The 141645-nt window shown below is 48.3% G+C and overlaps 3 protein-coding genes across 3 annotated transcripts; 2 read left to right on the top strand and 1 right to left on the bottom strand.

The window, feature by feature from the left end:
• Window positions 1–2906: 2906 nt before the first annotated feature.
• MSMB (microseminoprotein beta) lies at window positions 2907–11786 on the bottom strand. The gene is made up of 4 exons (XM_060240971.1): window positions 11748–11786; window positions 11540–11627; window positions 7235–7337; window positions 2907–3036 (listed from the first exon to the last, which is right to left on the bottom strand). Exons 1-4 carry the CDS (start codon window positions 11784–11786, stop codon window positions 2907–2909), a joined length of 360 nt encoding a protein of 119 aa, XP_060096954.1.
• Window positions 11787–26517: 14731 nt separating this feature from the next.
• WASHC2C (WASH complex subunit 2C) lies at window positions 26518–91395 on the top strand. Its single transcript, XM_060240970.1, has 29 exons — window positions 26518–26652; window positions 32600–32764; window positions 32921–32986; window positions 35253–35423; window positions 38601–38694; window positions 39987–40042; window positions 40221–40268; window positions 41878–41979; window positions 49943–50030; window positions 54496–54561; window positions 56146–56255; window positions 57155–57227; window positions 57868–57924; window positions 61286–61441; window positions 63021–63151; window positions 64920–65012; window positions 68430–68528; window positions 70274–70363; window positions 71903–72042; window positions 73596–73707; window positions 75858–76022; window positions 78058–78174; window positions 78518–78643; window positions 81955–82053; window positions 82180–82242; window positions 82605–82787; window positions 84624–85208; window positions 89326–89497; window positions 90946–91395. The coding sequence occupies exons 1-29, from the start codon at window positions 26521–26523 to the stop codon at window positions 91083–91085; spliced, it is 3699 nt and encodes a 1232-aa protein (XP_060096953.1). The 5' UTR covers window positions 26518–26520; the 3' UTR covers window positions 91086–91395.
• A 15847-nt stretch (window positions 91396–107242) lies between these two features.
• ZFAND4 (zinc finger AN1-type containing 4) lies at window positions 107243–140671 on the top strand. Its single transcript, XM_060240969.1, has 9 exons — window positions 107243–107580; window positions 110824–110899; window positions 110994–111061; window positions 119640–119826; window positions 120809–120956; window positions 122128–123291; window positions 128379–128430; window positions 134492–134609; window positions 139777–140671. Exons 1-9 carry the CDS (start codon window positions 107397–107399, stop codon window positions 139910–139912), a joined length of 2133 nt encoding a protein of 710 aa, XP_060096952.1. The 5' UTR covers window positions 107243–107396; the 3' UTR covers window positions 139913–140671.
• Window positions 140672–141645: the final 974 nt, after the last annotated feature.

Raw genomic sequence — 141645 nt, 5'->3', positions numbered from 1 at the left:
ACTTTGCTGGAAGCAGGAATACAAGTCGACCTCGTGTATTTTGGCACTCTACTTGTGCTTTGGCGTTCTACTCGTAATGACTTGCTTGGCATTTTGCCTTTAACTCTGAGACTGAGTTCTCTTGTAAATTGCGATTTTGTAATGGTTTGTCCTCAATTATATTTAGTAAAGTGCATTAGTGCTTAGTACTTTGGGGTCACTATAACCTTGGGTTGTGTATAGAAATTTGTCAAGTGTCCTCTCTCTCTCTCTCTAGTTCTCATCCACCAGGTGAGGCCTGGAGATCTCCCAAGATTACAACTGATCTCCAGACTCAAGAGACTAGCTCCCCTGGAGGAAACGGCTTCTTTGGGTTGAAATTAAATCAATAGAGTTTCTGGCTCAACATTAGGAAAAACTTCCTGACCATTAGAGCGGTTCCTCAGTGGAACAGGCTTCCTCGGGAGGTGGTGGGCTCTCCTTCCTTGGAGGTTTTTAAACAGAGGCTAGATGGCCATCTGACAGCAATGAAGATCCTGTGAATTTAGGGGGAGGTGTTTGTGAGTTTCCTTCATTGTGCAGGGGGCTGGACTACATAACCCTAGAGGTCCCTTCTATGATTCTATGATTCTACGATTTTATCGGTTCTAACCCGACTACTCAGCAATTTCATTGCATGCCCACGAGTTCTTGTATTGTGAGAAAGGGAGAAAAGTACTTCTTTCTCTACCTTCTCTATCCCATGCACAATCTTGTAAACCTCTATCATGTCACCCCTCAGTCGACATTTCTCTAAGCTAATGAGCACCAAGGGGCAGAAAGGAAACTGGAGGAGGGGAAGAAGTGGGATTTCCTGTCCCCTGTGTGTCTTGGTGCCCGCCCCCAGCATAGACATGCAACTGTTATTCCAGGAACCTGGCAGACTTCATTTTTTTTCCTTATGGAAATCATTCATTAAGCATGCAAAGTAGGATTACCAGATGTCCTCATTTGGGGTCTTTTAAAAAACTGATTAAAATGTTTTCGTTTTGGATTGGAAATAGGGTTGCCAAGTCCAATTCAAGAAATATCTGGGGACTTTGGGGGTGGAGCCAGGAGCAAGGGTGTGACAAACATAATTGAACTCCAGAGTTGTGGCCATCACATTTAAAAGGACCGCACACCTTTTAAATGCCTTCCCTCCATTGGAAATAATGAAGGATAGGGGCACCTTCTTTTGGGGCTCATAGAATTGGACTCCCCATCCAAACTTTTTGAAACTTGGGGGGGGGTGTTTTGGGGAGAGGCACTGGATGCTATGCTGAAAATTTGCCTCTACCTCAAAAGACAGCCTCCCCAGAGCTCCAGATACCCATGGATCAATTCTCCATTATACCCTATGGGAATCGGTCTCCATAGGGAATAATGCTGTTCCCAGCAGACATATCCCTCCCCCCCACACTTTCTGATGATTCTGAAGCGGCGGGAGGGTCTCCAAACCAGGGGAATCCCCTGCCCCCACCTGGGGATTGGAAACCCTAATTGGAAAGTTAGGAATATTCCTCGTTCATAGCAATTCTCACAGCTTCGATAGGAGGGGCATCGAAAAGGAGCGTTCTCAGAGTGACTGCTTGCTTGAAGTAGTCAGTTGGGAAATGGGTCCTTTTTTTGCTTTTCGAAATATGGAACATTGTTTAAAGGGAAATAACAGTCCAGTATATAATAATGTTTCAGAATTTATTAGATTGTACCACCTAAAATACTATCAAAGATTTCAGGTTTTCACGGCTGGTAACATCATTAGGGTTTGTAGACTCTTTCGGGATCAAGTGCCGTGTTCTACTGGAGAAAGTTTTCCTTCCAGACGTTTCGTTCTCAGCTGCGGAGAACATCCTCAGTGGCGTTGCAGCCGGAGCAGGCGCTCAGACCTTCTTGGCTGCTGTGCATTGAATGGGGCCAGGGCTGCTGGAGAGCTGCTATTTGTAGGCTGGTGGGGGTGTGATGAAAGAGCAATAGGTTTGTGGGTGTGCCCATTGTTTGGTGGGGCTTCCTGGAAGGGTAGTGATAAGGAAACTGGCTGTTGAATGTGACCATTGTTCTGTGTTAATTGCTGGGAAGAAGAAGAAGAAGAAGAAGATATTGGATTTATATCCCGCCCTCCACTCCGAAGAGTCTCAGAGCGGCTCACAATCTCCTTTACCTTCCTCCCCCACAACAAACACCCTGTGAGGTGGGTGGGGCTGGAGAGGGCTCTCACAGCAGCTGCCCTTTCAAGGACAACCTCTGTGATAACTATGGCTGACCCAAGGCCATTCCAGCAGGTGCAAGTGGAGGAGTGGGGAATCAAACCCGGTTCTCCCAGATAAGAGTCCGCACACTTAACCACTACACCAAACTGGCTGGAAGGGGTTAAGGGGTTTGGAAGGGGTTGGAAGATAAGGAAGATGGTTGTTGACTGTGCTGATTGTTCTGTGGAATTTGCTGGTTGTTCTGAGACTTTCTGCAATTTATAGTCTGTAGGGTGTTTTGCAGAGCTGGGTACCAAGATTGGTGGATGAAAATGCCTTCTAAAATACTGTTCCATACAAGTTGCAGTTCAACATCCAAAGGATTTCAGACCATCAGCAGGCTCCGCGGGCCTGAAATATCCAATATCTTGGGAATCGGCTGAGGTGAAAAGATGAAGCAATCTGCCGTGGCAGTTCCACCTCTTCAAGAGGAAAAAAAACCCCACCAAGTGATAACTGCAACCTTCATTTGGCAAATGGGCCAAGCCCATCCTTGGTCATACAGACCCACAGAGGCAGTAACAGAGAAGATTGGGGAACCCATCCAGCCAGCTGAGAAAGGAGGAGATCAGCCTGTGATCCTGCTGTTAATGCTGAAGAACCATTCCCCTTGGGGGGGGGGCTCCTCCTTGCCCCGCCACGATGTAGAAACCTTCGGTGCTATCCGACCGCGGAAAAGACCCTGCAGAATGCCGAAGGGTTGTTTTTCTTCACCACGCGGATCGAGCAGGTGGGCTTGTGGAACATGGGGATGCATTTCTCCCTGTTGTACTTGGTAGGCGTGAGCACTCTATAAAAGGGAGGAAGACAGTCAAGCCATGTGACAGAGATGAGGACTAGCCGCTAAACTAATATTAAAAACATGGTGTTTACCGAGGGTCCCTCGTGTGTGCGGCGCGATGACGTCACGCGGAAGTGACGTCATTGTGTGGTGGCCACTCTAGGCGTTTCTGGGAAAACTCTTATGATTTTCCAGGACACTCTAACCATTTGGGAGGGGAAAACTCTATGGTACCTATTGTACCATAGAGTATTTCCTCCCAGATGGCTAGACCATCCGGGAAAACCATAGAGTTTTCCTGAAAACGCCTAGAGCGGCCGGCACGCAACGTTGCCGGTGCGATGACATAACTTCCGCGTGACGTCATCACGCCAGCAATATCAGGGGAGGTTCTGCCTGCCGGCCCAATGTGGGCTGGCGGGTTGGGAACCTCCTGTGCAGGGGAAGCCTTGCCCAGACCGGGGGCTTGGCAGCCCTGTGTTTACCCTTTCCAATGGCAAAGGCCTGAATCAAGAGTTCTCACTTTGCTTCAGTGGGAAGCACTGTGGATACCCCCACTTTGGATACTTCACTGTCTATAGGAGGGCCACTTTTATCCATCGCAGAGGGAAGAAGGGATGGTATAGCCCAGGGGTGGCCAAACTATCTTTCACATATATTGTGTGGCTCTTGACACCCCCACTGTCCTGTCCACCAGCTTGGAGGCGGCATTTATCTTCCCCAAGCCAAGCTAGCCAGCGGCTTGGAGAATGCATTTGAAGTTACCTTCTTTCCATCTCTCCCTCCCCCCATTTATTTGCTTTCCTTCCTTCCTTGAGGCTCTCAAACAGTTGATGTTATACAGCCAAATCTTGTCAGATCTTGGAAGCAAAGCTGTGTCAGTATTTGGAAGGGGCTGGGGTGGAATTTTAGCCAAATCTTGTCAGATCTTGGAAGCAAAGCTGTGTCAGTATTTGGAAGGGACCGGGGTGGAATTCTAGCAGGAGCGCCTTTGCATATTAGGCCACACACCCTGATGTAGCCAATCCTCCTGGAGCTTACAAGGCTCTTTTTTGTAAGCTCCAGGAGAACTGGCTCCATCAGGGGTGTGTGGCCTAATATGCAAAGGAGCTCCTGCTAGAATTCCACCCCTGGAAGTAACACCACCAAGGAAAACTCTGCAGAGGAAGGCAATGGCCAGCCACCTCTGCTTCTCACTTGCCTTAAAAGCCCCTTGCTGGGATCACCATAAGTCTTGGATGGGAGACCACCAAGGAAAACTCTGCAGAGGAAGGCAACGGCCAGCCACCTCTGCTTCTCACTTGCCTTAAAAGCCCCTTGCTGGGATCACCATAAGTCTTGGATGGGAGACAACCAAGGAAAACTCTGCAGAGGAAGGCAACGGCCAGCCACCTCTGCTTCTCACTTCCCTTAAAAGCCCCTCAAGTCACTAATTGGTTGTGACTTGATCACTCACACGTATGTATTTAATTGTCTCTGCTCCTATAAGATGAAATGAACATCCATGATAAATAGGCATTAGTCGGCGTTCGGTTAGCAGGTGAGCATGGTGGAGAACATGGTAGAGAACGGTTAGCATGGTAGAGAACAGTGAGAGCTCTTGATTTGGAGCTCTGCGATGTCAAATATATATTTAAATACAGAAAGAAAGTCATCTCACTGCATATGAGCAGGATACATGTTTCCTTTCTATATGCTTAGTTAGATTTTGCATTGGGGATATTACATTATTATTTGCATTGTATATGGAACTGGTTTGTGCCTAGGCAGCTACGTCACTGGCAATTCATAACATTATTACATTACCTTATAAACAGTTATCTACTTGTCATTTATCATTTGTGGTCTCATGTGACATTTTCATACTTCTGTTTTGCTGCCTTCTGTACGTCGTCATTTGATCCTTTGGTTCAAAACGGTTTCCTCTTTTGGGTTTTGGTTCAGACAAAAAGAACTACCTCTTCACAGATGCCTTGTTTGGAGCCCCCACCTCACCCCACCCCTTCAAGGTTATCAGAAAGCAAGCCGGGAGGCGGTGTGGCGGGAGAGCCTCCATTATGCTCTATGAAGAGTGGCCCCCATAGGGTATAATGAAGAATCGATCTATCGGTATCTGGGGCTCTGGGGAGGGTTGTTTTTTGAGCTAGAGGCACCAATTTTTCAGCATAGCATTTGGTGCTTCTTCTAACCACCCCCCTCCATTTTTCAAAGATCCTCCGTTATTTCCCATGAAGGGAAGGCATTTAAAAGGGGCACGGTCCCTTTAAATGTGATGGCCAGAACTCCCTTTTGAGTTTAATTATGCTTGTCACATCTTTGCTCCTGGCTCCACCCGCAAAGTCCCCTGAGTCGGACCTGAGACCCCTCGCTCATGATACAAGAGGGAAACTATGTTCAAGTTGATGTAGGACCAAAAAAGGAGCTTTACAATCAAGATCAATTTGCACAAAGGCCTGAGAATGTTTACGAGGCCCCCTAGAGTCTAGGCTTGTGCCTGTTCACATGCATATGTGCTGAGTAATGTTGCCATGCCTTCTGGATTTGGTCCAGAAAAAACAGATGCAAGCTGATCAGAGCCCATGCACCAGAAATAGCGCCCCGTTGGGGACTCCTGCACTATTTGCAGCGGGAAAATTCATTTTATTTTTGGAGAATGCACAAACTTGTTCTGGAGAAACTGGAATGGGCAAATGCATAACCTCATTTCTATAAGATGATGATAAGACATAAGACAACGTAAGAACATAAGAGAAGCCATGTTGGATCAGGCCAGTGGCCCATCCAGTCCAACACTCTGTGTCACCGAAGAACATAAGAGAAGCCATGTTGGATCAGGCCAATGGCCCTTCCAGTCCAATACTCTGTGTCACATAAGAACATAAGAGAAGCCATGTTGGATCAGGCCAGTGGCCCATCCAGTCCAACACTCTGTGTCACAGAAGAACATAAGAGAAGCCATGTTGGATCAGGCCAGTGGCCCATCCAGTCCAACACTCTGTGTCACAGAAGAACATAAGGGAAGCCATGTTGGATCAGGCCAATGGTCCATCCAGTCCAACACACTGTGTCACACGGTGGCCAAAAAACCCAGGTGCCATCAGGAGGTCCATCAGTGGAGCCAGAACACTAGAAGCCCTCCCACTGTGCCCTCCACAAGCACCAAGAATACAGAGCATCACTGCCCCAGACAGAGTTCCAACAATACACTGTGGCTACTGATGAACCTCTGCTCCATATGTTTATCCAAACCCCTCTTGAAGCTGTCTATGCTTGCAGCCACCACCATTTCCTGTGGCAGTGAATTCCACGTGTTAATCACCCTTTGGGTGAAGAAGTACTTCCTTTTATTTGTTCTAACCCGACTGCTCAGCAATTTCGTTGAGTATATTGAAGGAGATCATAATATATTAGGAAGGCAGGGCTGCAGTCTTCCAGGTGATACCGGGAGATCTTCCAACAGGCCCCAGAGGACAGTTCCTCTGGAGAAAATGGTTGCTTTGCAAGATGGACTCTGGCATTTTACCCCACTAAACTCTCCCCACCCCTTCTTCTAACTTTGCCCTAACCAGGCTCCACCTCAAAACCTCCAGGCACTTTCCCACCTGGAGTGGCAACTTAATTGGGAGGAAGGGCTGACATTCAGAAACACTAGGGTTGCCAAGTCCAATTCAAGAAATATCTGGGGACTTTGGGGGTGGAGCCAGGAGACTTTGGGGGTGGAGCCAGGAGACACTGGGGGCGGAGCCAGGAGCAAGGGTATGACAAGCATAATTGAGCTCCAAGGGAGTTCTGGCCATCACATTTAAAGGGACAGCACACCTTTTAGAATGCCTTCCTTCCATAGAAAATAATGAAGGATAGGGGCACCTTCTTTTAGGGCTCATAGAATTGGACCCCCTGGTCCAATCGTTTTGAAACTTGGGAGGTATCTTGGGGAGAGGCACTAGATGCTATACTGAAAATTTGGCGCCTCTACCCCAAAAAACAGCCCCCCCCCAGAGCCCCTGACACCCGCGGATCAATTCCCCATAATTCCCTATGGGAATCGTTCCTGGAGGTGCATAATGGCTATGGGGGTGGAGCTTCCCCCGCCGGCCAGCTGGCTGGGGGAGGGGGGAAGCCTGTAAAACCAGGGGATCCCATGCTGGGACCTGGGGATTGGGAAGCCTAAGAAACACTGGAGCCAGCCTTGCAGGCGGGAGCTTACCGGCTGCAGCAAACCATTGCTTCTGGTTTGCATTCACACCTTTCACAGTTGTTGGTTCTCCATACTGTGTGAACATGGTGCAGCTTTCCACGTTTAATGCAACCTGAAACATACGGAACAACCAACAGTTTATGGCTGGACTGATTCCATCAATAGACGAGAGAGAGAGAGAGAGAGAGATGCAAATCTCAGAGCTGCTCTACAGTTCACTGTACTATGCCCGATTGCCCAGCACATCTGTTGGCAGCTGCATCCACACGACATTTTTTCCCATGTGTAGACAGCAGGAAGCCCCTGCTGTCTTTAGGAGCCTCCTCAAAATGTCCTGGCAAAGTACAGTTGCGAACCCCCAGGTCTGGGTTGGGAAATATTTGCAGACTTTGGGGGTGGAGCTGGGAGAGGGTGGGGTTTGGGGAGGGGAGGGGCCTCAGCGGGGTCCAATGCGCTAGAGAGCCAGTTTGGTGTAGTAGTTAAGTGTGCGGACTCTTATCTGGGAGAACCGGGTTTGATTCCCCACTCCTCCACTTGCACCTGCTGGAATGGCCTTGGGTTAGCCATAGCCCTGGCAGAGGTTGTCCTTGAAAGGGCAGCTGCCGTAAGAGCTCTCTTAGCCCCACCCACCTCACAGGGTGTCTGTTGTGGGGGAGGAAGGTAAAGGAGATTGTGAGCCACTCTGAGTCTCTTCAGAGTGGAGGGCGGGATATAAATCCAATATCTTCTTCTTCTAGAGCCCAGCTTTCAAAGCAGCCTTTTTTCTCCGGGGGAGCTGATCTCTGCCAGCTGGAGATCAGTTGAAAAAGCGGGAGATCTCCAGATCCCACCTGGAGGCTGGCAACCCTGTGCCCCAGGTCAGGCCTGGAGATCTCCAGACCACAACAATCCCTTCCCCCCCAGAGAAAATGACTGCTTTGTGGAGGGATGAAGTTATATACCTGTGATAGGGTTGCCAGCCTCCAGTTGGAAAGTGGGAACAGAGCCCAAAGGCATCCACGAAAAACCAGCCTCAAATATGAAAAAAAATTGTCTAATTTATCAAATTATTACAAAACAGAAGTGCAATCAAAATTTCACCCAAAACCATTTATCACAGAAGTTCATATTCTTTGCAGCAGAGGTCCGTGAGAGAAATTGGCCTAGCCGTGAATTAAGAGTGCAACGCTCCACAACGTCTTTCTGCCAGTGGTGGTGCAGGGACAATGAGCAGCACAGCACAAGATTGCAGCAGGGAGGCGCATATGGCCCTGTTTCAAATGAGGCTTCTACAAGCTCCATCCAGGATCTTGGTTGGCTTTCTGGCCAGGGTTCTTCATGGGGTCTTTTAGGTCCTACCTCTGGCCACTGCATAGGGTTGCCACGTCCAATTCACGAAATATCTGGGGACTTTGGGGGTGGAGCCAGGGGACTTTGGGGGTGGAGCCAGGAGATATTGGGGGTGGAGCCAAGATCAAGGCTGTGACAAGCATAATTGAACTCCAAAGGGAGTTCTGGCCATCACATTTAAAGGGACAGCACGCCTTTTCAGTTCCTTCCTTCCATAGGAAATAACGGATAGGGGCACCTTCTTTTGGCGCTCATAGAATTGGACTCCCTGGTCCAATCTTTTTGAAACTTGGGGGGTATTTTGGGGAGAGGCACAAGACGCTATACTGAAAATTTGGTGCCTCTACCCCAAAAAACAGCCCCCCCGGAGCCCCAGATACCCGCGGATCAATTCTCCATGATTTTCTATGGGAATAAATCTCCCTAGGGAATAGCAGAGTTCCCAGCAGACATTTCCCTCCCCTCCCCCTGCTTTCTGACGACCCTGAAGCGGGGGGAGGGCCTCCAAACCGGGGGATCCCCTGCCCCCACCTGGGGATTGGCAACCCTACCACTGCACCCTTCCTGTGGGGCAGTGCAGAAACTATACTGCCAGGGTCTGGGTTTTCAGCTACTTGCTTCAGCCTTGCCTAGCAATGCCACCTTCCAGATCTCAGAGAGCCTTGGTTTTCCCAAAGCCATCGAGTCCACCAGCAAGCCGAGCTAGCAGCTACCTTCCTGTGGCGATCTTGCGCTGTGCTGCTCCATTCCACGTTACTCTTTTGGTTGCTGTAACCTCCAATTGGTTTGGAGGACCTCCCCCCACTTCAGGGTTATCACAAACCGGGGGGGAGGAGAGGGAAATGACTGCTGAACACTCCATTATATTCTATGGAGACCGGTCCCCATAGGGCACAATGGAGAAATGATCTGAAGTTTCATCTGCAGTAGCTTCCCTCTGACCTCTGGTGGTCAGAGTGGAAAATGCAGTTAAGAATATAATGTGAGAAGAACCCTGCTGGATCAGTGGTCCATCCACTCCAGCATCCTGTCTCACAGAGAAGAGGCCACCCAGTTCCTCTGGAAATCCACCAACAGGTCTTCCCTCATGCTGACTGTCTCTGAAGGGGGAGCTTCCTTTAGTCGCCATGGCTCATAGCCACTGAGAGACCTGGCCTCCGTCGGTTTATTACATCTTCTGGGAAGCAAACGCCACATTTTAATCACTTGTAAAAAGAAGCGTTTCTTCTGCTGTGAGAGAGATCAGGCTGGAAGAGGAAAGGCTCTGTTCTGGTTACTCGGGGCTTCGATGACCGATCTGGCACTTTCCCTTCCTTGGTAAAACAGGGAATGCGTGGATCCAACCTTTTTGAGGCTGCGGACACTTTGAATTGGATCCAGAGAGTAACCGGCAGCCGGCGCAGCTGCTGCAGAATCGGAGTAATATGAGCCAGCCATGATGGTCAGCAACCAAAGCGTTTCCAAGGCTAGCCCTAAATACAGCAAATTGCAGTAGTCCAATCTGAAGGTGGCCATTGGATGGGTCAATGTGGCAAAGTATGACCCGGTCAAATTGGGAGCCAGGTGGCAAGCCTGGGGTAGGTGAGAAAATGCTGGCCAGGAACTCCTTTGCATATTGGGTCACATGTCCCTGAGGTAGCCAATCCTCCAAGAGTTTACAGGGCTCTTCGTACAGGGCCTTCTGTAAGCCCCAGGTGGATTGGCTACATCAGGGGTGTGTGGCCTAATATGCAAAGGAGCTTCTGCTACAAAAAAAGCCCTGCCGTGGATACTTGTTTATCCAGTGACAGTGCAGAATCCAACCACACCCCGAGACTCTGTCCAGAATCTACAGGTCTCAGCTGGACACCATCCAGTCTTGAGAGTGACCCTCCAGTTAGCATCTCAGTCTTTCCCAGCCACATGACTTCTGTCTGAGATGGAGACAACTTCAGCCAGCTCCCCCTTCACCAGGGGACTACCACATCCATGCACTGCGGCAGTGCTGAGAGCCCTGCTGCCAGCCGTTTATCCTAACAGCCGAATGTCATCAATATATTGCTGGCACCCAACTCCAAACCTCCTGATGATCTCAGCAAGAGGGTCATATTTATGTTAATTAGCATCAGAGAGAGGGTTGAGCCCTGGGGGACCCCACAATTCAGGTCTTGTTGGGAAGACCTCTTCTCCCTGAAAGCGACCTTCTGAGATTTTCCTTGGAGGAATGAGGAGAACCAACTAAGGCAGTGCCCCTTACTCCCAGGGAGGCAAGGTGGTGGGTCAGGACCAAACGGTCAACTGTATCAGCCACTGATGGATCTAGAAGGATCAACAGGGCTGGCATCCCTGTAACGTACTCGAGGCGGAGACGAGAGTAGGGCAACATGGTTTATTAGGAGCACGTTGCAAGAGAGGGAGCACGCGGGCCGGGTCCCGCTTATATACAATCCCGGGTACTGCCTACTGGGTTGGTCGGGCCAATCCAGCCCCTTTAAACTTCCCGCCACAGCTGTAGATAGGCGGGGACAGGCTCCCGGCGCTGGGGCTCCTGGGACTGCCCAGTTGCCCCCCCGTCGGGTCGCATGACATTTCTTGATACACTACAATCCCTTTATCCAGATGTCTCTGGAGACCATCACTCCAAGCGACCAGTGCTGTCTCATTCTCAAAGCCAGTGGTTAAGTGCGCGGACTCTTATCTGGGAGAACCAGGTTTGACTCCCCCCTCCTCCACGTGCACCTGCTGGAATGGCCTTGGGTCAGCCATAGCTCTGGCAGAGCTGTCCTTGAAAGGGAAGCTGCTGTGAGAGCTCTCTCAGCCCCACCCACCTCACAGGGTGTCTGTTGTGGATAAAGGAGATTGTAAGCTGCTCTGAGACTCTGCGATTCAGGGTGGAGGGCAGGGTATAAATCGACAGTCTTCTTCTTCTTGAGGGACTGGTCTTTCATTCAGACTGGCCTTTCTAGGCAAGGCATCACTCAAACATGGAATTAAAAAAAATCTTACCATTTTCACTTACGGGCGTTCTCGAGCACTGAGCATCACAGAGGGGCCAGAAGAGGGCCAGAATCGAGAAAGAGAGCAGCAGGGGTCTCTGCCCAAAGGAAAGAGGGAAACTCAGTGGGACATTATTTCAGGCGGTTCTCCATTTCCAATAAATTATCAACCCTGGCTTGTGAAGATGCGTGCGGCGACTGAAATCACAGCCCCTCACCATCCTATGTCGAATGAGGCCATTGAAAAGCGATTGCATCTTTCAAAACACCTCTGAATTGTGTTACCCTTTGATTACAGCAATTACAGAATATAAAATATGCTAACATCTTAAATTATTATTAAGAATCAATACATTGCTATGGCAGGACTTAATGTTAAATGTCGTAATCAGGCCTCAGATTCAGTGGGAGCTCACAGCTCCTGAACCTTTCTGAGGGTTCCACCTCCTCCTTCTGAGAGTTCCACATTCATTGAATAGTAGGTGCAGCTGCATAACAATCCCTGGAGGAGCTCCACCACCTATTTTTCTACAAAAAGACCCCTGGAAGTAATACTATTGCGTTGAATGCTTATATAAAATGGTTCTTTTAATCCCTTTTACTCCTAAACGCTTGATTGATGTGATTGTAACACTTAAAGGTGCACTGAGTTTGAGAGAGAAAGTATCTTTGAAAAAAAAATGTTAATTTGCATTTTAAATGTTATAGGTTGACTAAGATTTTTGATCGTCCTTGTAACCAGGGCTCATTTTTGTAGAAAAAAAGAGGTGCCGGAGCTCATTAGCACAGCTCATTTGCATATGCCACACACCTCTGACATCACCAAAAGGGGGACTCAATTATATCAGCTCAGCATCCACTTTAAAAGATTTCTTGGATTAGAATTGTCATCATAAAACCTGACTCCTCCATACTTTTAAAATGACTTTTTCCTATGTGGCCGCTGGGGCATGATGGAGATTCCCATCTGTCTACTTTATCTGTTTGGGTTATTTTCCCATTTTTTGTGGGGGAAAATATTAGAAAGTTTGTCAAATCTTAAAGGTGAAGGTAAAGGTAGTCCCCTGTGCAAGCACCAGTCGTTTCCGAATCTGGGGTGACGTTGCTTTCACAACATTTTCATGGCAGACTTTTTACAGGGTGGTTTGCCATTGCCTTCCCCAGTCATCTACACTCCCCCCCTGCAAGCTGGGGACTCCTTTGACCGACCTCAGAAGGATGGAAGGCTGAGTCAATCTGGAGCCAGCTACCTGAACCCAGCTTCCGCTGGGATCAAACTCAGGTCACGAGCAGAGAGCTCAGACTGCAGGACTGCAGTCAAATCTAAGAGTTCAACAAAATTCTCACGGGGAGTTTGAACAATGGAGCCCAGAAGCAAGTATTGGGTGGGGTGGGGTGGAGATGCTAAGAAGTCCCGGGTCACTACACAGAGGCAGGCGATGGCAATCCACCTCTGAATGTCTCTTGCCTTGAAAACCCTACAGGGCCCCCCATGACTTGACAGCACTTTACACACATGCAGTTCTTCATAGGACTGCAACCATACTGTGCTATTAGCCACAGTGTGTGTGTATATATACAATTTTTTGCCACTGTGTGACACAGAGTGTTGGACTGGATGGGCCATTGGCCTGATCCAACATGGCTTCTCTTATGTTCTTATGTTCTTATACTTGGAAATGTGCCACGCTGAAACCAGTGGGCCTTAGAAATTAGCACAGCTTCTAAGGAAGCATAGCTGTTAAGAGAAGCTGACACAGATCACCGCACAAAATACCAAGATTATTAGGGTTGCCAAGTCCAATTCAAGAAATATCTGGGGACTTTGGGGGTGGAGCCAGGAGACTTTGGGGGTGGAACCAGGAGACTTTGGGGTGGAGCCAGGAACAAGGGTGTGACAAACATAATTGAACTCCAAGGGAGTTCTGGCCATCACATTTAAAGGGATGGCACACCTTTTCAATTCCTTCCTTCCATAGGAAATAATGAAGGATAGGGGCACCTTCTTTTGGGGCTCATAGAATTGGACTCCCTGGTCCAAACTTTTTGAAACTTGGGGGGTATTTTGGGGAGAGGCACTAGATGCTATACTGAAAATTCTGTGCCTCTACTCCAAATAACAGCCCCCCCAGAGCCCCAGATAACAGCGGATCTGTTATCTCCCTAGGGAATAATAGAGTTCCCAGCAGACATTTCCCTCCCCCCCCCTGCTTTCTGACAACCCTGAAGCGGGGGGAGGGCCTCCAAACCGGGGGATCCCCTGCCCCCACCTGGGGACTGGCAACCCTAAAGATTGTACAGACACTCACCATCTCAGAAGCATTCCGGGGTTGTGCAAGCTTCTGATGTTCTGCAAAAAGTGCTCTGTGGGTTATATAGTAGGTGCGAACAATAGCCTAAGTGGCTGAGAGCAGATCCTGACAATGGGCAGCCGATCTCATTTGTCTCTTCTTGCCTGGAAGGTGAGGCTTTCAGTATTATTTCTGGACCTGAATAGGGCAGCGGAAGATCCTGAGAACTGATTGCTTACGTGAACTTCAAAATATTTCAGGCAGCTGCTAGAGTCACCCCGGGGATCTCTCAGGAGATTTCGATTCAGGAGTCCGTGTGTTAGCAAGCCTCCAAAGAGAATTCCCAAAAGAAAAGGTACATGTTAAACATGGAGGTAGGGTTGCCAAGTCCAATTCAAGAAATCTCTGGGGACTTTGAGGGTGGAGCCAGGAGATACTTGGGTGGAGCTAGGAGCAAGGGTCCTAGCTCCACCCCAGTGGAAGCAGGGGGAGGGGGGGAAACGGAAGCGGGGGGGAGGGGGGGAAACAGCGCCAAGGAGCGTGGTGAGCCACCCCATCTCGGAGGAGCAGCTAAGGTGAACCGGAGAAGAGGCGGCAGCTGAGCAGCGGCGTCGCCCGCTCTGCCTCTGAGGTAAAATCAGAGAAGGGGAGGGTGGAGGCAGGCCAGGAGCGTGGCGAGCCGTGAATCTGGGTCCTTCTAGGACCCGGACTCGCGGCTTGCCACGCTCCTGGCCTACCTCCACCCTCCCCTCTCCTTCTCTGATTTCACCTCAGAGGCGGAGCGGGCAACGCCGCTGCGCTGCCGCCGCCTCTTCTCCGGTCCACCTTAGCTGCTCCTCCGAGATGGGGTGGCTCGCCACGCTCCTTGGCGCCATTTCCCTCCTCCCCCCGCTTCCGTTTTTTTTAGAGTGGGGGAAGAGGCTGTAAATCCTGGGGTCCCCCGCCAAAGCGGGAGGGTTGGGAAGCCTACATGGAGGCCTGTGTTCCACTGCCCTGCCACAATCCTTTCAAGGCTGGAACAGGCTGTGCAACACAAGTCTGAGTGGTCTCTTGAAGATGTTTTGTTGTGTGTCACGGATAAAACGTAATTTCTGCCGCTTCTAGGAATCCGTCAATGAAGGAGGCCCCTTCTAGGATCGTGGACTCAAGCGCACGTGGAATAAATGAAAAGGGATTGATGGATGACGCTGTACCACTGCCAGCGTGCTTTCCAGGCTGCTTTGGAAAACAAACACACACCGTAAATGCTTTATTGTTAAATTGCTGTAATTACGACAATCGGTTCCATTGCACTTTGAACGTGCCGTTCCTGGACATGTTTGCCCCGGCGATGCCACTAGGGTTGCCAATCCCCAGGTGGGGGCAGGGGATCCCCCGGTTTGGAGACCCTCCCCCCCGCTTCAGGGTCATCAGAAAGCAGGGAGAGGGGAGGGAAATGTCTGCTGGGGACTCTATTATTCCCTAGGGAGATTTATTCCCATAGAAAATCATGGAGAATTGATCCGCGGGTATCTGGGGCTCTGGGGGGGCTGTTTTCTGGGGTAGAGGCACCAAATTTTCAGTATAGCATCTAGTGCCTCTCCCCAAAATACCCCCCAAGTTTCAAAAAGATTGGACCAGGGGGCCCAATTTTATGAGCCCCAAAAGAAGGTGCCCCTATCCTTCATTATTTCCTATGGAAAGAAGGCACTGAAAAGGTGTGCCGTCCCTTTCAATGTGATGGCCCGAACTCCCTTTGGAGTTTAATTATGCTTGTCACAGCCTTGATCTTGGCTCCACCCCCAAAGTCTCCCGGCTCCACCCCCTAAGTCCCCAGATATTTCTTGAATTGGACTTGGCAACCCTAGATGCCACCCTTTTCACTGTGCTGCTTGCTTGCAGAACTCTGCTTGTCTCTGGGCCTCCCATGCTTGGCTTGCCTTTGCATTAAGGGAAAGGCTGTGGCTCCATGGTAGATCAACATATGAATATATGAAGCTGCCTTATACTGAATCAGACCCTTGGTCTATCAAAGTCAGTATTGTCTACTCAGACTGGCAGCGGCTCTCTGCTCTCTATCCTCTCTGCTTGGCTTGCCAAAGGTCCCAGGTTCAATCGCTGGCATTTCCAGTGGAAAAAATCATAGAATCATAGAGTTGGAAGGGACCTCCAGGGTCATCTAGTCCAACCCCCTGCACAATGCAGGAAACTCACAATTAAAAAGGTTAAGGTAGTCCCCTGTGCAAGCACCAGTCGTTTTCGACTCTGGGGTGATGTTGCTTTCGCGACGTTTTCATGGCAGACTTTTTATGGGGTGGTTTGTCATTGCCCTCCCCAGACTTCCACACTTCCCCCCCCCCCCAGAAAGCTGGGTACTCATTTTACCAACCTTGGAAGGATGGAAGGCTGAGTCAACGTGGAGCCGGCTACCTGAACCAGCTTCCGACTGCAGTACTGCAGCTTTACCACTCTGCACCACGGGGCTCTAACTCACAAACACCTCCCCCTAAATCCACAGGATCCTCACTGCTGTCAGATGGCCTTCCAGCCTCTGTTGAAAAACCTCCAAAGAAGGAGAGCCCACCACCTCCCGAGGAAGCCTGTTCCACTGAGGAATCGCTCTAACGGTCAGGAAGTTCTTCTTAATGTTGAGCCGGAAACGCTTTTGATTTCATTCCAACCTGTTGGTTCTGGTCCGACCTTCTGGGGCCACAGAAAACAATTCCACCCCATCCTCTATAGGACAGCCCTTCAAGGACTTGATGGAGAAACTACTTTGTACCACCTGCACCCCCTTCCCCATTGAAGCAGGGCAGTGGATGGGGCAGAAAGGGTGGGTGGTAGATGCCCAAGCAGATGGGGTAAGGAGATGCACTGGCAAGTTCCAGATGAAGGTGGGCATCCGTGTTGATCTGAAGCAACAGAACAAAGTTAGAGTCCGGTGGCACCAACCAAGCACACTTCATCGGACTCAGGAACAGCTCTGGGCCTCTGGCATCAGGATGCTGTTGTCAGGAATAGGTTCCTGACAAGCAGGCCTCAGATTCAGTGGGAACTCACAGGAGCGCAGTTCCTGCACCTTTCTGAGAGTTCCCCCTCCTCCTTCTGAGAGTTCCACCTCCTTGTCCATTGAAGAGTATGTGCAGCTGCATAACAATCCCTGGATGAGCTCCACCACCTATTTTTCTACAAAATGGCCATAGTGGGGGATGGTACTATTACTTGTTCCCTTTGCTCATTAACAACTCATCCTGTTGCAAATGTATTTGTATCCAAGGGTAACCTTGTAGAAAAAGAGGTGCCGGAGCTCATTAGCACAACTCATTTGCATGCGCCACACATCCCTGATAGCAGCCTCAGCATCTACCTTAAAATGCTTCCTGAATTATAATTGTCATAAGAAAACCTCACTCCCATCAGACTTTTAAAATTATTCTGTCTTATGCGGCCACGGTGGCATGAGGAAGATTTCCATCTGTCTGCTTTACAGGTTTTGGTTATTTTCCCATTTTTGGTGGGGAAAAATGTTAGAAAGTTTGTCAAATCTTAGAGTCAGGGCTTTTTTTGCAACAGGAACTCTTTTGCATATTAGGCCACACACCCTGATGTAGCCAATCCTCCTGGAGCTTTCAGTAGGCCCTGTACGAAGAGCCCTGTAAGCTCCTGGAGAATTGGCTACATCAGGGCTGTGTGGCCTAATATGCAGAGGAGTTCCTGCTACAAAAAAAGCCCTGCTTAGAGTTCAGCAAAATTTTCATAGGGGGTTGAACAATGGAGCCCAAAAGGAAGTATTTGAGGGAGGGGTAAGAAAGAAAGAGCACAATAAAATTTAGAGTTTTATTGAGGCCTGTTTGTATCCATGTGATGTACTAACCCCATGTTATAAATGTATTCATGACTATTAACATTCATTGCATTTCTTAAACATTTAGCACTTGGTTTGTAGTGGGATGTTCCCGGTTTGCAGGTGAAAAAGGAGTGTGAGGAGACAGTTCTCATCCGGTCTCTCTGGCAACGCTAATATGGACCAACTGAACTGGGATGATCCTGTGGAATGTGACCTTGATGGAAGTGACACTGAGGCCTGAGAAAAGACTTTATGATAATTAATTAGAAAGACTTTGGCGGGCACGGGAAAAAGGGGAGCTGTTATTTCAGGAGGTATAATTACTAAGGAAAGCAAGCCCCGTGGCGCAGAGTGGTAAAGCTGCAGTACTGCAGTCCAAACTTCCTTCTCATGACCCGAGTTTGATCCCGGCAGAAACTGGGTTCAGGTAGCCGGCTCAGGTTTGACTCAGCCTTCCATCCTTCCGAGGTTGGTAAAATGAGTACTCAGCTTGCTGGGGAGAAAGTGTAGATGACTGGGGAAGGCAATGGCAAACCATCCTGTAAAAAGTCTGCTGTGAAGATGTGATGCGATGTCACCCCAGAGTTGAAACGACTGGTGCTTGCACAGGGGACTACCTTTACCTTTTTAATTACTGGGGTACTGCCCATCCACATTAGCCTGGCAAGACAAAAGTCTTGTGCTTGCATGCTGATTATGGTTGCTATCTGATTTATTAATAAAGCTTCTTTGGCATCTACTCATGGAGTCTGATGATAGTATCTGGGCAGAACCTTATAACTGTGTGGTAGGGTACCCCTGAGAGCCAGTTTGGTGTAGTGGTTAAGTGTGCGGACCCTTATCTAGCAGAACCGGGTTTGATTCCCCACTCCTCCACTTGCACCTGCTGGAATGGCCTTGGGTCAGCCATAGCTCTTGTAGGAGTTATCCTTGAAAGGGCAGCTGCTGTAAGAGCTCTCTCAGCCCCACCTACCTCACAGGGTGTCTGTTGTAGCGGGGGGGGGAGGTAAAAGGAGATTGTGACTGCTCTGAGATTCAGAGAATAGGGTGGGATATAAATCCAATATCTTCTTCTTGCTTGGATTGTGACTCTGTGCTTTGAGATCAGTTCTTTTAAGCTTACAATGCCAGTGACACTGACTTCTGCTGGGCATGCTGCACATTGTAACTGGTAGTGCTGGGCTACCCCCCGATTTCTTGTGACTGCTTTGAGTTCAGTCCTTTTAAGCTTGCAAGTGCCACAGCGGCACTGGGTTTTGCTGGGCATTCTGTACACTGAATTGGTTGTGCTTGGCTTAAAAAGTGCCCCCCCTTCAGTTTGTACTGCAGGGATTCCCTGGTTTGACATTAGTTCTCTTTTACTCCCATTGCTACAGTGGCACTGAGTTCTGCTGGGCATTCCGTACACAGAAGTGGTTGTGCTGGGCTTGCAACCCCCCTTGCTTGGATTGCGATTCTGTATTTCACATCAGTCCCATGGAGCTGGCATTGCCCTAACAGCACTGGGTTCTGCTGGGCCATAACTCAGACCCTGGAAACCCAATTCTCACCAAACTTGAAAGGCAGGTAGCAGAGACTCAGCCAGAGACCCCCTGTGAGTTTGGCATCTTTAGACTGCTGGGGGGGCACAAAACTCACAAGCTAAACAGGTTGTGAGTTTAGCAGAACGCGGCGGCTAGATTGCTGTTGGGGCTCCCAATGTGAGGTCACATACAGCCTGGGCTGCGCGAACTGCACTGGCTGCCAGTTGTATACCGGATTCGTTACAAAGTGCTGGTTATCACCTTTAAAGCCCTATATGGTCGAGGACCTGCCTACCTTAGGGACCGTCTCTCCCCGTATGAACCCCAGAGAGCACTGAGGTCAGCTGGGAAAAACCTGCTGAACGTCCCCGGGCCGAGAGAGGTGAAGTTGCACAGCACCTGCAACCGAGCTTTCTCTACTATGGCTCCACGCCTGTGGAACCAACTTCCAGAAGAAATGTGGGCCCTGCGGGACCTTGAACAGTTCCGCAGGGCCTGCAAGACTACCCTCTTCCGGTTGGCCTTCACCGAATAAGAGGGAACCTGCTAAAGAACTTGCCATCATAAACGTAAATGTAATCATAGCACCAGTATATATGTTACTAATTTTTATTAATTTTAGAATTTTAACTAGAATTTTAATTAAACTGTTAATGTAGTAGTTTTATTGATTGTATAATTAATGTATGAAATGTTGTTAGCCGCCCTGAGCCTGCTCCGGCGGGGAGAGCGGGATACAAATAAAAGTTGTTGTTGTTGTTGTTTGTTTATCCTCTAAAAGTTTGTGATGGCTTGTGGTTTGTGAATGAGGCACACTGTGAATTGTCACGAACCACATTTTCCTGATTCTTGCCTATCCCTGCTAACCAAGGTGGACTGTTTATCTTCCAAGTTCTGGCCAGCTTGGGCCATGCAGGTTAGGGCAGCTCAGGAAGAGGACAGTCTTAAGTCCAGGGTTTGGTGAGGCTGGGAAAAGTCGCCCATTAAGACTTTGGAAAATGGGCGTGTAAGAAAAGATAGGCAGAATGCTGCTATCAGGTTATTTGACCAGCTTATGAAAAAGCTGGTAACAGTGAAACGTGATAAAAAGCTGGCGATCACGCGGGGATGCATTTTGCCTTCCCAGCCGACATCTGAGGTTTGTCTCCGGACAAGAGGAGAAATTGGGAGTGATACCCGTTGAAGACTGAAACAAGTTTTGTCAGAGTCACTCAGTGGAATGGACATTTTGTTAATGGGACTTTTTAACCTTTTTTGATACTATGTGTGAATTTGTATGAATTTATGGATGCTTGTGCACTTATAGAATGAAATATTTTTCTTATTCTTTATTAAGAGAGCCAGTTTGGTGTAGTGGTTAAGTGTGCGGACTCTTATCTGGGAGAACCGGGTTTGATTCCCCACTCCTCCACTTGCACCTGCTAGCATGGCCTTGGGTCAGCCAGAGCTCTGGCAGAGGTTGTCCTTGAAAGGGCAGCTGCTGGGAGAGCCCTCTCCAGCCCCACCCACCTCACAGGGTGTCTGTTGTGGGGGAGGAAGGGAAAGGAGATTGTGAGCCGCTCTGAGACTCTTCGGAGTGGAGGGCGGGATATAAATCCAATATCTTCATCTACCTCACAGGGTGTCTGTTGTGGGGGAGGAAGGGAAAGGAGATTGTGAGCCGCTCTGAGACTCTTCGGAGTGGAGGGCAGGATATAAATCCAATATCTTCATCTACCTCACAGGGTGTCTGTTGTGGGGGAGGGAGATAAAGGAGATTGTGAGCCGCTCTGAGACTCTTCGGAGTGGAGGGCGGGATATAAATCCAATATCTTCATCTACCTCACAGGGTGTCTGTTGTGGGGGAGGAAAGGAAAGGAGATTGTGAGCCGCTCTGAGACTCTTCGGAGTGGAGGGCGGGATATAAATCCAATATCTTCATCTACCTCACAGGGTGTCTGTTGTGGGGGAGGAAGGGAAAGGAGATTGTGAGCCGCTCTGAGACTCTTTGGAGTGGAGGGCAGGATATAAATCCAATATCTTCATCTACCTCACAGGGTGTCTGTTGTGGGGGACGAAGGGAAAGGAGATTGTGAGCCGCTCTGAGACTCTTCGGAGTGGAGGGCAGGATATAAATCCAATATCTTCATCTACCTCACAGGGTGTCTGTTGTGGGGGAGGAAGGTAAAGGAGATTGTGAGCCGCTCTGAGACTCTTCGGAGTGGAGGGCGGGATATAAATCCAATATCTTCTTCTTCATCATCTTCTGTATGATTTTTGGACACCGTGGCTTTTTGGCTGCTAAATGTGCTAGCGGAGACAGGACCAAGGAGAACTTTGCACAGGTTTACAAAGTGCAGCCAGAAGCTGAGAGGGAGGGGAAACACCAAAGACATTTTTGGACATGTTTTTCCCACTGCCTACCTACACTTTCTTTAATCTCACAACACGAGAAGGGCCTTTACCTTAGCAAGGAGTATGTCCCTGCCATCTGCAGTAGTAGAGGGGAGGTATGAAGAAGACTGCAGTTATACCCTGCCCTTCCCTCTGAATCATAGAGTGACTTACGATCTCCTATATCTTCTCCCCCCACAACAGACACCCTGTGAGGTGGGTGGGGCTGAGAGCTCTCACAGCAACTTCCCTTTCAAGGACAACTCCTGCGATAGCTCTGGCTGACCCAAGGCCATTCCAGCAGGTGCAAGTGGAGGAGTGGGGAATCAACCCCGGTTCTCCCAGATAAGAGTCCACGCACTTAACCACTACACCAAACTGGGACTCATTATGCACAGGCTCTGTTCCTGTTCCCAGCCTGAAATAGATTATGTGGAGCATATATTCTTTAATCGTTCTCTTCATACAGCGAGCCAAAGGGAAATTATCTGCCCGCTGTTGGAAAGGTTCCCTGGCAGATCAAATAAACTCAATTATCTTCTGTCAGATAGGAACCACCCGACAACAGGACAGGTGACTACGTTCTGTTCCCAGGCTTATAAAGAATGCAAAAAGTGAGACAAATAGGCTGAACTGTAAATCTTTTAACAAATTTTAAATTGACTTTTTAAAATAGTTTAAAGGGTTAAATAATAACATTTTAAATTCTTTTTTTTTTACTGTTATAAGTCATCAATTCTGAACATGCAGATTCTTTGTGGGACTTTTTATATGGTACTTTTAAGGTTGTTCTAGCTGACTAAGATGTTCTGGTCAATGACTGTAATAATAAATTGAAACGAACTGCCATGTTTTAAAAGATCCGGGAGCCTGACGGTAAAATGCCAGGCCACTGGATCGTGGGTGTTCTACGTAAACTCCAGCAATGGAGCGCTTGAACGGAAGCTTCACTTTGGGCTCAGGGTGTGTTAGCTGTGACTTGATCTTACTCACTGAATTTCATCTGAGACAAATGTTTCAACCTCACACCTGGGACAATGGTGAGATTCTGTAGCTTGCCTTTGTCTAGGATTGGCACCGGAAAGGCTCAGGCCCGTTCATTCTCACTCATTCAATGGACAATTGCTTCCGTCAGGAACACAGTGTCTTGGCCCTCCTATGGCTGGCCTGGTTCCGCCTGAGGGCAGATCATTGTTGACTTTGCCACCTGCAGAGGTGAAAGCAGTGGCAAACCTTCAGAGTCCCGTCCTGGGGAGTTGGAGAGCCATTTCCCGCTTGCCCAGCCTGGAGAGAGAGAGCTCAGCCACCACCTCTTCCTTGCTCCTGTTAGCCTGGCCAGCTTGGCAATTAGTGGGTGTGGCCATTCGGGCCTTAAAGGGCCTAGACCAGGGGTGGCCAAACTGTGGCTTGGTTTATAGCACCATAATGTTAACGCAATTCCAGCTGGTTTGACGGCAGGAGGTGTGGTCAAATATGCAAATGAGTCCCTGCTGGTTTTCCCCACAAAAAGTCCAGCCTGAAACAATGGTGCCAGCAGGGGGTGTGGCCTAATATGCAAATGAGTTAATGCTGGCTTTCCCCCCGACAAAAAAGCCCCATGCGAAACAATAGTGACATCAGGGGGTGTGGCCTAATATGCAAATGAGTTCCTGCTGGGCTTTTTCTGCAAAAAAGGTCCTGATCAGGATGATGTCACAAGGTTGTCTGAGGCTTTGAATATTTTCTCCTGACCAGGGAAGCTACAATTGGCAACTCCAGCTGCGGGAATTCCAGGAGATCTGGGGGCGCAGCCTGGGAAGGGCACGTTTGGTGGGGAAAGGGGGGCATCCACATAGCATAAGGCCACACCAAAGCAGCCATTTCCTCCAGGGGAACCAATCTTGGTTGCTTGGAGATCAATCGCAATAGCAGGAGACCACCAGGCCCAACCTGGAGGTTGGCAACCCTAGAATCATTCGAGTCCAGTAGCGCCTTAGCAACTAACATGATTTTCAGGGTTTGCGCTTTTGAGAGTCCCACCTCCGAGGGAGGGAGCTGGGACTTTCAGCAGCTTCTACACTGATCTCACTGCAGTTCCTCTTCCGGGGGAACTGATTTCTGTAGTCTGGAAATCTCTGACAATTCCGGGAGAACTCCATCCTCCACCTGGAAGTTACAATCCTAGAAGAAAAAGAAGAGATTGGATTTATATCCTGCTCTATACACTGAATCTCAGAGCCTCCGAGTGGTCACAATCTCCTTGACGTCCCCCCCCCCCCAACAGACACCCTGTGAGGTGGGTGGGGCTGAGAGAGCTCTTATAGCAGCTGCCCTTTCAAGGACAACTCCTACGAGAGCTATGCCTGACCCAAGGCCATTCCTATACAATAGTACCGTGAGAATTAACGACAGCAAGCTCTAATCATATATAAATCCATTCCCAAATTCACTTAGACTATTATTATACAGTACATAAGTCACAAATACATAATAAATATTACAAATCGCAATGGGAATAACATAACCAAATGTCCCAATATGCTCCCAACAGCAAGTCCTGGAGAAGGATTTGTAAATCTTCACCTCACAATAAATGCATAGGAATAAAGTAGATGTAGTCCAATTTTGCCAAAAATCGATGTAGAAGACATCGGAAGTGCTCATGCCTCTGCAAACAGCTTTATATAAGGTTGCCACCTCTGACGAAGCCTGGTGTCGGCTTCTTGGACACACCGTTTCTGAAACAGTCCACAAATTAGGGTTGCCGAGTCCAATTCAAGAAATATCTGGGGACTTTGGGGGTGGAGTCACGAGACTTTGACGTGGAGCCAGAAGGCATTGGGGATGTACCCAGGAGCAAGGTTGTGACAGGCATAAGAGAACTCCAAAGAGAGTTCTGGCCACATTTCAACGGACCGCACAGCTTTTAAATGCCTTCCCTCCACTGGAAATAATGGATAGGGGCACCTTCTTAGGGGGCTCATAGAACTGGACCCCCGGCCCAATCTTTTTGAAACTTGGAGGGTATTTTGGGGAGAGGCACCAGATGCTATGCTGACAATTTGGTGCCTCTACCTCAAAAAACAAAGCCCCCTCCCCGAGCTCCAGATAACTGCAGATCAATTCTCCATTATATTCTATGGGAATCAGTCTGCATAGGGCATGATGGAGTGCCCAGCAGAAATTTCCCTCCCCCACCTTTCTGATGATCCCGAACCAGGGGGAGGGCCTCCAAACGGGATCCCCTGCCCCCACCTGGGGATTGAGCAACCCACAAAGAGCAATGCGGATAATGGAGCAGGAAATTAGGGTCATAAACCTCCGCAAAACCCAGCCTCAAATTGCCAAACACTAATAACAAATAAATACAAATACTATAAATTTATATTCAGCTGTGCAAAAGCATTCCATATATAAATGACAAATAAAGAACATAAACCTTCACCCAAATTCGCAGACAAATCAATGTCCAGGAAATTCCAAAGGATGGATGAAGGCAGAAATTCAAAGGGTCAAGTCTTTCATGAAGAGCAATGCTTCCAGAAGAAGATTTTTTTGCATTGAAGAATTTCAGATAGGGAACGATGCTCCAAAGCTCCTTTTGTACAGCCAGGCACATAAGTTTTGGAATGCGACGCGGTAATACTTTGGTCCCACATTTTGCACTTGCTTCTAAAAGCTTCTAACAAATTCATTACATCTCCATGCTGTTGCTTACAACAAATCTCACAAGGTATGGTCAATTTCAATTACTTCTTCTGGAAGCATTGTTCTTCATGAAAGACTTGACCTTTTGAATTTCTGCCTTCATCCATCCTTCATAATTCCCTGGACATTGATTTGTCTGTGAATGAACACATGAAGCTGCCTTCTACTGAATCAGACCCTGGGTCCATCAAAGTCAGTGTTGTCTACTCAGACTGGCAGCGGCTCTCCAGGGTCTCAAGCTGAGGTTTTTCACACCTACTTACCTGGACCCTTTTTAGTTGGAGATGACAGGGATTGAACCTGGGATAGGGTTGCCAATCCCCAGGTGGGGGCAGGGGATCCCCCGGTTTGGAGGCCCTCCCACCGCTTCAGGGTCGTCAGAAAGCGGGGGGAGGGGAGGGAAATGTCTGTTGGGAACTCTGTTATTCCCTTTGGAGACTTATTCCCATAAAAAACCATGGAGAATTGATCCGCGGGTATCTGGGGCTCTGGAGGGGCTGTTTTTTGGGATAGAGGCACCAAATTTTAAGTATAGCATCTAGTTCCTCTCCTCAAAATACCCCCCAAGTTTCAAAAAGATTGGACCAGGGGGTCCAATTCTATGAGCCCCAAAAGAAGGTGCCCCTATCCTTCATTATTTTCTATGGAAGGAAGGAATTGAAAAGGTGTGCCTTTAAATGTGATGGCCAGAACTCCCGTTGGAGATCAGTTATGCTTGTCACAGCCTTGATCTTGGCTCCACCCCTAATGTCCCCAGATATTTCTTGAACTGGACTTGGCAACCCTAACCCGGGCCCTTCTGCTTCCCAAGCAGATGCTCTACCACTGAGCCCCCGTCCCTCCCCTAAATGACTTTGGGTGAAGGTTTATGTTCTTTATTTGTCCTTTATATGTGGAATGCTTTTGCACAGCTGAATATAAATTTCTAGCATTTGCATTTATTTGTCATTTGCATCTGGCAATTTGAGGCTGGGTTCTGCGGAGGTTTACGACCTTAATTTCCTGCCCCACCCGGCGACTAGCAACCCCGCTGTAGGTTTGCCATCACTGACAAGCGGCAAACATAGACAAGCACAATGCCCTTAGGGGAACAGCTTTATATATGATTAGAGCTCATCAGAGTTCCTTATTCGCGGCGTCTCCCGCCACTCTCCCCCCTGGAGGTTGGCAACGTCCAGGGAAGGACCCGCCGGAAGTGGCCCCGAGGCCCCGCCTCCGCTCCCCTCCCCGGCAGAAGGCCTTTCCGGTCACATGACCCCGGCAGGGAGTCAGCTGACCGGCTGAGGCGAGCATGGCGTCGCCCGGGGGCTCCGGAGGGCCGGCGGTGGAGGCGGCGGCGGCGGGGCTGGTGTGGGAGCGGGCCTGGTCCTTGGAGGAGGTCCGCGGCGGGAGCCAGGCCTGGTCCTTGGCCGCCGACGCCGGGGTGAGTGAGAGAGGAGGGGCGGTGGGTCCCCTCGCCTGCCTGCCTTCCCCCGCCCTCTCGCGGCGTTGAGAGCTGGAGCTGGACCTGGAGCGAGGGGAGGGGGTGCTGTCCTTAGGGGTGCCAATCTCCAGGTGGGGGCGGTGGATCCCCGGTCTGGAGGCCCTCCCCCCACTTCGGGGTCATTGGGAAGAGGTGGGGGGGAGAGGGAAATGTCTGCTGGGCACTCCATTATTCCCTATGGAATTCCTATGGGGTATAATGAAGACCGATTCCTATGGGGTATAATGAAGAATTGATCTGGGGCTCGGGGGGGGGGGGGACTGTTTTTTGAGATAGAGGCACCAAATTTGCAGCATAGCATCTGGTGCCTTTCCTCAGAACACCCTCCAAGTTTCAAAAAGGTTGGACCAGGGGGTCCAATTCTATGAGCCCCAAAAGAGGGTGCCTCTATCCTTCAATATTTCCAGCGGAGGGAAGGTATTTAAAAGGTGTGTGGTCCCTTTATATGTGATGGCCATCTGGTGCGTTTCCTCAGAACACCCTCCAAGTTTCAAAAAGGTTGGACCAGGGGGTCCAATTTTATGAGCCCTGAAAGAAGGTGCCCCTATCCTTCAATATTTCCAGCGGAGGGAAGGTATTTAAAAGGTGTGTGGTCCCTTTAAATGTGATGGCCATCTGGTGCGTTTCCTCAGAACACCCTCCAAGTTTCAAAAAGGTTGGACCAGGGGGCCCAATTCTATGAGCCCCAAAAGAAGGTGCCCCTATCCTTCAATATTTCCAGCGGAGGGAAGGTATTTAAAAGGTGTGTGGTCCTTTTATATGTGATGGCCATCTGGTGCGTTTCCTCAGAACACCCTCCAAGTTTCAAAAAGGTTGGACCAGGGGGCCCAATTCTATGAGCCCCAAAAGAAGGTGCCTCTATCCTTCAATATTTCCAGCGGAGGGAACGTATTTAAAAGGTGTGTGGTCCCTTTAAATGTGATGGCCAGAACTCCCTTTTGGTGTTCAGTTATGCTTGTCACAACCAGGAGTCGTTTTGTAGAAAAACTGTTCTTTGAGATAGAGGCACCAAATTTGTAGCATAGCATCTGGTGCCTTTCCTCAGAACACCTTCCAAGTTTCAAAAAGGTTGGACCAGGGAGTCCAATTCTTTGAGCCCCGAAAGAAGGTGCCCCCATCCTTCAATATTTCCAGCGGAGGGAAGGTATTTAAAAGGTGTGTGGTCTCCTTAAATGCAATGGCCAGAACTCCCTTTGGAGTTCAGTTATGCTTGTCACAACCAGGGGTCGTTTTGTAGAAAAAATAGGTGGTGGAGCTCATCCAGGGATTGTTATACAGCTGTGCCTACTATTCAGTGGACAAGGTAGGGAAGAGGAGGGGAAACGATCAGAAAGGTTCAGGAGCTGTACTCCTGTGAGCTCCTACCAAATTCAAGGCCTGGTCACAGCCTTGCTCCTGGCTCCACCCGCAAAGTCCCCAGATATTTCTTGAATTGGACCTGTTGTGTGTGGAGCTCGGTTACTACATTGTGGGGGTGGTAGGGTCAAAAGAGGAGCTTTGCTGCTGGGCCAGGGCTGTCTCTTCCCATGTCGGCTTGACTTGCTAGGCTGGCTCTGTTTTGTCTGTCTGGATGAATCTGGGCAGTGGAATACAAATTTAGATTTTTAATGTGCTGCTCATAAATTTGCCCTGACCTGGATGGCCCAGGCTAGCCCGATCTTGTCAGATCTAAGAAGCTAAGCAGGGTCAGCCCTGGTTAGTATTTGGATGAGAGACCACTGTGAAAGTCTTCAGTTGCTAGATGCCAGCACTGGCAAACACCTCTGAATGTCCCTTGCATAAAATCCCACTGGGGGTCACCATAAGTTGAATGTGACTTGATGGCAAACTACACCCCCCTTTAATAGATTGACAAGCTGTAGTATCATGGCTTTATCTGGATGTATTTTAAGTGATGAGTATGTATTTTTAATGTTTTGAAATGAAAAATATGGAAGCTTGTTTATATTTTGGTAGAATCGTTGCGTTGTGGCAATGCTGTACTTGCTGATGCAATAAAGAGAGCGTGTGTGTTTTTGTGTGTGAATCTCGAGGTTGCTTATTCGTTGGGTCTGTCTTTGGGGGGAAAAAATTTGCCCACCGAGTGTTTTTAGAAAGTGGGTGGGTCTGAATGGGGCCGTTGGCTGGCAGGGCTTCTGATTGGCCGGTGGAGATCCGTTTGGCTGCACAGATTAAAATAATGTTGTTTGGCGGGCAACTGCCGCTACGGTGGTGGTTTATTTTCTCTTTATTTTCTCTTTTTTTTATATAAATATTTATTTCTCTTTATTTTCTCTTTTTTTTATATAAATATTTTTATGTTTTATTGACTCTTGTAAAATTGACCATTACAACGCATGAATGTTGGAATTACAAATAACCCTCCCCCCCCCCCAACCCTCCCCATCTTCTCTTAGTCTTTCCCCCTCAGCTAAGGGCACAAAGTCTTGATCTTCCACTGAATGTCCTTCCTTGTTTCTCCTGAGATCCATTCTAAATAAGGGTTCCATCTGGTCTCGATTTCCTTGGCTTTATCTTCCCACGTGGAATCCTTGTTGATTGTTGCCACGAGGGACGAGACGGTGGCTCAGTGGTAGAGCATCTGCTTGGGAAGCAGAAGGTCCCAGGTTCAATCCCCGGCATCTCCAAAAAAGGGTCCAGGCAAATAGGTGTGAAAAACCTCAGCTTGAGACCCTGGAGAGCCGCTGCCAGTCTGAGAAGACAATACTGACTTTGATGGACCAAGGGTCTGATTCAGTAGAAGGCAGCTTCATATGAAATCATATGATGTCAGACTGTATGTAATCAAACAAATAGCTGTGCCAGATTTCTATTGACCATTTACTTTTATCTTTCCACCCCAAAGCGATGACCGCCTTCCCCGCTAGTATCATTGCCTTGACAAGGTTTTGAGTGGGTCTACTTAGTGCCGGACTTCCTGTTGTGCCTAACAACATCATATTAAAGCCAATGGTTAATGGTACATTGGAGACTTTTCTAATAAATTCAATAATTTCCCCCCAGAAGGGTTTAACCTCTTCACACTCCCACCACATATGTGCAAACCAACCCTTAAATTGTTCGCAATGCCAGCACTTGGAACTCATTCCTGGGAATATATTGGCTATTTGTGCGGGTGTTTTGTACCATTTTGTGAAAAATTTATATTCCAGTTCTTTAAATTTGATTACTTTAATCCCTTCTAGTCCTTCCAAGATTTCCCCAGCCAACCTCTCTGTTAACTGACCTTCATGACTCCAAATCTTTTGTAAATGTAGTATTATTTTATCTTTATTTGAAATCATTTTTCTGTATAGTAACCCCACTAGACCTGGTTTATTTTCTCTTATTGCTCTTTGTCAGTGGATTTTTTTAAAAAAATAGTCCTCTTGGCCCCTGCTCTTGGTTCTCCCCTGTGTGTGTTCCTTCCACCTCCCATGATGGCCATTTGTGGTTTCACCCATTACCCTGTCAGAATGGCAGAGGTGCCAACAGACTCAAACCGATTCCCCACTGGCCTTCTGCTGCTCTCACGTTCCTCTTCTCTGCGGGGCTTCTGTCGGATTTCACACGATCTGCCCCGGGGCTGCAACTAACTTTGCCTTTTCAATGCGGCAAACAGAAACTGGTTTTTAGAGGATCTTGTTTGGTGAGCAAAAGAGGTGGAGCGAGTTGCAGCCCCGGGACAGATAGTGTGAAATCCGATGGAAGCCCCACGGAGAAGAGGAGAGTGAGAGCGGCATAAAGCTCGTGGGAAATCGGTCTCCAAAAGGCTGGGAATCCCTGCTCTGAGAGGGGGGACATCTGCCAGGGGCACGCAGTTCTGCTTTTGGAAAGCTGTGGACTAGCCTGTCGTCTTTGGTTTTGGGCAGGAGGAGATAGGAGGTTCGATCACCCGTGTATGGTCTCCCTCCTTGTTCTGAAGCTGGTCGTGCTGTTGGTGCTCATTAATACTCTGGGATAATGGTGTGGCTCCAATCCCCTGTGACTTTTTCTTCTCAGGATTTATTCCTGTGTCTGAACTTCCCTAGCATGTGGTTCTTCTGCAGTGGGTGATAACTTGTTCCAGTCTGTTCCTGTTGTTTTGTATTAATCGAGCTGCTAATGGCAAGAAAGGAAGCTTTATTTATTTAATTTATATCCCACCCTCCCCGCCGAAGGCAGGCTCAGGGCGGCTCACAAACTGAGGGTCGACACAAGCACATTAGTGTGACCGGTAAAATAGACAACCATAAAAACAATTGTTAAGACATTCGCAAGTGCTACTATCAGGCAGTCAGGCAGTGATTGAATTCTGGTGGTTAGCTGTACTCAGAGGTCTCAGGATCGCCATAGCGTGATGAGAGAGGCCATTGGTGGTGTTCTTATGGGCCAGTCCCATTGCTGCAGATGTTGCCATCATGTAAATGCCTTGCGGAAGAGTGCCATTTTGGTGGAAGAGTGCCATGTTCTTATGGGCCAGTCCCATTGCTGCAGATGTTCCCATCATGTAAATGCCTGGCGGAAGAGTGCCATTTCGCAGGCCCTGCGGAACTGTGAAAGCTCTCGCAGGGCCCTAACCTCCTCCGGCAACTCATTCCACCAGCTAGGGGCAGCAACGGAAAAGGCCCTGGCTCTCATAGTTTTGAGCCTCGCTTCTCTGATGCTGGGGACTGTCAACAGGTTTTGAGACCCTGACCGAAGTGCTCACTGGGGCATGTGCAGTGAAAGGCAGTCCCGAAGGTAAGCAGGACCCTGGTCATATAGGGCTTTAAAGGTAATGGCCAGCACCTTGAAACGAATCCGGTACCCTATCGGAAGCCAGTGCAGCACTTTCCCGTAGAGGAACTCCCATTAACAGCCTGGCTGCAGCATTCTGCACTAGCTGAAGTTGCCGGATTTGGGACAAGGACAGCCCCATGTAGAGAGCATTGCAGTAATCCAGTCTCAAGGTGACTGTCGCATGGATCACTGTTGCCAAGTCGTCATGTTCGAGAAAGGGGACCAACTGCTTTGCCATCCACAGATGGTAAAAGGCTGACTTAGCAGTGGCAGCTACTTGGGGCTCCATTGTTAAAGAAGGATCCAAGAGCACCCCTGAGCTTTTAACCTTGGGCGCCAGTGTGAACTGGGCTCCGTCGAAGGTCGGTAAACAGACCTCCGGTCCCAGACCGCAGCGACTCAGATACAGGACCTCCGTCTTCGTCGGATTTAATTTCAGTCTACTCAGCCTGAGCCACCCTTCCACAGCGTGCAGTGCTGTGGACAGATCTTCCGGGGTGGAGTCGGACTTGCCGCCAATCGACAGATAGAGTTGGGTGTCATCCGCATGCTGGTGACAACCCAGCCCATACCTCTGGGCAACCTGGGCGAGGGGGCGCATGTAGATGTTAAATAACATCGGAGAAAGAACCGCTCCCTGCGGCACACCACATATAAGTGGGTGTCGTCGGGATAGTTCGTCTCCTAGCGCCACCCTTTGTCCCCGACCCTGGGGGAAGGAGGAAAGCCAATTCAAGGCTGACCTCTGAATCCGAGTGTTGGCGAGGCGAAAGGTCAGTAGCTGATGGTTGACCATGTCGAACACTGCCGACAGGTCTAACAGCATCAGCACTGCCGAGCCACCTCTGTCCGCCTCTGGAAGTCATCTGTGAGGGTGATCAGAACCGTCTCCGTCCCATGACCTGGGTAAAAACCCTCCATTTTGGAATGAAGGGTGCTATCTTCCAGCTTTGCTTCTATTCTATTCCTTCTGGCCATGTCAGTAAAATGGTAAAAGTATATAAATTGAAACTAAACTAGTTTGATTATGTGTTAGTGTTGGTTTCTTGCATTTTACAATCCCCGTCATTCTTTGAGTTAATAGAGTGTTGTCGACCTGCTGTGACTTCACACGTTTAAGCTTCAGTTTCCCTCTTTTGCATTTTAGCTGCTGCGTTTCCTACAGGAGTTCTCACAGCAAACCATCTCCAGAACTCATGAAATCAAAAAGCAAATGGACGGGCTGGTCCAGGAGACCAAGAACACCGATTGCCGCCTGCACAATGTCTTCAACGGATTCCTCATGCTGTCAAATACACAGTTCATTGAAAATGTGAGTGAATTGTGCTGGGAATTGATAGAACTGGACGCGGGATTCCTGCTGTGGTTTGAGAATGTTCCTTGAAAGAAATAGTGTTTAACAAGCAACAGTGGTTTGCCTTTGCACCGGGTGCATCCGGTACAAACAGGATGTTCTCATTGTTTTTAGAGAGTGTATGACGAAGAAGTGGAGGAATCTGCACCCAGAACGGAAGTGGGAGACAAACCGGAACAGGCAAGTGGATTTAAAGAGTCATCTGGGAGGTGGGGGCATTTGGATACATGGATGCTGCAAAACGAAGGGTTAGGCAGAGTAGAAGAGAGTCTCCACTGCAGATAGGATTTCCCCACCCTTGCAAAAAATTACAGGGGGACATGGTGGCCCCCTACTTCTCCATCCCATGCTGAGAGTCCACATTTATCCTTTCTTTGAGATGTTGCGGGACCCCTGCCCCTTCCAGGTGGAGATCATGGCTGAGACCTGTGCTGGCTGTCCCCTACCAGCTCCGTCACCCTCCCTACAACAGTCGCACAAGACCCCTTGATAGCTGTGTAGCAAGATCAGCCCCCCCCCCCCCAGCTCCAAATGAAGAAAAACCTGGCTGCTCAAGGAATGTGAGCCTGTCAGGCTCTGTTCATTCATAATGCCATTAAGCAATGCTACTAACTATAATCAAATGGGCAGGGGGGATTCTTACTAACCAGAAACGGGGATAACTAGGAGGGAGGGAGGAAGGGTAGAGAGCCGTTTCCCAGGACTATCAAAGGTTGCCAAGAGTCTTTGAAGCCAACCGGAGGTGCCAGCTTCTCACTTCCTCTCCGGAGGCTCCAAGGCCAGCGCCTCTGGGCAATGTAACCACCAATGGAAAAGATAAGGGGGGAAGCGCTGGGAATGTATGCAAAAGCAGCCTTTTGTTTTGGGGTAGATGTGAATGCTTTGAAGTAGAGGGATAAATAACCATAGATTGAAACAATCTCTATCAGTTCCAATTTACCTGCTTGCTTGGAGTAACTCTGAAGTATCTAATAAATGCAACTTTGTTTTAAACTACTAAGTCTGCGTTCTTGTGAGCTTCAATGAACCCACGTCTGACATAGCCTAGTGCCCTGTGCCTTCCTTTTCCCACCCAGTTCTAACAAAAGAAGGAGGGAGTGTAGGGTGGGGTGGGGGACAGCTGACACAGTAGTTGTGGAAGCTTGAAGAAGGGAGGGAGGGAGGGAGGAGGGAGAGCCAAATGTAGGGGACTGTAAAGGGCGAGAGAATGCATGTAGCTGCCGCCACCTCCTGTGGCAGTGAATTCCACATGTTAATCACCCTTTGGGTGAAGAAGGACTTCCTTTTATCCATTCTAACCCGACTGCTCAGCAATTTCATTGAATGCCCACAAGTTCTTGTATTGTGAGAAAGGGAGAAAAGGACTTCTTTCTCTGCCTTCTCTATCCCATCCATAATCTTGTGAATCTTTATCATGTCCACCCCTCAGTCGACGTTTCTCCAAGCTAAAGAGCCCCAAGCGTTTTAACCTTTCTTCATGGGGAAAGTGTTCCAACCCTTTAATCATTCTAGTTGCCCTTTTCTGCACTTTTTCCAATGCAGGTGGAGGGCCAAGACTAATAAGGTCAATCCATCTCATGTTGGATCATCTTCTTTTCCTGCCGCTTGCAGCTTTCCCTAGCTATACTGTCTTTTCTAGTGAGGATTGTTTTCGCATAATGTGATTGAAGTATGACATTCATTATATAGGAAATATATCTATTTTCCTTTGTTTAGAATGGGTGAGTTCAGGGTGAGTTCAGGCTTGATTTGATCTGCGCGTGTGAAATATCATCAAGTCACTTCCAACTTGCAGAGACCTTATGAATTAATGATCTCCCAAATGCCCTTTCATGAATAGCCTTGCTCAGGCGTTGCAAACAGAGGGCCCTCGTGGCTTCCTTGATGGAGTCCATCCGTCTCGTGGTGGCTCTTCCTCTTTCTTTGCTGCCTTCAACTTTTCCTAGTCTTATTGTCTTTTCCAATGAGTCTGCCCATAAGACTGTCAAGTCCTCGGCAGTTCAATAATCAGAGACAGTCCATTGCAAGAATAGTTGTTTGTTGATACATGACAGGTCATAGGAAGATGGTTCTTGCGAAAACTGACTTTGGTGGGCTTCGGCCCCCTACTTATTCATAGTATCACTCTTCATGATTTTTGGTTCTGATCCTTTTCCCTGCTGCTGACAGTATTAATGGTTTGGTTCTGTGGGGGATTTTAAAATGAGAGTTGCTGCTTTGATGCAGTGTTGGCTGTTTAAATACAAAGATCTATTTTAAAAAATAAACTAGTTTTAGTGAGGTGCTGGGGGAGCATTGCTTTCAGATTTTGCAAAGCCCTCCTAGCTGTTGCATGGCAAGAAAAACCAGACCAAAAGCCCAGTTGTTTTTCTTGTATTTAAAACGTCCTTTTAAAGAGTACATTTTGAAGTGACCTTATGTAATGTGGCATTTCTGATTCCAAAAGGAGAAAACCCGTGAACAGAAGGAAGCAGATTTGATTCCCAAAATCCAAGAAGCTGTGAATTACGGGCTGCAAGTGCTGGACAGCGCCTTTGAACAGCTGGACATCAAAGCAGGGAACTCGGACTCTGAAGAAGAAACAAACGAAAAAATGGAATTAATACTGGAACCGAAGGTAATGTTGGCTCACCTTCCACAGAGCAGATCTGCCAGTTTGGTGTGGTGGTGAAGTGTGCGGACTCTTACCTGGGAGAACCGGGTTTGATTCCCCACTCCTCTGCTTGCAGCTGCTGGAATGGCCTTGGGTCAGCCAGAGCTCTCTTATCTGGGAGAACCGGGTTTGATTCCCCACTCCTCCCCTTGCAGCTGCTGGAATGGCCTTGGATCAGCCAGAGCTCTCTTATCTGGGAGAACCGGGTTTGATTCCCCACTCCTCCACTTGCAGCTGCTGGAATGGCCTTGGGTCAGCCAGAGCTCTCTTATCTGGGAGAACCGGGTTTGATTCCCCACTCCTCCACTTGCAGCTGCTGGAATGGCCTTGGGTCAGCCAGAGCTCTCTTATCTGGGAGAACCGGGTTTGATTCCCCACTCCTCCACTTGCACCTGCTGGAATGGCCTTGAGTCAGCCATAGCTCTCTTATCTGGGAGAACCGGGTTTGATTCCCCTATTCCTCTGCTTGCAGCTGCTGGAATGGCCTTGGGTCAGCCAGAGCTCTCTTATCTGGGAGAACCGGGTTTGATTCCCCACTCCTCCCCTTGCAGCTGCTGGAATGGCCTTGGATCAGCCAGAGCTCTCTTATCTGGGAGAACCGGGTTTGATTCCCCACTCCTCCACTTGCAGCTGCTGGAATGGCCTTGGGTCAGCCAGAGCTCTCTTATCTGGGAGAACCGGGTTTGATTCCCCACTCCTCCACTTGCAGCTGCTGGAATGGCCTTGGGTCAGCCAGAGCTCTCTTATCTGGGAGAACCGGGTTTGATTCCCCACTCCTCCACTTGCACCTGCTGGGATGGCCCTGGGTCAGCCGTAGCTCTGGCAGAGGTTGTCCTTGAAAGGGCAGCTGCTGTGAGAGCCCCCTAAGCACCACCCACCTCACAGGGTGTCTGTTGTGGGGGAGGAAGGTAAAGGAGATTGTGAACCGCTCTGAGACTCTTTGGAGTGGAGGGCGGGATATAAGTCCAATTTCTTCTTCTTCTTCTTCTTCTCCTCTCACCTGTTCTAAAGTAAGCCAGCTGTAAGGAAAACACACAACAAAGGGGGGAACGTGCATCAGTGCACTGTTCCTGCTTCCTCTTTCCCTGCTGTCTTCTGCTTTGCCTCGCATCGCTGTCTTTTCCAGGGAGTCTGGTTGTCCCATGCTATGACCAAAGTATGGTAGCATCAGTTGAGTTGTTTTAGCTCCCGGGGTGATTCCAGGCTTGATTTGATCTGCGCGTGTGAAATGTCATCAAGTCACTTCCAACTTGCAGGACCTTATGCATTAACGATCTCCCAGATGCCCTTTCATGAATAGCCTTGCTCAGGCGTTGCAAACAGAGGGCCCTCGTGGCTTCCTGGATGGAGTCCATCCGCCGCGTGGTGGCTCTTCCTCTTTCTTTGCTGCCTTCAACTTTTCCTAGTCATATTGTCTTTTCCAATGAGTCTGCCCATAAGACTGTCAAGTCCTCGGCAGCTCAATAATCAGAGACAGTCCATTGCAAGAATAGTTGTTTGTGGATTCATGACAGGTCACGGGAAGATGGTTCTTGCGAAAACTGACTTTGGCGGGCTTCGGCCCCCTACTTATAGATCTCTCGGCTTGACTTCGCAATCGAAGATTTAAGAAGGGTGCAGTAGTCCACGTCTGCTGCAGGCTCGCTGGTGGCTGACAAGACCAATGCGGGACAGGCAGGTCCGGCCACAGTGGCTGCAGGGAAAAGTCTGATTTAGGGTTGGTGCTGTAGCAGTGCGATTCTTCCTCAATCTCCTTTTGTCCTCAAGACCAGCTATGCGTGCGTTCTCAAAGGAAGAGACAGCCTGGTGGATGGTGTGCCTCCATGCTTTGCGATCTGAGGCTAGGTCAGACCACTGGTGATGGTTGATGCGACAGGTGCCAAGGGATTTCTTCAAGGAGTCCTTGTACCTCTTCTTTGGTGCCCCTCTATTTCGATGGCCGGTGGAAAGTTCGCCATACAGAGCAATCTTGGGAAAGCGGTGGTTTTCCATCCTAGAAATATGCCCTGCCCAGCACAGCTGCGTCTTCAACAGCAGTGCCTCGATGCTTGTAACCTCCGCCCTCTTGAGGACTTCAGTGTTGGTCACAAAGTCACTCCAGTGGATGTTGAGGATGGTGTGAAGGCAGCGCTGATGAAAGCGCTCAAGGAGTCGCAGGTGATGACGGTATAAAACCCACGATTCGGAGCCGTAGATGAGGGTTGTCATCACAACCGCTTTGTAAACATTGATCTTTGTGCCTTTTTTCAGATGCTTGTTGCTCCACACTTTTTTGTGCAGTCGGCCAAATGCACGGTTTGCCTTTGCCAGCCTGTTGTCAATCTCCTTGTCGATCTTGGCATCTGAGGAGATGATGCACCCCAGGTAGCTGAACTGCTGGACTGTCTTCAGTACTGATTCACCCACAGTGATGCAGGGAGGGTGATAATCTTCCTGGGGTGCAGGCTGGTGGAGAACTTCTGTCTTCTTCAGACTAACTTCTAGGCCGAATAGCTTGGCAGCCTCTGCAAAGCAGGACGTCATATGCTGCAGAGCTGATACCGAGTGGGAGACGAGTGCAGCATCATCAGCAAACAGTAGCTCTCGGATGAGTTTTTCCATTGTCTTGGAGTGAGCCTTTAGTCGCCTCAGGTTGAACAGGCTGCCATCGGTGCGATAGCGGATGTATACACCATCGTCATCATCTAGATCTACTGCGGCTCTTTGAAGCATCATGCTAAAGAAGATTGTAAAGAGAGTTGGCGCGAGAACGCAGCCTTGCTTTACACCTGTGCCTATTGGGAAGGGCTCCGAGAGGCCTTTCCAATAGATCATACTTAAACCATTACACATTCAAACTTAAGGTGCAAACCAGGCAATCCCTGCGCCCATAGCTCTTTCCCGGGCCCCTTGCAGGTGCAAGCATAATCAGACAGGAAGGACCTTAGCCATCCCTGAGACTAGGCAGAAGGAATGCTTCACTAGTTACACAGAGATAGGAGCGGAGCAAAGCAGAGACAGTGGAAAGCGGAAGTGCTGCCAGCTAATGGGAAGAGTACTCTTGACAAAGACAGAACATGGCAGCCTGTGAATTATGAAACATTTTGGAGTCTTGGCTTTGAAATATGACGTTGGAAAGATACTTGTTTTGTCCTTTTGCAGGATCTCTACATTGATAGGCCTCTGCCGTATTTGATTGGCTCCCAGCTTTTCATGGAGCAAGACGATGTTGGCCTTGGTGACCTTTCCAGTGAAGGTGCGTGACTGGAACTCGTAACAGGGGACTAGAAGCGGAGCGTTATAACTTAGGGGTGGACCTGCTTTCCTGTGCAGTGTGCAGTTGAAGGCTTATTGGGCAGAAGAAACTGGTTTTGACGACTTTGGTCATTAATTTGGAGCCTGTAGCAAGTTTTAGATGCTTTCAGAAACATACCGCTTTCTAGATTGAATGAGATCAAACAAGCGCAAGGAGCGCCTAAAGTTTGTAGTGAGAGCACCGCTCATGAAAGTTGTGTTTTGTGCACTCCAGTGGGGCATGTTGGTTAGGTGCTGAGTGGCGTCAGAACATCAGAAAAGCCCTGCTGGATCAGACCAGTGAGGGTCCATCTAGTCCAGCCTCCTCTCTCACACAGTGGCCAGCTAGTTCCTCTGGAGGGCCAACAACAGGGTATGGAGGCCAAGGTCTTCCCCTGATGTTGCCTCCTGGCTATTAGGATTTGGAGACTCAGTGCCTTTGAATGTGGAGGTTTGCCTCAGCCACCAGGCTAATAGGAAATTCACAACGGCCTCCTCCCCCTTCCCCAGTGACCCCAGAGGAAGGCAAAAAACCTCCAGGATCCCTGATCAGTCTGGCCTGGTGGAGAATTCTCCCTGACTCAACCCTTCCTGCCCTCCTTCCCATGATTTGCCTCAAATCACAGAATCAGCATTGCTGTCAGATGGTCATGTAGGCTCTGCTTAAAAACCTCCAAAGAAGGAGGGGCCACCACCTCCCGAGGAAGCCTGTTCTACTGAGGAACCACTCTTAACTGTCAGGAAGTTCTTCCAAATGTTCAGCCAAAAACTCTTAATTTAATTTCAGTCCATTTGTTCTGGTCTGAACTTCTTTGGAAACAACTTCATACAGGCTCTTATAGGGACTGAACTGGAAACTCCAGTATGCATGGAAATCTGTGCCACTGCTTAATATATTCTTTTCCTCACTGAAATTACTTTAATGTTCTTGTTGCTCCAGTCTTGCACATGGGAAACAACATTTCACTGTGTGTGCCGTGTGTGATGTTTGTGCTTAAACTTGACAAGAAGCACTGGAGCGGTCCAGTCCACGGGTCCCGGGAGTTGTACAGATGCTGGAACATCTGTCAAAATAGAGTGGACATAGAATTTCTAGCAACAAAGATATTTGTTAACTGCCAGTTGGAAAAGGGGCACTTGGCATGCCATGCTAAATACAGCCTTTGGATGCTTGTAGAGTTTGCATAGTAAAAACATGCATAAGGCTCGTTTGAATGGATTTTCCCCTGTCTGCTTTCCTTTTTGAATCAAAAGGTTCGGTAGATAGCGACCGTGGGAGCATGGTTGACAGCGAAGGGAAAGACGAAGAGGTAAGGAGTGGCTTTATCCATTTGTTCTTGTTTATGTCCCCTCTAGGGAAACTTTTTGGGTTTGGAGACTGTGGACTCCGTCTGGGTGGTGGGTCTCCAGTAGCTAAAGTTAGAGAGTTGCCCTCCTTAAGACCTCCGAGCGCAGATGGTTTTTTGGAAGCTGCTTTTTGTCTTTCAGGAACTGGACGAAGAATTTGGGAACGTAAGCGAGGATGAACGGAAACCGGTAAGAGTGATACTCTCTCAGTTTTAGCCTATCCAGGACTAGACCCTGGGTAGTTCTCCGTGCAGTTCTGTGGGATTATGCTGGATAGGTTTGGCCTGCGTATCTCTTTGGTATGGGCTTTCTGTTGGGCTTTTAACAGCTCATCTGGGATGTATAAAGCCGCCTTATACTGAATCAATCCATCAGGAGCACTGTTGTCCACTCAGACTGGCAGCTGCTTTCCAGAATTTCAGACGTCTCTTTCACATCACTTACCGCTTGATTTTTGTTAACTGGCGTTGCCAGGGATTGAATCTGGGGCCCTCTGCATGCCAAACTGGCACTCTTATCACTCTTTCCCTAGATGACTTAATAATTTCATGAGTTCCTTTAAAACCCACCTCCTTTTATCTTTTGAACTTCGGGATCACAGTTCAGAACTGATACTGGCTCTATAGTAGTTGGCATTATACCTATATTTTATTTCTAAAATCTTCCCTCCCCTCCCCTCCCCTCCCTTAAAAAGAGTTTACCTTCTTGCTGATTTGTATTGAGGGACTGAGAATAAAAACAGCCAATACCGTAATGCCCTAGTATAGATCTATGGTGCAGCCTCATTTGGAATGCCCTGTACAATTCTGGCCACTGTATCTCAAAAAAGACATTGCAGAGCTAGAAAAAGTACAAAAGAGGGCCACCAACATTATTAGGGGATTGGCGCACAATCCCTACAAGAAGAGACTGAAGAATCTGGGACCTTTTATTTTAGAAAAGAGACAACTAAGGGGGGACGTGACAGAGGTTTGCAAAAGGTTGCCTGTGGTGGGTGGAGTTGGCAAAGAGAATTTTTTTCCCCTCCCTCTCCCCAAATGCTAGAACTGAAGGGCATCCAGTGAAACGGATGGGCGGTAGGTTCAGGACTGACAAAAGGAAATACTACCTCATCGTCATCATAGACCTTTATTGGCATATAAATAGTCACAGGATACGTAAAATGCCTCACCTTCCAGACTGTGAGAGTGTGTGTATCGTTCCCGTTGGAGGGAGTGCATGCACAAGGGTCCCCAAGCTCATTAGCTCTTGGAAGCACAGCAGAGTCATCCGTGGTCAGCACTTGGATGGGAGACATCCAAGGAAATCCAGGTTCCTGCATGGAGGAAGGCAATGACCAGGGGTGGAATTCTAGCAGGAGTTCCTTTGCATATTAGGCCACATCCCCCTGATGTAACCAATCCTCCAAGAGCTCACAAAGCTCTTTTTTGTAAGCTCCAGGAGGATTGGCTACATCAGGGGTGTGTGGCCTAATATGCAAAGGAGCTCCTGCTAGAATTCCACCCCTGGCAATGATAAACTGCCTCTCCCCCTCTGTAGCCTGGAAACACCCCCATGGATGGGGTCTCCATGGGGCAGATGCAACTGGACAGTACGTTCTTCAATGAGAGCCCTCAAAAATGGAAGGGGGAGAATATTCTGCCTTTTGTGACTCTGTATTTGAGTTGAATGCCCCTGATGTGGGGCAGGAAGCTGCTACTGGATAAAGAGTGGGCCAGCCTCTGGTGGAAAATTGTGTGGCCCAGCCTTACCTCCTGAGTCTCCCTTACAAACTGTCTGCCTCCCCCCCCCCCCACAGAGAACAGTGCTGATAAGCGATGAAGATGACGATGATCTCTTTGGTGGTGACTCGGAAAAGGGGGAAGATGACGAAGATGACATGGAAGAAAACTCAAGGCTGGTAAGAACATCAGAGAAGCCATGTAGGATCAGGCCAATGGCCCATCCAGCCCAACACTCTGTGTCACACAGTGGCTGCAACCTAAGGGCCATCAGGAGGTCCACCAGTGGGGCCAGAGCTCCCACGTTGCTCCCAAAACATCACTGTCCCAAACAGGGTGTTCCCTCTATACTTTATAACTAATAGTCATTGATAGGCCTCTGCTCTATATGTTTCTCCAATCCCTTCTCGAAACTGACTCTGCTTGTAGCCGCCACCACCTCCTGTGGCAGTGAATTCCATGTCTTAATCACCCTTTGGGTGAAGAAGGACTTTCTTTCATCTGTTAAGGAATTGTGGCTTGGCACAACTTATTTATTTATTTATCTGGGATTTATATCCCGCCCTTCCCACCGAGTGGCTCAGGGCGGCTTACAACATATATAAAACTAACATAAAAGTATAAAATTACACTTTAAATTAACATTTCACAATATATAATTAAAATCAAACATTTGTTATAACTATACATCATTAAAACAGCCAGCAGTCGTGGAGCTACACTCTATTCAGCTTCAGATAAAAAATTCAGTATACAATATACAGCATTCAGTAGTCGGTATACAGGGCCGTTAGTTGTGGGCCAGCCGGAAGAACTGCCAACTTCATGCGAGGAAACCAAGGCAAATTCTGTTGCCCATTTCAGTCCATTGGTTCTGGGGGTGGGGTGGGGTGAATGCCTTCACTTGGGTGAGTGGGTGGACAGCAAGGGTTGAGGGTGTGTGTGGGGGGGGGAGCACTTGCCCAGACCCTCTTTCTAGAGCCTGTTGCTTTTTTTCCTCACAACAGGCCTTGTTCCTATTCAGCGACAATACCATTATAAGAAGAAAGTTTATTATAGAGGGGAAAAATATTAGGTTAAAAATGAGATAGGAAGGGGTGAAACACAATACAAGGGAAGGAGACCACACAAGACAGACAGAAACAGTAACGTTGATCTAACTCAGTTGTCAAGCTCCAATAGTCCCAATAACGATATCCTTTGTTTGTTTCAAATAGATTCATTTATTAAGACCTAGTGATGCTTATAAGACAGGTAGCTGAAAGAACCGAAGAGTCAAATCACATACAGAGGTATAGAATAGGGTCCACAACCGTTATTATTTTGGCAGGCACTTCTACGTTAAGGGTCAGATGTTACCATAATAAACAACAAAGGGGACTTCCTGTTTGGCTGGAAGACAGTCTGCAGCTCCCTAACAGAGGGGGATTTTATTGTCACTGTTCAGGGTATTAAAGACCCCTGATAAGGTCTATGCTCATTAACCCTAGGCAAGGGTTAATCCAAGACGACTTATCTTCCTTTAATGCTGTTGATATCGAACTGGAAGAGTCAGGAAGCTGACTCCTTCATTTCTTGATGTCCGGCAATGGAATTTGTCAACCATCGTCTGCAGTGACTCTAAAGTGACTTCGGTCACTTAAGGCTGTCGGAATCCAAGCACTCTAGAAGGACTGATTTTAATTGCAAGAAAATAACAGCCGAGGGAGTTGAGAACATCTAAAAGGTACTCTTATCATTCTTATCTTCACTCTGAGAGACTTTGAATATAGTTTAAACACTGAGTGGATTAACAACAGACGAAGGCAAAGCATAATTGAATGGAAAAAAAAAAAACTTTTACCTTGTTAAGCTGAGCTCTGTGGCTTTGGAAGTGAACAACAGCAAAAAATAAAAAAAAACCTTCAAGATAAGAGTGAAAATTGGCAGTCGGAGGCTGGTGACGCAGAAGAAAGAAAAGAGAGTTGCCGTGTATATATGTCCATAAACTGCAGAACCTTGAATGAACTGAGCTGAGTGGGGGCATAGTAGGAAGAATTCAGCTAGTGAAAATTGAACGCCGTAAAAATAATTGCCTTCAAAGATATCTGGAGTAAAGACATATTGTTTTGGATTTTTGTGGTCGCGGTTTCTTCATGCAGCTCAAAAAACTGCGAGATTAGACACGAGATCAGTCTAAGCTGTGACAGGAAGTGAAACTAAAAGGGGCTGGACAATAAATCAGAGCCTATAAGGATAACAAGAGCTGTGACATCCGACCTTTGAACTAGGAAGAAATTGAGTCCAAGATTCAGACCAAGAAAGACGAAGAGAGACCTCTCTAGGCTGGAACTGTACCATAGAGAAATAACGATTGCCATTTTAAAAGGGAGAAAAACTGTCAAAATTGTTAAAATTCAATATCTTTGCTCAGGAAGAAGGGAGAAAAACGAAACTAGTCTCATCTGAAAGAATTGGCTCTAAGCTATTGGATTGGATGCCAAACTTTATGTGGGGATTTTTTTAAGGTTTGGTGATTTTTTATATGTCAATAGAAAGAATAACACGTGCAAGGGCCCAATCATTTGACAAGATGCAGTCTCAATTTGACGCTCTGGAGGCAAAAATGTTAAAAGCTATGGACAAATTGCATTTGGCAATAAAAAAAGATATTAAAAAAGAAGTTGGAGACCTTAGGAAGGAGATAGAGAGTTTCAAGGAAGAGACTCAAAATAAAGTGAAAGAGGTAGAGATGAAAGTGGATACACAGGCCTCTGCCTTGCTAAAAATCCAAGAAAAGGTCATAATACACGACTGTAAGTTGCTGGAGTCACAAGTGCGTCTAAGAGGGATACCTGAAAAAGAAGAGACAGATTTAAAAGGCTATATGGTGGATATCATCACTGAGTACATAGAAGAAGACCCTGACAGATTTAAGAGTATGTTGGAGGGTGCCTATAGAGTCAACTCAGTTTATGCGAAAAATAAAGGCCTGCCAAGAGACATCGTCATAAGATTAAGATCAAAAGAGATGGCAGAGAAAATCTTGAGGAAAGGGTACCAAAAAGCCTGGGCAATAGAAGGGAGCAGAGTTAAAATAATGAAAGAGCTACCAAGAGAAGTGATCAGCGATAGGAAAAAGTACAAGAAGCTAACCGATCAGTTGCGTGCAGAGGGCACAAGATATAGATGGATAATACCAGAGGGTCTTGGATTTGAACAAAATGGCAAAAGGATTACAATAAGATGCGAACAAGAGATGCATAGCTTTTTTGAAGAAAATAAAGAACCAACATCATAATGGAGTACAAATTACTATCTTGGAATATAAATGGACTAAATTCACCACAGAAAAGAAGGAGAACATTTCATTGGATTAAAAAGCAAAAATGTAATATAATTTGTTTACAGGAAGTTCATATACAACGCAAGGACAGTAAATTTTTGTGGAATAGAAATTTGGGGTTGGAGTTTTTTTCACTAGCAGAGCAAAAGAAAAGAGGGGTGGTTTTTTACATTAAAGAACAACTTGACCCAAAATTAATCTTTAAAGATAAAGAAGGAAGATATATTGCTGTTGAGGTGACGATAGAAGCGAAAAAAACGTTACTACTAGGACTTTATGCACCCAATGGAGCGAAAGACAAATTCTTTAAAGACATAAATCGACAAATGGACGAAGAGACCTATGACCAGGTATTGATGATGGGCGATTTTAATGGGACAATACAAAATAACCTTGACAGATCAAGTCCAAAGAAGAATGATAAAGAAGGGAAGCTGCCCAATTCTTTCTTTGAGTTGATTAAACAGGAAAATCTAGAAGACATTTGGAGAAAGTTCAACCCTGAGGTAAGAGACTATACATTTTTCTCAGCAAGGCATAATTCTTTTTCCAGAATTGACATGTTGTGGGGTTCCCAAGGCTTGGGCCTCATAACAAAAAAAATTGAGATTCTTCCAAAGGTTTGGGCGGACCATAATCCAATATGCTGGTCCACAAAATTGCAAAGAAAATCAAGAAGATGGAGAATTAATGAGGATTTACTACAAAATAAAGACACTGTGTCATTTTTAGAAAAGGAGACTGCAGCATTCTTCCAAATAAATGAAACGGATGATATGGAGTATCAAACAGTATGGGACACTTATAAAGCAGTAATGAGGGGTATATTAATTACATTGAATAATAAAGACAAAAGAGCAAGAGAAGAAAGGCTGTCAGCACTGCAAAATGAAATAAATAAAAAAGAAAAGGACTTAAAAAAAAGACCAGGGAAGAAAAAATTAATAAAAGAAATTACGATATTACAATCCCAAGTTAAACATTTGCTGAATAAAGAACTAGAATGGAATTTAAAAAATTTGAAACAGAAATCGTTTGAAAGTGCAAACAAACCTGGTAAATACCTGGCCTGGCAATTAAAAAGAAAGAAAGAAAATAAGACTATAAATAAAATCATGGCAAATGGGAAAACAGTAGTGGATCAAGAAGGAATTAAAAGAGAATTCTTTAAATACTATGCAAATTTATTCAAGGGTGTGAACGTAAGTAAAGAAAAAGTGGAAGAGTATCTACGAAACATCCAGGTGGCACCTTTGACGGAATATATGAAAAAGATATTAAATGACCCAATAGAGAAAATTGAAATAGAAGCAGCAATAAAAGCAATGCAAGAGGGTAAAGCTCCAGGGCCAGATGGATTTACATCAAAATTTTACAAATCTCTTAAGGATGAATTAACACCCAAACTGTTGAAGTTGTTAAACATGATAAGAGAAGAAGGGAAAATCCCAAAGACCTGGAGGGAAGCTGTAATCTCTTTGATTCATAAGGAAGATAAAGATAGCACAAACGTGAAAAATTATAGACCAATCTCATTGTTGAATAATGACTATAAGATTTATACAAGAATCTTAGCAGAGCGACTGAAACAATACCTGACCAACTTTATAAACAAAGACCAAGCGGGATTTCTTCCTAAAAGACAAATAAGGGACAATGTAAGAGCTGTTATTAATGTCGTGGAATACTATGAAAAGCACCTGGAAAAAGAAGTGGCCTTATTTTTTGTTGATGCAGAGAAAGCCTTTGACAACTTAAATTGGGACTTTATGTTTGCGGTAATGGAAAAAATTAATTTAGGAGAACAATTTATAAAAATGACAAGAGCAATATATACAGATCAGCATGCAAAATTGTGTATAAATGCAGACCTTACCAAAGAATTGAAAGTGAGTAAAGGAACAAGGCAAGGATGCCCGCTATCACCATTGTTGTTTATAATGACTCTTGAAATTCTGTTACAACAAATTCAAAAAGATGAAAAAATAGAAGGTCTAAAAATTAGAAGATTCTCTTATAAATACAAAGCTTTTGCAGACGATATAGTGTTCATAATGGAGAATCCGGTTCAAGTGTCACCACTGCTGTTAGCTAAGATAAAAGAGTACGGAGAACTAGCAGGATTATACATAAATAAGGAGAAATCGAAATTCCTCTGTAAAAACATGCAACCAAATAAAACAAAAGAACTACAAAAGGTGACAGGTTGTGAAGTCACAACCAAAGTTAGGTACCTTGGAATAGAGATAACAACGAAGAACATTGATTTATTCAAAAACAATTATGAAAAACTGTGGTGTAAGATGGACAAAGATTTGATGAAATGGAATAAACTCAACTTGTCCTTACTGGGCAGGATAGCTGCAATCAAAATGAATATTTTGCCAAGGATAATGTATTTGTTTCAAACCATCCCGATTGTAAAAGAAGCAAAACAATTCAACAAATGGCAAAGGAAAATTTCTGATTTCATTTGGGCCGGAAAGAAACCAAGGATAAAGATGAAGATCCTAACGGATGCCAAAGAGAGAGGAGGTTTTCAACTTCCCGATCTAAGATTATATCACGATGCAGTTTGTTTGACATGGATAAAAGATTGGATAATGCTGTTAGACAAAAAACCTTTGTGGTTAGAAGCTCATGGAAACAGATTCGGCTGGCATGCATACATGTACTATGGGAAGAATAAAATGGATGGTTTTTTCTCTCACCACTATGTCAGAAATACATTACTAAATACTTGGATAAAATACAAGAAATATGGGGACGAGAGAAAACCACTATGGATAGTGCCAGCAGAAGTAATAAAAATAACAGCTGATTCTGAAGAAAAAAGAGAAATGTCATACAACCAACTGCTTAAGATTCAAGGAGACAAAATTGAATTAAAAACCTCAGAAGAGTTAAATAACAATTACGACTGGTTTCAAATGCAACAAATTAAAAGTTTGATGGAAAATGACATAAAATCAGAGGGAATTAGACGAGAACAAACAGAACTGGAAAGGGTCCTGTTAGGTGACAATGAAAAATTGATATCAAAAGTATATAAGTTATTATTGAAATGGTCTACAGAAGAAGAAGTAGTAAAGTCTCAAATGGTCAAATGGGCAATTAATGTGAATAGAGAAATACAAATGGAAACATGGGAGCACCTCTGGAAGAACTCAATGAAGATATCAACTTGTCAAAGCATTAAGGAGAACTGTTTTAAAATGATGTATAGGTGGTATATGACTCCGAAAAAATTGGCTAAGATAAGTAAGAAAATGTCGGATAGATGTTGGAAATGTAAAAAACATGAAGGTTCTTTCTTCCATATGTGGTGGACATGTGAAAAAGCGAAAGAATTCTGGAAGATGATACAACAAGAAATCACCAAAATTCTGGGCTATGATTTAAAGAAAATTGCAGAGACGTTTTTACTTGGATTACAATTAGAAAAATACCCAAAAGAAGACAGGACTTTAATTTGGTACCTGTTATCAGCTGCTAGGACTTTGTACGCGCAGCTTTGGAAGCAAGAAAAAATACCAGAGAAATGGGAATGGACCATGAAAGTTTTATCGTGGTGTGAAATGGACAAATTAACCAGAACACTAAGAGACTATGATCTAGAGATATTCAAAAGGGAGTGGAGAAAATTTAAAGGATATATGGAGAAAACTTGGAAAGTAAAGAAATATTGGACAATTTTTTAGTTGTAAGAATATATATATGGAACTTTGTGCAGTCAGAAGTGCCTTTAGTATGGATTTGAACTTATAACCTCGGGGAAGTCAACATTGGAGGGAGGGGGGATGGAAATGTCATATGGGTTAATGTGAAAAAAGAAAAAAAATTAAGAAATAGAAAAGCTTTGTAACCATATGCTACCAATAAATTGTTTAAAACCGCCATAATAAACAACAAAGGAAAGAGAACCACATATCAAAGAGATAAGGATTTTTTTCCCAATTTTATTAGTGTATTTAACGAATCTCAAACAACATAAATATCAAATCGTCTTACTCAACATATTATATCAGCATCCAAATTAAATACATAAAAAAGAGAATGGAAGTGGTTTTCACTCAAAAATTAAGCCTCCATATTATTAACCATACACCATATCATTACAAACAATTCATCGACCCCCTTTACTTCCGATCCTAACCGTTAAACCATTTTTGTCTTTTTATTAATCCACATATATAATTTCTCCCATTTATTACTTGCCTCAGTCTTGGGCACCCCTTTCAAAAGAGTCGAAAGTGTATCCATCTCCGCAGCTGGAAGTACTTTATCAACCAATTCATGCAGATTTGGACACTTCCTTTGTCTCCAATATTTGGCGAATAAAATTCTTGCAGCTGTAAGAATATAAACTATCAAGTACTCATCATCCTTTGGTAAGAGATAAGAACTTTGAAGCTACCAGAGCATTCCTTCTCACACTCATGAGACAAAACAGTGCTCCGTGAGAATCTAAACACTCTCCAGCCAGTACGTGTCGCTATTAGGTAGTAAATAACACCGCTTCTAAGCGAAAGATATGTACAGGAGCTTGACGTCAGCTATGTACATGTTGCCTAAGGTGTTCAATTAACAGTCTAGCTGCTGCCAATAAATGTGAGATTGGATACCACCAGTTCTTAGGTATCTGTTCAGCAGAACTGGATCCGAGGGCAACCGTGGCTCTCAGTCCTGGTCTCTACAATCTAGTGCCCAGCAGTCTCTTCCTTCTGAAGTTGAGCTGTTCTTGCAAGTGACTGTTCGTAAAGCTCTCCTCCCTGAACTGGTCCCAACTGCTTTAACCGCACCTTGACTCTTTCCAGAAAAAGAAAAGGCCCACGTCCTTCACCGATCAGCTGGCAGCTCGGATCAAAGGGGACCTGCCGCATAAGAGGAATGAGGAACAATTGTGTAAGCGGGGTTTTATCCTTTACCTGTGTGTGTGTGTACGTGTTGCCTATTTCTCCTTAAATACTTCAAAACCAGTGTTTATAATAAAATGGCCTTTTTTAATTTGGGGGTTTTACTACCGTATTTTTCGGACCATAAGACGCGCTTCCCCCCCGCCCCCCAAAAGTGGGGGGAAACTGTGTGCGTCTTATGGAGCGAAGGGACGATAGGACGTACCTTCCTCCGGGGGGGGGGGTGCGATCCGCTGCCTCCGCCTCCGATCCCGGCGCTTCCCCTGCGCCTGCCTGCCTGGCTCCAGCTCTGCTTCCAGCAAGCGCTGGGATCGCTCCACGCTGCCCCCACCGCAAACCCAGCGCTTCGCGAGCGCCGGCTGCGGAGGGGGCAGCGTGCTTCCTCTGTGCCTGTCTGCCTGGCTCCAGCTCTGACGCTTAAAGCAAGCGCCAGGATCACTCCCTCCGCCCTCCAATCCCGGCGCTTGCTGTAAGCGTCAGAGCTGGAGCCAGGCAGACAGGCACGGAGGAAGCACGCTGCCCCCTCCGTAGCTGGCGCTCGCGAAGCGCTGGGTTTTCAGTGGGGGCAGTGTGGAGCGATCCCAGCGCTTGCTGGAAGCAGAGCTGGAGCCAGGCAGGCACGGGGGAAGCGCTGGGATTGGAGGCGGAGGCAGCAGATCGCCCCCCAGGAGGAAGGTGCGCCCTATGGTCCGGAGCGCCTTATGGACCGAAAAATACGGTAATTTTGAGAAATGTGGAGAGCTGCTCCCCAAGAAGAAATTAATAAGCTCTGTTTGTCTGGACATCAGATCACAGAGCAGGAGAGGGCATTAGAGGTGAAGGGACTCACCTGTGATGAAAGAGGTATATTTTCCCCTGTGATACCTTTTAACCCTTTCATTAAAAATATTCAAATAATGTATGATACTGCATTCTCATCACACGTGGAGAAAAAAAACCCTGCCTCTCGCTGCGTGAGCCCCAAAGGTCTTTACGATCAGCGACTCAACAACTTTTGGGAATACCCGACCCCAGAGACGTCCGTCTGGCCTTGACGAAGACCAGGGCCTTTTCAGTCTTGGCTCCTGCCTGGTGGAATGAGCTCCTCCTGGAGATTCGGGCCCTGCGGGATCTGCTTCAATTCCGCAGAGCCTGTAAAATGGAGCTCTTTCGCCAGGCTTTCAGCTGAGGCAGTGGGCGTCACTTATTACTGGCCTCCCCCACCCCCCTCATTCCACCCCAGTGCTACAAGACCTGCGGGACCTGGACAAGAGGCCATGGCTGCGAGGCAGAACCCGCCATTTTAGTCACTATTGCCTTTCTGTGGCTTTAGATTTATATATATTTTAAATTGGTCTTTTATCGTTTTTACTCTTGATTGTTTTGATGATGTAACCCACCCTGAGCTCGTCCTATGGGAAGGGCGGGCTAAAAATCGAATAAAACAAGCAAACAAATAAATTATGGAAATGGCTCTTTTCCAGATTAACCTGCGCAAGCACGAAAAAAATGTGGTTTTCTGACAGAATTAAAAAACACACATTTTTTTCATGCTTCTATAAATTATTTCTGTTGAAAGAGACTGTGTAACAGCCCAAGACACAAGCACTCAAAGTAAATGGCCTTCACCCTGAGTGTATATGTGCACATTACCACTTGGCTTCTGTGGGAAGACATTTGATTTAGCAGCTGAATGGTAGCTGGACCCAAGGCGGCCTCATTGGGGGTAGATGCCCGGGGACGAGATTCTTTGAGGCGCAACGCAAGAGCCCTGGAGGAGCAGAAGACCCTCCGGAAGGGCCCTAGGAGAGGGCTCTGTCCTCTAACTTGGGGGCAGCCAGACAGAACGCTCCCGGCTAAAGGGAGGAAAGCTACAGCTGATGGGGTGCTGTGGGTGATGGCGGGTTCTGTGCAGCTCTCATCTACTCAGCCTCTGATTGAAATCAAATAAGGAATTTATTGAAGAGGTGCATGTTCACGGCAAAGACGTTTCTTGCTAGAACTGACCCCCCAGGGTAGAGCCAGATGCTTATGCATGATGCATGACCGTTAATAACGTAAGCAGTTCAAGGCACGAAGGGAAAGCGGCAAAAGCATTTGAAATATAATTGCCCAAATCCCAATCCCCACAGTTGGTAAGTGTCTTCTCCTGGCCATTCACCCAGCTGTTCAGATAAGCAGCTGGTTTTCAAGGTCACAGAAAAGGGTGACTGCGGCTCTCTTGTGGATCTGCTGCGCAATCTGTTCCATCTTTAAGATCACGCGTGTTAAACAGCAAGCACAGCAAGGCAAAGCAAAATCATAACTGGACAGAAAATGACATTAGAAAAATGCAAAATCGCATTACATATTTCCAGAATCAGATAGCAGCATTAGCGATCAGACGACACCAAATTTTTAAAGAAATGATTTGTGTCCAGTAGCACCCAAAGTCCAACAAGATTTCCAGGATATCAGCTGCTGAGAGAGAAGAAGAAGATGACTGCAGATTTATACCCCGCCCTTCTCTCTGAATCAGAGACTCAGAGCGGCTTACAATCTCCTATACCTTCTCACCCCACAACAGACACCCTGTGAGGTGGGTGGGGCTGGAGAGGGCTCTCACAGCAGCTGCCCTTTCAAGGACAGAGTCTCAGAATGGCCTACAATCTCCTTTCTCTTCCTCCCCTACAACAGACACCCTGTGAGGTGGGTGGGGCTGAGAGGGCTCTCCCAGCAGCTGCCCTTTCAAGGACAGAGTCTCAAAACGGCCTACAATCTCCTTTCCCTTCCTCCCCTACAACAGACACCCTGTGAGGTGGGTGGGGCTGAGAGGGCTCTCACAGCAGCTGCCCTTTCAAGGACAACCTCTGCCAGAGCTATGGCTGACCCAAGGCCATTCCAGCAGGTGCAAGTGGAGGAGTGGGGAATCAAACCTGGTTCTCTCAGATAAGAGTGCACACTTAACCACCACACCAAATTGGCTATCTCCAAGCTGCCTTCGTCAGCGTAGGGGGCTTTGACTCTGGAAAGTTTATATCCTGTCAGAGGGAGTTTTGACTCTAGAGAGCTTGCACTCTGGTCTTTTGATGGTCTTTAACAGGGGTATCGAACTCATTTGTTATGAGAGCCGGATCTGACATAAGTGAGATTTCATTGGGCTGAGCCATGTTGGGCCGGGCTGTATGTGTACCTATTTAAGATTAGATAGCAGAGAGAAAAACTTTATAAAGGACACAGACACTATTCAAGATTTTTTTTAAAAAAACCCTTAAAAAAAACATGCTTAAAACATTAGGACTCGTTGGTCTTAAAGGTGCTTTCTTTGTATCTCTTGCATGGGAGCCAAGGAACTGGGCAAAGGAAGCTCTGGCTCTTTCCTTCCTTTGCCAGGGGGCCAGGAGGGGGAGGAGCCTCGGCCAATAGAAGGAAGAGAGGTTTGGTTCAGTAGCTCTGCTGTGTGATTGAGAAAGCCTGGCAAAGCAATCTCTCCCTCCCCCACTCCCCCCAGGTAGGAGCCTCAGCCAATGGAGAAAAGAGAGGTTTTGCTCTGCAGCTCCTGTGCAGTTGAACAAGCCTGGCAAAACAAGATGTGATGCGGAAGGAAGGAAGCAAGAGAGAGGGAGAAGGAGGTAGATGACAGCCGGTTGCTCGGGGCCTGATAGGAGCCCTCTGGGGGCGATTCGGCCCCTGGGTTGCATGTTTGACACCCCTGTTCTTTAAGGTGCTACTGGATCCCAGTCTTCTCTTCCGCTGCAACCAACATGGCTGCCCACCAGAAGCTATCTAACAAAGGGGGCTTTGACTCTTTAAAGTTTACGCCCTGGAAAACTTGTTGGCCTCTGAGGTGCTAGGGAATTCAGCTCTCCTACTGCAGGCCGATAAACAAAGTGCAAAGGACGTGGCCGTAGGGTGCAAGTTCAGCACTAATGACAAGAATTTATTAATACATGTAAACACTTATTGTAAGATGATAGACAATTGTGTACATGTGTTTCACTCTCTAAAAATTGGAAAGTCCCCCTCCTCGATTGTGACATCAAGTTGTAGCTGGTTTTTTTCAGCCGGAGAGAACCCTAAGGTTGTAACGGTTCAGTGCATGAGTCTGCGTTCAAGCCAGATGAGTGAGGCAGTAATGCATCCAGTCCACAACTCCTCTGTCAGATACGATGAGACGGGTCGGCAGCTCTGCACATCCACCCACGAGCAGCCCTCGGTGTTCTGATGACTGTATGCAGAATGTCTTCCCCAGTAATAGATTTGCCCAGGTCTTTTTTTGTAGCAGGAACTCCTTTGCATCTGAGGCTACACACCCCTGAGGTAGCCAGTCCTCTTGGAGATTACAGTAGATCCTGTACTAAAAGCCCTGTAAGCTCTTGGAGGATTGGCTACATCAGGGGTGTGTGGCCTCAGATGCAAAGGAATTCCTGCTACAAAAAAAGCCCTGGATTTGCCGAGAGGAGAGGCTGATCAAGTATCAAATTTTCCACTTTCAGCGTCTGCAGATGTAAAAAACAAGAAGACAGAGAAAGAGAAGGAAGGCGTTGGTGTTCCATCAGATGGTCAGTCTTTGTTAGATTTGTTTTTCTTGGGAATAAGAGGGAGGAGAGACTTCTGAATTTTATTTTATTTTAACAATTTTTTTAAGACTTCCGTCCTCATTGTGGCAAATCTTTCAATGCTTTTGGAGCTTCGGTATCCTCTTCTTTTTACTGCTGTACAAAGCTTGTTGCTGTGAGCATGGCCATTGTCTCCCTTGCTTAAATGTTTTCCTCTGAAATGTGATCTGCCTTGTGTTTGTTTAGTGGTCTTTTTGGCTCCCATGTCCAAATTGAGAACCTACAAGGGACGCCTGGTGAATCAAATGTGGCCATACTTCTTCCACATTTTGGGAGGTTCTGGGTTGACAATTCCCAGCCCCCCCCTCCTTCTCCTTCACAACCCCCACACCATCCTCTCATGCCCTCCTCCTTTCCCACCCATCTGCATACCTCCCTTCTTGTCTCTGTGTCACAAGGACATCAGAAGAGCCCTGCTGGATCAGACCAGTAGTCCATCTAGTCCAGCCTTCTGTCCCACACAGTGGCCAGCCAGTTCCTCTGCTGGGCCAGCAACAGGACAGAGAGGCTGAGGCCTTCCCCTGAGAAGAACACCAGAAGAGCCCTGCTGGATCAGACCACTAAGGGTCCATCTAGTCCAACCTCCTGTCTCACACAGAGGGCAACCAGTTCCTCTGGAGGGCCAATAACAGGGCAGAGAGGCCAAGGCCTTCCCCTGAGAAGAACATCAGAAGAGCCCTGCTGGATCAGACCAGTAGTCCATCTAGTCCAGCCTCCTGTCCCACACAGTGGCCAGCCAGTTCCTCTGCTGGGCCAGCAACAGGGCAGAGAGGCTGAGGCCTTTCCCTCGTGTTGCCTGTCTCTGGGATTCAGAGGCTTCATGCCACTGAATGTGGAGGTTCCCCTCAGTCTCCAGGGCTAGCAGCTACTGATAGACCTCTCCTCCATGAACTTATCTAATCCCCTTTGAAAGCTTTTTTTATTCCTGTAGCAAGAACTACATTGTCTGGCAGTGAATTCTGCATTTTAATCACTCTCTGTTTAAAGTAGTATTTCCTTTTGTCTGTCCTGAACCTACAACTGCCCGTCAGCTTCCCTGGGTGCCCTTGAGTTCTAGAATCCAAGGAGAGAGGGAGAAAAACATCTGTTTTGTCAGCTCTCTTGCCTGTGCCTCCTTCCCGCCTGCGACCCCTCCCACCGCCAACCTTCACAGCCTCCTGTTCTTCCTACAACCCTTCCCCCCCCCCCAGTGGCAGTAGCAGTGCAAGCCTCTTGTGAGCGTGATTGTCAAATACTGGCAAGTGAGTGAGTGAGTGCGTGCGTGTGAGAGAAAGAGAGAGAGACAACAGTGGGCCCTGCCTGAAGCCCCTGGGCCCTGGCGTATGCTGTCGCCTGCCCTTTGCTGTGGCGTTTGAGCCCTGAGTCTTACTTCATTACTCTGGAGTCTTGCTCCGCGGTGGACTGTCTGAAAGTGGGGCATTTGTGAAGGAAGGGTTGCCTTTGGTTACTCTCAGGGCCAGGCAACTGAATCTCTTCTCAAAGGCGCTTTTTGTCACTCCTGCTGATGCGCGTGTGATCTCTTCTCAGACGACGACGACGATCTCTTCCGGCCTCCCAAGCTGACTGACGAAGACTTCTCACCGTTTGCCTCGACCGGAGGCCTCTTCAGTGGCGGGATGGGACTCTTTGAGGACGAGGTTGGTAACAGATTTTCAGGCCTTTGCCAGGCTCAGCCCTGGCTGAAGCGGAGATGAGGCCGAAGGTTTTGCCTGCTGTTTCCTCTCAGTTGCAAGAGAATGTTTTCTGAAAACCTACTAATGCTGCCCGTAACTGCTTCCAGCTGTGCTTCAAGACCTGGCATTGTGTTGCTGTTAGAACACGGGCGTTTGCGTTGCCTGCTGGCGGCTGGCACCCAACAGGAGACCTGGCGGCAGAGGGTGTGGGGGGCAGTGTCACAGCGACAGTGTGACATTGTTTCTGCAGTGAACCCAGAAGTGACATTGCAGCTATCTAGGATTCAGCTGAAACTCTTAGGAGTTTTTGTTGAATCCTAGATCGCTGTGATGTCGCTTCCTGGTTTGCTCTGGAAATGAGGTCATGCCATTGAGCGGATGGTGATTTTTGGACTCTTTTTTCCCTCTGCTGGCCTACCGAGTAGCTGTGGGAAATGAGGGCTGTCAGCTGGACGTCTGGGAGAACCAGGTTTGAAACCCCGCTTGGCCATACCAGCTCATTTGGTGACCATGGCCCCTCACGCTCTCCCAGCCTCGTGTAGTGGTTAGAGTTTTGTTCTTATCCTTGAGGCCTAATTAAGAGCCGGAAGAGTGATTTCTTGGTGCATATCCTGAAGCTTGGTTATGAAAAGCGTCTCTTGTTAAAGGTTTTCAAATGTGATCTTTCCCCCTCGTACATTTTGAATTGTTAGCTGCCTCGGTGGCTCTTTATGAGGGGAGAAAGTCAGGATACACCTTTTGTAAATAAATACATTAAGGAATCACATAATGCGCTGCTTTTTGCCATTCTCAGCACTTGATCTTGGTAGCAGATGCAGTTAACGCTTCCTGCCTACAACAGTTTCATTTCTCTTTCCCGCCAGAGCGATCTCTTCGCTGAACTGCCGAAAGGGGAGGAGGTGGCAGAGAAGGACGAACGAGTCCCCATAAATGATGGTGAGCCTTTTGAGAACTGCGGAGTTGGGTGTCCGTACAGGAGTGGGAAGGTGTTGTGTGTCTGGCAGAGTCAGCTTGGGAAGGCTGGGCGCAGGTGTGATGGAAAGCCATGTGGCACTGCTCCTCTGTAGCTGCTCTTGAACGCAGTCGGATGCGCTTTGCATCTGCTGTTGCTGAACCAGTGGGCAATGCATGCGCAGAAGGCTGCTTCCCTGTACAGGTGTAAGACCACCGGAAGAGCCCTGCTGGATCAGAGTATGTGTGTATATGTATGTATGTATATGTGTGTGTGTATACACAAACACACATTTATTGGCCACTGTGACACAGAGTGTTGGACTGGAGGGGCCATTGGCCTGATCCAAGATGGCTTCTCTTCTGTTCTTATGATACCTGATTGAATCGTGGCACTGTGGAAGAGCATCTGCTTAGCATGCAGAAGGTCCCAGGTTCAATCCCAGTCCAAAGGCCCAGGCAGTAGATGAGGGGGAAGACCTCTGTCTGCCTGAGACCCTGGAGAGCTTGGACGAGACTCGATGGGTCAGTGGTCTCATTGCGAACAAGGCAGCTTCATGTGTTTAGCTGGGTGAAGTCAACGTTTTGTGTGCTCAGCTGGCTTAATTTATGTTACGATTTTTAGAACCGTCGTCAAAAACTGTGAGGAAAGTTCCGGCAGGTGGAGTCTTTCTCCTTCCAGGTATGCTTAACGAAGCGGGCCTCGTCTAGGGTAAAATCCCTCTCCTTAAAAGGCACAGATCGGCTCAAAATAGGGGCTTTCAAGCTATGTGCTGCCTGCTGCGGTGGGTTTTGTAGTCCTGTCTAGACCCTGGTCTCCCCGAATGTCCCAAGCCAGAGCTGGCCACCCTAGCATTGACTGCGTTTGCTGCTAGTGTTGCTATTGTGGCTTAGAAGCTAAAAGCGGCCTGCAGGGTTGTGCCTGTCCGAGCCCTGTAGTGGTGAAGTGTGCGGACTCTTATCTGGGAGAACCGGGTTTGATTCCTCCACTTGCACCTGCTGGAATGGCCTTGGGTCAGCCATAGCTCTGGCAGAGGTTGTCCTTGAAAGGGCAGCTGCTGTGAGAGCCCTCTTCAGCCCCACCCACCTCACAGGGTGTCTGTTGTTGGGGAGGAAGATAAAGGAAATCGTGAGCTGCTCTGAGACTGGGATTCAGAGTGGTGGTGGGGATATATATAAGAGAGCCAGTTTGGTGTTGTGGTGAAGTGTGCGGACTCTTATTTTTTTTTTTTTATTTATTCTATGACTTATATCCCGCCTTTCCCATAAAATGGCTCAGGGCGGCTCACAACAAATGATAAAACAATAAACAGAATGCAAAGTTATTACATTTAAAAAAGTCGAAGCGTTTAAAACCTAAAAACTTAAAATCTTAACGTTAAAACTATACAGTATATTTCACTGAAGTCTGATAAGCTACATTTATCTAGTCAGGCGTAGGCTAACTGGAAGAGGCTTGTCTTACAGGCCCTGCGGAACTGAGTAAGATCCCGCAGGGCCCTCACCTCTTCCGGCAGCTGGTTCCACCATGTGGGGGCCATTGTAGAAAAGGCCCTGTCTCTGGTTGTCTTGAGACGGACTTCTTTGGGCCCGGGGATGGTGAGAAGGTTTTGCATCCCAGACCTCAGTACTCTCTGGGGAACGTGTGGGGAGAGACGGTCCTTCAGGTAGGCAGGTCCCAGGCCATATAGGGCTTTAAAGGTAATGACCAGCACCTTGTACCGGACTCGGTATATTATTGGAAGCCAGTGCAAAGCCCGAAGACCCGGCCGAATGTGCCCCCACCTTGGGAGGCCCAATAACAGCCGGGCCGCGGCATTCTGCACCAGCTGCAATTTCCGGGTCCGGCACAGGGGCAGCCCCATGTAGAGGGCATTGCAGTAATCCAACCTCGAGGTGACCGTAGCATGGATCACTGTTGCTAGGTCGTCGCGGTCCAGGAAGGGGGCCAACTGCCTTGCCCGTCTAAGATGAAAAAACGCGGACTTGGCAGTGGTTGCTATCTGAGCCTCCATCTTTAGGGACGGCTCCAGTAGCACCCCCAGGCTTTTGACCCTGTCTGCCGCCGTCAGCGGCGCACCGTCAAAAACCGGCAGGGGGATTCCCCCCCCCCGGTCCACGACGGCCCAAACAAAGGACCTCTGTCTTCGCAGGATTCAGTCTCAGTCCACTCAGTCTGAGCCACTCAGCCACGGCCTGTAATGCCCGATCTAGGTTTTCTGGGGCGCAGACCGGTTGACCGTCCATAAGTAGATAGAACTGGGTGTCATCAGCATACTGGTGACACCCCAGCCCATACCTTCGGGCAATCTGGGCAAGAGGTCGCATATAGATGTTAAATAACATCGGGGAGAGAACCGCTCCCTGGGGCACTCCACAATTAAGTGTGTGCCTCCGGGATTGTGACCCTTTGTCCCCGACCTTCGAGGAAAGAGGAAAGCCACTGCAGGGCCAGCCCCTGAATCCCCGCGTCGGCGAGGTGGCAAGTCAGTAACCGATGGTCGACCGTATCGAACGCCGCCGATAGGTCCAACAGCATCAGCACTGCCGAGCCACCCCGATCCAGATGCCGTTGAAGGTCATCTACCAGGGCAACCAACACCGTCTCCGTCCCGTGACCTGGGCGAAAGCCGGACTGGAGTGGGTCAAGGACGGAAGCGTCCTCCAGGAAAGCCTGTAGCTGCCTCGCCACTGCCCTCTCGATAAGTTTGCCCAGGAAGGGCAAATTTGAGACCGGCCTATAGTGTGCCAATTGGGCCGGGTCTAAAGATGGTTTTTTAAAGAGGGGACGGACCACAGCCTCTTTGAGCAGCGTTGGAAAGAGCCCTTCCGTTAGGGATCTGTTTATGATATCCCGTATAGGATATCTGAGATCCCCTTGGCAAGATTTAATAAGCCAGGAAGGGCATGGGTCCAATTTACAAGTTGTTGGGCGGGCAGCCAAGAGGATCCTGTCAACTTCCTCCAGGCTGAGGGGGCCGAAACCGTCCAGAATATAATCCGAAGACATGCTCGGGGCCTCGGTTGCGTTAACTGTCTCTAAGTTGACGGGGAGGTCGAGGCGGAGTGATGCGATCTTGTCCGCAAAATAATGCGCAAAAGCCTCACAGCCTATCTCCAATTCAAAGGGAGAACTGGGTTTGATTCTCCACTCCTCCACTTGCAGCTGCTGGAATGGCCTTGGGTCAGCCAGAGCTCTGGCAGAGGTTGTCCTTGAAAGGGCAGCTGCTGTGAGAGCCCTCTCCAGCCCCACCCGCATCACAGGGTGTCTGTTGGGGGGGAGGAAGGAGAAGGAGATTGTGAGCCGCTCTGAGACTCTGGGATTCAGAGTGGTGGTGGGGATATATATAAGAGAGCCAGTTTGGTGTAGTGGTGAAGTGTGTGGACTCTTATCTGGGAGAACTGGGGTTGATTCCCCACTCCTCCACTTGCACCTGCTGGAACGGCCTTGGGTCAGCCATAGCTCTGGCAGAGGTTGTCCTTGAAAGGGCAGCTGCTGTGAGAGCCCTCTCCAGCCCCGCCCACCTCACAGGGTGTCTGTTGGTGTGGGGGAGGTAAAAGAGATCGTGACCACTTTGAGACTCAGAGTATAGGGTGGGATATAAATCCAATATCATCCTCATTATTATAAACAAAGGTGGCTCCATTTTAGAACTGTGTATTTGGGCCCTTGATAAGGTGATTGATGGTAAAGTACATGACTCTATGGCAGGGATGGCCAAACTGCGGCTCAGGAGCCATGTGTGGCTCTCAAAGCGCGCCCCCCCCCCCATCTGCTGGCTTGGAGAAGGCATTTCTCTCTTCAAAGCACTTCTCCAAGCCAAGCCAGCTGGCGACTTGGAGAGGGCATTTAAACTTGCTTTCTCTCCACCCCTCCTTCATCTTGCGACTCTCGAGCATCTGACATGAATGTCAGATCTTCATGGAATTCCCCAAGGCGGGGTAATCTGTTGTTTTGCACTTGCTGATCAGCACTGATCATAAAACCCGGCTCAGCTGGTAGGAGCTCCAGTGCACAGTCTGCATTTCTTCCTTCTTTGCAGGTGGGTCTGATGTCTTCAGCCCCTCCTTGCTTGTCACGGAGAAAGAAGAGAAGAAGAAGGTGGAACCAGTTGCAGAGAAAACTCCCAAGCAACAAACTGGTGTCAGCCTGTTTGATGACGATGACTTCCAGGTCCGAAGGAGTGACCCTGTTTCAAGTAAGCTGCTCCGGTCAAGTTTCCTTCATTCTTTGCCTTTCCCCCTCTTCTTTGGAGAAGTCTCGGTTTGTGGCCCTTGGCAGCACATAGCTCGGAGCCAGATCACTGGTGGGAGAGCACTGGTGGTCTTCCCTGCTGCAGCTCCTTCGCTGTTAGAGAGCTGCTTTTTGGAACGGCTTTGCTGGCTCCAGTGGCACCTTTGAAGACCAACAAAATTTTATTCTGGCTATTCCGTGTGCCTGCTGGCTGGTCTTAAAGGCGCCCCTGGACTCAAACTTTGACCTGCAGCTTCAAACCAACACAGTTACCCACCTGAAGAAATGTAGCAGGTGACAAGTTTTCTTGGCCTGAAGGTGAAACTTGCGGGGGGGGGGGGGAGTCACCTGCTGCATTCCATTTCTGGAAAAGCGACGGGTTATGTGGTAGCAAATCTGGATTTATGACTGTATACCCTTGACTGGGAGCTGCCCTCTGTCTTAACTTTCGGAAGGATCGTAGGGTTTTCTAAATGCGTCTGTCTCGTTCACAGCCTCGCAAAGGAAATTCTTCTTTACGCAGAGAGTGATTAAAATGTGGAATTCACTGCCAGAGGAGGTAGCGATGGCTTCAAGAGTAGACAGCTTGAAAAGGGGGTTAGATAGATTCATGGAGGAGAGGTCTGTCAGTGGCGACTAGCCCTGGTGACTGAGGGGAACCTTCACGTTCAGAGGCACTGAGCCTCTGAATCCTAGAGCCAGGAGGCAACATCAGGGGAAGGCCTCAACCTCCGTGTCCTGTGGTTTGCCCTCTGGAGGAGCTGTCTGGCTGCTACATGAGACAGGATGCTGAACCAGAAGAAGAAGAAGACTGCAGATTTATACCCTGCCCTTCTCTTTGAATCAGAGACTCAAAGCAGCTTACAATCTCCTATATCTTCTTCCCCCACAACAGACACCCTGTAAGGGTGTCTGTTAGAGCGGTTCCACAAGAGGTGGTGGGCTCTCCTTCCTTGGAGGTTTTTCAACAGAGGCTAGATGGCCATCTGACAGCAATGAAGATCCTGTGAATTTAGGGGGAAGTGTTTGTGAGTTTCCTGCATTGTGCAGGGGGTTGGACTAGATGACCCTGGAGGTCCCTTCCAACTCTATGATTCTAAGTTTATAAAACTGTGCATGGGTGGAGAAAGGAGACAGAGCTTTCTCTTCCTCTTATAGCATTTTATGATTCTATGAGTTGGGTGGGGCTGAGAGAGCTCTCACAGAAGCTGTCCTTTCAAGGACAGCTCCTACGAGACCTATGGCTGACCCAAGGCCATTCCAGCAGGTGCAAGTGGAGGAGGGGGGAATCAAACCTGGTTCTCCAAGATAAGAGTCCGCACACTTAACCACTACGCCAAACTGGCTCTCAAGCCATTGGTCTGATCCAGCACGGCTCTTTTTTCGTTCTTACATTTTTAGGGGTAGAAACATAATACATGAAGCACAAAATCAAGTTCTGAAGACTTTCCCTGATTGCATTCCCCCGTCTTGCCTGCCCCTTGACTTTCATGGCTGCCACCTTTGGTCCTCAAGCAAATCTTTGTGCATTCCCCCCGAAACAGGCAAATCTGCCCCTGATCTCTTTGGTGGCGTCGAAGAGGACCTGTTCATGGAAAAGCCGGATGCTGGCAGGGCGATAAAGGATGCTCCCAAAGAAGCCGAAGGAAGTAAAGGCTCTATCACAAGGGACAAGGTAATGCCGCCCTTAGAATAGGGAAGACCCAGAGCCCTCCTGCTTTGAGGAAGCTGGTTTCTGCTTTAGTGTTCCGTTTCTCCCAAGTAGGCAAGGGTGTATCTCCATTTGTTGCAGATAAATGACTTCTTATACCCATAGTGCATCTAATGAAGTGAGCCCCGACTCCCAAAAGCTGCTGCTGGAATTAACTTTCAGGGGTCGCTTGATCCCTGTTTTTGTTCTCCCTTGGTGGGTACAAAGAGGCAGAGCACCTTGTTCTTCAACCTCCACTGGATGACTCTGAATGGGTGGGAGGGGGAGACTTCCCATTATTGGAGGGAAGCGTTGGCAATGTGGGATCCCTTGGGGCGGAGGGACGGTGGCTCAGTGGTAGAGCATCTGCTTGGGAAGCAGAAGGTCCCAGGTTCAATCCCCGGCATCTCCAAAAAAGGGTCGAGGCAAATAGGTGTGAAAAACCTCAGCTTGAGACCCTGGAGAGCCGCTGCCAGTCTGAGAAGACAATACTGACTTTGATGGACCAAAGGTCTGATTCAGTAGAAGGCAGCTTCATAGGTTCATAGGGGCAGGCCTGCTGTCTGGAGTAGCTGATGATGTGTGGCACAGATCTGGAAGACTAGTAAAGGGAGGCACAGTAGAAGCAAGACCTCACCTGGAGTCTTGTGTTCAGTTTTGGGCACCACATTTTGAGAAGGATATAGAGAAGCTGGAATGGGTCCAAGGAGGGCGATGAAGATGGTGAGGGGTCTGGAGACCAAGTCCTGTGAGGAAAGGTTGAAGGAGCTGGGCCTGTTCAGCCTGGAGAGGAGGAGGCTGAGAGATGATATGATCACCATCTTCGAGTCCTTGAAGGGCTGTCATCTAGAGTAGGGTGTGGATTTGTTTTCTGTGACCCAGGAAAGTAGGACCAGAACCAATGGGTTGAAATTAAATCAGAAGAGTTTCCGGCTCAACATTAGGAAGAACTTCCTGAATGTTAGAGCGATTCCTCAGTGGAACAGGATTCCTTGGGAGGTGGTAGGCTCTTCTTCCTTGGAGGTTTTTAAACAGTGGCTAGATGGCCATCTGACAGCGATGAAGATCCTGTGAATTTAGGGGGAGGTGTTTGTGAATTTCCTGCACTGTGCAGGGGGTTGAACTAGATGACCCTGGAGGTCCCTTCCAACTCTATGATTCTAAGTTTATAAAACTGTGCATGGGTGGAGAAAGGAGACAGAGCTTTCTCTTCCTCTTATAGCATTTATACCCTTCCTTTCCTTGTGCTTCTAGGCAATTTGTACCACATGGGCTCCCTCCCCTCCCTGAACCCTGCACCTCTCCCAGGCTCCACCCACAAATCTCCAGGAATTTTCCAACCCTGAGTTGACAATTGTATTTGGGAAACAGAATGTTGGGTTAGATGAACCACTGATCTGATCCGGCGGGGGGCAGGGGGGTGCAGACGAAAGCTTATGGCCAGAATTAAACTTCATTGGTCTTAAAGTTGCCACTGGACTCAAACTTGGTTCTGTTGCTTCGAACCAACACAGTGACCCATTTGAATCTCTCTTTAAACCGTCCCCCCCCCCACACACACATTACAATATCCTGCTAGATGCAGAACTCACAAGTCATGGGTAGTGTTAGTCCTGGCTTTTCACTACCGCCTTTTTGGGAGGGGGGCAAAAGAAGGCTTTGCAGTGGACGACAGTAACTACGGGGGTCTGCTCACCGTGTCTTGCAAAACTTTTAACGGTTGGCCTCTGTTTCTCTCATGCTTGCATCTCAGAGTCAGCCGCCACCTGCTCAGAGCTTCAAGCCGTTGACTCCAACTGTCCCCAGAGACCTCAAGAGCTTGTTCTCCGATGAGGAAGATTCTGAAGTGAGTTTGTAACTGAACCATTCGATGCTGCCCAATTGCCTTCGCTAGAAACCCCTGTGCACAGTTGACTTGCTCAGGTTTTTAGTCAGCAGCTATGACTGAGTCTGTGTTTGAATATTTTAAAGTTCTAAAAGAGGTTTTTTTTTTTGAAAGTCAGCTTTTTATTGTAACAGGAACTTGAGTTGATAAGGCATTTTCCTGGTATATTTTAAGTTTGGGTATACCTGAACTCACACCCCTAATTTTTAACCCTTCAGTTCAGTCTGCTTTTCTGGCTGAGTCTTAAAGCAGGTTGCGTGGTATAAAACAGTGCAGTCCAGTAGCAAAAGAAGTAATACACAATGTAGTCAGACTGGTAGTTTGAGGGTAACACATACCCACATGGCACACAACAATGATGGAGGTCGATCTTTTAAGTGTCTGTCATGTTTGTGTTTATCGCCACAAAAATTAAGCTTTATCTATCCTATCTTGTTGCTTTATTGCTGGAAAGAATGTGGTAAACTAGGTACTTACTTACATTGCTGGTGGGTGTGCAAACGGGTAGAGGAATTTTGGCAGCAAATTTTATTTATTTATTACATTTGACTTATATCCCGCCCTCTCCGCAAGCGGACTCAGGGCGGCTCACAGTATCATTTACACAGTTAAACTAACAAAATATATAAAACCATAATTTACATTTCCCAGTTTAAAACATATTACAATTTTTAAAACCATTATATAGTGCTGAATCCATACATTATAGGCGGCATAAAAATTCCAAGCAGTGATCACCGGCATTCTGTGATGTCCGGTGGCAGCCATCTTTTCGTCAAGCATCAAGGGCCTGCTTGAACAACTCGGTCTTACAGGCCCTGCGGAACGCAGACAGATCCCGCAGGGCCCGTACGGCTTCTGGAAGGGCATTCCAAAGCTCTGGTGCTGCCACCGAAAAAGCCCTAGATCTTGTCACGCATAGCCTGGCTTCTTTTGGTCTGGGGACCAAGAGTAGGTTTTTTGCCCCTGAATGCAGTGTTCTCTGGGGGATATATGGAGAAAGGCAGTCCCGTAGATATGCAGGTCCCTGACCATAAAGGGCTTTAAAGGTCAATACCAACACCTTGAAGCGAACTCGGAACACAACAGGTAGCCAGTGCAGCTGTTTCAGCACTGGCTGAATGTGCTCCCATCGTGGCAGCCTCATTAGCAGCCGTGCCACAGCATTCTGCACTAGCTGTAGTCTCCGGGTTTGCGTCAGGGGTAGCCCCATGTAGAGAGCATTGCAGTAATCTATTCTTGAGGTGACCGTAGCATGGATTACCATCGCTAAATCGTTGTGCTCCAGGAAAGGAGCCAGCTGCTGTACCCGCCAAAGATGAAAAAAGGCAGATCTAACAGTGGCTGCTACCTGGGCCTCCATTGTAAGGGAGGACTCAAGGAGCACGCCTAAACTCCTGACCTTAGGGACCGGTGTTAATGGCACCCCATCAAGAGTCGGCAGATGGATCTCTCCCCTTGGACCACCCCGACTCAGGTAGAGAACCTCCGTCTTTGTCGGATTCAGTTTCAGTCGACTCAGCCTGAGCCAAGATGCCACGGCTTGTAGAGCCAGGTCTAGATTTTCCGGGGTACAGTCGGTCTGGCCACCCATCAATAGATAAAGCTGGGTGTCATCCGCATATTGATGACAGCCCAGTCCATACCTCCTGACAATCTGGGCAAGGGGGCGCATATAGATATTAAATAGCATCGGGGATAGGACCACTCCCTGTGGCACCCCACAACTAAGAGAGTGCCTCTGGGATACTTCCTCCCCAATCACCACCCTTTGTCCCCGATCTTGGAGAAAAGAGGTCAGCCACTGTGAGGCAGATCCCTGAATCCCCGCATCGGCAGATCCCTGAATCCCCACATCAGGAATGTACGTACATTACATCATATATGGTGCCTCTCTCGGGAAAGTTAATGGTCTTAAATTACTGGGGAGACAAAAAAATTCCATCAATAGGAAAAGATCTTATAGCTTTACTGTGTTCTGCAGCTAAAGCTCTTTTTGCACTCTCTTGGAAGTCTGATCATATACCCACAATCACTGAATGGCTCCGAAATCTATGCCATGTATGTGTAATGGATAGCTTCAAATACTAACGAAGCCGAAACTGGGAGGTATACCTCTAATTTTGAAGCATTATGGTCCTCTTTTTATAAACTTGTTTTTCAAATCAAGAAACCCTCACACGGTTGTCTGATATTGTAAAAACTTGTGTTCCTTATTTGTATTGTTATGGCATATATAGTTTAGTTACAGAAGGTAAATTTATTTAAGAATATACAAAGGATTTTTCTCTTTTTTGCTGTAATCTTTAGTATGTTGCTTCACAGGCGGTTACGTAGCCATATCCCACTGGCAGCGTATTTAGTACAGCTGTTGTTCTTTGGCTTGTTTATTTCAATAAAATTTGGTTTAAAGGTGCAAGTTTTCAGATCTTCCCACCTACATCAATGCCATTTTCTAGGGCTCCCCCCTATTTGCCCTTCTAATTGAGGTTCTTTAGACTTTAAAAAAAATCAGTGCCAGATTGGGGGGGCTCACCTGGCAAGGCCTTCCCCACCCTTGTGCACATTCTGCCCAACTCTCAGTGGTTTGGGGATAGAAAGAGTCATGTTTGTCAGGTGCATGGGAGAGAAAGAGAAAGTGAGTGCCAAGAAGGAGGAGAGAAACAGAGGGACAAGTGGGGGGAGGGGGCAAAGTATTGAACTGAGTTTATATTTGCACTGAGATTTGTGTGGATCGTTAGAGAGGCAGCGGAATTGTGTGCCGGTGAGGTGGGCTCTTCCCCAGCCAAGCTGAGTGGGCAGCTGCAAAGATTAAGGCACATCTATGTTTCTGCGATGTTTTAATGTTTTTAACTGTGTAAAATGCTTAAACTTAATATTTTTATGTTAGATTTTATGTGCTGTGAGCCGCCCTGAGCCACCTTGGTGGGAAGGGCCGGATATAAATCATAAATAAACTAAACTAAAAAAAAAAAAAAAAGGATGGCAGGACCGGGAACCCTTTTGATCCCCTGGGATGTTTCTAGAAGGGTCGGTGGCCGGAAGCCAGCATGTCGCAGCGGTTAAAGTGCTGGGCTGAGATCGAATCCCTACGCTGCCATGCAAGTTTGCTCGTTTCTCTTGGGCCAGTCACATGGTCTCGACCGAAGCTACCTCTCAGGAAACCAGAGGCTGAGAACGTGTGACTGGGCCAAGCTGTGTCTTAGAAAAGCTTTGAGGTCCATTCGGGAGAATGGAGTAAACCAATCGACCTTTGCCAGTCCCCCTCCCCCCCCTAAGCCTCCAGCAATTGGGCATTGGTCCCTGTCTTTGGGTGCTTCTGAATAAAAAAAGAAAAGCTCCTTGGAAGTTCGTAACCGATTTCTTTCCATCCTGCAGGATCTGTTTTCTTCCAGCCGACCTTCAAAAAGCTCGAGCTTCCCCAGCAAAGGCGCAACGAAAGCACCACTCTCTCTGTTTGAGGATGAGGACGAAGAGGTGAGGGTTGCCTGAGAGCAGCCAGCTAGATTCCGAATCCAGTGGCGCCTTTTTTGGGTATACCTGAAAGCAGCTGGGTTTCCTTCCACATGAGGGGAAGCCTTGGTCCTGAGCATTTGCCCCCCTCCTTGCCGGCAGTATCTGCAGGGCCCCACGGACTTGCCAGGCCAGATCAGTGGGAGAATTTGGCTTTACTTGGATGGACTTCGTGGCGGATCTGCTACCTGGTCTCCTCAATCCAAGAGATGTTTTGTCCGAAAGAATTGTTCCAAGAGTAAAAACCTCGGGAAGGGTCGCCAGAACTGATTCAGCAAGGAGTGGAGGGGCCAGGGCGCAGTGGTAAGCCTCCAGCAAGTTTGGTGTAGTGGTTAAGTGTGCAGACTCTTATCTGGGAGAACCGGGTTTGATTCCCCACTCCTCCACTTGCACCTGCTGGAATGGCCTTGGGTCAGCCATAGCCCTGGCAGAGGTTGTCCTTGAAAGGGCAGCTGCTGTGAGACCCCTCTCAGCCCCTCCCACCTCACAGGGTGTCTGTTGTGGGGGAGGAAGGGAAAGGAGATTGTGAGCCGCTCTGAGACTCTTCGTAGTGGAGGGCGGGATATAAATCCAATATCTTCTTATCTTCTGGTAGAGCAGCTGCTCGACATGCAGAAGGTCCCCGGTTCAATCCCTGGCATCTCCACATAGAAGGTGAAAGACTCTGGAGAGCCTCTGCCAGTCTGAGTAGACAGTACTGACCTTGATGGACCAAGGGGGTCTGATTCAGGATAAGGCAGCTTTGTGTCTTCAAATAAACCCCTCAAAAGCCTTCTCAAAGATATTTGTTTCTGATGTCAGAAGGCTGCAATGACAAATCAACCCCACCCCCCCACCCCTTCCCGAGGTAGGGAGATTCAGAGTCTGCAGTCAGGAATGCCTCAGGAATGTGCCCACTTGAGTGTCTGCTAGCCATATTTGTGCCAGGAGAGGTTTCCACAGCTGGGCCCCGGCATGTTCAGAGGACTCAAGGGAGTTGATGGGGTGGTCCTTCATTAGCAAGGACAAAGCTGGAAGCTTGCACATGGAGTGTTTTTGTCTGCTCCTCCCTCCCACTACCCCCTCTCTCTTTTGATGCTATTTAAATTGGAGAATATTGGGGAAAGGGACAGTGGCTCAGTGGTAGAGCAGCTGCTTGGTAAGCAGAAGGTCCCAGGTTCAGTCCCCGGCATCTCCAACTAGGCAAATAGGCGTGAAAAACCTCAGCTTGAGACCCTGAGAGACACTGCCAGTCTGAGTAGACAATACTGACTTTGGGAGGGACGGTGGCTCAGTGATAGAGCATCTGCTTGGTAAGCAGACGGTCCCAGGTTCAGTCCCTGGTATCTCCAACTAAAAAGGGTCCAGGCAAGTAGTCATGAAAAACCTCAGCTTGAGACCCTTAGAGACGCTGCCAGTCTGAGTAGACAATACTGACTTTGGGAGGGACGGTGGCTCAGAGGTAGAGCATCTGCTTGGTAAGCAGAAGGTCCCAGGTTCAATCCCTGGCATCTCCAACTAAAAAGGGTCCAGGCAAGTAGGCGTGAAAAACCACAGCTTGAGACCCTGGAGAGCTTCTGCCAGTCTGACTAGACAGTACCGACTTTGATGGACCGAGGGTCTGATTCAGTAGAAGGCAGCTTCATAGGTTCATATTTCCGTTTCCCCATAAAACTGACGTGGCTGAGTGTTGCAGCAAAGTAGATTCTTCTTCTCTCCATGCCTCTTAGGAACTCTTTGGGTCTTTGCCTGGGAAGACGCCCGTGTCCAAACCGCCCCCGGAGAAAGCGTCCCGTCTGCTCTTCAGCAGCGATGAAGAGGTACCAAGTCCAAAGGTTACCGACGAACAAACGGCCGGCTTTGCTGTTCTCAGCTAACTGAAGCAGATGGGGTTGCATGCCCGGTCTCATTCAGCGTTGGAGCTGGCATGTGCCGGATGCACGTTTCGGGTGCTGTGCTTCAGAGATTGTGTTTCTCCCAGCAGTCTTTCTCCTGAGCTGCCAGGAAAGGCAGGGGTCACATCTGGGTCAGCAACACTGCTTTGCTATGGACAGAGGGGGTGGGGGGAGTACCCAGCTTCCCAGCTCTGCCCTGCTGACAGTTGAGCTCGCCCAAAGAGTCTCGCGTGCATTTTTTTGGCAGCTGCCTTATCCTTTGCCCTCGCTTGAGGGGAGATGGGTAACCTCTTTGTGGAAGAAGCAACCAAATGCCCTGCTCATGGTCACCATGCTTTTCCTTCTGTTTTCTTGTTGTGCATCTGCCAAGCAGAACCTCCATATTCAGAGGCCCTGTGAACAAGAATCCCAGAGCAACGTCAGGGGAATGCCTTGGTCTCTACGCCTTGCTTTTGGCCCTCCAGAGGAACTGGCTGGCCATCATGTGAGACAGGATGCTGGACTAGGTGGACCACTGGCTGATCCAGCAAGGCTCTTATGTTCTTCTGAAAGCCTTGGTCTCTCTGCCCAGTTGCTGGCCCTCCAGAGGAGCTGAATGGCCCCTGTGTGAGACAGGATGCTGGACTAGATGGACCAGTGGTGTGATCCAGCAGGGCTCTTCTGAGGTTCTTATGAAGGCCTTGGCCTCTATGCCCTGTTGCTGACCATCCAGAGGATCTGGTTGGCCACTGTGTAGGACAGGATGTTGGCCTAAATGGACCACTGGTCTGATCCAGAAGGGCTCTTCTGATGTTCTTATGAAGACCTCAGCCTCTCTGCCCTCTTGTTGGCCCTCCAGAGGAACTGGTTGGCCACTGTGGGAGACAGGAGGCTGGACTAGATGGACCATTGGCTCAATCCAGCAGGGTTCTTCTGGTGTTCATATGAAGGCCTCAGCCTCTGTGCCCTGTTGTTGGCCCTCCAGAGGAACTGGCTGCCCACTATGTGAGACAGGAGGCTGGACAAGAAGGACTGATCCAGCAGGGCTCTTCTTAGGTTCTTAAGAATGCCTTAGCCTCTACGCCTTGTTGTTGGCTGTCCAGAGGAATTGGTTGGCCCCTGTGTGAGGCAGGATGCTGGACTAGATGAATCTCACTGGTCTGATCCTGCAGGGCTCTTCTGATGGTTTGCTGAAGGCCTCACACTCTGCCGTGTTGTTAGCCCTCCCAGGGCAAGTTGGGTTTGGGGAGCCCAGTGCTGCTGCTCTGGGGGAAGTTCTGCCTTGTCTTCTTTTTCTTGGGTGTTGTGACATACCAACCCTGCCCCCTCCACCTGGACACGTCCTTGTCATGATCTCTGTCACATTGTGGGGCAAGATGAGCCACTCTTTTGCCCTCTACTGTGCTATTGTTGCCACCATCTTCGGTCAAACGTGATATGCTGTCTAAAAGGCAATAATGGTAGGATGGATTTCTTTATTTCCAGGACCACTGGAATCCTTCTGCCGCAGTCAAACCTGCTTCTGAAGGCAGCCAAAAAAAGGAAGCTATGAAGGCTGCCATCCCCGTAAACAAGAAGAGCCTTTTTGAGGAAGAGGAGGATCTGTTTGCTCTCACTAAAGACAGGTGATGCGTCTGGGATCTGATATCTCATGGGCTTGCCGGGTCTGTTTCAGCAGCATCTAATGGGGCACGAATTTGACAGCGCATTTTTTACCTTTTAACTGAAAAGAGTGAAGGTCTCATGGCATAAATTGGTGCGCCATTCTTTGCTGTTCTCAGCTAGCTGAAACAGATGTCATTTCATGGTCTGATCCAACAGGGATCTTCTGATGTTCTTCAGAAGGCCTCGGCCTCTATGTCCTCTTAGCCCTCCAGAGGAACTGGTTGGCCTCTGTGTGAGATGGGATGCTGGACTAGATGGAGGGTCTGATCCAGCAGGGCTCTTCTCATGTTCTAATGAAGGCCTTGGCCTCTATGCCCTGTTGTTGGACCTCCAGAGGAACTGGCTGGCCACTGTGTGACACGATGCTGGACTAGAAGGACCACTGGTCTGATCCAGCAGGGCTCTTCTCATGTTCTTCTGAAGGTCTTGGTCTCTATGCCCTGTTGTTAGCCCTCCAGAGGAACTGGTGGGCCGCTGTGTGAGACAAGATGCTGGATTAGAAGGACCACTGGTCTGATCCAGCAGGGCTCTTCTCATGTTCTTCTGAAGGTCGTGGCCTCTATGCCCTGTTGTTGGACCTCCAGAGGAACTGGCTGGCCACTGTGTGTGACACGATGCTGGACTAGAAGGACCACTGGTCTGATCCAGCAGGGCTCTTCTCATGATCTTCTGAAGGTCTTGGCCTCTATGCCCTGTTGTTGGACCTCCAGAGGAACTGGCTGGCCACTGTGTGTGACACGATGCTGGACTAGAAGGACCACTGGTCTGATCCAGCAGGGCTCTTCTGATGTTCTTCTGAAGGCTAGCAGGGGTCTTCTGGTGTTCTTATGAAAACCTCAGCTCCAGGGGCTGTCAGACTTGGAACTTCAAAGTAAACGGACCATAATTTGTAGCAGCTTAATCCATTTATTTGTTGTCTTGGATAGAGACGGATTGAGATTGATACATTTTTGCAGCAGCACATGCCATTTTAACCTCTAACATCAAAAGCTAAACAATAAACCCATTCTCACACTTTGGAGAAGCAATAGCCGGTTCCCAGGCCCCCTTATCTCTTTCTCAAGGAAGGAACCCCGCTGGTTACCTTGAGGCTCACTCTCTTCAAAGAGCTGTTACATTCGTTAGTGCTATGCTAGGCATTTCCCAGGGGAGTTAGTAACTGTTGCGAAAGTGTTTGAAATGCAAGGCTTTATTCACATGGCTAGCAGAGGCACCCAAAATGGAGTTAGTCAGGGCAAGGGAACATGGACAGTCTAAAGCATATCAAAACAGGTAAGTTACAATGTCTGACAGGGGCTGCTGGTGATCTATCCAAGACTTTTCATCAGGAGGGGGCTTTTTCTGGTGGGCTTGCACTTCCACAGTTCAGCTGTAGGGGCGCTCTCGTTGAAGGGCAAGTAATGTGCAACCAGGCAGCTGACATGTCTAGAACTAAAGGGTGCTAATATTTGATACCTTCGTTATATGAACTGACTTTGTGTGTGTGTGTGGCTTTTTTTTTTTTTTGCTGCAGTGAAAAAAAACCTCAGAAAGCTGCTCTCCTGTTTGAAGAAGACGCTATAAATGGAGACTCTCTCTTTGACTTCCAGCCGTCCCCCCTCCCATCCAGCGTTCAAGCAGTGACGGTACTTAGAACTCAAATATTTAATACTCAGGACTGAGGCAACCCTTCTCCAGAAGCTTAGCTGCCCCATTCATCAGGCTTTTCCTCGTCTTCCACCAATCAGGGAATGGGGTGACCTCCTCTGTTGATCACATGCCCTGTTGAAGAAAGATCTGGCGTAATCCCACGCTATCTGTGTGTTTTATCCATGCATGAACATAAGAGAAGCCATGTTGGATCAGGCCAATGGCCCATCCAGTACAACTCTCTGTGTCACACAGTGATCAATACACATACATGCACACACACACTTTGGCTAATAGCCACTGATGGACCTCTGCTCCATATTTTTATCCAATCCCCTCTTGAAGCTGGCTATGCTTGCAGCCGCCGCCACCTCCTGTGGCAGTGAATTCCACATGTTAATCACCCTTTGGGTGAAGAACTACTTCCTTTTATCCGTTGTAACCCGACTGCTCAGCAATTTAATTGAATGCTCATGAGTTCTTGTATTGTGAGAAAGGGAGAAAAGTACTTCTTTCTCTACTTTCTCCATCCCATGCATAATCTTGTAAACCTCTGTCATGTCACCCCGCAGTCGATGTTTCTCCAAGCTTAAAGAGACCCAAGCATTTTAACCTTTCTTCATAGGGAAACTGTTCCAAACCTGTAATCATTCTAGTTGCCCTTTATACTTAATGAATAAGAAGGCCAGGAGGTTACACACTCTTCCCATTGTATAAATTTACACACTGGGAAGCCCACTGAAGATTGGGGATCAGTTTATAAACTGGAAAGAGCGTGTAGCTTCCTTGCGTTGGGAAGTCCTGAACAAAATGTAAGCCTGCAAATGCATTGCCTTGTTGTGGAAGGAATCTTCCAGGGGATAATTCCTTATTAAAAAAGGTAAAGGGAGCACTCCCTGGAGAAGATCCTGAACAACAGCAAAAAGTCCCCAGTTGTTTCCGACTCTGAGGTGACATTGCATCATGACGTTTTCACGGCAGACTTTTTACGGGGTGGTTTGCCCTTGCCTTCCCCAGTCATGTACACGCTCCCCCCCCCCAGCAAGCTGGGGATTCATTTTACTGACCTCGGAAGGCTGAGTCAACCTGGAGCCGGCTACCTGAACCCAGCTTCCACTGGGATCGAACTCAGGTCGTGAGCAGAGAGTTTGGACTGCAGTTTTAAGAGCCCCGTGGTGCAGAGTGGTAAAGCTGCAGTACTGCAGTCGGAGCCCTCTGCTCACAACCTGAGTTCGATCCCAGCGGAAGCTGGGTTCAGGTAGCTGGCTCCAGGTTGACTCAGCCTTCCATCCTTCCGAGGTCGGTCAAATGAGTACCCAGCTTGCTGGGGGGAAAGTGTAGATGACTGGGGAAGGCAATGGCAAGCCACCCCATAAAAAAGTCTGCCGTGGAAACATTGTGAAAGCAACGTCACCCCAGAGTCAGAAATGACTGGTGCTTGCACAGGGGGACTACCTTTACCGTTTTACTGCAGTTTTACCACTCCTTATACAATCTCTTACTGTAGGGCAACAGAGTTTTAATTTCGCTGGCACAGTCAGAATGTTGAACTTTCTCAAATCCTTCTTATGTGAATCGGTGACATTTTCTGCTGTGCCACTGTCGGCTAAACCTAAATTCCTGCTGGCCCCCATAGTTGTGGTCTGCCTTCATCTCTTCCAGTGCTGATTGTCAAGTCGGCAGATTCAATAACGAGTCCTTGTTGATAACAAAGTAGCTAGTTTATCGATAACATAGCTCTCGACTACAGGGAGATTGAAAGACTAAAGATCATACAGTAGAATGCAATCATATAAGGTACACTTCAAAGGGATTCTTGAGGGAGGGGGACTATGCAGGGCACATTCACACATTGATGTTACAATTTCATTCTCAGACCTGCTTTGGCCTTGAGCGTCTCTTTGGCTCCAACCTCCCCCGATGCCCGGCCTGAGAAGGCTCTATAATCTCTTTCACATATTCCCATTTCAAAGCACAACTACATAACAAAGGAAAGGGGGGGTGAGGAGAGTTCAAGCTAGCAGCATTGGCATACAGTATGGTTTTACCCAGGATGCTTCTCTCCTGAACCAAAGATTGAGTGCAGGCTTGACCAGAGTTAAAGCAGACTTGACACTGATATAAGGATGCTTTGTTAATTTTATAGGGGAAAGGGCCTCCTCCTGACCCCTCGCCTCTTGGTGATCAGACGGATTTGCTGGAAACATCGCAGAAGAAACAGGAGAAGGAGAAGACCAGACCTTTGGATGAACCTGGAGCATTCCTTCCGGCTGGTTCTGGAGGAGATCTAGGAGAGCAGGAAAAGGAGAAAGTGAGGACAACCTGTTTGAAAGAAATCCCTGTAGGATGTTCCTGTGGAATAACCTGCTCCGTGACTAGAAGGGAGGGTGGTGTTGGGATGAAGCCTTGGGCTGAAATGCCAGCTTAGGCTAATTGCCTTGCCCAAAGCCAGGCTTTCTCCACTAGGCATCACCTACCATTTGCGGCTCTGTCAGTGCCCTGAAGCTTCCAGAGAGCCAGTTTGGTGCAGTGGTTAAGTGTGCGGACTCTTATCTGGGAGAACCGGGTTTGATTCCCCACTCCTCCACTTGCAGCTGCTGGAATGGCCTTGGGTCAGCCATAGCTCTCTTATCTGGGAGAACCGCGTTTGATTCCCCACTCCTCCACTTGCAGCTGCTAGAATGGCCTTGGGTCAGCCATAGCTCTCATAGGAGTTGTCCTTGAAAGGGAAGCTGCTGTGAGAACCCTCTCAGCCCCACCCACCTCACAGGGTGTCTCTTGTGGGGGAGGAAGATATAGGAGATTGTGAGTTGCTCTGAGTCTGATTCAGAGAGAAGGGCAGGTTATAAATCTGCAGCCGTCGTCTTCTGCTTCCTGCTTCGGGATGAGTCTGGTGGCTCAGTGGAAGAGCTGTTCCCTTCAAAGGCTGAAATAGGCCTGGAAAGAACCGTGCCCCTCCCCCCTGTCTTTTTGTTCACAAAACCCCAGTCTGGAATACTGTTGTTGCCTAGGAACAGCCACTAAGGGAATCTGTTTTTTTTAAGCTACAGGCATTCCTTTCATCATTTTGGGATTTTTTAAAACACCCTGATGCATTTTGTCTTAGGTTTCAGATTTCTCTGCAAACCTGGGGCCCTTTTCAGGTTTGTAGAAAGATCTGCCTTGCCTGTTCACTTCTCAAGTCAGCTGATTTAAGCATCCAAAGTTTTGCCACATTTGCTATTAGAATGTAAGATAGGCTTGGTTCAGAGCCATTGTGATGTAGTGGCTAGAGTGTCAGATTGGAATCTGCAGAGACCTGGGTTCAAATCTCCCACTCTGCCATGGAAGCTGGACTGACCTTGGGCCAGTCACACACTCACAGCTTGCCTGTGCACCCCCCAGGAGTTGTTGTGATTAGGATACAATGCAGGAAAGGAGAATGCCCCCCCCCTTGGGGAATAAGAAGGTATAAATGAAGTAAACTAAGATAAAATAAAAATTTAGACTAGCCTAACCCAGGTGTCCGCTTTTGGAGGGGGGGGGGGGTGCTCTGGGTGATGGCACTAATAAAAACATAAGTCGGGAATTAATCTTGGGCGTTGGGCAGCCCTCCAGTCACCAGGTAAGAACCGCCATGTTGCAGAATGTTCATGCAGAGGTCTGGCTGCGTCTGTCGACACTGGTTCTAAAACTTGGCATGTGGAGCAGAGATCCTACCTGGTTTGCACCTGAAGACTCCCTTGAAATGTCTGCCACAGGAGGCAGGGCCAAACGGAACCCTTCGCTCCTCACCCTTCCTGCGAAGGACAGACCGAAGAGGGAATGAAGCCACATGCTTAATAACGAGAGGCCGACTTGCGTACCAGCCCTCCTCACCCTTCTGTGGAATGTCCTTTCATTTGAATGAGGGCAGCCAATAACAACCCCTGTCTTACAGTAGCTCCACCCCTTTTCTGAAAAGCTTGGCGGGTGCCGTGTGAAGTACTTGCAGGGACTGTGATGCCCACAGCACTCTGCTGGTGTAGAACCTGGCCTTCCGTTAGTGCCGGAAATGATCATTTTTCCTGTGTGAATGGCCCGCTGTAATTCAGAGTGTCATTTGGGAAGCTGCTGGACTGCTGATGTGCCGGAAGCGTGCATGTGTCGTCTCCTACCGGCCAGATTCTAGTCATTCTAAGCATTTTTTTATGCAAGTCAGCAAAGGGAAACTCAAAGCAACGTGGTGAATTCTGAGAGGCAGTCAAAACCTTTTCTTCCTCTTCGCCGCAAGTGTAGAATCAGGAAGGCGTTAAGAGTCCTGTTTCCGTCCTGGCTGCTTTGCTGCTGACGAAGCTGGTCGTTTAACCGTGTGTGTTCCTTCTCAGTCCCCCTTGGAGGAAGACGGCCGGAAAAAGACAAAAAGTGTATTCAGCTTGTTTGAGGATGAAGAGAAAGCGGAGGAGGTGGACGCTGGCAAAAGCATCCAGAAGGACATCGAAAAGGTGAGATCTTTGCAGATCAGTTTCTGGGGGCGACGTCTGTTGAGCAGCAGGTTTCCCTCCGGTCAGGGCTTTTTTTTGTAGCAGGAACTCCTTTGCGTATTAGGCCACACCCCCCCTGCTGTAGCCAATCCTCCAAGAGCTTACAGGGCTCTTCGTACAGGGCCTACTGTAAGCTCCAGAAGTATTGGCGTCATTGGGGGTGTGTGGCCTAAGATGCAAAGGAGTTCCTTTTACCTTGAGAGGGTTAATGCTCTCCTAGCTCGAATGCTGACACAAAACCAGTTCTCTTCTGTCTTCCTCGCTGGAGGCATTATAACCATCTTGGATATTTTGTTCTTTGCAGCCCCCGGAGAAGAGAGCTCGTCCCAAAAGCACTGGTGTCTTCCAGGACGAAGAACTCCTCTTCAGCCATAAGATGCAGAAAGACAACGATCCGGACGTTGACCTTTTCGCCAGCAACAGGAAAGGGGTCGGTTGGTTATTTTTGAAACGCTCAAGAAACGTTGCACGAAAATGGATTCTTGTGTTGGGTTATGAAACTTTTTTTTTAAAGTGAAAGGAACAATTCCTGTGATTGGGATAGCATGTCGACTTTTGAGAGCATAAACTAGCCAAGAATCACTTCTAATATGGGGCCTTCTGCATGCCAAAAGTAGGGGCTCTACTACTGAGCCACACCCCTTCCCCTAAAGCAGTGGTTTATACAGAGGCACACGTGAAGCTGCCTTGTATTGAACCAGACGATTGGTCCATCAAGGTTAGTCTTGTGTACTCCGACCGGTTGTGACTCTCCAGGGTCTAAGGCAGAGATCATAAGAACATAAGAGAAGCCATGTTGGATCAGGCCAATGGCCCATCCAGTCCAACACTCTGTGTCAAGACAGTGTGCGTTTGCAATAAAAAAGGCCAACGCCATGCTGGGAATTATTAGGAAGGGAATTGAAAACAAATCAGCCAGTATCATAATGCCCCTGTATAAATCGATGGTGCGGTCTCATTTGGAGTACTGTGTGCAATTCTGGTCACCGCACCTCAAAAAAGATATTATAGCATTGGAAAAAGTGCAGAAAGGGGCAACTAGAATGATTACAGGTTTGGAACACTTTCCCTATGAAGAAAGGTTGAAACGCTTGAGGCTCTTTAGCTTGGAGAAACGTTGACTGCGGGGTGACGTGATAGAGGTTTACAAGATAAGGTCTTCGCACCACCTACTGCCTGGGCTGTTAATTGGAGATGCTGAGGACTGAACCTGGGACTTCTGGAAGCGAAACAGAGGCTCTTCCACCGAGCCACAGCCTGGGTTTTTTGTTTGTTTAAACAGTCTATTAATTATTAAGCTACATGCAGCGATTAAATTAAATGTTACAATAGTACTGCAGATTTTGTGACCAGTTCAGTAGGGACAAATAAGAATATTATCAATCAATGTATCTTTGTAAAGAAAAAAGGGAAGAAAAAAATAAACTATAATAAAATAATTTCTAATAGAGGTAAAATATATTATCAGGAATCTCACTTAGAGAGATTGAATATTCCAAAATAGGAAACCATACTGATTCAAAGGATATATCCTGTGTGGGATTTTTAATATAGTTTTTATATTTGATGTAATTTTCCTCATTACGTGCAAAGCGCCTTGAGTCTGCCTAGAATGGGTGGGATATAAATATTGCGTAAAAAAATAAATAAAAAAAATACAGGTTCCACCGTTTTTTATGCCATAAATTTAAATTCGGTGGCGGTTCGCTTTTCCAGAGGAGTGCTATTACTGACTTTGCAGCGTACAGTAGAATTATAATTGCTGCTTGTGTTGATTTTAGCCCGGGGTTTTTTTTTTCTTGTAAACAGGAGGCAGCTGAGCAGAGGGGTTTTTTTGCCCAGTAAGCTCTCCAGTGCAGCTCCCCCATGCAGATGGCAAAACAGACCTTCCCGGGCTTCTTCCTAGCCAGGAGCATCGAAGACATGGCGACGCAGCCATGTCGTTGGGTGCAAACGTGCCTTTTGGCCTCTGTGTAGCATAGAGAGACCTGTCGGCTTTGCTCTTTGTCTGTGGAAGGGCAACAGAGCCCGCTTGCTTCCCTGAGCCAGGGGGCGGATGAGCGAAGAGATTGGCCAACGTTGGTTCAGTGCTCAGGCCCTGCTCGAACACATGGGCAGCAAGGCAGAAGAGCTCCGCTGTGGGACTCCGCATGGGCCGGAGCCTCGTTTTGCTGGGACAGTTGCAAGCCACGTAAAGCTGCCTTGGGTTCAGGGCTTTTTTTTGTAGCAGGAACTCCTTTGCATATTAGGTCACACCCCCCTGCGGTAGCCAGTCCTCCTGGAGCTTGCAGTAGGCCCTGGAAGAAGAGCCCTGGAAGTTCCTGGAGGATTGGCTGCATCAGGGGTGTGTGGCCTAATAGGCAAAGGAGCTCCTGCTACAAAGAAAGCCCTGCTTGGATTGCACACCAGCACTGTGGGACTCCTGTGTGCAGATCAAACATGGCTGCTGCACCAGGGTCGCCAAGCAGTTTTGGCCAGATGTTGAAGACGCCAAGGGAGCTCTTCCATAAGACTGTTCCTCCCAGCAATGTAGAGACTGGGATCCTGGCTGCCTAATCTTCTCCCTGACACAGCAGGTCACTATAGGTGAAGAGCAGGGACTCCCCAACGTGGCGCACATGGGCTCCGTGGCGCCCGCCAACACCTTTTCTGGGGTGCCCATCAAGTGTTTATAGAAAGTGGGCGGGGCCAGGGGGACCGCCTCTTCCCGTATACCCTCCGGAGAGCCTTATGCTCCATGGATCAACATCTGCAGGCAATCCCTAGCCCCAAAGAAGTCCACTCAGCCTCAACCTGGCCAGGGCCTTCTCTGTCCTGGCCCCTACCTGGTGGAACAAGCTCCCATTAGAGATTAGGGCCCTGCAGGGACTGTTGCAGTTCCGCAGGGCCCGTAAGACAGAGCTGTTCCACCAGGCATTCAGCCGAGGCGGTGGGCATTTTGTCATTTCTGTGGCCTCCCTGCTGCAGGGACCCTGATGAAATAACTCTGCTGACCCCTTTATCTTATACCAGCTGGGGGATGTATGGAAGGAGTGGTGGCGACTGATGCCACCAGCTGCAGAACTGAAGTTTGTTTTTAGATTGTTAGAACGCTTTTAGACTGTATTTTGTTTGATGATATGTAATTGATTTTAATCTTGCATTTTTGACTGTCTTTACCCGCCCAGAGCCCATTTGGGAAAGGGCGGGCTATAAATTGGAAATAATAAGTAAATAAATAAATCAGGCCGTCCGATTGGCCGCTGGAGAGCCGATTGGTTCTGCAGATGAGAATAACGCTGTTTTGGCAGCGGCTGCTACCTCAACATGGGTTTTATTCTTCCTTTTCTCTGTCCCTGTGTCAGTTAATAATCGTGGCCCCCTGCACTTGGTCTTCCTCTGTGGGTGCGAGGGGGGCTCTGTTTCCCACGGCGGCCATTTTTGTCATTGCGCCCACCGCCCTGTGTCAGAATTCCATAAGGTACTGCAGACTCAAGCAGGCTGGAGACCCTTTGTGTAGAGAGATTTTGTTCTTCCCGCCTGAGCCCCCACATGCCTTCTGAGGTGGAACAGTCAGAGCCCCACCCCCCCTTGCATAGTGGTACAGTCAGAAGTGCTCCCCTCCCCAGTTCTCACTGCAAGCAGGCTCTCAGCAACAGGCAGAAGTGACCCCAAATGGTTTGACGCTGCCAGCCCTGCCCACGAAAGGGATGCCTGCAGAGGTGACACGGGTGTGACCTTTCCCAGGGGCTCTTGTTTCAGATCCCGAAGCCCCGGGGGAAGCTTCCGTCTGGAGGAGATCTGTTCGGAGACGACGACAGCGAGGACGGTCTCTTCAGCTCTGCTCCTGCAAAGCCACTGGTACTTGCTGGTTTTGTCGAATTCATTTGAGGGCTTGCGGCAGGGAAGGGTGCGCCATGGAGTCAGTTGAAGTGTTTTAGGTCTAATTCATCAGGATTTACTCCAGTCTAATGTGACTTTATGCAGAAACCCACCGGCCCTGCTGCGAGTAAAGCCAAAGAGCCCTCATCTCGGATTGGAAAATTACAAGTAACTTATTTCACCTGTATCCTAACTTTCCGCACACTTCTCTTGCAGCGTTAATTGTGGTTCTCCGTAAATCTTTTTTTCTTCCAGCTTTGGCTTAGCAGATCACAGCTTTCGATTTCTGCAGATTGCATGGGCAATAGGGCTTGCTTTATTCCCTTCTGGGGCAGAGGAGGGAGCTGATTTCTGGGCGAGAGCAAAGGGGAGCACATCTGTGCACACCTGACCGTCTGCACTGTTTATGGGTTAATGGCGCTTTCCTGAGCTCTGCTGCTTTCAGGCCCTTTCTTCTCTTTCTCGTTTGTCTTTGTCGCTGGCCTGGCCTGCTGTTGACGAATGCCACCTTCTCTCCACCACTTTCTAAGGCCAGTCTGGATATTAACCCAGCGGCTTTGCTGCCCGCCGGGACTCAGAAGCCTCCCCCGCCACATCCGGAGCCTCCCAAGGAGCAGCACGCTCAGACTGCCCCTCCTTCGGGGAGCAGTGAAGAGACGGGAGTCAGCTTCGATTATCCGGTGCAAGCGGACACTCTGCATAGCGCAAACAAGGTGAGTTGAATCGCTCAAATATTGATGGGATAGCTTGAGAAATAAGAGAAAGAATATGCTGGTGCTTTCTAGATCTTTCCCGGGGCTTTTTCTGAGCAGGAACGCACAGGAATGCAGTTTGGGCTGGCTTGGCATCAGGGGGCATGGCCTAATATGCAAATGAGTTCCTGCTGGGTGAAACAATGGAGACATCAGGGGGTGTGGTCTAACATACAAATGAGTTAAGGTGAAAAAGATAAAGGTGGTCCCCTGTGCAAGCACCAGTTGTTTCCGACTCTGGGGTGACATCGCATCACGCCGTTTGCACGGCAGACTTTTTACAGGGTGGTTTGCCATTGCCTTCCCCAGTCATCTCCACTTCCCCCCTGCAAGCTGGGGACTCATTTGACTGACCTCGGAAGGCTGGAAGGCTGAGTCCACCTGGAGTCGGCTACCTGAAAACCCAGCTTCCATCGGGGATCGAACTCAGGTCGTGAGCAGAGCTTAGGACTGCAGTACTGTAGCTTTAACGCTCTGCGCCACTGAGCTCTTAATCCTGGTTTAGACCTGTCCCCAAACTGACATTCTACACTAGAATCAGAGAAATTTTATGACTCTATGATTTTATTGTAGAATGTCAGCTTGGAGACAAGGCTAAACTAGGATTAAAAGTCTAATGCGAAATTGTTCAAAGTTTGAGTCCGGGGGCACCTTTAAGACCAACAAAGTTTAATTCTGGGTATAAGCTTTAGTGTACTTCTGTAGATCAACATGGCTACCCACCGGAATCTATCAGTCATTAAGACTCCGTGAACGTTATTGAAACACGTATTGGAATTTCTGCCCTGCCCTTCTCTTTGAATCAGAGACTTACAATCTCCTTTATCTCCTCCCCCCATAACAGACACCCTGTGAGGTGGGTGGGGCTGAGAGGGCTCTCACAACAGCTGCCCTTTCAAGGACAACTCCTGCGATAGCTGTGGCTAACCCAAGGCCAGCGCTATTTTTTGAGCAGGAATGCAGTTCTGGCTGGCTTGACATAAGGGGGTGTGGCCTAATATGCAAATGAATTCCTGCTGGGCTTTTTCGACAAAAAACCCCCTGTCTGTGTGAAACAGTGGTGACATCATGGGGTGTGGCCTAAGATGCAAATGAGTTCCTGCTGGGCTTTTTCTACCGAAAAAAAGCTCAGCCGAAGGCCATTCCAGCAGTTGCAAGTGGAAGAGTGGGGACTGGTGAATGGAGGAGTGGGGAATCAAACCCGATTCTCCCAGATAAGAGTCTGCACACTTCACCACGACACCAGACTGGGTCTCCTGATCTTTAGGAGGCAGTTGGAGATGATTTTTTAAGAACTTCTTATAGTTTCTACTAGCAATTTTAAATTTTGGGTATAAAGAAGAAGAAGAATTGCAGATTTATACCCCGCCCTTCTCTCTGAATCAGAGACTCAGAGCTGCTCACAATCTCCTATATCTTCTCCCCCCACAACAGACACCCTGTGAGGTGGGTGGGGCTGAGAGGACTCTCACAGCAGCTGCCCTTTCAAGGACAACTGTGAGAGCTCTGGCTGACCCAAGGCCATGCCAGCAGGTGCAAGTGGAGGAGTGGGGAATCAAACCCGGTTCTCTCAGATAAGAGTCCATGCACTTAACCACTACACCAAACTGACTCTCTCCACTACACTAAACTGGCTCTCTCTATTAATGTTAATAATCTGGCCCTATTAATGTTTTAAATGTCTTTTATACATTTTTATCGATGTCATAAGCCACCTTGAGCTCTATAAGGAAGAGAGGCGCCTACAGAAAATGCATAAACAACCCCCTTGTCTCTCATCTCTGGGTGTGATTATAGGGCAGAATCAAAATGACAAAGAAGCGTCGGCCACCCACCAGAACCGCCAGGCGATTGGCCGCTCAGAGGTCCAGTGAGAATGAAGGGAGTGGTTCCGAGGACGCCCCGCCCGTCCTCTCGATGGAAACCTCTGTGCCGCCAGTGGCTCTGGGGACCAAGAGAGCCAATGGGAAGGTGCAGGTGCATCGGTCCACCAGCAGCAGCCGCCAGCCGCATCAGACAGACGAGGGCCCCGTCTCCGAGGCAGCAGCCCCGCCTGATGCAGACGATCTCTTTGAGTCTGGCGACCTCTTTGAAGGAGGCGGAGAATCCAAAGCTGCCTCAAGGCCAAAGGTCAAGTGGGAAATGGAGAATCCGGCTAGCCACGCCCCTAAAGAAGGGGAGGGGCCGCCTGCTTCGTTGCTGCCCGACGATTCAAATTGCGAAGACCTCTTCAAGCCTGCAAAGCCGTCGAAGAAGCCCAGCCCGGCGTCTTTCCTGGACGACCAAGACGATCTCTTCAGTAGTAAAAAGCCTCTGAAAAGGAAAGCTGCCAAACCAAGTCCTCCGTCAGAGGCGGTTCCTACAGTCAAAGATATTTTTGAGGTAACCGGGGAAGGAAGAGGGGTCCTTCAGAAATGGATCATAGTTGGCTTTTATGCAGTCCTACTTTGCTTAGCAGAAAACAGGCAAGATCCTTATTTGGTAAAGGAGAGGGCGGGACACCCTGGTGCCACAAGAGTGCGCAGTTTCACGGAAACGTGGGAGTTCAGGCAAAACAAGCGGGGACCCGCAAGAAACGTGTGGGGAGGGGCTTTCCCTTTCCCCTCACCTCTATATCGTTTCCACACATCTTTTCTGACATCCATCTCCTCTTTCTTACATTTAAATTAAAAAAATACTTTATTTAATCAAAAATTATTGTAACACCGGCATAAAAAATAACGAAAAGTAAGCAAAATATGCAATGTGACAAAATAAAAAGAGCATTTTTACACAGAGCAATTAATTTGCATGGAGCGAGACTTGCGAATAAGGGTAGCCTTGGGTGAAAATGAACATATGAACATATGAAGCTGCCTTCTACTGAATCAGACCCTCGGTCCATCAAAGTCAGTCTTGTCTACTCAGACTGGCAGTGGCTCTCCAGGGTCTCCAGCGGAGGTTTTTCACACCTCTTTTCCTGGACCCTTTTTTGGAGATGCCAGGGATTGAACCTGGGATCTTCTGCTTCCCAAGCAGATGCTCTACCACTGAGCCACCGTCCCTCCCCCAGAATCCCTGAGAATCGGATTAACATAGAAAGTGATGCCTTTGGAAGGACCAATGGTCAAAATAAGGTACCGTAAGTGTCAGACAATGGAACTTCAAATCAACCAGACTCCATTCGATACAAAGTTTAAGGCTTTATTTGAGAGTTCATAGTTTCTGAGCGTGGAAAGATTGGAACTGATACATTTCTGCCAGTGAGGAGTTACTTCAAGGAATTGCACATCAAAGGTTTCTAAACAAAATCACATTCCCAAGCATTCTTAGTATAAAGTGATACTTTTCACACAGTAACTTCCTCTTATCTTTTTGCAGTCCTTGATCTCACAGGGATGGCCAGACCGCCATTCCCGGAGGCATTTTATCTTCAAAGGGGAATTGCCATTGTTAGTTCCAGGGACAGGAATTCACACCCGTGTTAGTAAAAACTATGCTCCTACTTTGATACGCAAGGTCTCTTCCCATGGTTAGTAATAGAGGTTAAAAAATAGAGTCAGTTAAGCTAAGCATTTCATTACAGTATTTTTCCAGTGTCTGACAGTAAGACAATCAGTATGCCAGGAATAAATGACCATGTGCTCAGTAGTGAGAACGCCTGAGCCGAGAGAAAGAGGGGAGAGAAATAGTATTGAAAAAGGTAGAGAAAGAGAAAAATAAAATAAAAATGTAGCCAAGAGTGATACGCCCGATTTGATGGAAGCAGCTCATGTTGCAACATAAAATCCAAAATAGGAGCCGACGTGGAAAAAATTTGTTGTGGGGGCCGTTGGAACAAGATTGAACATGGCCCACGAGTGACGAAATTTTCTGCATGGCAAATACCTCCTCTTTCTTTCACCACCACCACCAAAGTCGCTCACCCCAGCCCCTGGCTCTCAGCCTCTCCTCTGTTGCTCACTTGGGGGGAGGGGGAGGAGTGAGGACTCCGTCCACCAACAGGTTGGCCTGGTTGATACGGGGGAAGCCACTACTCTTGTACCACTCCCTCCCCCCCCCTCCGCCTGTAGCTTTGCTGGCTTGGTAGGGAGGTGAGGGGTGACTTCCACACAGCCCTCCAGCATTGTGTGCTCTGGGGCACAGTGACGACTCCTCACCCCACAACTTGCAGCTTTGCCAGGCGGGGGGTGGAAGCGACAACTTTGTCCTTCTGCCCTCCTCCTCGTGCCGTGGCAGGGTTTGCAGCAGCGACCCCGGACCCAGCACAGCTCTCGTGCTTTGCTGCTGGCAGGTCCAGACCTGGGGCATCTCTCGCAGGCCTCTGCTGGGTATGTCTGGGCCCGACAAAGCTCTTGCGGGCTGCTCTTGCAGTGCGTTTGGGTTTCATGTTGCTGCTGGTGCGGCTGTAGCCCAGCCCAACTCTTTCAGGCTCCTGCATGCGGTCCCAGCATGGATCTCGCAGGCTGCCAAGGCCGGGCCTGGTGCAGATTGGGGTGGTTTCTTCCACCACTGAGGGAGGGATGGTGGCTCAGTGGTAGAGCATCTGCTTGGGAAGCAGACGGTCCCAGGTTCAATCCCTGGCATCTCCAAAAAAGGGTCCAGGCAAATAGGTGTGAAAAACCTCAGCTGGAGACCCTGGAGAGCCACTGCTGGTCAGGGAAGGGACAGTGGCTCAGTGGTAGAGCATCTGCTAGGTAAGCAGAAGGTCCCAGGTTCAATCCCCGGCATCTCCAACTAAAAAGGTCCAGGCAAATAGGTGTGAAAAACCTCAGCTGGAGACCCTGGAGAGCCGCTGCTGGTCAGGGAAGGGACGGTGGCTCAGTGGTAGAGCATCTGCTTGGGAAGCAGAAGGTCCCAGGTTCAATCCCCGGCATCTCCAAAAAAGGGTCCAGGCAAATAGGTGTGAAAAACCTCAGCTGGAGACCCTGGAGAGCCGCTGCTGGTCAGGGAAGGGACGGTGGCTCAGTGGTAGAGCATCTGCTTGGGAAGCAGAAGGTCCCAGGTTCAATCCCCGGCATCTCCAAAAAAGGGTCCAGGCAAATAGGTGTGAAAAACCTCAGCTGGAGACCCTGGAGAGCCACTGCTGGTCAGGGAAGGGACGGTGGCTCAGTAGTAGAGCATCTGCTTGGGAAGCAGAAGGTCCCAGGTTCAATCCCCGGCATCTCCAAAAAAGGGTCCAGGCACTTAGGTGTGAAAAACCTCAGCTGGAGACCCTGGAGAGCCGCTGCTGGTCAGGGAAGGGACGGTGGCTCAGTGGTAGAGCATCTGCTTGGGAAGCAGAAGGTCCCAGGTTCAATCCCCGGCATCTCCAAAAAAGGGTCCAGGCACTTAGGTGTGAAAAACCTCAGCTTGAGACCCTGGAGAGCCGCTGCCAGTCTGAGTAGACAAGACTGACTTTGATGTACCAAGGGTCTGATTCAGTAGAAGGCAGCTTCATAGGTTCATATGAGAGCCCACAGCAGGCCTGGGTGGTTGCTGCCAACACTGCAGGTGGCTTTGAGTGGCTTTCTCAGGCCACTGCCATTGAGGTCAGGCCCAAAGCGGCCCTTGAAGGCCACCAACTCAGGAGGAGGCAAGTCCATTGTCTGCACATGTGGTCTAAGGGGTTTTGGGGGGGGTGGGGAGGGGAAGAATCTAACCTCCGCATTTCATTTTACACAGAGATCTGATTATTCTGCAAACCTTGGGGATTCCCAAGTTTGGAGGAAAATCTAATTTCTTTCAGTATGGGCCTGCTCTGCGGATTTAAGCATCTGCTGATCTTCCCACGCTTGAGAAACAGATATATAAACGTAGGAGAAGACTGTAGGAAGCACAGATGCGCTTCACCCCTTCCAGAGAGAGAGCCAGTTTGGTGCAGTGGTTAAGTGTGCGGACTCTTATCTGGGAGAACCGGGTTTGGTTCCCCACTCCTCCGCTTGCACCTGCTGGCATGGCCTTGGGTCAGCCAGAGCTCTGGCAGAGGTTGTCCTTGAAAGGGCAGCTGCTGGGAGGGCCCTCTCAGCCCCACCCACCTCACAGGGTGTCTGTTGTGCGGGAGGAAGGTAAAGGAGATGGTAAGCCGCTCTGAGTCTCTGTTTCAGAGAGAAGGGCGGAGTATAAATCTGCAGTCTTCTCCTCCCCCTCCTGGAGCCAAGCTTGGAAGTGGGATGATGCTTTCTACAAAAATCATATTCAGCCAGTTTATGCCCCGCTCTTCTCCCACACTTCACACCTTTACAGAATGTACTAGAGGAATGTATTCTGCCCTTCCGTGGAGATCCCATGGGCTCTCATCCTGGTTACTGACGGGGTCGACACTCACTTCTACTGAATCAGACCATTGGCCCTCTTGATACCGCCTTGTCTACTGCAACCGCAGCAGCTCTCCACGGTCTCAGCCAGGGGTCCTTCGCATCACTTCCTGCCCAGTGATGCCGGAGACTGACCCTGGCACCTCCTTGCACGCCAAGCAGCCCCTTATGTACGAGGATACAACAAGCTCCCCTAGATCAAATTTTATCTTCCTTTGTTCCAGGATGACATCTTTTCCTCTGAAGCTGTTAAGCTCCCCCCGGTCAAGGCAAAAGAGCTGGAAGCAAACCTGTTTGACGACGACATCGACATTTTTGCCGATCTTGCTGTTAAACCGAAAGAGAAGAGCGCCAAGAAGAAGGTGGAAGCGAAGTCCATATTTGATGAGGACATGGGTAAGGCAATGACCGCTCAAAAGAGGCCTGCCGTTCTCTGTGGCACCCCAGGTGGTCATATCTGTTTGTGATAAAGGAGCTGCAGGGGTTGCAGATTAAGTAGATTGAATTATGGCTTTTTGTTGTCGTCGTTCAGTCGCACAGTCAAGTCTGGCTCTTTGCGACCCCATGGACAAAGTCACGCCAGGCCCTCCTGGCTTCCACCACTCACTATATTTACTGGAAAGCTGTGAGGACCCCAGATGTCTGGAGCAGGGTCCCCAGCATTTTTCAGCCTGCAAGCACTACTGGAATTCTAATGCAGCATGGGGGGTGCAAGGGGTGTAGCCAGAATTTTAAAAGTCAAGGGGCTTTAAAAGTCAGAGGACTACCTTTCAAATTGACAGTCGTCATTAAAAAGAAAAGCTTCACATCGAATCTTCTTGTTATCCCGAATGATCCTGCATTCTCTACAATAGTTGAAGAAATGTCAAAGAGAGTTTTAAGAACAAATCCTCTAACAAGATAATGTTGGGGAATGAAATGAAAGGATGGTTACCTGACCAGTATAATTTGGGCACATATAACTGTTTAGAAATTGTTTTGTGGAATTTGGCTGATTGAAATTGGTGTATAAATCAAGATCCTTCACTACCTCATCAGAAATATGATATAACTATGGTCCAGAAAACCTAGGTCTCGATTCAGTCCAGGAGGATGTATTGTCCTGAGCTTCATTATCAGTTGCAATTCAGCAGTCTCTCCTCCTAATCTCCCTTTGGAAGTCCTTTGAAAGAACTGCTACTCTTTTTAGGCACATTTCCTTGAAACCATGGTGGTGGGTATATCCCCCAAGGGGAATTGTGGTTTTATGGTGAAACCTAGAAAGCCTAGATGCATTGAAGGACTCATTTAACTTAGTGGGGTCCAGTGTTCCCTCTAAGCTGAGTTAGCATGAGCTAGCTCCACATTTTTAGCCTCCAGCTCACACATTTTTATCTTAGTTCAGGAAAAATGGCCCCAGAGCACAATAATTTATGCAGCAGCTCACAGCTTTAATGCCAGGAGCTCACAAAGTAGAATTTTTGCTCACAAGACTCCACAGCTTAGAGGAAACATTGGTGGGGTCCACAGCTAAGTCCCTAGGAGTGTCACAGTCTCCCACCTCCAAATTTAAGCAGATGTCCTTTGTGAGATAGCCCTGGCATCTGTATCAAAGGGACTTCTACTTTTCTGGCTCCTCCACAGTAAATAGTTGGCCGTTCTGTGAGACAGGATGGTAGCCTAGATGGACCACTGGTCTGATCCAGCAGGGATCTTATGTTCTTCTTACGTTAAGGCTGCCCAGCCTGAGAAATCATGGGCAAGATAAGCCAAGATCATCACACCTGTGACAAAGTTGCTGCGTGTGCGTTTTTGCCCTTTGCTGGTGCTGCCTTTGATCTTGCTTCCTTCTCCCCTTCTCCTAGATGACATCTTCCTGCCTAATAGCCAGTCCAAGTCACAGACCAAAAAACCCCAACCTGTTCAGACGCCTTCAGGAGCGAAACCTGAGCCCAGAGCTCCAAGTGCTTTTGAAGACCCGCTGAATGCATTCGAAGGCCAATGAAGATGCAGTTGATAGCTCTGCTGTAAATAGACTGATCCTGCCCAGCAGTGATTCCTTTTGCTTTTTAATCCACCGGGATGATGGAACTGTGAATATGCCCAGCCTGTCTCCTCACCTGGCAGCCCAAGTCAGAAATGACACGATAAACATCACAGACGCAATCTCCAGCGATACCATTCAGCTGGGTGGCTTGAATTCATTTGCTTGTCCAGTCCTATGCTGGTGTAATCTGTTGTACAGAGTATAGATTCTATTGTTCAAAGCTACCAAACCAGTCTCCGGTACTGGTAAATAGCATTTGCGAAACCGATTCTGTGTTGTCTTTGGTTTTATTTCCTGCGCTGTTCTGTTGTATGGTTCCAAATCGCAGAACATATCTTGGGTCTCGTTGCTCTGTATTTTCTAATTGGGTCACTTTGTCTCCCCACCCCCCCCACCCCGCCCCTGCTTACCAGCAGTCATGAGGGAGTCTTGCTGATGGTTTAGCCACAATTCAGCCCTCAGTATGCAAAAAATGTTGACGTGCAACTAGTTGGGCAACAGTGCAGGAGTGTGCATTCAAAGAAACAGCCTTTCAGTGCAATAACAGTGCTGTGGGACTACCCTCACTGCCTGAAGGTCTCTGTGCCTTAAAAGACAACACAATTTATATGAAGCTGAGCAAAGGTAAGGAACCCAGGAGAAGTATTGCAAACTGTTTGAACTCCCTGTCTATGCCGGGTTATCGGTCATGACCACAGACTTGTTAAATGGCACAGTTCCCCCCCTCCGCCACCTTAATGTGGAGATGTGCAAGAACGAACTGACAATTGGTAAACTCTGATTTTTTTTTCCATACTAAAGACCACCTGGCTTAGATGACCCAGGCTTAGAATCATAGAATCATAGAGTTGGAAGGGACTTCCAGGGTCATCTATTTATTTATTTTTATTTATTTATTACTTTACATTTATATCCCGCCCTCTCCGCAAGCGGACTCAGGGCGGCTTACAACATCATAAAAACAATTCAATAAAACATATAAAACCATTATTTACTTATCAATTTTAAAACTATTAGCTCTGTCTTAGTCCAACCCCCTGCACAATGCAGGAAACACACAGACACCTCCCCCCTAAATTCACAGGATCTTCATTGCTGTCAGATGGCCATCTAGCCTCTGCTTAAAAACCTCCCACTGAGGAATCGCTCTAATTTTCAGGAAGTTCTTCCTAATTTTGAGCCAGAAACTCTTTTGATTTCATTTCAACCCATTGGTTCTGGTCCTACCTTCCGGGGTCACAGAAAACAATTCCACACCATCCTCTATAGCAGGTGTGGCCAACTGTAGCTCTCCAGATGTTTTTTGCCTACAACTCTCATCAGCCCCATGGCCATGCCAATGGGAGTTGTAGGCAAAAAACATCTGGAGAACTACCGTTGGCCACCCCTGCTCTATATGACAGCCCTTCAAGTACTTGGTGATCCTATCACCTCTCAGCCGCCTCCTCTCCAGGCTAAACACGCCCAGCTCCTTCAGCCTTTCCTCATAGGACTTTGTCTCCAGACCCCTCACCATAATTGTCACCCTCCTCTGGACCCGTTCCAGCTTGTCTATATCCTTCTTAAAATGTGGTGCCCAAAACTGAACACAAGACTCCAGGTGAGATCTTCCCACAGCAGAGTAAAGCGATACCGTCACATCATGTGATCTGGACACTGACTTGCCTGATCTCATCATGGGAAGCTCAGCAGGGTCGGCCTTGGTTAGTATTGGATGGGAGACCACCATGGAGGTCCAGGGGTGCTACGCAGAGGCAGGCAATGGTCAACCACCTCTGAACGTCTCTTGCCTTGAAAACCCAGCCTGTGGGGTCAGCAGAAGCCAACTGTGACTTGACAGCACTTTTGACCACCAACGATCACCAAGGGAGTCCAGAGACAGGGCATAGCAACCCATCTCTGAATATCTCCTGCCTTGAATACCCTACGGGGTCACTGGCAAATGGATGGCAGTGCTCACCACCACCATGCCATACTTAGCAAACGATGCTTTCATTCTGAATTAGCATCTGCCCAGGGTGGTTTTGGTTCTCAAAGGGAGAGCTGCACTAGACAGCAACAGGATTAGGAATGGTGTGTACAAGCAAAGCAGGTTTGGACCTCCTTGAAGGACTGGAAGAACATACCGCCGGCACTGGAGCACAGCCGTTTCCTGTAACGTGAACAAAGTTTTGGCATTTATTACATAGAATTTGTTGGGGCACAAGTTCAGTGGAAGAAGATGATGATATTAGATTTATATCCCGCCCTCCACTCTGAAGAGTCTCAGAGCGGCTCACAATCTCCTTTCCCTTCCACCCCCACAAAAGACACCCTGTGAGGTAGATGAAGATATTGGATTTATATCCCGCCCTCCACTCTGAAGAGTCTCAGAGCGGCTCACAATCTCCTTTCCCTTCCTCCCCACAACAGACACCCTGTGAGGTAGATGAAGATATTGGATTTCTATCCCTCCCTCCACTCCGAAGAGTCTCAGAGCGGCTCACAATCTCCTTTCCCTTCCTCCCCCACAACAGACACCCTGTGAGGTAGATGAAGATATCGGATTTTTATCCCTCCCTCCACTCCGAAGAGTCTCAGAGCGGCTCACAATCTCCTTTCCCTTCCTCCCCCACAATAGACGCCCTGTGAGGTAGATGAAGATACTGGATTTATATCCCTCCCTCCACTCCGAAGAGTCTCAGAGCGGCTCACGATCTCCTTTCCCTTCCTCCCCCACAACAGACGCCCTGTGAGGTAGATGAAGATACTGGATTTATATCCCTCCCTCCACTCCGAAGAGTCTCAGAGCGGCTCACAATCTCCTTTCCCTTCCTCCCCCACAACAGACGCCCTGTGAGGTAGATGAAGATACTGGATTTATATCCCTCCCTCCACTCCGAAGAGTCTCAGAGCGGCTCACAATCTCCTTTCCCTTCCTCCCCCACAACAGACGCCCTGTGAGGTAGATGAAGATACTGGATTTATATCCCGCCCTCCACTCCGAAGAGTCTCAGAGCGGCTCACGATCTCCTTTCCCTTCCTCCCCCACAACAGACGCCCTGTGAGGTAGATGAAGATATTGGATTTATATCCCTCCCTCCACTCCAAAGAGTCCCAGAGCGGCTGACCATCTTCTTTACCTCCCCGCCCCCCGCACAACAGACACCCTGTGGGGTGGGTGGGGCTGAGAGGGCTTTCCCAGCAGCTGCCCTTTCAAGGACAACCTCTGCCAGAGCTTTGGCTGACCCAAGGCCATTCCAGCAGCTGCAAGTGGAGGAGTGGGGAATCAAATCTGGTTCTCCCAGATAAGAGTCAGCACACTTAACCACTGCAAACTGGCTCTGTGCATTTTAATGCTGGAATAAATGGTGTGGAATTGGGTGAGCTGCTAGTTGGTGGACTTTATAGGTACCGCTCAGAGATGTCTGTCAGTTTGGTGTAGTGGCTAAGTGTGGGGGCTCTTATCTGGGAGAACCGGGTTTGATTCCCCACTTCACCTACACCTGCTGGAATGGCCTGGGGTCAGCCATAGCTATCACAGGAGTTGTCCTTGAAAGGGCAGCTTCTGTGAGAGCCCTCTCAGCCCTACCCACCTCACAGGGTGTCTGTTGTGGGGGGAGAAGATAGAGGAGATTGTGAGCGCTCTGAGTCTCTGATTTAGAGACAAGGGCAGGGTATAAATCTGCAGTCGTCTTCTTCCCACCTCTGCGGATTCTCCTTGCCAGCTGCTGATTGCAAATTAGAGCAGACCAAAGTGGAAAGGAGTGGGTTATGGAGAAGGGAGGCAGAATTTAATGGATTTACAGACCAGTTTTACTGAACGGATGTCAGAGCAGTTCTATAGGAAGTGTGATGGCCTTTCAGCCAGCTGGGGCTTGGTTCTCGTGGAGGTGGTCAGTCTGTCCCTAAGCTGTACTACATCAGCCTGCAAGGTTAGACACAGCCGCCTCTTGTGTTCCCAGCTGGCGCCCCTACTACGGTGTTGCCTTGTGCCAGGCCAGCAGGATCTTGTCAGATCTCAGAAGCTAAGTTGGGTCGGGAGACACAGCCAAGGAAGTCCAGGGTAGCTCTGCAAAGGCAGGCAATGGCAAGCCACCTCTGAACTCCTCTTGCCTTGAAACCCCAGTGCGGGGTTGCTATAAATTGGCTGCAAAGAGAGAGATCCAGTTTGGTGTAGCGTTAAGTATGTGGACTCCTATCTAGGTGAACCGGGTTTGATTCCCCACTCCTTCACCTGCAGCTGCTGGAATGGCCTTGGGTCAGCTGTAGCTCTGGCAAGAGTTGTCCTTAAAAGGGCAGCTGCTGTGAGAGCTCTCTCTGCCCCACCCACCTCACAGGGTGTCTATGGGGGGCGGGGAGAAGATATGGGAGATTGTAAACTGCTCTGAGCCTCTGATTCTGAGAGTAGAGCGGGGTATAAGTCTGTAATTCTTCAAATTTACAGAGCTGGCCACCCTATTCCAAGAGTGGAGTCTAGAGCATTACCCCACTGAGGTCTCTCCCCTCCCCAAACCCTGCTATCCCCAGGTTTCACCTCTAAATCGCCAGTAATTTCTCAACCACAGGGTTGCCAACTCTGGGTTAAGACATTCCTGGAGGTTTTGGGGGGTGGGGTGGAGCCTGAGGAGGTTTGGGAACCTCTACCTGGTATAATGTCATAGGGATAACCCAGGGTTGTTGAACTCATTTGTTATGAGGGCCAGATCTGACATAAATTAGACCTTGTTGGGCTGGGCCATGTCTGGCTGGGCCGAGCGATGCTGGGTCAGGCCACGTTTGTACCTATTTGAGATTAGGTAGCAGAGATACAAACTTTATAAAGGACAAAGACAAACACACACACATATGTTATAAACGTTAAACATGCTTAAAACATTAGTACTCATTTGTCTTAAAGGTGCTTTCTTTGTATTTCTCCCCTGGGATCCAGGGAACTGGGCAAAGGAAGCTCTGGCTCTTTCCTGCCTTCCCCAGGGGACTGGGGGTGGTGGGGGGGGGGGAGGGAGCCTCAGCCATTAAAAGGAACAGCCTCAGTAGCTCTGCTGTGCAATTGAGAGAACCTGGCAAAGCAAGCTCTTCTCCCCCCCCTTCCTCCCCAAGGGAGGAGCCTCAGCCAATGGAGAAAATAGAGGCTTTGCTCTGTAGCTCCTGTGCGATTGAGCAAGCCAGGCAAAGCAAGCTGTGATGCAGAAGGAAGCAAGAGAGAGGGAGAAGGAAGCAGATGACAGCCAGTTGCTCAGGGGCCTGATAGGAGCCTTCTGAGGGGCTGATTTGGCCCCCGAATTGCATGTTTGACACTCCTGGGTTAACCCATTTTCTCCCAGGGGATGACCACTGTCGTCCAGCAATCAATTTAGAACCAGTGTCCCCTCTAAGCTGTGGAGGCTTTTGAGCCAAAATTCTACTTTGTGAGCTACTGGAATAAAGTTGTGAGTTGCTGGCAATAAAATTGTGAGCTCCTGCATCAATTAGTGTGCTCTGGGGCCATTTTTCCTGAGCCAAGACAAAAATGTGCGAGCCACAGGCTAAAAAGCCCTGTGAGCTAGCTCACACTAACACAGCTTAGAGGGAAGTAGAAGTCAAGGTGCACCTTTAAGACCAACTAAGTTTTATTCAGGATGTAGGCTTTCGTGTGCTCTAAGCACACTTCATCAGGTGAGGGATTCGGTAGAGTGAGCAGAGCTACATATAGCCGGTAGGGAGGGGTTTAGAATGCAAAATGGTACAAATTTAAGATCCAGTGACAGAATAGTGAAATTAACAAATTGAGCAAACCTTTGATCAGGGTAGCATGAGCGTTGAGAAACCAATAAAACAGTAACATGTCAAAATGTGAGAATGTCTGTTAATCACTCTATTGTTATAAGACTGGGCCAAACTGAGGGCACTTCTTTCTCAGAAGTTTTTCCCATCCAACTTATTTACCTTTTAACATGCGACATACGTATAGTTTGCCATTAGAAGGAAAATGCATTCAATTAGAGTGAAAGATGGATCCAAGTGGGCAGCCGCGCTGCTCTGAAGCAATAGAACAAAGCAGGAGTCAAGTGGCACCTTTAAGACCAAGTAAGTTTTATTCAGAATGTCAGCTTTCGTGTGCTCTTGAAATCTGCTTAGAGCACACGAAAGCTTACATTCTGAATAAAACTTACTTGGTCTTAAAGGTGCCACTTGACTACTGCTTAGGGTTGCCAAGTCCAATTCAAGAAATATCTGGGGACTTTGGGGGTGGAGCCAGGAGACATTAGGGGTGGAGCCAAGATCAAGGCTGTGACAAGCATAATTGAACTCCAAGGGAGTTCTGGCCATCACATTTAAAGGGACGGCACACCTTTTCAATGCCTTCCTTCCATAGGAAATAATGAAGGTTAGGGGCACCTTCTTTTGGGGCTCATAGAATTGGACCCCATGGTCCAATCGTTTTGAAACTTGGGGGGTATTTTGAGGAGAGGCACTAGATGCTGTTCTGAAAATTTGGTGCCTCTACCCCAAAAAACAGCCCCCCCAGAGCCCCAGATACCGGCAGATCAATTTTCCATGATTTTCTATGGGAATAAATCTCCATAGGAAATAATGGAGTTTCCAGCAGACATTTTCCCCCCTCCCCCCGCATTTTGACGACCCTGAAGCGGGGGGAGGGCCTCCAACCCGGGGGACCCCCTGCCCCCACCTGGGGATTGGCAACCCTACTACTGCTTCGTTCTAGTGAAAGATGGGTTTAGTATATGTGAGAGAAACAGTCAATATCCCTGCTTGCGTGTGTCAATACAGCGAAAAGAAAAATACATCCAATAGCGCCAGCCCCCCCTGCCGGGATGTTGGCAACCGCCCCTCCCGCGGTGGCGCCCCTGCAGCCCATGCCGCGGTGACGCGGCGCAGGTTGCCCCTGGCGACGGCGAGGGACAACATCCGGGCGCTCTCCCGGTAACGCCCGACAACAAACCCGAAGCTTCGAGCGGAGCGCCCCGCCCCTTTCCCCCCTCGGCGGCGCCGCCGATTGGCCGGGGGGTGGGTCGAGAGGCCCCGCCGAGTGGTTCGCCGGGGTGCCATTCAACGTCACAAAGGCCCGGGCGCCGCGGCGCGGGGTGGTCGCGGGGGTGGAGCGGCTGCCGGGGGCGGGGGGTTCGCGCGCCGGGGAGGCGGCGGCGGAGGAGGAGGAGGAGCGGGTGCCGGCGCGCCGCAGGTGAGGCAGGAGAAGGGCCGGGCCGAGCGCTGCTGCAGCTGCCGCCTTGGGGTGGGGGTACGGTTGCCAATCCCCAGGCGGGGGCAGGAGATCTCCCGGATTAGAGGCCCTCCCCCCCCACTTCAGGGTCATCAGGAAGTGGGAGGGAACTGTCTGCTGGGCACCCCATTATTCCCTATGGAGACATTCCCATAGGAAATAATGGAGAATTGATCCGTGGGTATCTGGACCTCTGGGGAGGGGAGGCTGTTTTTTGAGGTAGAGGCACCAGATTTGCAGCATAGCATCCACTGCCTCTCCCCAAAATACCCCCCAAGTTTCAAAAAGATTGGACCCGGGGGTCCACTTCTGTGAACTCCACAAGAAGGTGCCCCTTTCCTTCATTATTTCCAAAGGAGGGGAGGCATTGAAAAGGTGTGCGGTCCCTTTAAATGTGACGCCCAGAACGCCCTTTGGAGTTCGGTCATGCTTGTCACAGCCTTGTTCCTGGCTCCACCCCCAATGTCTCCTGGCTCCACCCCCCGAAGTCCCCAAATATTTCTTGAATTGGACTTGGCAACCCTATTCGGGGGGGGGGGGTGTTGGTGGCTGTGGAGGCTGCCTGTCGGCAAGGGGAGGGTGACCCTTCCCACGCTTCCTTGGCCTTGGTTTGGTGTAGTGGTTAAGTGTGCGGACTCTTATCTGGGAGAACCGGGTTTGATTCCCCACTCCTCCACTTGCACCTGCTAGCATGGCCTTGGGTCAGCCATAGCTCTGGCAGAGGTTGTCCTTGAAAGGGCAGCTGCTGTGAGAGCCCTCTCGGCCCCACCCACCTCACAGGGTGTCTGTTGTGGGGGAGGAAGGGAAAGGAGATTGTGAGCCGCTCTGAGACTCTTCGGAGTGGTGGGCGGGATATAAATCCAATTTCTTCTTCTTCTTTCGTGCCCTGCCTCCCCAAAGTCGCCTTCCCTCCTTCACCTTTGTAGGCTCACAACAGCCCTGTGAGGTAGGTCAGGCCGAAAAGAGCTTCCGCCGCATGAGGAGAGGATTCGAATTTGGGGCTCCGGCATCCTGGCCTGATGTTCTGCCACTCACCCCTTGGGTTAGCCCGGTAGGTGGCTCTGCCTGGCCCTGGCTGGGGCATGGGGGGGGGCAGGAGGAAGGGGGCAGCCGTGGGTTGCCAGCCTCCAGGCCAGAAATTGCAACCAACAAAAACGAGTCATGCATAAGAACATAAGAGAAGCCATGTTGGATCAGGCCAATGGCCCCTCTAGTCCCACACGCTGTGTCACGCAGTGGCCAAAAACATAGGTGCCATCAGGAGGTCCACCAGTGGGGCCAGGACACTAGAAGTCCTCACACTGTTGCCCTCGCAAACACCAAGAATACAGAGCATCACTTACCCCAGACAGAGAGTTCCAACAATACCCAGTGGCTAACAGCCACTGATGGACCTCTGCTCCATAATTTTATCCAATCCCCTCTTGAAGCTGTCTGTGCTTGTAGCCGCCACCACCTCCTGTGGCAGTGAATTCCACGGAAAGTGAGACTGAAGAAAACCCAAAGGCTTCGTGTTGCGCACCTCTTAAAGACGTGTATCCACTTTTTTGACAATATGATCACACTTCTCCAATATTAGCTGAAATTTTACTTTGATAATTCCACATCCAGTGAAATCACATCAGCTATTCAACCGGTACGCACACTGCGACAGGTAAAACCGGTTTAATGTCCTGTTTTGCTCTACAGCTTCCCCCCGGCTTCTTCATTTTTATTGTTTATTATTATTTCTAACTTTCCAACTCTCTTACAATAAATACTGTCAATGACTTATCCTCTTAATGAAGATTATAATGAAGATTCTGCCTGGAGATCTCCCAGAATCCCACCTGATCTTCAAACCACAGAGATCCAGTTTCCTGAAGGAAATGGCAGCGTCTAGGTTATTAGGATTGGCAGTACTGGTGGAGGGCAAAGCCAGGGCCTCTCTGGTCCAGCAATGCCGGCAGGAAGTATCTGTGCAGGCTTGACTTTATTAGATAGGCAATAAAAATTAAGCCGGGAAATAACTGTAGAGCGAAACAGGACCTTAAACTGGTTTTGCCAGTCGCGGAGTGTGTCCAGGTTGAATAGCTGATGTTATTTCACTGGATGTGGAATTATCAAAGTAAAATTTCTGCTAATATTGGAGAATTGTGATTATATTGTCAAGAAAGTGGGCATACATCTTTAAGAGGCGCGCAACACGGAGTCTGAGTTTTCTTCAGCCTCCAGGCCAGGCCTGGAGATCTCCCAGAATCAATATTCCCTCTAAGCTGTAGAGTCTTGTGAGCAAAAATTCTACTTTGTGAGCTACTGGCATTAAAGTGGTGAGCTGCTGCACAAATTAGTGTGCTCTGGAGTCATCCTTCCTGAGCTAAGACAGAAATGTGTGAGCTGGAGGCTAAAAATCCGTGAGCTCGCTCACACTAATTCAACTTAGAGGGAACCCTGCCCAGAATCCCACCTGATCTTCAGACCACAGAGATCAGTGCCCCTGAAGGAGATGGCATCTCTCGAGGGTGGAGTGCCTGGCACCCTAGGAAAGCTAACTTCTGCCCCTCCCACACACTGATAATGTCACCGAGATGCATTTGGGGCATGCCCAATTCGGAGCCCACAGAAGGCCAGCGCCCTAGGCAGTTGCCTAGTTTTCCTGGCCTTGCTTGGAGATCTCCCAGAATCCAACCTGATCTTCAAACCACAGAGATCCAGTTCCCCTGAAGGAGGTGGCAGCTCTGGAGTGCAGCATCTAGGGCAGGGGTCCTCAACCTTTTTAAATAGGGGGCCAGTTCACTGTCCCTCAGACTGTTGGAGGGCCGGACTGCCGTTACTGTACAAGGCCGCGGGCCGTCAGTTCTCCGTCTTCTGCGTCTCTCTCCCTTCCCCACACCACACACCCTGGCCTGGGAACTCACCTCACCTCGGTATCACCTCACACTCTGTCTCCGCCGCCTCAGCCCAGTGCCGGAAGTGTGCGTTGCTAACGCAAGTTTAGGTCGAACGTCACTTCCGGTCTGATTTTGCCATAACCCGGTGGGCCGCATAAACATCCTCAGCGGGCCGCATCTGGCCCGCGGGCCGTAGGTTGAGGACCCCTGGTCTAGGGCATTAGGATTGGCAGTACTGGTCCAGCAATGCCGGCAGGGAGTATCTGTGCAGGCTTGACTTTATTAGATAGGCAAAAGCATGCTCGGGGAGGGGGTGGAAGGGCCCGTGGGAACAACTCCATACTTCTCCCCCTTCCCACCGCCAGAATCTTGAGCGGAATTCTAAAAGCTTTAAAGACCTTGAGCGGCATACCCTTCTCATTCTGCGTCTCCTCAGAGGAGGGGCTGCAACTCGGTGGGAGAGCATCTGCTTGGCATGCCGAAGGTTCCAGGTTCAATCCCCGGGATCTTCAGTAAAAAAGAGCCAGGCAGTAGGGGTTGTGAAAGACTCCCACCGGAGGCTCTGGAGAGATGCTGTCGGTCTGAGTTAGACAAGGCTGAGCCCAGTTCAGTATATGGCAGCTTCATGCATGTACAGAGTCGTTTCTTAGTAAGGTAAATGTTTTTAGGCGATCCAGTTTGGGTTTGTGTGTTGTTTTCATTGTGTGCAAAGCCATCTTTTGTCCAGTCCTTAGAGAATGTTTTCATAATGCGCAAGTCAGTTGCTTTACTGTTAGAAGGACTGATCCAGCCAAACCAGAACAAGCTGAGAAAGTATGATTAAAAATCAGGTCCACTCATTGAAACCAACACAGTCTGAACAAGTCCAGTGTCTTTTCATAAAAGAGGAACATATCTATAATGTGCAGAACAATTGTTACTGTAAATCAAAATGGCCCGTCATGCTCTGATGTGTTGTCTTTGTCAGTGTCTGTATGCAGAATAGTAAAAGTACAGGTATTCTGTTATAAAAGATAAAAACAGCGCATAGATTTAAAATACCAAAACTGTGGATTCATTGTCAGTAACTCACTGAATCATGTCCAGCCTATAGCATAATTGTTCCACTGACTATTGGTGGATTAAAAAATGTGGTAAGAACTAATTTGCAGTTTCTATGGACTAATAAATCCAAGAGGTTGGTGGTAGGGATGTTTTTCCAGATTTATGAGAACCTCTTTTGCTTGCCTCCTTGCTCCTAAAGAGTGTGGTCATGGCTCCCCCACCCCCAGTTTGTGTAAAAATTGTGTAAAAAGTTTGCATCTTACAGACACACACCTGAACAGCCTACTCAAGATTGCTACAGCACAGATATTGTCTCCAGATTTTGATGCAATAATTCAGAACAAGAGGTGTCAGTTATCAGAAATCGTTAAATAAACAAAATATTGCAAGAGTGATAATCTATTAAGCATATTTTAAGTTTAAGAGCCCCGTGGCGCAGAGTGGTAAAGCTGCAGTACTGCAGTCTGAGCTCTCTGCTCACGACCTGAGTTTGATCCTGGCGGAAGCTGGTTTCAGGTAGCTGGCTCAGGTTGACTCAGCCTTCCATCCTTCCAAGGTCAGTCAAATGAGTACCCAGCTTGCTGGGGGGAAAGTGCAGATAACTGGGGAAGGCAATGGCAAACCACCCTATTAAAAAAAGTGAAAGCAACGTCACACCAGAGTCAGAAACAACTGGTGCTTGAACAGGGGACTACCTTTTACCTTTTTTTAAGTTTTTTTTTTTTAAAATTATGTTTGTCTTTGTCTACTACCTGGCATTACATTTTATGACATGCATGGTCCAACCTGATTCAGGTCTCATTTATGTCAGATCTGGCGCTCATAACAAATGTGCTCAACACCCCTGATAGGGTTTTCAAACCAGAGACACCGAGAGGTGGTTTGTCACTGTCTGCCTTGCCGTAGCATCGTTAAGCTTTCTTGGTGGTTTCCTTGCCAACTTCTAACCAGGGCTGACCTTGCCTATCTTCTGAGGTCTGGTGAGATCGGGCTGACCTGGGCCGTAGCTTCCATCAGACTATGATCTGAAATCCTGGCTGGTTTATTAAGCATGTTTGGCTGTAGTTGTAGTTTCATGTGATGCAAAAATACAGAAATCCTGGCTGTTTCTCAAGCACTCCCTTTGAAACAGTGCAGCTTGGCCCTGAAAGAAACGCAAGGGGGGAAGCAAAGACCGACAAAGCCTGCTCTTGTGAACATAAGCTAGGATGTGGTCTGCTGTGAACTGAACCCTGGTTTAGTGAACTAACCACAGTTTTTTAGTTGTGAACTAACCACAATTTGTTAGAAGAAGAAGATATTGGATTTATATCCCGCCCTCCACTCCAAAGAGTCCCAGAGCGGCTCACAATCTCCTTTACCTTCCTCCCCCACAACAGACACCCTGTGAGGTGGGTGGGGCTGGAGAGGGCTCTCCCAGCAGCTGCCCTTTCAAGGACAACCTCTGCCAGAGCTATGGCTGACCCAAGGCCATGCCAGCAGGTGCAAGTGGAGGAGTGGGGAATCAAACCCGGTTCTCCCAGATAAGAGTCCGCACACTTAACCACTACACCAAACTGGCTCGTCTTCGAAGTTCTATTGGTTGCTTCCCCTTTCCTGCTGTCCTAAAAAACGTGTGCCATCAGCAAGGCACCCTGCTTCTGTTTCAGGCCAGTTCGCTTGGTTGTGTCTCTTCTCAGTTAAACCTCACTTTCAAGGTATAGCTGAACTTATCAGGCTTAGTTAGAGTGGTCTGTGTAACCGGGGCTTTTTTGGGAGAAAAACCCCAGCAGGAACTCATTTGTATATAAGGCCACACCGCCTGACATCACCATTGTTCCACGCAAGCCTTTTTTGTAGAAAAAGCCCAGCGGGAACTCATTTGCATATTAGGCCACACCCCTGGATGCCAAGCCAGCCGGAACTAGGGTTGCCAAGTCCAATTCAAGAAATATCTGGGGACTTTGGGGGTGGAGCCAGGAGACATTGGGGGCGGAGCCAGGAGCAAGGGTGTGACAAGCATAATTGAACTCCAAGGGAATTCTGGCCATCGCATTTAAAGGGACAGCACACCTTTTTAAATGTCTTCCTTCCATAGGAAATAATGAAGGATAGCGGCACCTTCTTTTGGGGCTCATAGAATTGGACCCCCTGGTCCAATCCTTTTGAAACTTGGGAGGTATTTTGGGGAGAGGCACTGGATGCTATACAGAAAATTTGGCACCTCTACCTCAAAAAACAGCCCCCCCAGAGCCCCTGACACCCGAGGATCAATTCCCTATCATTCCCTATGGGAATCGTTCCTGGAGGCGCATAATGGCTGTGGGGATGGAGCTTCCCCCGCTGGCCAGCTGGCTGGGGGAGGGGGGAAGCCCGTAAAACCAGGGGATCCCCCGCTGGGACCTGGGGATTGGGAAGCCTAGCCGGAACTGCATTCCTGCTAAAAAAAAAGCCCTGGGTGTGACTAACTAGAGTTAATTTAATTGAACCATTCTTTTTTGCGTGACCTCTGAACTGAGCCACTGCCTGGCTTTCAAAGGTGTAAGAGGAGAGCAGGGGCGAGCGTCTATAAGGACAAAATATGCAAGTTAACGCAAAGGGGTGGGAGGTGCAGAATTTCCCGAAATTGCCTTCTAATGTCATTCGGCATCTGAAATCACCCCACGTGCCCTTATATAGGGCCGAAGGGGTCGCATTCTAGCTGTCTCTGAAGAAGTGAGCAGTGACTCACGAAAGCACACACCTTGCCTGCCACAAAATTTGTTCGTCTTCAAAGTTCTGTTGGTTGCTTTCCCTTTTCTGCTGTCCTAAACACGTGTGTGTCATCAGCAAGGCACCCTGCTTCTGTTTCAGGCCAGTTCGCTTGGTCGTGTCTCTTCTCAGTTTTCTTTCTTGGCAAACTCTTCAGTAGTTTACCTTTGTGTAATAGAAAAGTAGAAGAGTCTCTTATGACAGTGAAGAGAAATAAAACTTGCAAAGTAAAACTTTTGCTCTGAATCGCGTGGCTCTTGAGAAGAAGCTAGTTCCGAGGTCCATGTTGCGAAGCTCACCTTTTCTCTTAACTTGGTGAACCTCATATGCCCATATCTTTCCTGCTTCTATGCTTGCAGGTCGTGTAAGGAAGTATTCAATTGGAGCTACTGGCAAATCGGTGCACGCTCTCGTGTTTACTCATGAAGAGCTGCTTCAAGGAACTTGCCGTTTCATGGTCAGATCCTGAAAATCTTGAGTGAGTTTATCTCGTCTTCTCTCGCCTACTGATAAGAGTGGAGTGATGCATTCCTCTGCAAGAAACACTTGAACATATGAGGCTGCCTTATTCTGAATCAGACCCTTGGTCCATCAAAGTCAGTATTGTCTTCTCAGACTGGCAGCGGCTCTCCAGGGTCTCAAGCTGAGGTTTTTCACACCTCTTTGCCTGGACCCTTTTTTGGAGATGCCAGGGATTGAACCTGGGACCTTCTGCTTCCCAAGCAGATGCTCTACCACTGAGCCACCGTCCCTCACTTGAACCCCTAACCTGTTCATTTAACTGTTGCGTTCTGTGATGTTTGAGTAGTCTAGTATAACATATAGCCTAACCATATTTTAGTATAAAAATGAGATTTTGATACTTGAATTCTTCCTACAGTTTATGGAAGCAGACTAGCTTGTCCTGAGATGGGTGGCCCAGACTAGCCCTTTGGTGTAGTGGTTAAGCGCGAGGACTCTTATCTGGGAAAACTAGGTTTGATTCCCCACCCCTCCACTGGCAGCTGCTGGAATGGCCTTGGGTCAGCCATAGCTCTCGCAGGAGTTGAAAGGGCAGCTGCTGGGAGAGCTCTCTCAGCCCCACCCACCTCACAGGGTGTCTGTTGTGGGTGGGGGGAAGGAAAAGGAGACTCTAAGATTCAGTCTAATCTATAAAGCCAATATCATCGTCGTCTGCGTGCCTAGGAAAAGGCTGATCACCACTTGAGGTCAGGAAGTGATTTTTCTCCAGGCCATTTTGGCCAGGAATCCTGGAGGTTTTTTTGCCATCTTCTGGACATGGAACAGGTGTGTGTGTGTGTGGGAGGATGTGTTTGTGAATTTCCTACATCGTGCAGGGGGTTGGACTAGATGACCCCAGAGGTTACGTTCCAATTCTGTGTTTCTAGCCCAGGGGTGGCTGAACTTGCAGATTGTAAGGGCCACATAGAATAATCAACAAATGTTTTGGCAGCTGGAAGGAAGAAAGGAAGGCAGATAGATGAGGGAGGGAGGGAGAGGTAGAAAGAAAGCAGCTTTAACTTTAAATGCATTCTCCAAGCCGCCGGCTGGCTTAGCTTGGTGAAGTGGTTTAAAGAGAGAAATGCCTTTTCCGACCCAGCTGATTGGGGGGGGGGGGCTTCGAGAGCCTCAAAATATGTGTGCAGGAGCCACATTTGGTTCCCAAGCCTCATTTTGGCCACCCCTGTTCAAGTCCAGTCAAAGGTTAGCCCTGGTTAGTGCTTGGATGGGAGACCACCAGGAAGTCCGGGGTCACTAAGTAGAGACATGCTGTGGTGAAACACCTCTGCTCATCTCTTGTCTTGAAAATCCAGTGGGTTCTCCATGAATCAGCTGCGGTGACAGCATTTTCCACCAAGCGTCGTTTAGGCAGGTATTTTTTCTTGGGCAATGAGTGGTGCAAGGAAGCTGACCTTTTGCAGCCTTCTATAATAAGAGCCTCGTGTGAATAGAACAAAGTTTGAGTCCAGTGGCACCTTTAAGACCAACAAAGTTTAATCCTAGGTAGAAGCTGTTGTGTCAGACCAGCTCTGCTGTCTACCTGGATCTAAAAAGGTAAAGGTAGTCCTCCGTGCAAGCACCAGTCGCTTTCGACTCTGGGGTGACTTTGCTGGTACCGGAATCTACCTTGTGTGAAGAGTCTCTCCCGTTCCCTTCTGCTGCATGTTGTATTGTTGGGTAAACGCCTTTGTCACAATTGAAGTTCAGAGGTTGTCTGCAGCATTTTTTTTTTAAAATGATGTTGTCTCCTCAGGCATTGTGGTTGTCGGTCTTGTGTCTGCTTTAGGTGCAAACCCTGAACCATGTGCAGCGGCACACCCATCCCATGCTCAGAGCTAATTGGGCTTGAGGCGGAACTCTGCGGAGCTCATCGCTTCGGGGTCATCGCTTCCCCCCCAAAGACTTGTTAAAGCATCCAGAATGGCCAGCAAGAAAGAACCTCCTTTCTTCAATGAGGACAACGTGGGGCCGTTCTACTGCAAACTTCCTTACTGTGAGACGATGGAGCTCTTCATTGAAACCCTTGCAGGAACGTGCTTTGAGCTGCAGGTATCTCCTTTGGAAACGGTTGTCTCTGTGAAAGCAAAAATCCAGCGATTGGAAGGTATCTGTCCTTTTTTTTAACATTATGAAATCTCTAAGATGGGGTGTCAAAACATGCAACCTGGGGGCTGAATCAACCCCCCAGAGGGCTCCTATCTGCCCCCTGGCTTTCATCTGCTTCCTTCTCCCTCTCTCTGGCTTCCTTCTGCATCACAGCTTGCTTGGCAAGGCTTGCCTAATCGCGCAGGAGCTACAGAGCAAAGTCTCTATTTTCTCCATTGGCTGAGGAGGAAGGGGGGGAAGACGGAGCTTCTTTTTCCAGTCTCTCAATCACACTACTGAGCAACTGAGCCTTCTATTGGCTGAGGCTCCTCCCCCTCCTGGTCCCCTGGGGAAGGAAGGAAAGAGCCACAGCTTCCTTTGCCCTGTTCCCTGGATCCCATGGGAGAAATACAAAGAAAGCACCTTTGAGACCGGGTTTTGAGGATTGTTTTGAGGATTTTGTTTTCAAAAAAAATCTTTAGTTGCATTTGCCTGTGTTCTTTATAAAGTTTATATCTCTGCTACCTAATCTTAAATAGGTACACACATGGCCCAGCCCAATCTGACATGGCCCAGCCCAACAAAGTCTCATTTGTTTCAGATCTGGCCCTCATAACAAACGAGTTTGACATCCGTGCTCTAAGAGAAGTGTTTAACTGGAAATCTAATTGTAATATGGAGAGTACATGATGATCTATAGCAGGGGTGGCCAACGGTAGCTCTCCAGATGTTTTTTTGCCTACAACTCCCATCAGCCCCAGCCGTTGGCATTGCTGGCTGATGGGAGTTGTAGACAAAAAACATCTGGAGAGCTACCGTTGGGCCACCCCTGGAATAGTAAAATTAACAGTTCAGAAAACCTTTGACCTGGGTTGCATCAGCGTGGGAAACCAATAAAACAGTAGCATGTCATAGTGTGAGAATCTCTGCTAATTTTTGACCCCTGCTTATTAGCAATAGAATGATTAACAGACATTCTCACATTCTGACGTGTTACTGTTTTATTGGTTTCCCACACTAATGCAACCCAGATCAAAGGCTTTCTGAATTTGTTAATTTTACATTTGGATACTTCTCTGTTGCCTTATTTGCCAAAGTAGTTAGTTTAACAATTGAACCATGTGAAGTATGGGGCAGTTGAAGAGGGGGATCTTCTTCCCCTCCCCCCCCCCCCGATACTCTGATTAATAGAGCTGCCAAACGTTGACACTATCTCTGGATCTAGCAACCAGCAGAGGGTCTTGTGACTGTGCATTTTAAAAACTCATCTGTTAGCTTTCTTTCGACTTTGTTTGGACTTCCACCCATCTTTGAGAAGGGAGCGTTAATTCAGTTAAGTACCAATGCAGCGATGTGGGTTTTCCACATCACTGCTTTAGTTCTTCATTGGAAAATTTTCCAATTCAAGGTTAAATAATGTTGGCAGGATTTAAATAATGTTAGCCAAAGAAGGCAAAGACACTGTGTGCAAGGCGCCGAAGGTAAAAGAGATGTTGTCGTTCATTTCTTGCCCAACTTCTGAGCTTCCGTTGGCATCTGCTTGCCCTTTGTTAGGAACAGAATATTGAATTAGAATATTGAACTGCAGTTCCAACAACGTGTACTGATTGGCTAAACTTTGGGAAAGCCTGAGTAGGCTGATCCTTGTTTAGTGGCAACAGGAAGAAATTGCACACATTTTTAAAGGCACTTCCTTCACTCAAATTATTACTCATTCACAAATTCAGAATAATGTGTCCCTTAAGGGCTGAGTAGGGACTTAGATTCTTATCACTACAGATGAAAATGTTCTGCCCCCCGAGCATTTCTCTTCTGCTCTAATTAAGCTGATCTTGTACCTTTGCATCCTGAGTTCCTTCTTTGCAACACCTCTCCCACCTTATGATTGGGGATATAAAGGCTCAGAGATCTCCATTCCTACTCATATCTGATGAAGGGAGCTTTGACTCTTGAAAACTTACACCATGAAAATCTACACCACTTTGGCGTAGTGGTTAAGTGCAATAGAGTATTTCTGAATTGGTGTAGTGGTTAAGTACTCTTATCTTGGAGAACCCGGTTTGATTCCCCACTCCACCACTTGCACCTGCTGGAATGGCCTTGGGTCAGCCAGAGCTCTCTTATCTGGGAGAACCGGGTTGGATTCCCCACTCCACCACTTGCACCTGCTGGAATGGCCTTGGGTCAGCCAGAGCTCACTTATCTGGGAGAACCGGGTTTGATTCCCCACTCCTCCACTTGCAGCTGCTGGAATGGCCTTGGGTCAGCCATAGCTCTCGAAGGAGTTGTCCTTAGATCCAAGCAGGCAGCCGTCTGAAGTAGCAGAACAAAACAGGAATCAATTGCACCTTTAAGACCAACTTAGTTTTATTTAGAACGAGCTCTCTCAGTCCCACCTACCTCACAGGGTGTCTTTGGTGGGGGGGGGGGAGGTAGAGGAGATTGTGACCGCTCTGAGATTCAAAGTATAGGGTGGGATATAAATCCAATATCATCATCATCATCTTCATTTCTAAGGTGCTATTGGAGTTGACTCTTAACTAATCTAAGTCTGCTAGGGCTAAGAGTCAAACTAGAAACAAAATACTGGAAGAACTGTGTGTGGATTTCTCAGCATGTTTCATGTCGCTAAAAAGGTTGTTGCAGTTCCCAATTCTGTGTGTGTGGGGGGGTCAGTCCTCCCCCTTGTACAGTTTTTTTTCTTGATCTCAAACCCACTTCCCCATCCCCTGTAGCTACAATGGAACAAGCAAAAACTCACTTGAAGGGTATTCCAGCAACTCTACTCCCCCCCCCCCCCGCCCCGGCCCTGATTCCTGCCAGAAGCCCTGTATGTGCCCTAAATGGACCAGATAACACAACAAAAAATTCAAGCTGGGACCAATATTGATTCAATTATATGGATTCTTTACACAATTTTCAAAAAAGAGGGACGCAGAGCGTCTCCAGCAGCAATTCCACATCGGCTACAGCTCAGTAGATGGCTTTCAGGTCTGATGAAGACTGGAAAGAAACAAGTACTTAATCGATTGGCTTGTCCCCACTACTTTGGGACTTGAATATACGTGTTTTGGACATTTGGACTGATTTCTATATACTTCTTAGTAAATTGGACACTAGCTTGCATTTTTTCTTGCGTTATCCGTTATAGTGACCTCTCTCGGATTGTATTCTAAATGTACCAGAGACAGCTCTTTTAGGGAGTCGGTGACAATTTTACTCTGTTAATAAGCAATGAAATCTTAACTCTGTCGTTTTTAAGGTATCCCAGTATCTCAGCAGCACTTAATCTGGAATAATGTGGAGCTGGAGGATGATTATTGCTTGAACGACTACAAGTAAGTGTTTGAACGCAGTTGCACAGAATATTTCTGAATAGTCTTTCTATGGGGGGAAAAAGGCTGTGAAATCTTTTTGGTTGTTTGTTTGCAGCATTGCAGAAGGTTGTACTTTGAAGTTGATCTTGGCTATGCGAGGAGGACCTATTAATACTAGAAGAGGTAGGTGCGCTTTTTAAATAAAAGTATTTCTGCAGAGGTAAAGTACAGCAAAAAAATGAAGCAGTGTTGGACTTGTTGAACAGTGTAGGAGAGCCAGTTTGGTGTAGTGGTTAAGTGCGTGGACTCTTATCTGGGAGAACCGGGTTTGATTCCCCACTCCTCCACTTGCAGCTGCTGGAATGGCCTTGGGTCAGCCATAGCTCTGGCAGAGGTTGTCCTTGAAAGGGCAGCTGCTGGGAGAGCCCTCTCCAGCCCCACCCACCTCACAGGGTGTCTGTTGTGGGGGAGGAAGGTAAAGGAGATCGTGAGCCGCTCTGAGACTCTTCGGAGTGGAGGGCGGGATATAAATCCAATATCTTCATCCACCTCACAGGGTGTCTGTTGTGGGGGAGGAAGGGAAAGGAGATCGTGAGCCGCTCTGAGACTCTTCGGAGTGGAGGGCGGGATATAAATCCAATATCTTCATCCACCTCACAGGGTGTCTGTTGTGGGGGAGGAAGGGAAAGGAGATCGTGAGCCGCTCTGAGACTCTTCAGAGTGGAGGGCGGGATATAAATCCAATATCTTCATCCACCTCACAGGGTGTCTGTTGTGGGGGAGGAAGGTAAAGGAGATCGTGAGCCGCTCTGAGACTCTTCGGAGTGGAGGGCGGGATATAAATCCAATATCTTCATCTACCTCACAGGGTGTCTGTTGTGAGGGAGGAAGGTAAAGGAGATTGTGAGCTGCTCTGAGACTCTTCGGAGTGGAGGGCGGGATATAAATCCAATATCATCATCATCATCATCTTCTTCTTCTTCTTCTTCTTCTTCTTCTTCTTCTTCTTCTTCTTCTTCTTCTTCTTCTTCTTCTTCTTCTTCTTCTTTCTTCTTCTTCTTCTTCTTCTTCTTCTTCTTCAGTAGGAGAGTTGAGCGGATGATTGATTTTCCTACTGAAGATTACAGTCTCAATTATTTCATCTGAGATCAGTGAGGTCTAGTATTGCTTAATTTTTGGTCTGGATTGTGTAAAAGGTAAAGGTAGTCCCCTGTGCAAGCACCAGTCGTTTCCGACTCTGGGGTGACGTTGCTTTCACAACGTTTTCATGGCAGACTTTTTTTTATGGGGTGGTTTGCCGTTGCCTTCCCCAGTCATCTACACTTTCCCCCCAGCAAGCTGGGGACTCATTTTACCGACCTCGGAAGGATGGAAGGCTGAGTCAACCTGGAGCCGGCTACCTTAAGCCCAGCTTCCGCCTAGGGTTGCCAAGTCCAATTCAAGAAATATCTGGGGACTTTGGGGGTGGAGCCAGGAGACTTTGGGGGTGGAGCCAGGAGACATTAGGGGTGGAGCCAAGATCAAGGCTGTGACAAAGATAATTGAACTCCAAAGGGAGTTCTGGCCATCACATTTAAAGGGACAGCACACCTTTTCAATTCCTTCCTTCCATAGGAAATAATGAAGGATAGGGGCACCTTCTTTTGGGGCTCATAGAATTGGACCCCCTGGTCCAATCTTTTTGAAACTTGGGGGGTATTTTGGGGATAGGCACTAGATGCTATATTGAAAATTTGGTGACTCTACCCCAAAAACAGCCCCCCCCCCAGAGCCCCAGATATCTGCAGATCAATTCTCCATAATTTTCTGTGGGAATAAATCTCCATAGGAAATAACAGAGTTCCCAGCAGACATTTCCCTCCCCTCCCCTCCGCTTTCTGACGACCCTGAAACGGGAGGAGGGCCTCCAAATCAGTGGATCCCCTGCCCCCACCTGGGGATTGGCAATCCTAGCACAGACACCAGCACAGCCCTACTGACCTGCCTCCTCTCGCCATGCATCTCTGACTGGTGCAAACAAACTGACCCAATTTTGAATTGCTTTGCCAGATCAGCCCTTCTCTTCTTCCTCCCAAAGGGAAGCGGCACTGAGAAGTGTGTCTGCAAGGCAGGGGGGAAGAGGGAGCATTTCCTTCCTTCCTTCTTAGGGAAAACCTCCACCCAACAGTTCTTTGGAAAGGGAAACGTGTGCTGGGACTGAATTCTAGGGAGACTGTTGAAATTCCTTTCCCAAAGCCTCGGACTGATGCAGCTCATGTGGGCAATTCCTTGAACGTTCTCCCCTCCTGTCTTTCATCTTTAGTTCACAAAATGTAGGGGGGGGGGGAAGGGAGAGAAAACGGAGCTGACAGAAAGAGAGAGAAAGAGGGCAGGTGGAGAATCTCACCCAATGCGGTTTTGCAGAAAGGCCCGGGAATTATCTTGCGTGCATCCGCACTCGCACACACACAGACACCGGCTCCACCAAATGAAACCACTGACAGCCCTGAGCCCAGGTCCCTTTTGCCCTCAAATCTGCTGTTGCAAGACTGGGAGGGATTCATCTGCCGCTGCCCGCTCTTACTGCCTTAAGTCCTGGCCGGCCCTGCCCCCTCACCTTAGAGGACTGGAGGGGAACGGAAGTGGAACAGGCCGCCGCCACCGCTGCGCGCTGCTGCCCGCTCTTGCTGCCTGACTCCTGGCCTGCCCCCTCCCCTTCTCTGATTGACCTCAGAGGGGAGGGGACAGGGGAGGGGAGCGGAGCAGGCTGACGCCGTGGCTGTGCGCCGCTGCCGCCTCTTCTAGCCAGGCCTTCAACTTGCTGCTGCTCTCAAGACGGGCTCAGCAGCCTCTGACCGACCCGGACTCGCGGCCTTTGCGCCGTTCGCCCCCTTCCCTCCCCCTGCTTTTGTTTTTTGGGACAGCGGGAGAAGGGGGTGCTAACCCGGGGGTCCCCCGCCAGGGCGGGAGGGTTGGGACCCCTACTTCCGCCAGGATCGAACTCAGGTCGTGAGCAGAGTTTGGACTGCAGTACTGCAGCTTACCACTCTGCACCATAGGGCTCTTCTGGATTGTGTAGAGATGTACTGCTTAGTGTGTTTTATATAAATACTTATTCTATGCTTCCCTTCTTTCTGGTGGTTTCAGACTTCTAAAATCCTGATGAATTGGTTACTAAATGTCCCATTTTCTTGATTGTACTGACTCATCTCGAGTCCCTGGGAGAAAGATGGATTACAAAGAAATAAAATGAATATCTGGTTACTTAGAAACAAGAAGTTGTTAAAGCTTTGTGTGGAGAAACACCATTTTGGGCCTCTGTTTGTCTGGGAGCGGTTGGAGAAGGCTCTCAAACTCTAGGCAGGCTTTGGGCCTAGTCTCTTCCTCCCCCTCTCCCCTCCTGTCTGGGAACAGCAATTCTGAGGAGCCTTCTAGAGTAGGCTGGTCTCCCAGAAGGCTGCAAGCAGGAAAACTAGTTCCTGGGCAAGAACTGGGTTTTATATTAGAAGTTTTTGGAGGGAAACGGGCAGTTAAAAGTTGTCAGGGGAAGCTGACAGTTGAGTTTTGATTTGAGTCTTGGAGACTGGTGAGTGGGTTCTGGATGGTCTGGTCAGGGCCAGTTATATATTAGGGAAAGAAGGAGCATTTATCCCTACTTTCATTTATTACTTCTGTTCACCCTGCTTTGAAAAATGCCTGTAAATAGTTGCATGTTTTAAATAAATGTTTTGTTTATTGAAAAGGTCGTCCCTCTGTACCACCAAGGTCCCCCAACCGCCTTAGACCACGCTACTGCAAGAGGGGAGTCCAGCGAAGGCATGCAGTTGGCAAGGGTGCCAATCCTCCAGGGGTTTCCCAAAGTAGGACTGTGGTCTCTGTGTTAGCCAGGTGCTGGGTTAGCAGAGGGCCTGGAGGCCACAGAACTGGCAAGGGGGGCTGGGAGTCCTGTTCCTCTCGGTCAGGAACCCCTAAATTGAACAGGTGGTGGCAGCGTGCCCTAGTGGGCGGGAAAAGGACAAGCTCCCTTCAGGAGTTGGCAACTCAAAAGGGAGTTGACGGGACTGGGTCTGAAAGCAGAATTGGGCTGGTTCCGTCACACCTTGTAATATTATATAAGACAAAAAGTTCATACTTGTGGTGATGTGTATCTAATGTGTGTGGTGGGAATCCTTAAGATGGTGGGACTGTATGAATGTGTATAGTCAAATATACTGGCTTAATTTTCACTTGGAGAATAAGTTTTGCTGGAGGTGGGATTGGATTATTATCAATTTCTGACATTTCTAGATATATGAGGTTCTTTGTAATCTTAATTTGTTCTAAGGCAGGGGTGTCAAACACGCACACCAGGGGCCAAACCAGGCCCCCGGAGGGCTCCTGTCAGGCCCCCAAATAACTGGCTGTCATCTGCTTCCTTCTCTCTCTCTCTCTCGCTTCCTTCTGTATCTCAGCTTGCTCTGCCAGGCTTACTCAATCACACAGGACCTAGAGAGCAAAGCCTCTATTTTCTTCATTGGTTGAGGCTCCTCCCTCAAGGGGGAGCTAGGCTCTCTCAATTGCACAGTAAAGCTACTGAGCCGGGCCTCTCTTCCTGCTATTGGCTGAGGCTCGGTCTTATCCCCCAATGCTGCTCACACTCTTAGGAGAAATCGTTTGTGGATTTGGAGTAGGAAGACATCCATATGCTGATGACACCCAGATCTGTATTTCTTGGTCTCTGTTGCCCCATCATGCCATAGAACGGGTACCTGACTGTTGAGGTTAAATGTTTCAAGGTGAACAAATGGAATCCTGACAAGATGGAGGTTTCACTGGTAGGGGAAACTGCAGTCTGAAGGGACTTGATGATTCCCACTTTTGAAGGAGTGCATTGTTCTCTAATTCTGTAATTCTTGTCTTGCAAGGGCAGCCAGGAAGGAGCTAGAAAACATTCTTAGGAGTAAGAGCGTGTGTCTCTGGTGAACAGGCAGGGTAACATTAATCCTTGCTGTGGTATTCCCCATGACTTTCTATGGGTGTGGACTTGCAGAGTCCACAAGTCCACAATGTGGCAGTCATTTAAGCGCCTCAGGGGTATACCAGATCCAGCATTACTAGTGGAGAAGCACATTAACGCAGCTGTGGAAAAAGGCATTTTGTGTGTGTCATCGAGCTTGGAAAGTGGCTGACCTGGCCACTCGAATCATACCATGGTTGCCTTGAGACTAGATGCTGTAACGAACTCTGCGTGGATCTGCCCTTAAAAACAACTCCGAAACTCCAGCTGGTGCAGAACACTACAGCCGGGTCACTGCAAGGCACCAGGTGGAACGGGCACGTCACACCCACTCTGCAGGCAGCTGTGACAGCTTCACTCATCTGAGCAAAGCTTTCCAAAGGCGCCTACCTGCAGATGAGTCACATTGCTAGCTGCCTGTTCACGTGCCTTCTCTGTGGCCCCCGCCCTGTGCAGAGCCCTGCTTGAGGAGGTCAGAACCGCTTCCACAGTAGTGTTCAATAAGGTGTCTTAAAAATGGAGATTAGACCCACAGTCCAGACCGGAACAGCTGAGGAAGGCAACAGTTCTGGAATCCATTGCAGTGATTATTGCAAGCATCACCTGCTGTTAAGAAGAAGATATTGGATTTATATCCTGCTCTATGCTCTGAATCTCAGAGTCTCATAGCAGTTACAATCTCTTTTTCCTTCCCCTCCCACAACAGACACCCTGTGAGGTGGGTTGGGCTGAGAGAGCTCTCCCAGAAGCTGCCCTTTCAAGGACAACTCCTGCCAGAGCTATGGCTGACCCAAGGCCATTCCAGCAGCTGCAAGTGGAGGAGTGGGGAATCAAACCCAGTTCTCCCAGATAAGAGAGCTATGGCTGACCAAAGGCCATTCCAGCAGCTGCAAGTGGAGGAGTGGGGAATCAAACCCGGTTCTCCCAGATAAGAGAGCTCTGGCTGACCCAAGGCCATGCCAGCAGGTGCAAGTGGAGGAGTGGGGAATCAAACCCGGTTCTCCCAGATAAGAGAGCTCTGGCTGACCCAAGGCCATGCCAGCAGGTGCAAGTGGAGGAGTGGGGAATCAAACCCGGTTCGCCCAGATAAGAGAGCTCTGGCTGACCCAAGGCCATGCCAGCAGGTGCAAGTGGAGGAGTGGGGAATCAAACCCGGTTCTCCCAGATAAGAGTCCGCACACTTAACCACTACACCAAACTGGCTGTCCCTTGGCTTCTCCCTTGTAATCCACTTTCTGTATCATTCATAGGACACTTTGCTTCAGGCAGCTTGTTTGTGTTCTTCTCTCATTCTGTAATTCTAGTCCCTCAAGGGCAGCGAGGAAGGAGCTAGAAAAGATTCTTAAGAGTAAGAGCGTGTGTCTCTGGTGTGTCTCTGGGAAGGGGAACGTTAATTCTTTCTGTGGTATTCCCCATGACTGTGTATGAGGTGGTGTGTAAAAGCTGGGCAGTGGAGCACACTGACAGGAAGAAAGCTGATTCCTTTGAAATGTGGAGTTGAAAGGGAGTTTTAGGGATGCTGTGGACCACCAAAAAGACAAATCAATGGGTCCTAGATCATAAGAATATGAAAAGCCATGTTGGATCAGACCAATGGCCCATCCAGTCCAACTCTCTGTGTCACGCAGTGGCCAAAAACCCAGGCGCCATCAGAAGGTCCATCAGTGGGGCCAAGACACTAGAAGCCCTCCCACTGTTGCCCCCCCCCCCCTCAAGCACCAAGAATACACCAACAGAGCATCACTGCCCCAGACAGAGAGTTCCAACAATACCCAGTGGCTAACAGCCACTGATGGACCTCTGCTCCATATTCTCATCTAATCCCCTCTTGAAGCTGGCTATGCTGGCAGCCGTCACCACTCCCTGTGGCAGTGAATTCCACAGGAGGTGGTGAAATGAAGCCTGAACTTTCCCTAGAAGAGAAAATGATTAAACTGAAGCTGTTGTACTTTGGTCACAACACGGGAAGGCAGTGATGCGGTTTCAAGGCCCTCTCTAGCAGCCTCCGCTGTGCTGGCCTTGGAAGCGTCCCGAGGGGACCTCTTTGCAGAGATCTCACGGACGAAGGACATCAAGGGCCAGAATTGGCGTTAGTGACCATTTTTTCTTTTGAGGGAAGGATTTCTAGTTATCTCTGCAGAGGTCCCCCGTGTGTACCAATGTGTGCTGCAACTTTGCAAATCATGATAAATCAGTTAGCTGTTATTCAAAATGATTCTGATGCATCAAAGGATGTGATTCTCTCTTAATTTGCCCACCAAAGCGGAAACACTATTTTTAGTTTAGTTTAGTTTATTTATGATTTATATCCCACCCTTCCCACCAAGGTGGCTCAGGGCGGCTCACAGCACATAAGATCTAACATTAAAATATTAAATTAAGCATTTTACAGAGTTAAAATTAAGCATTTTACACAGTTAAAAATATTAAAACATAGCAGAAATCTAATAGAACTACGCTCAACTTCCTATGCCAGTTAGTTATAGGCCAGCCGTAAGAGGGTTGTCTTACAGGCCCTGCGGAACTTAGCAAGGTCCCACAGGGCCCTCACCTCTTCCGGCAGCTGGTTCCACCAGGAAGGGGCTATTACAGAGAAAGCCCTATCCCTAGTAGATTTCAGGCGGGCTTCTTTTGGCCCGGGGACAACGAGAAGATTTTGGGTTCCCGATCTCAGTACTCTCTGGGGAACATGTGGGGAGAGACGGTCCCTCAGGTAGGCAGGTCCTAGGCCATACAGGCCCGGCCCAACAAGGCCTATACCAGGGGTGTCAAACTCATTTGTTATGAGGGCCGGATCCGACATAAATGAGACCTTGTTGGGCCAGGCCATGTCGGGTTGGGCCATGTGTGTACCTATTTAGGTAGCAGAGATAGAAACTTTATAAAGAACACAGACAAACACAAATATATATTTTTTTAAAAATTAAAACATGCTTAAAACATTAGCACTCATTGGTCTTAAAGATGTTTTCTTTGTGTCTTTGTATCAGGGGCCTGATAGGAGCCCTCCGGGGACTGATTCGGCCCCCAAACTGCATGTTTGACACCCCTGCACTATATGATGGTCTCCATAAAATGGGTGTCTTTCAGCACAACATTTAGGCAAAGGCTGCCTGTCCGTCTGTCCCACTTTCATAAGAACATAAGAGAAGCCATGTTGGATCAGGCCAATGGCCTATCCAGTCCAACACTCTGTGTCACACAGTGGCAAAAATTTTTATATATACACACACACTGTGGCTAATAGCCACTGATGGACCTCTGCTCCATATTTTTATCTTAACCCCTCTTGAAGGTGGCTATGCTTGTGGCCGCCACCACCTCCTGTGGCAGTGAATTCCACATGTTAATCACCCTTTGGGTGAAGAAGTACTTCCTTTTATCCGTTTTAACCTGTCTGCTCAGCAATTTCATCGAATGCCCACGAGTTCTTGTATTGTGAGAAAGGGAGAAAAGTACTTCTTTCTCTACTTTCTCCATCCCATGCATAATCTTGTAAACCTCTATCATGTCACCCCGCAGTCGACGTTTCTCCAAGCTAAAGAGTCCCAAGCGTTTCAACCTTTCTTCATAGGGAAAGTGTTCCAGCCCTTTAATCATTCTAGTTGCCCTTTTCTGGACTTTCTCCAATGCTATAATATCCTTTTTGAGGTGCGGCGACCAGAACTGCACACAGTACTCCAAATGAGACCGCACCATCGATTTATACAGGGGCATTATGTATATACTTTCGTGGTTGAGACCTTTAAACCAGAGACTGTTTCTCACCGTTTCGCTTCTTTGTAGTTCCTGTGGAAGACCCAGTGAGGGAAATGACAGACTACATGGATCCCAGTCACGACGAGGTCTGGGAGAAGGGTCCATGCAATAAACAGATCGCCTTCTTGATATTGCGGGAAGGAGACCAGGTGAATTTCTTCCGTGTTATAGACAGGGGAGATGGAACGATAACTCCATTATCCGAATCGTTAAGGTATCTCGTCCTTTATTTCTTTCTCGTGGTGACTTTTAGATATTACGTGGAAATGTAGAGCTGGAAGGGATCCCGAGGGTCACCTAGTGCAGCCCCCTGCACAGTGCAGAAGATCCACAGCTTCCCCTCTTCCCCCCGCCTCCAGCAACCCCTGAGCTGTGTTCTCATTCAGAGGATACTGGTTACTATAAGATTTTTTTCCCCCCAAATCGGAAAATGACTAGAATGCTACAGTGCCACAAGGGAATTGGCTCGAGCCCTTTGTAGTTAAACGGACTTGTGTTTTGCTTTTCACATTCTTCTGAGAGAACAATCCCATGTGCCAGTGTTTTTTGATACTAGCTGCTCTGCCCCACTGGCTCCCTTATGCTAAGTTTTCTCTGGAACCTTTGACGAAACTTTAACAAACGCTCGTGGGAAGTGCTGTCTGAACTCAGTATTAAAACGTTTTGATTGCTCGTGCAACCTCTTTGTTCCATACCTCTTAATAGCTTGTAATCAGGGGTGGAATTCTAGCAGGAGCTCCTTTACATTTTAGGCCACACACCCCTGATGTAGCCAATCCTCCAAGAGCTTACTAAAAAGAATCATAGAGTTGGAAGGGCCCTCCAGGGTCATCTAGTCCAACCCCTGCACAATGCCTTGTAAGCTCTTTGAGGATTATCAAAGATTTCAGGTTTTCACAGCTGGTAACATCATTAGGGTTTGTAGAATCTTTCGGGATCAAGTGCCGTGTTCTACTGGAGAAAGTTTTCCTTCCAGACGTTTCGTTCTCCGCTGCGGAGAACACCCTCAGTGGCGTTGCAGCCGGAGCAGGCGCTCAGACCTTCTTGGCTCAGACCTTGTTGGAGGATTGGTTACATCTGGGGTGTGTGGCCTAATACGAAAAGGAGCTCCTGCAAGAATCCTACCCCTACTTGCAATACCAGTGATGTCTTCTTAAACCTCTAATGTGAGAACGATTGCCCTTTCTTCTTCCTAGTGGTGGTTCAATTTATAACTTGCACCCCGACGACGACGACGATGCGGAGGCTTCTCCCTCTGGCCAGCAGATTATTGAGAACTCTATTACCATGAATAAAATGAAGCTGCTCAGGGCCAAGATGGAGAGCCTGAATCTCAGCAAAAAGGTGAAGCCGCTGCCCTCTTCCCCCCTTCCGAGCCACTTGTGCCTTCGCCTTCCGGCTCCTTCTAGAGAGCGGGCTGCCCGCCTTTCTCGCTTGGCCCTCCGTTTTCCTCACTGCTCCGTTAAAGGGAGTGATTGCCTTGTGGGCTGGAGAAAGTCGGAGACCCATAAGAGAAGGTAAATGGCGAGCAGAAATCCTGATCGCTCCGTCATATCGCTCTCGTTTTATTGCATCTCTCGGCCGTATTCTGGGTCACGGTTAGGATCAGTGTTTCCTCTAAACTGCAGAGTCTTGTGAAAAAAAAAATTCTACTTCATGAGCTACTGGCATCCAAGTTGTGAGTTACTGGCAATAAACTTGTGAGCGCCTGCGTAAATTAGTGTGCTCTGGGGTCATCCTTTCCTGAACGAAGACAAAAATCTGAGCTGGAGGCTAAAAATCTGGGAGCTAGCTAGCCCTAACTCAACTTAGGGGGAACACTGGTTAGGATAGAACGGGGCTCTGTAATGTGGTGCCTGTGGGTGCCTTGAAGCCCCCCGAATGTTTTCAGAAAAGGGGGGGGGGGGCAGGCAGGTCTTTTGCCCAGCTAGGCCTGTGATTGGCTAATGGAGACTTGATTGGCTGTGCAGATTTTTAAAAAAAAAACTGTCGCTGTGACACCAGCTGCTCTCACAGCATAAGGATGTCACTCTGTGACTGATGGTTGGCTGCAACCACCATTTTGGGGCTGGCTCTGCCTTCAGCAGCCGCCATTTTGGGGCTGTGTCCATTGCACTGTGTCAGAGTTCCAAAGGTGCCTATGGGCTCAACAAGGTTGGGGACCCCGGAATAGAATTTGCTTGCTGACATTAGAATCCGAAGTACTGCAGCATAATGTTGGCTGACCTTTATAACCCAGGGTTTTAACTTCAGGCGTCATTAGAGAGGGCGTCCAAGTTAGGCTTGTGGGTGGGGATGGCATCGTTGGGTAATTGAATGCTGGCGTTAATGGACAGTGGGGTTTAAGACCGCCTCTTTCCTCCCAGTCGCTGTGCTGCTGAGATAAAGAGTAGTTGGTCAACTCAAGAAACCTAGCGTTTCTTCGTAGCCATTTTGGAATTGATGACCGTGAAGTTCTGTAAAGGGCACTGTCATCCACATGACAATAACCACGCCTCTGTTTCCATTCCCTCAGCCTAAGAAGCTCGTCAAAGTGTTTCCCCACCCCCCAGCAGCTCCTCGTCCGGCCAGCGGATCCGTTGCGGCTGCTCGTCATCGTTTTTTCCAGGCCCTCCCTCAGATCGGGCAGCCATGCTTACCGCCTCCGGGCAATTCATTTCCCTCCGAATTGCCTCCAAAAGCACTTAACGTTTTGGGCACGGCTGGCAGGAGGGTGCCCGCCATCGCCAGTGACTTCTTTAAGGGAAACGAGAAATGGGAGGCCCTTTCCCAGCCTCAGCCGGTCGGCACCCTGAGGCCGACGCCGAAAGCTTCACATGTGGAAAAAGAAGCTGCTAAATTTCCTACAGACAGCACGGGGTCGGTCCGAGCGCCGCTGCCAAGTTCTGAAAAAAGCACTGAAAACAGACGAACAGAGAGTGGGAGAGGTCATGGGATTTGCCTCAGTCTTAGCCACGCGGATTCACACGCCGCAGAAGAAAAGCCAGATTCGATGCCAAACAAAGATGCCGCGGCATCAACGGAATCAAGCGCTGCTGAGCCGTGCAAGGAACTATTTGCAGGAAAGGTGAACCCAGGGCTGATGGGGACGTCTGCTGGGGATGAAGACGGGAACACTGCAGAACTTCCCGGCAAGCCCAATACAGAACTTTTGACCACTGGCCCAGCAGAGGCTTGTATCCCGAACTTTCATGAATTAAGTTCTCAGAAGAACACTTGCCTGTCACCTCTTCAGTGCTCAGCCCAAGCGACCCGTTGCAGTCCTCCAAAACCTCCACTCCCGTCCCGGTCCTTTGAAGCTGGGAACTTCCGGTCCGCTGCTCCTCCGATTGTGTTACGGTCGCTGGAGGTGCACGGTCTAGCAGACGCCTCTTACGCCAGGAGTCCCAGGTACCACGGCATCCGAATAGACTCGCCCGGGAAAAGACCTGAGATCCATTCGAAAACAGAGGCCGGAGAGGTGGCGATCAAAGCATCCAAAGAACCCGTCATTTCCGTGAACAATGCAGGGTTTCTGGCTTCACTGACCCGAAGCGCAAACAGGGACGGCTTGCCGAATTCCTGCGGCGCGAGTCGGTTTCGGACTTCTGGTATCGCGCTAACGACTAACTTCCAGCATTTTCAGGATGAGAGTTTCAGAATGGCCACTCCTCACAATGACATGCCTGGATATTTTTTAGTAAGTACCAACCCTTCTTGAACCGCCTGGGAAGTTTGGTCTGTCTTTCTCCCTTCCTGTGAGGTCCGTTAGTTTGTGCCTCCCCCCGAGTTTGACCAAATCAATAGAATTAATACCGTCAGCAGAATAAATGTAGGTAAACATTGGAGTAGTCAGCAAACTGATCCCAGATTATGCAGCAGTTATTAAATACAAATATTTTACACTTCATATGAATAAGTTTTATGTTGTAAAGCAGGGGTCCTCAAACTTTTTAAATAGGGGGCCAGTTCACTGTCCCTCAGACTGTTGGAGGGCCGGACTGCCGTTACTGTACAAGGCCGCGGGCCGTCAGTTCTCCGTCTTCTGCATCTCTCTCCCTTCCCCACACCACACACCCCGGCCTGGGAACTCACCTCACCTCGGTATCACCTCACACTCTGTCTCCGCCGCCTCAGCCCAGTGCCGGAAGTGTGCGTTGCTAACGCGAGTTTAGGTCGAACGTCACTTCTGGTCTGATTTTGCCATAACCCGGCGGGCCGCATCTGGCCCGCGAGCCGTAGTTTGAGGACCCCTGTTGTAAAGAATGCCAGGTTGCAATAGGTAAACAAAGGTTTCACCCTTCCATAGATATTTAAAATATTAATAGCATTTATTTCCTTTTTTAAAAAATGCTCCTGCACTCTCCACAATATGTCCAAGGCGGCTAACAACGTGAAATAATGCTATTAAAAATCAAACAAGTAATGACTAAAATAACTTAGTAAATGAAAACAGCCATAAAACCCATCATCTGTATTTTTAAAACAGCAACCAGCAGTGTGAAATCAGCATTAAAACAAAAGCGTGAGCAGAGAGAAAATAGTAACGTAAATATATTTCTGCGCTATTGAACCAAAGATTACTTCAGCAGTGGCAAAATTTGTTTCAGTCTTTTTATCCCTTGCAACCAAAAAAATGAAGAATACAATTCCTTGCCCCCTCCCTTCCCTCTGCTGCACAGGATTTGTAAATCAGTGAACTTCTAAGAGAATAAAAGGGAAGGTAGATGCATTTCAACAGGCAGGGGCATTCCACAGGCGTGGTGCCACAACTGAGAAGATCCTGTCTCTAGACAAAACTGGTCAAGGGCATCCCGAGTAAGTGCTTGAGATAAAGAACTTCACCGGTGAACCGGGCAGCGTTGGAAGAGGTGGGTTCTTTCAGGTATCCTGGGCCGAAACTATGTAGGGTCTTGAAATTAAACTGCCAGAACTTTGAATAGTTTCAAGTAATGGAGAAGCAGTCAGTGCAGATCTTTCAGCACAGGGGAGACGTGCTCCCCCTGGGCCACCGTGGACAGTGGGCTGGCAACTGCAGTTCGAACTACTTGACGCTTCAGGCCAGTCCTCAAGGCAGTCCTGGATGTGATCAGAGAATATAGATCGACATGGACTGGTCGGTTGTCCAAGGACATGCCACAGCCAGTGGATCATCCAAAGCCAACTGGTGTCAAGCATCGATATTTCGAAATAATCAAGCTTTTGTTTTAAATCAAAGACTTGTTTTATTGAAACGCCACAACTTGCTCCAAGGACGGATACCTTGGAAGTAATACTTGCCACAGTATTGCATAGTATCTTATAGGCTACTTCAAAAGACAGGGTTACAGATAACTTCAAAAGAATAACACAAAGATGCAAATTGAGTTGAAGGTTGAAAGGCTACTCGCTATTATCTCTCTGATGACTAAGGAACGGGAACGTCTCTGTTTCTCACACATTCCCTGCTAGCTGATAAGACATGGCTGTGTGAATCTGGGGGAGAGGCACTTTACACTGTGAATACAAGGTTACCGTACACATCCCGGAAGCAGAGAGATTTATTATGCGTTCACAGGAGGGGAAAGAGAGGTGAGGGGGGGGCGGGGAGAGAAGAAAGGTATGGATAAACCAGCACTTAGAAATAGCATGCTTGACAACTGGAGGTACTACATGTTACAGAGGAAACCTGAGTTGCCAGCTGTAGGCTGGATTCCAGCAGTATCCCAAGATACGTCCCACTGTGCCTGAGTGGAAGAGCCTCTGCTTTGCACACCCAAGGTTCAATCCCTGGCATCTCCAGTTCAAAGGACCAGGCAGCAGGTGACGTGAAAGGCCTCTGCCTGAGACCCTGGAAAGCAGCTCCCAGCCTGAGTAGACAACACTGACCTTTGGTGAAACAGTAGTCTTATTCAGTACAAGACAGCTTTGTGTGTGTGAAAGCAAACTCCCTTCCTTCAAAGAGAGCACAACCCTCGCCAGGACAGACAGACTCCCCATTCCTCTGTTGGTTTGTTGCTGATCCGCTGTGTCTTAGTCCTGTCCAGGGGTGGCTCAACTGTGGTTCGGGAGCCACATGTGGTTGTTTCACACATAGTGCACAGATCTCAAAGCCCCCAGCACTCCCGATGGCCAGCTGGGAGAAGGCATTTGTCTCTTTAAATCACTTCTCCAAGCCAAGTCCGCCAGCAGCTTGGAGAATGCATTTAAAGTTAAAAGTGCTCCCATCTTCCTTCCTTCCTTCCTTCCTTCCTTCCTTCCTTCCTTCCTTCCTTCCTTCCTTCCTTCCTTCCTTCCTTCCTTCCTTCCTTCCTTCCTTCCTTCCTTCCTTCCTTCCTTCCTTCCTTCCTTCCTTCCTTCCTTCCTTCCTTCCCCCCCTCCCTCCCTCCTTCCTTCCTTCCTTCCTTCCTTCCTTCCTTCCTTCCTTCCTTCCTTCCTTCCTTCCTTCCTTCCTTCCTTCCTTCCTTCCTTCCTTCCTTCCTTCCTTCCTTCCTTCCTTCCTCCTTCCCTCCCTCCCTCCCTCAAATATCTGACACTCATGTCTTGCGGCTCTCAAACATCTGATGTTTCTTACGTTAAGCAAATTTGGCCACCCCTGGTTTTGTCTGCACTGGATTTCAGTTCACTGACCCTCCTTTACCCCATGACATTTGCCGAGGACTTCCACAGTCCCACCTGACTCAGCTCTGAAGGAAAAGCAGACCTGGATGGCTTAGTTCGTTTTTACCTCGCCTTTCCTCCGAGGAGTTCAGGGTGGTGTACGCGGTCCTTCTTTCCCTGTTTGGCCTCACAACAACCCTGTGAGGCAGACTTAGGCTCATCCCCATCTGTCCTGTTACCTTCTCCAACGCATCTGTTCAGGACCTCCCCCATCCCACCGGAGAAAGCAGGCCTATTTCCATCTGCATGTTTGTGGCATTTCACACCAAGCAGTCTCTTGCCTATGATAAGAAGAAGATGATATTGGATTTATATCCCACCCTGTACTCTGAATCTCAGAGTGGCCACAATCTCCTGTACCTTTCCTGCCCCTCCCAACAGACACCCTGTGAGCTAAGTGGGGCTGAGAGAGCTCTCCCAGAAGCTGCCCTTTCAAGGACAACTCCTATGAAAGCTATGACTGTCCCAAGGCTATTTGAGCAGCTGCAAGTGGAGGAGTAGGGGACCTGATGGGCCCCTTCTAGAGCCCAGAGCGTAAATGCTATGGGGCTGAGCTGCTCTCCCGCTGCATCTTCTGTAAGCACCCAGCCAAGTTGGAGTGGAAACACCAGGCTCCTCCTCCCAGCACAGGTAGCTGCTTCAGAAGACCACAGTTAGTGGTACGGAAAGCCACAGGGGGCCAAACCGGGGCACACTTTCTGATCACACTCCTGGCCAAGGCTGTTTCGACTCCAAGCCTAAGTGCTGTTGGAATTCAGTGGAATGTTGATTGCTTAACTTGGTTGCGTAGTCATTCTTGATCATTTTTTAGCTAACCAATTGGCCAACTGTTTGGAACACCTCTTTGTTCATGCTTTGAATATTTTTGTTGTTGTTTTAACTTAAAAAGGTAAAGGTCGTCCCCTGTGCAAGCACCAGTCATTTCCGACTCTGGGCTGACATCGCATCATGACATTTTCACGGCAGACTTTTTATGGGGTGGTTTGCCATTGCCAGTCCCCAGTCATCTACGCTTCCCCCCCAGCAAGCTGGGGACTCATTTGACTGACCTTGGAAGGATGGAAGGCTGAGTCAACCTCGAGCCGGCTACCTGAACCCAGCTTCCGCCGGGATCGAACTCGGGTCGTGAGCAGAGGGCTTCGACTGTAGTACTGCAGCTTTACCTCTCTGCACCGCAGGGCTCCTGTAACTTAGGATGTCCCTTGAACACTAAAGTGATCAATGAAGCTTAGCTTGCACATTTGACATAATGGTGATTCTGAAGCTGGAACTGCCCCCCTCCCCGGCTCCCCATTCCCTCAGACTTTTAGCAAAAGGAAGAGGGAACTATATAAAAGAAAGTGCAATTTAATTTCAGCCTTATAATAGTAATATATTTTTAATATATTTTATTTATATCCCGCCCTCCCCGCCGGAGCAGGCTCAGGGCAGCTCACCACATATATGAAATTACAATTTGCAATATAAAAACATCATTTCTATACAATATATAATTTAGTAAATAAAACCATTCTAATTAAAATCATCAAATTACAATTAAAATTAGCATTTGCAGTGCTGTATTCTAGATATTCTCCTCAGTGGTTTTTGATGGCCGGATATAGTAGACTAAATCCACATTAGGTGGCCATTTGGAAAAGGGTATTCTTGCAGGCCCTACAGAATTGATCAAGACCCCGCAGGGCCCGCACTTCATCCGGTAGTTGGTTCCACCAGTGTGGAGTTACGGTCGAAAAGGCCCTTTCACGTGTACTCTTCAGTTTGGCCACCTTCGGCCCAGGGATTGTCAACCAATTCTTTCCACCTGATCTCAGCACTCTCTGGGGCACATATGGGGAGAGACGGTCCCTAAGGTAGGCAGGTCCTCGACCATATAGGGCTTTAAAGGTAGTGACCAGCACTTTGTAACGAATCCGGTATACCACTGAAAACAAGACTGAACTCAGCATTGGCCTGAGCATGCCGCTGCTTTGATGCAGACCGCGTTGAGCCAGCTGCAGGTTCTGTTAGCGTGCAGTTGTTCCCAGAAGCTCTTTGCCATGTCAGATTTCCAACAGAAGTCAAATAATTAACCGGCTTGGAGAAAATTCTCCAAACAAAAAGGAAAGAACTTCTCTTACCTAAGATTTGTTATTTATTTATTTTTAGTCTCCTGGGCTTGGACTGAATGGAAATATTATGACTGCAGGGAAAAGAATAGGTGAGTAACACAATCAGAATTCTTACGGTGCAGTGACAATTTCCTGTCTAATCCAAGTAGGGGGCCCGGAGAAACGTGTTCTGTAAATGGCGCCTTTGTCAAATCGGAGCGAGTGGTGTCTTAGAAGCGATTTTGTTCGAGAGTCCGTTTGTTTTCTGGATTTGGTCTGATGTGTAATGACACATCAAAGACATGAGATCAGTGCTTGCACCCAAGGAGAAGGCAACGATGTCGAATCTCATTCTTGGGGCAAGTTTGTGATAACTGTATAGAAGGTAGATACAGGCGGGCAGGCCATTTTTTATATGGAGGTAGATTTGCTGTTGTTTTGGAAGAGCGACTAATAGCACATTGCTGGAGACCAGAATTATAAAATTGTATTGCAGCATCAAAAATATGGATAAAGAGGAAACCATGGATATCCTGCCTTTCAATTTACAAAGCAACAAAATGCAATTTTAAAAATGTTAAATTTGGTTCCCAATTTTCAAATTGTCCACAATACAATTAAAACAATTGTTAAAGATTGTTTTACAGATCTGTTTTACAGATACAGGCGGGCAGGCCAACAAAGTTTTATTCAGAATGTCAGCTTTCGTGCGCTAGAAGCACACTTCATCAGACCGTAGTCTGGTAGTGTGATGAAGTGTGCTTCTAGCGCACGAAAGCTGACATTCTGAATAAAACTTTGTTGGTCTTAAAGAGGCAACTGGACTTCTTGCTTTGTAAGGAAGGTGTCATTTGACTCAGAGGAGTTAAACCAGCGTTTCCGTATTTCCTCAGACGTGTTGGTCAGTGGACCAGAAGAGCCAGAGTATAGACGTTCAAGGTAATATTGACTGAGCTGGGTCAAGTTAATTACTGTTACAACACTTGTGCTGTGGCACTGGCTGGGTGACCTGGGGCCAGTCAGGCTCTCTCAGGCTGGCTGGCTTTGCAGGGTTCTTTTGAGGATAGAATGGAGAAAGGGGAGGCTGCTGGAAGCCCCTCGGGTAAAAGAGCAAGGGAGAAATTAATTATTTGAAAGCCTAAAAAGCTAAAAGTAGTCCCCTGTGCAAGCTTCAGCTGTTTCCGACACTGGGGTGACGTCACAGCACGATGTTTTCGTGGCAGGCTTTTTACAGCATGGTTTGCCATTGCCTTCCCCAGTCATCTACACCAGGGGTGGCCAACAGTAGCTCTCCAGATGTTTTTTGTCTACAACTCCCATCAGCCCCAGCCAGCATGCTGGCTGGGGCTGATGGGAGTTGTAGGCAAAAAACATCTGGAGAGCTACCGTTGGCCACCTACACTTTCCCCCCAGCAAGCTGGGTCCTCATTTTACCAATCTCAGAAGGAAGGAAGGCTGACTCAACCTTGAGCTGGCTACTTGAACCCAGCCTGCTCCGGGATTGCACTCAGGTTATGAGCAGAGAGCTTGGACTGCAGGACTGCAGCTTTACCTTTCTGCGCCACAGGGCTCTATGTTAAACCAGTTTCATGTCATTTACTAGACATGTAGTGTATACTCAGTTTTCCTTGATATTTCTCCTAAAAATAACTGCGTAAGTTAATTTTCCTCACCTATGACAGGACATGATCTCTTGCCATGATCTCTTGCCCATTACAGTAAGAATTTTAATGCAGGTTTTAATAATATGTATAGTTATTGCACTAACAGTTGCATCTCATACCTTTAGGTCCCAAATTTCATTCTTCCTAATTCTTAGTCCTAGTTTTTGTTTTAAAAAGCAAAAAATCTTAACCTAAAAATACTGAAGTCATAATGTGGACTGTGGAATTTCAAGTTTAATTTCATCAAGAGATAAATTGCCTCCTTTATCAATTTTTTTCCTGTGCATCAATGTTGGTCACAAAGCAAGAAATCTCCTAACTCAGAGGATCATCAAGAGACACACCAATTCCTTTTTTATATGGAGGTGGATTTGCTGTTGTTTTGGAAGAGCGACTAATAGCACATTGCTGGAGACCAGAATTATAAAATTGTATTGCAGCATCAAAAATATGGATAAAGAGGAAACCATGGATATCCTGCCTTTCAATTTACAAAGCAACAAAATGCAATTTTAAAAATGTTAAATTTGGTTCCCAATTTTCAAATTGTCCACAATACAATTAAAACAATTGTTAAAGATATGAATGTTTCCTGCACTAGAGTAAAATGCCATCAGGGGCTTGTGGGATTCATAGAAATAGAAAAAGCACATTAATTTATGGTTGTCTAGACGGTGATGTGGGAAAACACTGGAAAATTTTGGTTTGGAAAGTTTTCCAGTGCCTGAAACTGCATTTGATTGGATTTGGCATTTTAAATTACTTGAAATTTTGTTTACTGACTGTATCTCATGTTAATTTTATGCTTCAGAAATAGCAAATACTTGAACTGAAATATTTGATTAGGAAAAATAATAATAGTTTACTAAAATACTTATACCCCGTTGTTCCTCATGGTTCAAAGCAGCTTGCAATAAAAGTTTTTTAAAATTCCATCCTAAACCAGGACCAGAACCAATGGGTTGAAATCAAAAGAGTTTCCAGCTCAACATTAGAAAGAACTTCCTGACCGTTAGAGCGGTTCCTCAGTGGAACAGGCTTCCTCGGGAGGTGGTTGGCTCTCCTTGCTTGGAGGTTTTTAAACAGAGGCTAGATGGCCATCTGACAGCAATGCAGATCCTGTGAATTTAGTGGGAGGTGTTTGTGAGTTTCCTGCATTGTGCAGGGGGTTGGACTAGATGACCCTGGAGGTCCCTTCCAACTCTATGATTCTAAACCAGGATATAATCGCAAACCTGTCTCCCTTAAAAGATAGCCTGCCATTCAAAGCGCCAGTATCCAATCTTCTGTCTAAAAATCATGGCTGTGAGGGCGATCTGGCTGCGGCATCTGTCACCCCATTGGTCACCAGGGTTAATTCGGCTGATGTGACTGGCTAGGCGAATGTCCCCTCCCTCCCTGCTCCGTGTGTGTCCCTCTCAAGGCTGCACACTCAGCGGAAAGAGGACAACCATCCCAGATAGGGGAAGTGTCCCGTTCTTTGCTCAGTACACAGTACCTAGGGGGCAGTCACCTGACAAACATGACCTGCAACTTTGAAACAGCCAGGCTTTCCAGATGACGTATCGGCAGTGGCATTCTGGCCTACCTGATAACGCTGTGTTTGTTTGTGTATTTATTACATTGGATTTATATCTCGCCCATTCTACGAAGACTCAAGGTGGCTAAAAGAAAGGCGACATTAGTAAACAATACTAACACATTAAAACAGGCAAATAGGATCACAATGGTGCTGCTTCATCTATTCTAGGCAGGATCACATAGTATCTTCCTTCCTCTGAAGCCATCAGATCCTTGGCAGTTGAGGGTAAAATGGCAGAAGGGAGAATTTCCACGGCTTGTGGCTCCTTTGCCAAAGGGATAGAATTTGACATGTGAGGTGTTTGACTTCTAAATTGATTTACTTGCTATTGTAAAAGTTGGGGGGGGGTTGTTGGTTATTTTCTTCCTAAGTTACAGTTTACATTGAAGAAAATAAGGTCAAAAATGAGAAAATACAAAAAATTCCATAGATAGAATATAACCTGACTGGTCTTTGCAGGTGAAACGGAATGGTTTCGTAATAGAAGTGAACATCAGGTTGGGCTGTCTTCCATATTGTAGATAGATAGGAAAGGAAAAGGAAAGGTCCCCTGTGCAAGCACCAGTCGTTTCTGACTCTGGGGTGACGTTGCTTTCACAATGTTTTCGCGGCAGACTTTTTACGGGGTGGTTTGCTATTGCCTTCCCCAGTCATCTACATTTTCCCTACAGCAAGCTGGGGACTCATTTGACCAACCTCGAAAGATGCAAGGCTGAGTCAACCTGGAGCCGGCTACCTGAAAACCCAGCTTCCACCGGGGATCGAACTCAGGTCGTGAGCAGAGTTTAGGACTGCAGTACTGCAGCTTTAACACTCTGCGCCACGGGGCTCTGTGTAGATAGATAACATTCTGTTAATGTAACTAGTTTCACAGTTTGCCAGACTTTTGAAAAATTTTGTTTCTTGAAGATTTTTAGCTACATGCTGGGGGTTTTCTGCTGGAAGTTTTGCAGTTTTGGCCATATCAGCAATTATAGCCTATCTTAATTTAGAAATTGGCTGTACATGGTGATTAGTGTATTGGTTTCTTGTACTCGTGATATTACTCTTCGGCTAACGTACTGAATAAAGAAATGGAACTGAAATTTAGAATTTACCTTCTGTAAGAGTCCCAACAACACTGTTTAAGGGTTTTTAGGAACTACCGTATTTTTCGCACCATACGACGCACTTCCCCCCCCCCAAAAAAAAAAGTGGGGGGGAAAGTGTGTGCGTCTTATGGAGCGAAGGTACCATACGTACCTTCCTCGGGGGGTGGAGGTGTGGGTGTGATCCGCTGCCTCCATCCCGGCGCTTCCCCGCGCCTGCCTGCCTGGCTCCAGCTCTGACGCTTACAGCAAGCGCCGGGATCGCTCCCTCCGCCCTCCGATCCCAGCGCTTGCTTTAAGCCTCAGCGCTGAAGCCATGCAAACAGGCAGGGAGAAAGCACGCCGCCCCCTCCACAGCCGGCACTTGCGAAGCGCTGGGTTTGCGGAGTGGGGGGGGGGTGCTTCCTCTGTGCCTGTCTGCCTGGCTTCAGCTGCTGCTTATAGCAAGGGCTGAGATCGGAGGCAGCCAAGCCTCCGATCCCAGCGCTTGCTATAAGCAGCAGCTGAAGCCAGGCACAGAGGAAGCACCCCCCCCCTCTGCAAACCCAGTGCTTCGCAAGTGCTGGCTGTGGAGGGGGCGGCGTGCTTTCTCCCTGCCTGTTTGCATGGCTTCAGCGCTGATGCCATACCACACCATACCAAACCTTTAATGGCATAATAGATTCAGATAAAAATACACAGAATATAAAAATTTAAACATTGGAGACAAAATCAAGATAAAACCGAGCTTACAGATGCATTCAAACATGGTCAGAATTAAATTTAAGGATGTCAGCCAGAAATTTTGCCACAGCCTCACTAACCACCCCCTCAGTATCACTCAATAAATAATAACAGGGTGGCAGAATAGGCAAATATGGGGAAAAAGAAAGCTTGCCAAATAAATCTTTACGGAGGTTATGGCATAAAGAACAATCAAGCAATATATGCTGGATTGAGTCAGGGGTATTCGCTCCACAGGAGCAAAGTCTGTCGGCTAAAGGGACTCGCTGATATCTCCCTTGTAAAACTTTGGAGGGAAACGCGTTTAGTCTAGCCAACATAAATGCCCTGCGATGACTTGGAGTGGTTAGGTCTGATAGATAATTGGGCATTTTGCCACAAAAAGCATAAAGACCTAAGGAAGCTGGAGAGCAAATATAAGGGTCAGTTGGCCGTAATTTCGTATCCTCCGATTCCCATAGTCTCAGTTTAATACATCTGAAGATATATGACTCATCAGCGGTAGAAAAATCATCTACAATCATCTGATGCTTAAAGCAAGTGCTGGGATCGGAGGGAGCTATCCTGGCGCTTGCTGTAAGCGTCAGAGCTGGAGCCAGGCAGGCAGGCGTGGGGAAGTGCCGGGAAGCGCTGGGTTTGCGGAGCGCTGGGTTTGCGGAGGGGGCGGGTGCTTCCTCTGTGCCTGCGTGCCTGGCTGGGAGACAAGCGGCGAGATCGCTCCCTCCGCCCCCACCGCAAACCCAGCACTTCGCAGGGAGCAATCTCGCTCTTGACTCCCAGCCAGGCACGCAGGCGCGGGGGAAGCACACCAGCGCCTGCGTGCCTGGCTGGGAGATAAGCGGCGAGATCGCTCCCTGCGAAGTGCTGGGTTTGCGGTGGGGGCGGAGGGAGCGATCTCGCCCTTGTCTGCCAGCCAGGCACCTGCGTCTTATGGTCCGGAGCGTCCAATGCACCGAAACATACGGTAATATTCTATCAGTATGTTCTATTTAAAATCAATTTAGTTTCCTACTGAGAAAGTAGACTCCCTACACCCCCCCCCCCGCACACCTCCCCCTCTGCTGTCCTTGCACCGTTTCTCTGATTCTGTTCTCGATTTGCTTTTTGCAAGCAGGTGATGTGGCCCACCTCCCCCCTGTGAACAACAGTTCAGCTCAGGCGAAAAAGAAACTCGCCAAGCACTGCTGCTTCTGTGGGAAGAAGACGGGATTAGCAACCAGCTTTGAATGTAGGTATGTTGAGATCATATATTGAATTGGCATTCCATCACAGATCTGTTCAAAGCAATGAGGAGGGATTCCTCAGCAGTGACGTCGCGGGAGGAGGAAGCTAAGTAACGTCCCTGGCTCCAGTAGGGGAGGGAATTGGCACTGGATCCATCAGCAGCAGAGAACGGGGGCGTCAAACTCATTTGTTATGAGGGCTGAATCTGACATAAATGAGACCTTGTCATAAATGAGGCCATGTCAGGCTGGGCCGGGCCGTGTGTGTACCTACTGTCAAGTCAGCAGATTCAATAACGAGTCCTTGTTGATAACAAAGTAGCTAGTTTATTGATATCATGGTTCTCGACTACGAGGAGATTGAAAGACTAAAGATCATACAGTAGAATGCAATCATATAACGTACACTTCAAAGGGATTCTTGCGGGAGGGGTACTATGCAGGGCACATTCACACATTGATGTTACAATTTCTTTCTCAGGCCTGCTTTGGCCTTGAGCGTCTCTTGGCTCCAACCTCCCCCGATGCCCAGCCTGAAAAGGCCCGATAATCTCTTTCACATATTCCCATTTCAAAGCACAACTACATAACAAAGGAAAGGAGGGGGGTGAGGAGAGTTCAAGCTAGCACCATTGGCATACAGTATGGCTTTACCCAGGATGCTTCTCTCCTGAACCAAAGATTGAGTGCAGGCTTGACCAGAGTTAAAACAGACTTGACACCTACTTATGATTAGGACATAGACAAACACAAAGATTTAAAAAAAACAAAAAACAAAAACGTAAATCATCCTTAAAACATTAGCACTCAGACTTAAGGATGCTTTATTTCTCCCAGGGCCCCAGAGAACTCCAACTCTTTCCTTCCTTCCCCAGGAGATCAGGAGGGGGAGGAGCCTCAGCCAGTAGAAGGAAGAGAGGCTTGGCTCAGTAGCTCTGCTGTGCCTGGCAAAGCAAGCTCTCCCTCTTCCCCTTCCTCTCCAAAGGAGGAGCCTCAGCCAATTGAAAAAACAGGTTTTGCTCTGTAGCGCCTGTGCCGTTGAGCAAGCCTGACTGGCAAAGCAAGGCGCGATGCAGAAGGAAAAGAGAGAGGGAGAAGGAAGCCAAGGGCAGCCAGCCAAAGGCAGCTGGAGAGCCAGTTTGGTGTAGTGGTTAAGTGTGCGGACTCTTATCTGGGAGAACCAGGTTTGATTCCCCACTCCTCCACTTGCACCTGCTAGCATGGCCTTGGGTCAGCCATAGCTCTGGCAGAGGTTGTCCTTGAAAGGGCAGCTGCTGTGAGAGCCCTCTCCATCCCCACCCACCTCACAGGGTGTCTGTTGTGGAGGAGGAAGGTAAAGGAGATTGTGAGCCGCTCTGAGACTCTTCGGAGTGGAGGGCGGGATATAAATCCAATATCATCTTCTTCTTCAGTTGCTTGGGGGCTGGTTAGAGCTCTCCAGGGGCCTCATTTGACCCCCGGGCCACATGTTTGACACCCCTGGCATAGAGTCTAGGAAACGGCTCTTGTAAAGTTTGCTGCATTTCCGTTTCAAAGACTTGGAACCCAGGATCGGATTTTTCCTTGTTCGCCCTTTTCCCAGATCTGAATACCGAATGCAAAGTTAGGATCAGAAGTGAAATTGGAGCTCCAGGGAGCCACCTTTTAATCCAAGAAGTAGGACCTGTGTGTTCACCAATGATTAACATTTGTCTTACGGGTGCCCTACGTAAAGCACAGCGGAGGTGAACCTAGCAGGGGTGGCAGAAACTGAAATGATTGGAATAACAGCTACTTCATGAGAGTATTTTTAATTTCTTGTTTAGAGACAAAATTTACAGTAACAATAACACATTAAACCCTAGAGCTGAGTTTCTGGGTAGAATCATAGAGTTGGAAAGGGATCCCCAGAGTCATCTAGTCCAGGGGTGGCCAACGGTAGCTCTCCAGATGTTTTTTGCCTACAACTCCCATCAGCCCCAGCCATTGGCCATGCTGGCTGGGGCTGACGGGAGTTGTAGGCAAAAAACATCTGGAGAGCTACCGTTGGCCACCCCTGGTCTAATCCAACCCCCTGCACAATGCAGGAATTTCACAGTCGAGTCTGACTCTTTGCGACCCCCTGGACAAAGTCACGCCAGGCCCTCCTGTCTTCCACCATCCTCCAAAGTCTGCTCAGATTTGTGTTTGTTACATCAGTAACAGTTACATCAGTAACAAACACCTTCACAGGATCCGCATTGCTGTCAGATAGCCGTCTAGCCTCCCTTTAAAAACCTCCCGGGAAGGAGAGCCCACCATTTCCCAAGGAAGCCCGTAGAAGCTTTTGGTTGTCAAAGTTTCCTTTGTCAGTTATGAGGTATTTGACGAGGGGAACTGACTCGTGAGAGTTGATACCTTGAAAATCTTGTTGGTCTCTGATGTGCTCCGGGACTCAAATCCAGCTGTTCTGCAGACTAAAATCTGCTGCACACTAACATGGCTACTGTCTAAGACTATATCAGACCCTGGAGTACCTTCTGAGAGTTGCTCCATATGTGTTAAGATAATGTGCCAAATTAAATCCAGTTCACTATCATCCTTATTTCTACGCTGTGCATCTCTTCTGACTTTTCCGTGGGGCATTTGGCAACTGGAAGATTTACAGTCTGATTATAAGGACTTTTTGGACAGTTTGGTGCCTTTGTCATACCCGGAATATTGTTTCCTGAACTGCTTAATGAGAATTCTGCAGCTTGTGATTCTTGCTCGTTTATATGTATTTCATCTTTAAAGATGCCATTGTGCTTTTGTAGAATGTTGTGTGCCTGGCTCTTGCTGCCAGCTGTCGGGAAATAATGTAGAAAGTCTATGAATGCTTATGGAATATTTGGAATACTTGAATTAGTGCTTTATTCCCCAGTGATTTTTTTTACTTGCATTTACACTGGGAGAATCCTTTAGCTCAGGGGTGTCGAATTCATTCGTTACGAGGGCCGGATCCAACATAAATGTGACCTTCTCGGGACGGACCGTGAGCGTCATCAAATGTAATGCCAGGGAGCGTAGGTATAAACTTTATAAAGGACGCAGACAAACACAATTGAAGATTTTAAAAACTTAAAATAAAACATGCTTAAAACGTTAGCACTCGTTGGTCTTAAAGGTGCCTTCTTTGTATCTCTCCTGTGTGGTCCAGGGAACGGGGCAAAGGCAGCACTGGCTCTTTCCTTCCTTCTCCAGGGGACTGGGGGGGGGAGCCTCAGCCAATAAAAGGAAAAGAGGCTTGGCTCAGTAGCTCTGCTATGCAATTGAGAGAGTCTGGCAAAGCAAGCTCTACCTCCCCTGCTTCCTCCCCAAGGGAGGAGCCTCAGCCAACGCAGAACTTTGCTCTGTAGCTCCTGTGCGATTGAGTAAGCCTGGCAAAGCAAACTGTGATGCAGAAGGAAGCAAGATACAGGGAGAAGGAATCAGATGACAGCCAGTTGCTCGGGGGCCTGATAGGAGCTTTCCGGGGGCCTGATTTCAACCCCGGGCCACATGTTGGACACCCCTGCTTTAGAGGATTGGTATCAGCGGCATCCTGGTCCTCCCTTACTGCTGACGGTGCCAGGGGGCAGCTTCCCAGCACTTGTGCTTTCCTACTTTATCCCCCCCTCCCCCTGCTGTTTGCCATCCACGTGAAACTCTCCGGGAAGGGCTGTCTAGAGTCTAGTCCGACTCTTTGCGACCCCCTGGACAAAGTCACGCCAGGCCCTCCTGTCTTCCACCATCCTCTGAAGTCTGCTCAGATTTGTGTTTGTTACATCAGTAACAAACCCCTCCCCCTAAATTGACAGGATCCGCATTGCTGTCAGATAGCCGTCTAGCCTCCCTTTAAAAACCTCCAGGGAAGGAGAGCCCACCATTTCCCAAGGAAGCCCGTAGAAGCTTTTGGTTGTCAAAGTTTCCTTTGTCAGTTATGAGGTATTTGACGAGGGGAACTGTCGCCAGAGATGTCAGCAGGTGCTCTGAGAGAGCATCTCTTGGCCGACTTCCTTGGCAGTCTTTTTTACAGGGTGGTTTGCCATTGTCATCGACTCTTTCCCCCCAGCAAGCTCAGAACTCACTTTACTGACCTCAGGAGGATGAAAGGCTGAGTCAACCTTGAGCCAGCTACCTGAACCCAGCTTCCACCAGGATCGAGCTCAGGTCATGAGCAGAGCGCGGACTGCAGTACCACAGCTGACCACTCTGCGCCACGGGGCTTCAGAGGGCATCTGGAGGGGTTAATGGGCTGGAGGAGGACCAGTGACCTCAGTTTCGATAGAACCGAGCAGGCCAGTCAGGGATTGAGGAGAGAGCCTGATGGAACTTCCCCTGTGAGACCATCTTTGCAGCTTGGAGAAGTTACTGCTACAGCTGAAGGCACAGGGGCAAAGAGAGTCAGTTTGGTGTAGTGGTTAAGTATGCGGACTCTTATCTGGGAGAACTGGATTTGATTCCCCACTCCTCCACTCGCACCTGCTGGAATGGCCTTGGGTCAGCCATAGCTCTCGCAAAGTTGTCCTTGAAAGGGCAGCTTCTGGGAGAGCTCTCTCAACCCCACCCACCTCACAGGGTGTCTGTTGTGGGGAGAGATGATATAGGAGATCGTGAGCCACTCTGAGATTCGGAGTGGAGGGTGGGATATAAATCCAATATCATCATCGTCTTCTCTCTTTCACTGCTTTTGCATGAGGGCTTGTTTTGAGCGGAGAGCCCTTTTGCCCCTGGCGCTTCTCTTCATTTTCGCACAAGCTGTTGCAGAGCTGTGAGTTGGCGTGCCCCTTTCTTGCAGCAAGCAAGATCCTCTGACAAGCGGTTTCTGGGAAAGGGGTGCACCAACTCCGTGGCAGCTTGTACGAAAATGGAGAGGAGCGTCAGGGGCAAAAGGGCTCTCCCCCTGGAACAAGCCCTACTGCGGAATCGGTCTTTGTCTTTAGGTAGACCAGGTAAACTTGAGGAAACCTGCTAGTGTGGAAGGACTGTACGTCTCATCCTGGGCTAGCTGATGGTTAAACTTGGTGTCCGTCTCTGGCTCCTTTTTCCTGAGATAGCACGGTCTTTGCATGGGGAGGAGAAGAGATCCCAAAATGAGGAGGACAGCCTAGCTGCCAAGGCATTGTCTCTGATCTGCCCCAGGCCCCCAGGTGTTCTGGGGGGGAAGATGCCTAACCCCTCCCTTTTCTGCCTTCAGATGCGGAAATAACTTCTGTGCAACTCACCGCTATGCAGAGACTCACTCCTGTACTTACGACTACAAGAACGCAGGGCGGCGGTACTTGCAGGAGTCAAATCCGGTGGTCAGCGCTCCCAAACTTCCTAAAATCTAAGCCTGGTGTCGTGGCACGTATCCAGAATCCTGTGGCGCGGAGAGAAGCGGCAGCGGCCTGGGCCTCTTTCCTTGGGGTGTGCTTTCAATATAAGAGTTGCCAAGTAACGCCCCCCCCCCCCAGGCTATGGGCGATTGAAGAAGTACGCAGACCTACGACTGTCGCTGGCATCTTTAATCTCGAGCGAATTGAAAGTTTGAAATGTAGTTTTTAAAAATGCACATTCTGATTTAACCGTGTTACGTATGTCTTGTCTTAAGCATTTTTATATTTGGAGAAGCTCTTTCACTAGACAAGTCTTTTAAAAGATGCACTTTACTGGAAGTTTTAATATATATTTTGTATCCAGACTTGAGGAGGGTCTGTACAGAGGACATCAGGTCCTCCGTGTTCTACCATGCTTTTTTGTCCACCGTGTGGTATCTTAAATTATTTCAGCAAGAAGTTCTTTCTGTTGAATCTGACTTTCAGGGCTAAGGGAGTCTTTTGTGTTTGCTGCATTGGGTTCCTCACACCTTGGCAGCCCCATATGGTGTGTCCATTCTGGAAAGATCATATCCTACAATTTCTTACGCAGACAAATTTTTTTTTTTAGCAAACAAACTCCCCTTGATGCCATTAAATAGAAGATGCAACTTATTTTCTCTTTCCGAAGCCTGTTTTGAAAGGCTTTACAGTCTGGTTTGTTAGAAGTGTTGACTGCTGTTATGAGAGAAACAAAAAATCAAATAAATATCACATTTTCACGCCTTTTTAAAAGAAGCAGCTGGCCGATACTGTGTCACAGGTCACTGGCAAAGAAGGGGCAGGTTTTCGACCAGGGGTGGGGAACTTTTTTTCTGCCGAGGGCCATATGGATATTTATAACATCATTCGTGGGCCGTTAAAAATGATCAACTTAAAAAACAGTGCTCCGCCAAGGGAGAGTGATTCAGGCCAGCAGAATTAATGCAAATAATTGTTTTTCTATTTGAAGTCATGGGGGAGAGCCTAATCTGGTACACACACACACACGGCCTGTCGCCCTAGGCAAATGCGTAGATTCAGGAATTCAGAAGCATGCTAGACCACATCCCCTAATATTAGCATATTAGGTCACACACTCATTAGCATATTAGGCCACACCCTCTGGGATAATCAAGTGCAAACTGAACTGTGACAGTAACTTTTCCAGGCCCTGCAGCAATTCTGGCTGGCCAGCCAGGCCCCAGGGAGGCTGCCACATGGCTCGGTTCGGCCCAGCAATCCCCGAGGGCCACACCAAGTGATCTTGAGGGCCACATACAGCCCTTGGGACGGAGGTTCCCCACCCCTTTTTTAGATGACCGGGCTGCCAAGTTCAGCTATAGGTTGACTGGGCACTGCACATGCTGGCCCACTACAAAGAAAAAGAAGAAGACGATTGCAGATTTATACCCCACCCTTCTCTCTGAATCAAAGACTCAGAGCGGCTCACAATCTCCTTTACCTTCCTCCCTCACAACAAACACCCTGTAAGGTGGGTGGGGCTCTCCCAGCAGCTGCCCTTTCAAGGACAACTCCTGCGATAGCTACCGTATGGCTGACCTGAGGCCATTCCAGCAGCTGCAAGTGGAGGAGCGGGGAATAAGAGATAACAGTTCGCACACTTAACAAAGACGAGGGCATTGCAGGTTTTTTGGTAGGCGTCACATAGATCAAGGCAGGGCTTTTTTGGTAGAAAAGGCCCAGCAGGAACTCATTTGCACGTTAGG

The sequence above is a fragment of the Heteronotia binoei genome, chromosome 6, assembly GCF_032191835.1.
Source record: "Heteronotia binoei isolate CCM8104 ecotype False Entrance Well chromosome 6, APGP_CSIRO_Hbin_v1, whole genome shotgun sequence".
NCBI classification, from domain to species: Eukaryota; Metazoa; Chordata; class Lepidosauria; order Squamata; family Gekkonidae; genus Heteronotia; species Heteronotia binoei.
Note: the sequence above shows the minus strand (reverse complement) of the source record. Positions and strands in the feature narration are given on the sequence as shown.

Bases quoted from the DNA above. Each gene is read 5' to 3' on its own strand.
- WASHC2C (XM_060240970.1), top strand. From the start codon at position 26,521: ATGGCGTCGCCCGGGGGCTCCGGAGGGCCGGCGGTGGAGGCGGCGGCG. The intron at 57,228-57,867 runs GTGAGCCTTTTG...TACGATTTTTAG, and splicing joins ACGAGTCCCCATAAATGATG to AACCGTCGTCAAAAACTGTG. The intron at 65,013-68,429 runs GTGAGTTTGTAA...TCCATCCTGCAG, and splicing joins CCGATGAGGAAGATTCTGAA to GATCTGTTTTCTTCCAGCCG.
- ZFAND4 (XM_060240969.1), top strand. From the start codon at position 107,397: ATGGCCAGCAAGAAAGAACCTCCTTTCTTCAATGAGGACAACGTGGGG. The intron at 110,900-110,993 runs GTAAGTGTTTGA...GTTTGTTTGCAG, and splicing joins TATTGCTTGAACGACTACAA to CATTGCAGAAGGTTGTACTT. The intron at 128,431-134,491 runs GTGAGTAACACA...TTTTGCAAGCAG, and splicing joins GACTGCAGGGAAAAGAATAG to GTGATGTGGCCCACCTCCCC.
- MSMB (XM_060240971.1), bottom strand. From the start codon at position 11,786: ATGCAATCGCTTTTCAATGGCCTCATTCGACATAGGATG. The intron at 11,628-11,747 runs GTGAGGGGCTGT...TCCTTTGGGCAG, and splicing joins GCCTCATTCGACATAGGATG to AGACCCCTGCTGCTCTCTTT. The intron at 7,338-11,539 runs GTAAGATTTTTT...CGTATGTTTCAG, and splicing joins AACGCCCGTAAGTGAAAATG to GTTGCATTAAACGTGGAAAG.